Raw genomic sequence first — 112,500 nt, 5'->3', positions numbered from 1 at the left:
CATATTTCTCTTTATCGAGAAAACGAAGAACCTATACAAGGATTTTGCGTAGCCTACTCATATGATACCAATAATATGGTATGCAAGCTAAGTAATTCTATGACACCAGTGTGAATTCAAGTCTCTCCAGTTCAAGTAAGACCATAGTACCTGAATTTCTACACGAATCAAGATCAAAAAAGGAAGTTTTCCAATCATTGTCTCAAACCCATTGGCAAACCCCACTTAGCGAAATATGGAGGTACTTATAGCAGAACGGGCTAATCTAGCCTTTCACAATAAAGTGATAGATGGAACTGCCATTAAATGGCTAATTAGTAGATTAATAGACCACTTCGGAATGGCATATACATCACATATCCTAGATCAAGTAAAGACTTGGGGATTCCGACAAACCACTGCTACATCATTTCGTTAGGAATTCATGATCTTTTAACAATACCTTCTAAGGGATGGCTAGTCCAAGATGCTAAACAGCAAGGTTTTATTTTGAAAAAACACCATCATTATGGGAATGTACACACGTTAGAAAAATTACGACAATCTATTGAGATATAGTATGGCATAAGTGACTATTTGTAACAAGAAATGAATCCTAATTTTAGGATGACTAACCCTTTAATGCAATCCATATAATGTCCTTTGCATGGATCCATACATCTCGATCGGAAAAGAATCAACAGAAAAATAAAGAATCAGAATTGATCGATATATTTCTCGAAACAAACGAAAAGGAAAAGAAAGATGAAACATAAATCATGGATCAACTAAGCCCTTTTAGGGACTTGTTTAAGAATAAGAAAGAGGAATCTCATGTAAATACCATGGAATAAGGCTTGATCCTGTTCATGGGGATTAAGTAAAAATTCCATTCCAAAAAGTTTGAAACAATTGGGATTTTATGGAGATTGGATGGAGTTACTAATTCATGATCTGGCATGTTCATAATGAAAACTTCATTCTTGATTCTACGAGAATTTTTATGAAAGCCGTTCATTTACTTCTCTTTGATGGAAGTTTTATTTTCCCATAATGTATCCCAATTTTTAGCCTAATTCTTCTTCGGATGGTCGATTCAACCTCTGATAAAAAAGATATACCTTGGTAATATTTCATCTCTTCAACAAGTTTAGTAACGAGCATAGCGGCCCTATTGTTCCGATGGAGAGAAGAACCTATTATGCTCCTTAGTGTTCCGATGGAGAGAAGAACATATGATTAGCTTTTTGGGAAATTTCCAAACGAACAATTTTAATGAAATCTTTCAATTTCTTATTTTGCTATGTTCAACTTTATGTATTCCTTTATCCATATAATTCTAAAATTGCAGAATAACACAAAAACAAATAAACCAAATAAAGATAGATCAAACCTGAACAAAATTTAGCTCTGATACGAACCTAGGACGACCTGCTCCTAAACCCGTATTATATTAGCCCGGATCTCAATTAAGTTCAAGTTCTAGTGGAATGGACCTCAACCCCTAACCAACCTGTGGTTAGAAACCTTGGTATAATGTAGACGCCACAATAGGGGATGGAAAATCTATTGATAAGTCAAGCTAAAACAACCAATTCTCTAATGGTGTTTTAGGTGTTCTTAAAGAACAAAAAGATAATTAATCTCACAAGTATTTTCTTAATCAAATCAAAGTTGTATTCTTATGGAAAAATAAGCCTTTAAATAGGCTTTGAAAGAAACAAAATAAACCCTAAAAACCCTAGGTAAAACCGGCCACACACATAAAGAAACCTAGTTGGCCGAAACTATACTTCCTTTCCTAATCTAAGTTTGATTAATTAATTCCTTTATATTAAATTAGGAATTAATTAATTTACAATGGAAAGAATAAAATAAAAACCTTCCTAAAGTTATTTTTCCAGAAAATAACTAAATAAAAGCCAAAAAGTAATGGTAGTTTCCTAAAAAAAAAAGTAAAAACAAATTAGGAAACTAAAAATGCTAGCCTTTTGATCAAGTTGACTTTGATCAATCTTTGACCTCTTTGAGCTTCAAATCAGCTTCTAGGTTCTTTTTAGGATGCCAAATAAGCTGAATATGAAGTCCCACACGTTACCCATGCTTGGAAAAATAAGAAAAGGCTAATACAGTAAAATACAGTAAAGCTAGCAAGCAATACAGCAAATTCGGCCAAATTGTTGATGCTGTCCGTACAAGCCCTTTTTGATTGCATTTGAGGCTGCTTTAACTTGATTCCATGACCTCTTAGGCATATGTATTGAACCCATAAAGCATTGGAACCATTTCATGCTTCCCGGACTCAAAAAATGTACCAAAACCGTCACCCGGGTCTGTATCGGCTTCCACCACTTGGATGCTTAGAATAGGCTTTGTATCTTCAAGTATGGACAAGCTCTGTTGAGATTGATTACCCCCTGTGTAAATACTCCCAGGTTGTCCTTAAATCTCTTAATTTGAGCTCTTGTGATTGGCCTAGTCTTTATCCGTGTCGAGTCAGCACCCCAGCGGGTTATCGGTTGAGCGGCCTCGGCCGGAATCACATCACTTCCAAAGAACAAGGCTTTTTTCGAATAAGCCAATTCATTTGGGACCCTGTAGATCCACTTATTTCCTATTCAAAGATCAGCCCGTTGTCTTTGTGTTTTCACATCGAGAATTCTTTACAGATGAAGAAATGTAAAAGGTGCTTTTTACTTCCCAAATAGATCTTCCTACATCTATATATAAACGCTGGCTTATCAAGAATAGTACTTTGAATTGTTGATTCATTGCCAGAGATGGCTTAGAACCAATAGTTCATTATCTAATAGATTTTTCCGTTCTAATACTCCATTCGAGAGTTATCAGTATTTATCAAAGCTGTTCGTATCTAATGGAATGCTATTGGATCAAATGACAAAGACATTGTTGAGAAAAAGATGGTTTTTTCAGGATGAAATGAAAATTGGGCTCATGTAACAAGAGCAAGGTTTTCCATTCCTTAGCTAGAAAGATATGTGGCCATGAAATAGGGATCAAGTGGAACAGAATTGACCAGGTGATAGAGTCGTGGAAACACCCATTTCTTCCATATTTTGGACCTCAGCTCCATGGAACAATATACTACTGCTGAAACATGGAGTGATACGAACCTAGGACAACCCGCTCCTAAACTCGTATTATATTAGCCCGGATCTAATTATGTTCAAGTTATAATGGTCACCTTGACCCCTAACCAACCTATGATTAGAAACCTTTGTATATAATGAAGACGCCACAATAGGTGATGGAAGGCCTATCGATAAGTCAAACTAAAACACTCATTCACTAATGGTGTTTTAGGTGTTCAAAAGAACAAAGAGAATTCAATCTCACAAATAATTTTCTATATATAATTCAAGCTTAATTCTTATTGAAAAATAAGCCTTTAAATAGGCTTTCAATAAACAAAATAAAACCCTAAAAGGATTAGGAAATTTCAACCAACATAGAATCCTATTACGAAATTGCCTAATTTCACACTCTTTCCTAATCTAATTTGGATTAATTAATTCCTTTATTTTGAGTTAGGAATTAATTAATTTACAATGAAAATAATGAAATAATAACTTTCCTAAACTTATTTTTCCAGCAAATAAATAAATAAAAGCCAAAAAGTAATGGTAATTTCCTAAAACAAAAAGTAGAATCAAATTAAGAAACTAAAATACTAGCTTTTTTACTAAGTTGATTTGACTAATCTTTGACAAACTTGAGCTCCAAATCAGCTTCAATATGCTTTTTAAGATTCCAAATAAGCTTATTATGGAGTCCCACACATTTCCCTTCCTTGGAGAAAAGAGAAAAACCAACTCAGCAAAATACAGTAAAGCAAGCACAAAAACAGTAATTTTTGGCCAGATTTTGAAGCAGTCCGTATAATTCCGTACAAGTTGGTTTTTCTTCTGCCTTGACTTATTTTCATGACCTCTTAGTGATATTTATTGAATCCATAAAGAGTTGGAACCATTTCTTGCTGCCCAGACTCCAAAAATGTACTAAAACTGCTACTCGGGTCTGTACCGGCTTCCACCACTTGTATGCTCATAATAGGTCTTGGTTCTTCGGGAATAGACAAGCCCTATTGAGAATGAATAATGCCCTTGATAACTACAGAAAGGTGATCCCTAAACCTCTTAGCTTGAGCTTTAATGCCCTTGATATCGGGTTGGTACCCCAGCGGGTTGTCGGTTGTGCAAGCTCGGGCGGATTCGCATCATTCCCCTCCTCTTGAAAAGGATTTGCCCTCAAATCAAAGTCATCACCTACCAAAAAAGGAGACAAATCAGCAACATTGGATGTAGCACTAACATTATACTCACCCGGTAAATCAAGTTTGTAAGCATTGTCATTTATCCGCTAAAAAACTTGAAAAGGTCCATCGCCTCTCGGCATCAATTTGGATTTCCGCTATTTGGGAACCTCTCCTTCCTCAAGTCTTTTCATGAATCTGCTTTACAAAATCAGCCTTTTCTTTTCTATCTAGATTAGCACGTTCACTTAAAGGTAAATGTGTTAAATCTAATGGAGTCAAAGGATTAAACTCATAAACAATTTCAAAAGGTGTATATTTAGTTGCTGAATGTAAAGACCTATTATAAGCAAATTCAACATATGGCAAACAATCCTCCCACGTTCTCAAATTTCTACTAATTAATGCTCTTAACAATGCAGACAAAGTTCTATTCACTACTTTGGTTTGTCCATCAGTTTATGGATGACAAGTAGTTGAAAATAAAAGCTTGATACCTAACTTAGCCCATAAAGTTTTCCAAAAATAACTTAAGACCTTAGCATCTTTATCCAAAACAATAGTCCTAGGCATTCCATGTAACCTCACAATTTCTTTGAAAATAAATTAGCAACATTAGATGCATCAGTAGTTTTATTACATGCAATAAAATGTGCCATCTTAGAAAATCTATCCACAACAACAAATATTGAATCCTTACCTGTCTTTGACCTAGGCAAACCAAGAATAAAATCGATTGACAAATCCACCTAAGGAAAGGAAGGAATTGGCAAAGGCTTGTAAAGACCATGCGACATCAACCTAGATTTGCCTTTTCAGCACTTCAAGCATCTTTCACATATTTTCTCTACATCACTCCTCATGTTAGGCCAATAAAAAATATTTTTGCAGCAAGGATAAAGTTTTAGAAACTCCAAAATGACCCGTTAAACCACAACCATGACTTTCCTGAACTAGTAACTCCCTAACGCTACAATTAGGCACACAAAGTTTGTTTTCCTTGAACAAATACCCCTCAAATATGTAAAATTTATTAAATCCATGTTTCAAACAGGTCCTAAATAATTCTCCAAAGTCACTATCATGCTCATAAAGTTCCTTTAATTGTTCAAAACCAAGCAATCTAGCATTTAAGGCAGAAAAGAGAACATACCTTTGGGATAATGCATCGGCAACCACATTTTCCTAACCTTTTTTGTAGCGAATCACATATGGAAAGGTCTCAATAAATTCAATCCCCTTGGCCTGCCTTAGTTTGAGCTTTCCTTGGCCTCTAGTGTGCTTCAGAGATTCGTGATCCATAAGATTCACAAAATCTTTTGGCATGAGATAATGTTGCCACGTTTCCAAAGCCCTCACCAAAGCATACATCTTCTTGTCATATGTCGGGTAGTTTAGTGCAGCTCCACTCCATTTAATTTCTCACTAAAGTAAGCTATGGGCCTTCCTTCTTGCATTAATACAACCCCAATACCTACACTCGAAGCATCACATTCAATTTCAAAAGTCCTGGAAAAATTTGGCAAAACTAATAAAGGTGCATTACATAATTTTCGTTCAATAAATTAAAAGAGTTTTCTTGTACTTCCGCCCATTTAAAACCAACATTCTTCTTTCCAACTTCGTTCAAAGGTGCTGCGATGGTGCTAAATTCCTTGACAAATCTTCAATAAAAGCTTTCCAAACCATGAAAGCTCTTAACTTGAGTGATAGAAGTGGGTGTCGGCCATTCCTTTATTGCTTGGACTTTAGATTGGTCAACTTTGATTCCTGCAGCACTTACTACAAATCCTAGGAAAACAAGCTCATCTTTGTAAAAATCACACTTTTTCATGTTAGCAAACAACCTTTCTTTCCTAAGGGTATTTAAAACTTGCCTAAGATGGTCTACATACTCATCCAAGTTTCGGCTATATACTGAAATGTCATCAAAATACACAACCACAAATTTACCAATAAATGGATGCATTACATGATTCATAAGCCTCATAAAAGTACTAGGTGCATTAGTTAAACTAAAAGGCATGACTAACCATTCATACAGCCCATATTTAGTTTTAAATGCGGTTAACCATTCATCACCTTCTTTCATTCTAATTTGATGGTATCCACTCCTAAGATCAATTTTAGTGAACATGCAAGCACCATGCAATTCATCAAGCATATCATCTAATCTAGGAATTGGATGTCTATATTATTTATAGCCCTACAATCATCACACATTCTCCAAGAACCATCTTTTTTAGGCACTAATAAAACAGGAACAGCATATGGACTCATACTCTCATGAATATAGCCTTTATCAAGTAACTCACTTACCTGCTTATGTAACTCCTTTGTTTCTTCGAGATTGCTTCTATATGCTGGTCTATTTGGTATGGAAACTCCTGGAACAAAGTCAATTTAATGCTCAATCCCTCTAATTGGTGGTAATCCCTTTGGAATTTCATCCGGAAAGACATCTTCAAAATCTTGCGAAAGAGAAAGAATTGAACTTGGCAATTCAAATTCTTCAAGGTTAGCTTGATCATTAAAATAATTATCTTTATAAATCATGACCAGCAATGGTTTTTTACTGAAGATAGCTTTATTTACATCTCCAAAACTCAAATAAAATTTTTTATTCTTTCTTTCTTTTCTTTCTTTTACTTTCTCTCTCTCAGCCACCATACTACCTTCCTCACTCTCCGATTTCTCATTTTGTTCACTCCAATTTCGGCCTCTCTTGGTTTTTCCACTCAAGTTGAGTTTTAGAACACTTACCTGGTTGGTCTTGCACGGGTTGGACTCCTTGGATGGGTGTTGTTGTCGTGGGGGCCATACTAGTTCTCTCATTGAGTTGTTCGGCCACCCTCCTTTGTTGTATTTATATTTGATCTTTGTACACCTCTTTAGGAGTTAATGCCTCCAGCTTGACCTTTTTACCTTTAAATCTAAAAAGAATACTATTCTCTCTACCATAATGAATAGCATCTCTATCAAATTGCAAAGGCCTACCAAGTAAAATATGTCCCGCATGCATAGGCACAACATCACATAAAACCACATCCACATATTTATCAATGCTGAATTTTACTTTGGCTTGTTTATTTACTTTCATCTCACCACTATCATTTAGCCATCCTACTCTATATGGTTCTGGATGTTTAATAGTTTTTAAGCCTAATTTATCAACTACAATGTTACTAATTACATTAGTATAACTCCCACTATCAATAATCATGCTACAAATCTTACCTTGAATCTCACATCGGGTGTGGAAGATGTTCTCTCTTTGAATTTCATCCTCATCTTTGCATGCAGCCAGCACTCTCCTAGAAAGCAAGCTCAAGTCATCCCTTGAAGGTCGGAGTGTCTTGGGTTCCTCATGCTCATCATCTCCGACTTCTCCATCTTCAATTTCAGTTTCACCATCACTTTCTTCACTTTCGGATTCTAGTTCGCCATTACCTTTCAATGCCATAATCCTCCTCTTTGGGCATTGGCTAGCAATGTGTCCTTGTCCCTGGCCCTTAAAACACACAATGCCATTACCTTCACTTTTGTCCGCTTGGACAGATTCGGTTCTAGTCTTTCTCTTTGGCCGATTTGAACTTTCTTCTCCAACTTTCGACTTTAGCTTGCTTTCATAGGGTGGGTTGTTTCTCCAGCCACTTGGAATTGATCTCCCGCTTCTGGAAACTCCTCCAAACCGTGAGCCTACACCCCTCCTCTTGAATTGATGCTCCAATTTAATAGCCATATACAACATCTCCTCTAATTCCACATATTGTTGCAATTCTAGTTGGTTGGCTATCTCAGAATTCAAACCACAAAGGAATCTTGCCATGGTTGCTTCTCTGTCCTCATTCATGTTTAATCTCATCATAAGCATCTCCATCTCCTTGTAATAATCCTCCACGGACTTACTTCCTTGAGATAGGGATTGAAGCCTTTGATGCAGCAACCTATTATAATGGGATGGTACGAACCGCTTCCTCATGGCTCCTTTCATTTGGCACCATGTAGTGATCAAGTCGTCACCAACTCTCCTTCGGGTATTTTGCCCATTGGTCCACCATTGGAGTGCATAATGGCCAAATTCGATTGCTGCCAATTTCACCTTCTTAGCTTCCGAATAGTTATGACAATAGAAAATCATCTCCATTTTCTCCTCCCATTCCAAATATGCTTCCGGATCACTTTTTCCCGTGAAAGGTGGAACGTTTACCTTGATATTCCCAAGATCATCATCTTCATTCCTTGCTGGTCTCCCACAGATTGGCCTTTCTTGAGGTTAAAAAATTTCATCAAACCCCTCTTCCAAGTCATCTCCATAGTTACTTCCCCCGAATTCCTCTCTTGGTCGCCCTCAGCCTCCTCGACCTTGACCTTGTCCTTAATGAGCATCTAACCATATATTTGGCACTCCTTGGGATGTTTCTAACCTGTCCAGCCTTTGATTTAATTGGTCAAATTGAATATTCATCCGCTGTAGTTGCTCCAAGACAGCCTTCATATCCGTTTGCTCACCACTCCCCGAAACTCAGGAACCGCCATGGAATCCTACGAACTCTTTTTCATTAATTCTTAAAGATGGATCTCCTCTTCTCACCCTTGAATTTGCCATGTTAGTATAAATAATGCAAAAAGAAAATAAGACCTCACCAAATTTCACTCCCTCACATGTTTCACTCAATAAAGAACTCGACACTCGTGTTTGCACACTAATTTCGGCTTTTAACCCTCTTTTGTGCTCACACTTTCTTGTTTTTTTTCTCTCAATGAATTATCTCAAAGTTCTAATTAAAACACCCACAAAACAGCAATTAGATCACAAGTATGTCTTAATTAAACTTATCAACAAAACAGTAGCAAAAAGTAGGCAATACCCAAAGAAATCAACAAAATCTAGTTTTCAGCTTTTCTAGGCAAAATAAAGCAAATTAATGAGAAAACTTTGGAATTTTTAAGAACTAGACTAGATGGTAAGAGATTAAGGATTCAAGAATAAAATTTAGGAAAAGAATTTTCAAACTCAAACAAGAATCAAATCGAAGAAAAATGTAGAATAATGTTGGTTGTTGTTCTTGTAATTCAAGTTTTGTATCAAATCCTTTAACTAATTTTAATCCAATAATTTAAGCACCCAAAATTCCAAATATCCAGCAGCAAAAATAATTCTCCAGCAACTTATCAACAAACCAGCAGCTCCAACAAATTTCCAGCAAACAAATCAAACTCCAACAAACCAAAATTTTTTTTATTTTTTTTATTAAGGTGCAGAGCGTGTATGGGATGGATGCAACCTTAACCTAATTCTAAAATTGTAGAATAAAAGAAAAACAAATAAAGCAACTAAAGATAGATCAAACATAAACAAAATTTGGCTCTGATACCAAATGATATGAACCTAGGACGACCCGCTCCTGAACCCGTATTATATTAACCTGGATCTAATTATGTTCAAGTTCTAATGGTCACCTTGACCCCTAACCAACCTGTGATTAGAAACCTTGGTATATAATGAAGACGCCACAATAGGTGATGGAAGGCCTATTGATAAGTCAAACTAAAACACTCATTCACTAATGGTGTTTTGGGTGTTCAAAAGAACAAAGAAAATTCAATCTCACAAATAATTTTCTACATATAATTCAAGCTTAATTATTCTTGAAAAATAAGCCTTTAAATAGGCTTTGAGTGAAAAAAATAAAACCCTAAAAGGATTAGGAAATTTCAACCAACACAGAATCCTATTAGGAAATTGCCTAATTTCACACCCTTTCCTAATATAATTTGGATTAATTAATTCCTTTATTTTGAATTAGGAATTAATTAATTTACAATGAAAATAATGAAATAATAACTTTCCTAAAATTATTTTCCAGCAAATAAATAAATAAAACCCAAAAAGTAATGGTAATTTCCTAAAACAAGAAGTAGAATCAAATTAAGAAACTAAAATACTAGCTTTTTACTAAGTTGACTTTTACTAATCTTTGACCAACTTGAGCCCCAAATCAGCTTCAATATGCTTTTTAAGATGCCAAATAATCTTACTATGGAGTCCCACATGTTTCCCTTGCTTGGAGGAAAGAGAAAAAGCCAACTCAGCAAAATACAGTAAAGCCAGCACAAAATATACTCATTTTCGGCCAAATTTTGAAGCTGTCCGTACAAGTTGGTTTTTCTTCTATCTTGACTTGTTTTCATGACCTATTAGTGATATTTATTGAATCCATAAAGAGTTGGAGCCATTTATTGCTACCCAAACTCCAAAAATGTACCAAAACCGCTACCTGGCTCCATACCGGCTTTCACCACTTGTATGGTCAGAATAGGTCTTGGTTCTCCGGGAATAGACAAGCCCTCTTGAGAATGAATAAGGCCCTGAATAAATGAAGCAAGGTGATCCCTAAACCTCTTAGCTTAAGCTCTAGTGATTGGCTCGGTCTTCATCCGTATCGGGTCGGAATCCCAGTGGGTTGTCGGTTGTGCAGGCTCGGGCGAATTCGCATCATGGAGGAATTGAAATCTTAAATCAAAACATTAGGAATGGATGGTATGAACTGCCTAAACAAGAATTCTTGAATAGGGAACAACCAGAGCTATTACTCACTATATCAAAAAATTTCCATTAATGAAAGATATAAATCCATTGGAAAATCAAAAATACGAATGTCGGATGAAATGGTTGTTTCCATCTACTATAATAATGAATCATTGGTTTAACTAAATAACTAAATAAAATAGATAGACATTTCTCTTCATCTCAGGTCAACGGATATTCTCAATTGACCCCTATATGGATAGTATACATTCCAGTTGACTGACTAGTTCTAATTGTTTTGAAGCAATCCACAGAGTGGTTCGTCCTATTCAGATATTCACGACCAATAAGTACTGGATTCTCTTTTAGATAGGCCCTGAAAGAAGAAGGAAAGCTAGAATGCCAACAGGCGTCTATTATTGAATTCACTCAACCGGATAGTACCCATTTTGGGAACGTCCAACGTCAAAGTCACCAGATGGGTAAGTCGCCAATCCCTAAAATGGACTATGTAATGTACTTTATCTGTTGGGTTACTAGGGGGGGGGGGCATTTTACCTGAGGTTTCTATTGTATCAATATTCCCTTGTGTGATTCCAATTGAAGCATATACTCGGGGAGTGGGGTGGGTGCAGGATGGATGATTTCAAAGCGGACTCCCCATTCATTAGATAGAGAAGATCACCAAGATTTTGTGATCCACTGTCAAACTTATTCCAATTCACTGAGCATTCTCAATACTATGCCTTGAAAAATACTTGAATCTTTGCGCACTTTAGCTTGAGATTTTGAGTCTCATGTGTCTACCATTTCACCACCAAGGCATCTTGAAATTGAATCGTATTCGATGAATATGAAATCTCTCCAATGTGATGTATGGAATATATGACAAAGGTGGAGTGTTAGAGTATTTCTATTGATCGGTCTTGTCATATAGGCTCGAATCGGACATCCAATTGCTTCAATTTGAATTATTTGGAGGGTGCCTTATCTTATATTTATATATTATATAAAAAAGATGGACAATCACACTTATTTCTCGATTCAATAGAAGCCCAAAGAGGTGAGGTGAATAGGATCCCAAATAATGAGAGATACGTAAAAAGCAGGTCCGATTATGCTTATCCCTAATCTTAAATGGAATGTAACGACGTAGGGATCCATATGAAACATAGTATCTATTTAGATACATTTGAATGACCCCTTCTCAAAATTAGAATGTATATAACCCTATTTCGGTCTAGTCTGCTATGGAATGAACTTATAATCATGGAATCGACTCGATCATCATATTATAGACTATAAGTTCATAACCCTAGCCCAATCCCATTTTGGGCATAACAGATCTGCTAGTTCTTTGATTTCAATTAGTAAGAGGGATTTTGAACTAAGAAATAGTTTCTAGAAGCTAAAAGAAGGTATCCTGACCAATTTCAATCATCGGGTTCATTGATATTCCTGGAATAGTAGATGCTATCACACAAACAATCATACTCAATTTGATGGAATTGTTTGATCTTAAAGGGGATCTTCTATAATTTTGCATGTGAGGGGTTATTTCTTGGTTTCATCCAGTCATTAATAACTTGATTACTTTTAGATAATAGTAGATAGAAACAATGCTCATAAAGAGTCCTATTGAAACCAAGAAATATAGGCCTGCCTACCATCCACACCGGAAACAATGCAGTTTTCCGAAAAAACCTGCTAGTGGAGGAAGACCTCCTAAGGATAAGAGATATAGGGTTAAAAAGAGAGTCAAAAAAGGATCTTTCATGTATAATCCTGCATAATCTCGAATGCTATCAGTTCCGATATGTAGACCAAATGATACAATGCAAGCAAAAGTTCCTAGATTCATGGAGATATAGAACAACATATAAGTTATCATGCTTGCATATCCACCATTTGAGTCTCCAACAATTATTCCAATAATTACATATCCAATTTGACCTATGGACGAATACGCAAGCATATGTTTCATGCTTGTTTGAGTAATAGCAATGAGATTCCCCAATATCATGCTAATAATAGCTAGGATTTCCAAAAGAATATGCCATTCGTTTGATGAGAAATAAAAGGGAATAGCAAAAATTCAAGTGGTTGAAGCTGAAGCAGCTACTTTCAAAGTAACAGAAAGAACAGCAACAACTGGAATGGGAGAGTCAGAGTCAAAAAGAGGATTCCTCACTTCTTTCTCTCATTCAAAACCGTTCATGAGACTTTCATCTCGCATGACTCCTAAGTGATAAAAGAAAGAAGAAATTATCTTCTTTCTTTTTTGATTACCTTCCTCGCGTATGTATAAGACCGAAACCCATTCAATTTCTAATAAGGATTACTAATCCTTAACTTTTTGAGGAATCCTTCATCAATGGTTGTGAATGATTGATTTTTCTCAATTTTTTTGACCTTGGTTCCATAGGAGCAAGTCAGAAAGATTAAGAAATAGAACCATCTGATTTGATTCGTTCTCAATAGCCTTAAGATGATCATCTTAGGGTGAACCTTTTGTCAATGGATATTCCTATTACACTCGTAGTCTCTGAAGAATGAAAACTAACTACGTAGCATCTACATTGAGAATTTTCAAGTATTGTATACATCATTAGTCTGATCCTTTGTAGGAACTACCCGTAATAATGAACTTGCAACATGAATCTCTTTATCATAAAGAGACTCGGTGTTCCTGACCTTGCTTCACCTTAATTGTTATTTAAAGAAGTAAAAGTTATGTCTTGGTCCAAGTGGGGATAGCATTTCTCTTCTGCATGTCCATGGAGTTTTGAAAAATCCAAACATCTCAGGGATAGATAGAGAGGTAGGAATTTATCGAACGAACCGCACTCCTTCGTATACGTCAGGGGTCCATCAACACATTGATTAGAGTTAGTTGAGGTAGTTTGGCTTGGTTGGTTACTTTTAATGCTTTTGTATTTATTGCTCAATATGGCAGCATGCCTTATTGTCTTTTTGATGTATTTAAAAGTATGAAAATTGTAATGAAAAACGTTGAGAAATAAAATATTTAAAAAACTGATTTTGAAAAACAACATTTTTGGCTCTCTCTCTCTCAACTACTACATTTTTGGTTTCTTCTTCTTCCCAAAAGCTAACAACCTTTTCAAGAACCCTAAACCTCCATTAAAACCAGAAACAAAACCTAAACAAACCCAAAAAAAAAAAAAAAAACAAAATCAAGAACCAAGAACCAAGAACCAACAACAATCATTCTTGACTAACACCTTGAATGATTGTGCTCTAGGGTACAACAACATAAACCTACACCAAATTCCATCATGGTATCAGAGCATAGTGTAATTTCTTAGGACCTTGTGAGCTTTCAACCTAGACCATTTTATTTGTGAGAGGATCCCCCACCTAAAGCCTTCCAAACAAAACCAAAACCTCCCAAAAAGACTAGTTGAAACTCACCAAAACACCACCACCCGAGAGCTTGTTCTTGTGTCCATTTTCAAAACTTTTCAAAAACCATTTTTTCAAATGGCCTCACAATCCTTTGCAACCCTAACACCACCTAAGTTTGAAGGCCAAAACTATTCCATTTGGAGTATAAAAATGAAAGCCTACCTTCAAGCCTTTGGTTTATGGGAAGTCATAGAAGAAGGTTATGTAGTGGAGGAGTTGAGAGCTAATGCAACCCAAGCACAAAGAAATGCACATGAGGCCGAAGTTGCCAAGGGGTTCAAGGCCCTCACTGCCTTGCACTCCTCCATGAGTGATTCCATTTTTATAAGGATAATGTCATGCACAAGTGCTAGAGAGGTTTGGATAAAGCTTCAAGAGGAGTTCCATGGAAATACTAGAACTCGGCAAATGCAAGTTTTAAACCTAAGAAGCGAGTTTGAGACCTTGAAGATGAAGGATAATGAGCTTGTCAAGGATTTCATGGAAAGGATGCTCAAAGTGGTAAATCAAATTCGGGTCCTTGGTGAGCAATTTACCGAGGGTAGTAGAGAAAGTATTGGTGAGCTTACCCGAAAGGTTTGAAGCTAAGATTTCCTCCCTTGAAGAATCTAGAAATCTTAGTGAAATAACCTTGAGTGAGCTCATCAATGCTCTTCAAGCAATCGAACAAAGGAGAGCCATTAGAAAGGAGGAGACCATAGAGAGTGCATTCTATGGTGGCCACGGTAACAAAAAGAAGAATAAAGGAAGGAAGAGCAACAACACCAACCAAACCGGTTTTACAACCAACAACAACACAAACAACAACAAAAATGGATGGAATCAACAACAACAACAAAGCCATCAAAACCGAGGAGGACATCCACCTTGCCCTCATTGCAAGAAGCTTGGACATCCACCATCCAAGTGTTTTTGGAGGCCGGATGCATCTTGTGAAAGATGTGGAGAAAAAGGCCACATTGCCAAAGTATGCAAGCAAAGGAGACAACAGCCAATGTAGTTAATGAAGAAGCCGAGAACCTATTTGTGGCCACATGCCTTAAAGCCACATGTAGTTGTCTTGGTTGGCTTATGGATAGTGGTTGCTCACACCACATGAGTTTCCAAAAGGATGGCTTTATGGAGCTTGACCGAAACTACAAAACCAAAGTGAATATTGGTGATGGCCGGTTAATGAAAGTAGAAGGCAAAGGAGATGTGTGCTTGAACACCAAGGAAGGTACCAAAATTATAAAAGATGTGCTATATGTTCCTAGTTTGTGTGAAAACTTGCTTAGTGTAGCACAATTGGTAGAAAGAGGCTTTGCTTTAAATTTTGCAAAAGATGGATGTATCATATATGATCCTTGTGGTAATGAGTTGTTTAAGGTACCATTGAAGGACAAAAGCTATAGATTGGACCTGGTTAAGAATGAACAAGCCTTAAAAACCAAAGTGGAGTCCATTTCTCAACTTTGGCATAAAAGGCTTGGGCATTCTAGCTATGGTGCTATGAAAAACACCAATGCCATTGTGAAGGACATGCCAAAGATTGAGGAGATGAAAAGCCTATGTGATGTATGCCAACTAGGGAAATCCACACGGCTTCCATTCCCTAAAGCCGGTTCATGGAGAGCTAAGGAGAAGCTTGAGCTAGTCCATTCGGATGTGTGTGGACCGATGAGTTTGTCATCAATTGGAGGATGTAAGTACTTCCTAACCTTCATTGATGACTACTCAAGGATGTGTTGGGTATATTTTCTAACAACCAAGTCACAAGTGCTTGAGAAGTTCATGGAATTCAAGAAGGTGGTGGAAACCCAAAGCAATGCAAAGATGAAGTGCTTGAGAACCGACAATGGTGGAGAATATACAAGCTTGGCTATGGAGGATTTTTGCAAAGAAAATGGAATGGTGCATCAATTCACAACACCATACACACCACAACAAAATGGTGTTTGTGAGAGGAAAAATAGGACCTTGATGGAGATGGCAAGGTGCATGATACATGAGAAGAACATGCCAAAGAAGTTTTAGGCCGAAGCCATATACACGGCTAGCTACATCCAAAATCGAGCATACACCAAAGCCAATGAGTCCAAGACACCCTATGAGATATGGTATGGAGAAAAACCATCTTTGGACAACATAAAAATCTTTGGAAGTGTTTGTTTTCTCCATGTTCATCCACACATGAGAGACAAGCTTGACAAAAGGGCAAATGTGGGCATCTTGGTCGGCTTTAGTGTGGTTACCAAAGGTTTTAGGGTTTTCAACTTGGAAACCAAGAAACTTGTGGTAACAAGGGATGTGAGGATTGATGAAGATGCTGTTTGGGATTGGACAAAGGAGGAGCTTCTTGTCCATGAAGATAATGCTCGGTTGGATGATGGAGAAGAAGAAACCAATGACAATGACAATGAAGAAAATGAAGATGATGAGGAGGATGCACTTGAGACCATTGGAGCCGAATTGGAGATTGAAGATGGTGTTAGAGGAGAAAGGCCATTGCTTGAAATATATGAAAGGTGCAATGTTGCCTTGAGTGATCCTACCAATGCTCAAGAAGCTATGCAAAAGAAAGAGTGGATGGAGGCCATGCAAACCGAAATGGATATGATAGAAAAGAATGAAATTGGTCTTTGGTTTCTAAACCTAAAAACAAGAAACCAATTGGTGTAAAGTGGATCTTTAGGACCAAGTTCAACCCGGATGGAACAATATGCAAGCACAAGGCAAGGCTTGTGGCAAAAGGCTATGCACAACAAGCGGGTGTAGATTATGGAGAGACGTTTGCACCGGTTGCAAGAATGGAGACCATAAGGCTCATCCTATCCATCTCGGCCTCAATGTCATGGAAGGTGTACCACCTTGATGTAATGTCGGCTTTCTTGAATGGTGTGCTTCAAGAGGAGGTTTATGTCAAGCAACCCGAGGGCTTCATTGTTCAAGGACATGAGGACAAAGTCTACCATCTACACAAGGCACTTTACTGGTTAAAGCAAGCACCTAGGGCTTGGTATGGCAAGATTGATGGTTACTTGACCTACCAAGGCTTTAGGAGGAGTCCAAATGAGCCAACACTATACATAAGGAATGAAGAAGGCATGATTGTTATCTCACTCTATGTGGATGATTTGTTGGTCACGGGTGAAAATGAAAAGAATGTGGAAGTTTTGAAAAATGAACTTGAAAAGGAGTTTGACATGTCAAGCCTTGGTGAAATGAATTACTTCCTTGGAGTGGAAGTGATGCAATGCTGTAGGGGTATTTTCATATCTCAAGAGAAATACATCAAAGATCTTTTGAAAAAGTTCAACCTTGATGAATGCAAGCCAATGTCAACACCAATGAGCCAAGGAGACAAATACAAGGAGGAGGATGGCACACCAAAGGTAAACCCGACCCTATATAGAAGCATGATAGGAAGATTGCTCTATGTATGTTCATCAAGACCGGATATTATGCATGCCACATGTGTTTTGTCTAGATATATGCAAGCACCATCCCAAAACCATTTTGTAGGTGCCAAAAGAATTCTTAGATACTTAAAAGGAACACAAGACTTTGGAGTTTGGTATGATAGGCAAGATGTGATGAGATTAAGGGCCTACTCGGATAGTGATTGGGCTGGATGCTTGGATGATATGAAGAGCACTTCGGGGTATCTTTTCTCACTTGGTAGTGGACCATTCTCATGGAATGCAAAGAAGCAAGCAACAACCGCTCAAAGCACCGCCGAAGCCGAGTACATTGCTTGCTCTTCATGTGCAAATCAATGCATTTGGCTTAGGAAATTATTGGAGGACCTTGGTTATCCTCAAGAGGGTTCAACCATCATCAAATGTGATAACACTTCAGCCATATCAATAGCCAAGAATCCCGTTCAACATGGAAGGACAAAACACATACCGGTGAAGTATCACTCTTTGAGGGAGTTTGAAGAAAATGGAGAAGTAAGCTTGGAATATATCAAGACTGAAGATAACCTTGCAGATTTCTTCACCAAGCGACTTCCAAAAGCAAGATTTGAGACCTTGAGGAAGCTTCTAAATATTTCAAGCAAGAACACCAAGGAGGAGTGTTGAAATGTGGTGATCTTGCCACAATGTGCAAGGTAGTTCGGTTACACTTGCACTCTTTGTTCTGCAACATCAAAGACCAAACATTGTTTATGTCTATGTATTTTATTTTATCTTGTAATGTTCAAGAACAATGTCCTTTTTGTAATGCCCTAAGCTCATTATCTAGCTTAAGGCCTTTTTTGTCTAGTTGCTGGAATTGTATTTCCAGCAACATAAGTCCACTTCCTTGGATGCCGTTTGAAGTAGGTTTGGTATTTAGATCTGAATTTTGGATACGATAAACGAGATATGCAGAGGAAGCAGCAGCAAAAAGAATGGCCCCATTTGGAGCTGGGAAGGCTGAGGTAAGCCCAAAACAATCTGACCCTTGTGCAGTGTTGTTGCCCAGAAAACTGGGCAAAACTGCCTCGGGTTTGATTACTTTTAAATGGGTAAATGGACTTTTTTTTATCTGGTTTTTGTTTAGAACATGGTTTAATATTTAAAAAGGCTTCCCTCCAATTTGTAAGTCAAATGGAGATGGGTTTCAAATTCAAATACCTTAGACAAGCTGAACTGCCCATTAAAGAAGGTTTCTTGCATGCCCAGCACATTGATTAGAGTTAGTTGAGGTAGTTTGGCTTGGTTGGTTACTTTTAATGCTTTTGTATTTATTGCTCAATATGGAAGCATGCCTTATTGTCTTTTTGATGTATTTAAAAGTATGAAAATTGTAATGAAAAACGTTGGGAAAGAAAATATTCAAAAAACAGATTTTGAAAAACAACATTTTTGGCTCTCTCTCTCTCAACTACTACATTTTTGGTTTCTTCTTCTTCCTAAAAGCTAACAACCTTTTCAAGAACCCTAAACCTCCATTAAAACCAGAAACAAAACCTAAACAAACCCAAAAAAAAAAAAAAAAAAAAAAACAAAATCAAGAACCAAGAACCAAGAACCAACAACAATCATTCTTGACTAACACCTTGAATGATTGTGCTCTAGGGTACAACAACATAAACCTACACCAAATTCCATCAAGGTCCCCATACTACAGAAGGCTGTAAGCAGTGGCAACTATACTTGAAAATGAATTGGTTATCCATAAAGATAAAGAAAGCTTTCTTGTAGTTCCGCTTCTTGCTCTAAAAATGAAGAAAGACTTGTCGTAAATCGCCGGTTGGGTTTAGCCAGGAATAAAGAATAGATGGAGACATCCAACCCTTTAGTGTCCACGAAATCCAATGTGAGGACACTAGAGACTTTTTTGATCCCAACACTGGGGTAACATTCACAGGAAGGTTGAAGTGGAACCAGCCCTGCAATTGTAATCCTGTCATGGCCTTCCTCAGCAACGTGTTTCAAAAGAAGCATTTTTCTTTGGCTGTCACTGAAGGAGCTTTCTTCTCCCTTTGTTACTGACTTTGGTACAGATTCGAACACCTGTTAGGTAAGTAGCTACTCCAGCTGATCTAACTCCAGATGATCCAGCTTCTTTTAAGGATAGGTTAGAGTCACGGATAAAGTGGACTACCGTCGGTGACCCCCCGTTCTTTCTAGTGGGTTTTTTCCCGTCCCTTTTGGGACAAGAATACTGTGACTAGGGAAACGAAAAATGGAATTGAAGGCATAGTCTCAATAAAAAGAATTGAACACCAACCAACGAGTGGCGGATTTTGATGGAGTCTCGCAGAAGAAGAGCCTTACTCTATAGGGGCACCGAGATGCTAAATGCATCATCGATAGGCTGTTGACTAGGATCGTTAGCAAACAATTCAATTAACTGGTCAAAGATCTGGATATCATTAGTAACCAGTTGCTGAAAAGGCCGCATTTCATTGGCTGTCGGATGTAGTTGATTGGGGTTAGACGAACTAGGTTGACCCCCTCCTACCCTTGTGTTTGTGTGGGAGGTCCGCCCGCTCATTCTCCCTTTCCGACAATTGGATAGGCTGGACCAAGAGAAAAGGGAACTTCCATCGATCGAGTTTCAGTTGCTTTTTCTGTTGATCCAGGTGAGAAAGCTTACTAAGCCTGCCTCTGCTTTTGTCTGTCTCTTAAGGATAGCTCCTTCGTTTGAGAGCCTTTACACGAGTTCATTGAAAAGTCGACGAGGGAAAGGTATCGAGATTTAGCGTAGAATGAAAGTGCAGGATACAAGGGTAGGGCTGTACCCAAGCATCAGGAGATGTGAGAGACCTCGCTTGAAGAAGCTTATTGTGTGTGAAAATCACGTCACGGCACCTTTCATTTTTTTAAATATAATGGTAGGGCTTTCATGGTATTGGTTGGGGTAAGGGGTAAGGAGTCTCGCCGGCTAATTAACAGTAAGGGACTGGGACGTGTTTCCTACCACGGGGATGGCCCATCCTGAGACTTATGGTGATGTGTTCTATGTTCTGGTCTCAGCCCGCCCCCCTTTCATGGAAAGAAATCAAAAATGACAACTCACCATTCGAAATATCTCCCTTCGGGAGCTATTTCTCGTCCCTTTATGGGGTAGCTAATAAGCTTGTTATCTCTCCGTTCCGATATTTATTAGCTCTGTTACGTTCCTAAACCCTTATCCCACCCACCCGGGGCTAAAGTACGCGCATACATGCACACATGTATGTGCGGGTTACACGGGTGCCTGGGTGCGTGCATAGTTCCAGTTATTTCCGCCAATAAGTTGTTTCGGTTTTCACAAGGCATAAAGGGCTATTGTTTGGCATGAGCTTCTGTCTTCAGTACTTCCTTTGAGCCCCATATACACCATCACCTCTTTTGCGACTGCTAAAGATATTTGGGATTACATAAGTCTTATTCTCAGGGTGGATGATTCTCCATCTTTCCATCAGTTGCAACATAAAGAACATGCCTTAGCTTATGGGAAAAAAAAAATAAAAGAAAGAAAAGAAGTGTCTGGTGAAGTGGGAGGCGCATTTCTTTCTGTTGGTCTCGGTGACATTGGAAGTTTCATCCTTGCTAAAGAAAGGAACAGCCAAGTCCTGAGGTCATAGGGGAACGGATGAAGACAAGACGACACTGGTTGTTCAATGCACCTCTAAATGGATTCATGATAGATGATTGGCCCACCTAACAGATGATGAGATTCTCAATCGATTTGATCGAATTTAGAAAAGTCTTTATCATTATTCAGAACAGTGGAGCTTTCGATCAAGATGTTCTTGCCGACGATAAACCGATGCATGAGCTAAGGCTCCCATGTCCCGCCGACCCTCCGAAAAAGAAAGGTTGTAAAATGGCTCATAGGGAGTCAGCTTTCTTCATCAACATTTTCATTAACGCCTTCCGCCTTGAATAAGTGGAAATGCTTAGCCCCAAGAAGATGTTGTTAATGGCTTTTTTAAGGTAGTCGTCTAGTAAGAATGAATGAAACTTCAACCTTCGATCGGAATACTTTAGAAGGCATCTAGAGGGCCTCTTTTCGGCTGGTCATACATAACCCGAACCCTTAGGTTAAGGTTAGAGGGACGAGACCTGATGCAAGAAGGGGACAAATTATCCAACTTTCGTTTTTGCTTTTCTCCATAAAATGGAAATCTCTCCGGTCAACATCTTTCCTTTTTTCTTTTTTATGCATTTCTTTATGGGCTTTAGGAAAAGGAGAAGGTGTATAACGTGTAACGGGCCGAAACGCCATTTAAGGAAGAAAGAAAAAGGATGGAGACTTTTCAAACTAGCATGGCATACAGGATTGGGTGAGATCAAAGACCTAGAAGTGGACTCTATCTTTCATAAGACTTTCCTAAAGAGTTATCGGGCTAAGAGGGGCGGTTATTCTGATGAGTTAACCTAGTTCATTAGTTCTAGCTATCCTCGGACTTGCTATCCAATGCATGTATTTTACCCTTATGCGATGATTTAGCTTCCTATCTTAACTGATAATTAAGAACTGGATGGTATTAAAGAATGGGAGCAGGGCTTTAATAAAGAAGAATTTTTGAAGAAAGGGGGTTTTTGGAAGATATGGACCTGGACCACTAGTGAGGCAGGTGCGGATGGGCTTTCATATCCGGTTGATAGAGGAGGATTTCACTCATTGGATTACTTCTTTGTCTTGGCTTAGCTCATTAGGGAGAACGGGATTACTTGAATATGCAGGTGATGGTCCCACTTCGCCCCTTGTTTCAACCGCGGCTTGGATAACGAGAAGGGGAATCTGCTTTTCACATTTATATAGACCCTAACAGCTATCCAAGCTCTACTTTATGCTAGTACTTGATCGATCGGTGAAGTCCTCTTATTTGAATAACCCATCAATGCCGCACTTCCTGCTCTAACCGCTACCAGCCATCAAAACATTCCGGACGAGCCACACGAAATAATCCTTTCTGTTTCTTAAGATCACCTCCGGGAGAGGAAAAGCTGAGCAAGGAAGGTCAATATCATAATTACATCTTCCTAAAAGAAAAGGATTTGCATAAAAAGTCCTTTTTTTTTAGAATTCTTTCTCCCGGAAAGAAGAATCTTCAAAATATATATATAATTTCAATATATATATAGTAAGTAAGTAGGGCCCCAGAACGCTAAAAAGGTGGGGGAACCAGAGTGGTCACGATAGGAAAGATAAATGACTATAAGGAACCAACGATTCTCTCTTCTTAAACAACCTATAGCCTCCACACTGAATCAGCATTTGATAGATTATCCAACCTGAGCAATCTTAGTTATTGGTGGGGGTTCGGTCCGTTAGCTGGTATTTGTTTAGTCATTCAGATAGTTACTGGCGTTTTTTTAGCTATGACTATCCCCCCGAGGGGGGTAACGTACCTATCTCCCATGAGTAGATCTCATTATATGACCATTTTTATGTAACCCGAGGGCCTCTTAAAAGTCCAGATAATAGGGAGTGGAGAGTTCGTTTTAAAAAGGGTTTAAGTTACTTCTTTTCTGCATCAATCTATGAGAAAGAATGGAGGATCAGACGCGAATCGAGTGAGCTCATTCGCTTTTTTTTGTCTGTTCTGGAAGATCTATGATTTGGTAGCAGAGAAGGGTGTAGCTTGGAGGTAGTACTTTTACCTTTTTTTTATTTGGTCATTAATGCATCAATGGAGTCAACTTAATGATGCGAATCCACCCGAGACTGCTCGACCGACAACCCGCTGGGGTGCTGACCCATTACAAATGAAGGTGGGACCGATCACTAGGGCCCAAGCCAAGAAGTTCAAGGACAATCTTGCTGTTTTCATACAAGCAATAAGTCATAGTCAAGAGGGGTTGGCCACATCTAAAGAACCAAGGCCTATTTTACTCATACAAGCAATAGAAGCCAAAACAAGGTTGGGTGACGTTTTTGGTGATAATAAGGAGGCCGGGTTGTATGAATTGGAACCCCATTTTTATGGGTTCAATTCATATGGAGGATGAGTCATAGAAACCATCCAAAACAGCTTCAAAGCCGACCAACAAGGTGGTTTGCGCACAAGGAGAAGGAAAGGCCGGATTTGCTGTATTCCTTGCTGGCTTTACTGTACTTTACTGTATTAGCCTTTTCTCATACTTCCAAGCAAGGGCAACGTGAGGAACTTCACAATAAGCTTATTTGGCATCCTACAAAGCATATTGAAGCTGATTTGGAGCTCACTTTGGTCAAAGATTGCTCAAAGTCAATTTAGTCAAAAAGCTAGTATTTTAGTTTCCTAATTTTATTCTACTTTTTGTTTTAGGAAACTACCATTATTTTTAGTTTTTATTTATTTATTTTCTGGACAAATAAGTTTAGGAAAGTTATTATTTTATTATTTTCATTGTAAATTAATTAATTCCTAATTCAAAATAAAGGAATTAATTAATCCAAATTAGATTAGGAAAAGGAAAGTTTCGGCCAAGGTAGACTTCTTCATTGTGTGGCCGATTTTTCCTAGGGTTTTTAGGGTTTATTGTGTTTCTTTCAAAGCCTATTAAAGGCTTATTTTTCAAGATGAATACAACTTTGATTTGATTGAGAAAATACTTGTGAGATTAATTATCTCTTTGTTCTTTGAGAACACCTAAAACACCATTAGAGAATTGGTTGTTTTAGCTTGACTTATCAATAGGTTTTCCATCCCCTATTGTGGCGTCTACATTATACCAAGGTTTCTAACCACAGGTTGGTTAGGGGTTGAGGTCCATTCCATTAGAACTTGAACTTAATTAAAGATCCGGGCTAATATAATACGGGTTTAGGAGCAGGTCGTCCTAAGTTCGTATCATTTGGTATCAGAACCTGGTTTTGTTCAAGTTTGATCTATCTTTATTTGCTTTATTTGTTTTTGTGTTATTCTACAATTTTAGCATTAGGTTAAGGTTGCATCCATCCTATACACGTTCAGCATCTTAAAAAAAAAAAAAAAAATTCATTCCTAGTTGAATTAGGATTTCCTAGTTTTATCGTATTTTTGTTTCCTAGTTTGTTGGTTGTCTTTTATCATTGTTCTTGTTAATTTGGTTTTTGTTGATTTTTCTTTGCTGTTTTAGTCTTAGAAATTTGCATTCATATATTAAAAAAAAAAAAAAAGAAGAAGTTTGCGGCATCATTTAAAAAAAAAAAAAAAACTGCACATTGTGTTTATTTGGAGGTCACGGTTTGGTGTTTGTTTTGGAGTTGGAACTGCAGTTTTGGTAATTATTCTTGCTACTGCAGTTGTTTGAGTTCTGTGAGTGAAAAAAAAAAAAAAGAAATGAAAAAAAAGAAAAAAAGAAAGAAGAGGTAAAGTCGAATAAAAAAAAAAAAAAAATTCAGTTTGTTGGAGTTTGATTTGTTTGCTGGAAATTTGTTGGAGCTGCTGGTTTTTGATTATTTATTCAATATTTGAGTTGCTGGGAAATTATTCTTGCTGCTGGATATTTGGATTTTGGGTGATTAAATTTTTTGGATTAAAATTAGTTAAAGGAATTGATACAAAACTTGAATTACAAGAACAACAACCAACACTTTTCTATATTTTTGTTCTCTTTGATTCTTGATCGTATTTGAATTTCTTTTCCTGGAATTTTATTCTTGAACTCATAATCTACTACCATCTGGTGCAGTTTTCAAAAATTCCAACGTTTTACCATTATTTTGTGTTTTCTTGTCTAGAAAGCCGAAAAATTAGGATTTGTTGGATTCTTTCGGTATTGCCTACTTTTTGCTACTGTTTTGTTGATAAGTTTAATTAAAACATACTAGTGATCTAATTGCTTTTTTGTGGGTGTTTTAATTAGAACTTTTAGATAATTCATTGAGTGGAAAAAGGCAAGAGTGTGTGAGCTTAAAAGAGGGTAAAAGCCGAAACTAGTGTGCAAACACGAGTGTCGAGACCTTGTTTGAGTGAAAGACGTGAGGGAGTGAATATTGTGAGGATTTATTTTATTTTTGCATTATTTTCCTAACATGGCAGATTCTAGAATAAGAAGTGGGGATCCACCCTTGAGGATCAATGAGGAAGAGTCCGTAGCATTTCATGGCGATGACCGAGCTACCGGGAGTGGAGACCAAGTGGACATGAGAGCTATTTTGGAATCAATACAGCGGGTTAGTGCTCAATTTGAGCATGTAAATTAAAGAGTGGGAAGACTAGAAGCCTCACAAGGAAGGCCGAATACAAGAAATAGGCAAGAATTCCATGGAGGACGAGGCCGAGGACGAGGAGGTCGCGAGAGGCCGAGAGAGGAATTTGATGAGGAGCCATTCGACGGTGATTTTGAGGAAGGTATGGACGAAACCTTTGCTGTCCAAGATAGAGCTGGCCGTGGGAGATATAGGAGGGAAGATATAGATGAAGATTTGGGAAATATCAAGGTTAATATCCCACCTTTTATGGGTAAAAGTGATCCCGAAGCTTATATGGAGTGGGAAGAAAAGATGGAGATGATATTTGACCGCCATAATTATTCGGAGGCTAAGAAGGTGAAATTGGCAGCAATGGAGTTTGGACATTATGCACTCCAATGGTGGACAAATGAGCAAAACACCCGAAGGAGAGTTGGTGATGACTTAATTACAACATGGCGACAAATGAAAGGAGCCATGCGGAAGCGATTCGTACCATCACACTATCATAGGTTGCTGCATCAAAGACTTCAATCTTTATCTCAAGGACATGGATCCGTGGAGGATTATTACAAGGAGATGGAGATGCTTATGATGAGATTGAACTTGAATGAAGATAGGGAAGCAACAATGGAAAGATTTCTTGGTGGTTTGAATCGTGAAATAGCCAATCAACTAGAATTGCAACAATATGTTGAATTGGAGGAGCTGCTGCATGTGGCTATTAAATTAGAGCATCAATTCAAGAGGAGGGGTGTAAGATCATGGTTTGGAGTTGTTTCCAACAGTGGAAGGTCCAATTCAAGTGGCTGGAGGAACAATCCCATCTATGAGAGCAAGCCAAAGCTGAAAGTAAAAGAAGAAAGCTCAAATTGGCCAAGGAAGGAGACTAGAACCAAATCTGTCCAAGCACCAAAGAATGAGGTAAAATTAGATCATAAACCTTCTAGAACTCATGATGTTGTGTGTTTTAAGTGCCAGGGAGGAGGACACATCGCTAGCCAATGCCCGAATAGAAGAATCATGGTGTTAAAGGGCAATGACGAGCTAGAATCGAAAAGTGAAGAAAGTGAGGATGAAGCCAAGCAAGAGGAGGAGGACTTGGAGGATGAACCCGAAACCTTGCAAGCATCCAATGCTGAATTAAACTTGCTTTCTAGGAGAGTACTTGCTGCATACAAAGATGAGGATGAAATTCAAAGAGAGAACATCTTCCACACCCGATGTGAAATTCAAGGTAAGATTTGTAGTATGATTATTGATAGTGGAAGTTGTACAAATGTAATTAGTAACATTGTAGTTGATAAATTAGGCTTAATAACTATTAAACATCCAGAACCTTATAGATTACAATGGCTTAATGATGGTGATGAAATAAAAGTGAATAAACAAGCCAAAGTAAAATTTAATATAGGTAGATATGAGGATGTAGTTTTATGTGATATTGTACCCATGATTGCTGGACATATACTATTAGGTAGGCCATGGCAATTTGATAAAGATGCTACTCATTTTGGTCGAGAAAATAGTATTGTTTTCAGGTTTAAAGGGAAGAAGGTCAAGCTGGAGCCATTATCTCCTAAGGAGGTTTACAAAGACCAATTACAAATGCAACAAAGGAGAGAAGCCGAAAAGCTCAAGGAAAAAGCAAGTATGGCACCAACGGCTTCACCATCCTTTCAAGAAGGTAAGAATGAGGTTGCTGGTCAAGGTAAGGTTTCTAAGGCTCATATTGAGTGGAAAGAGCAAGGAAAATCCAAAAGAGAGGGGAAAGAAAGTGGCAAACCCGAGAGCTTAGAGAAGGAAGAAAAATCTGAAGGTTTGCGCCAATCCAGGGGGGGAAAAGGAAAAGAAAGAAAAGAAAGGTCAAGTAGCAACTTTTATTTGAGTTTAGGGGATATTAATAAGGTTATTGAGTGTGAGAAACCTTTTCTGGTCATGATCTATAAAGAAAATTATTTTAATGATCAAACTAACATTGAAGAACTTGAATTGCCAAGTTGAATGTTTTCTCTTTTGAAGGAATTTGGAGATGTTTTCCCAAGTGAGATTCCAAGTGGACTACCACCTATTTGAGGGATAGAACATCAAATTGACTTTGTTCCAGGGGCTGCCATACCAAATAGACCAGCTTATAGGAGCAATCCCGAAGAGACCAAGGAGCTGCAAAAACAGGTAAGTGATTTGCTTGATAAAGGATATATTCATGAGAGTTTAAGTCCATGTGCTGTTCCTGTTTTGTTGGTACCTAAAAAGGATGGTTCTTGGAGAATGTGTGTTGATTGTAGGGCTATAAATAATATTACCATCAAATATAGACATCCCATTCCTAGATTAGATGATATGCTTGATGAGTTGCATGGTGCTTGCATGTTTACAAAAATTGATCTTAGGAGTGGTTATCACCAAATTAGGATGAAAGAAGGTGATGAATGGAAAACCGCATTCAAAACTAAATATGGACTGTATGAATGGTTAGTTATGCCTTTTGGATTATCCAATGCACCTAGTACTTTCATGAGGCTTATGAATCATGTAATGCGTCCGTTTATTGGTAAATTTGTGGTTGTTTATTTTGATGACATTCTAATATATAGCCGAAATTTGGATGACCATGTGGATCAACTTAGGCAAGTTTTGCAAGTTATTAGAAAGGAAAGATTATTTGCTAACATTAAAAATGTGACTTTTGCAAAGAAGAGCTTGTGTTTCTAGGTTTTGTAGTAAGTGCTGCAGGAATCAAAGTTGACCAAGCTAAGGTGAAAGCAATCCAATAGTGGCCGGTTCCTACTTCTATCATCCAAGTGATGAGCTTTCATGGCTTGGCAAGCTTTTATCGAAGATTTGTCAAGGATTTTAGTACCATAGCAGCACCATTGAATGAAGTTGTCAAGAAGAATGTTGGCTTCAAATGGGGGGAAGTACAAGAAAAATCTTTTAATTTGTTGAAAGAAAATTTGTGTAATGCACCTTTGTTAGTTTTGCCAAATTTTTCTAAGACTTTTGAAATTGAGTGTGATGCTTCTGGTGTAGGTATTGGAGCTGTTTTAATGCAAGAAGGAAGGCCCATAGCCTACTTTAGTGAAAAATTGAATGGAGCTGCCCTAAACTACCCGACTTATGACAAGGAGATGTATGCTTTGGTGAGGGCTTTGGAGACGTGGCAGCATTATCTTATGCCAAAGGAGTTTGTGATTCATACGGATCATGAGTCTTTGAAGCATATCAAGGGTCAAGGAAAGCTCAACCGAAGGCATGCTAAGTGGATTGAGTTTATTGAAACATTTCCATATGTGATCCGCTACAAAAAAGGTAAGGAAAATGTGGTTGCCGATGCATTATCCCGAAGGTATGTGCTATTTTCTACCTTAGATGCTAGATTGCTTGGATTTGAACAATTGAAAAAACTTTATGAGCATGATAGTGACTTTGGAGAAATTTTTAGAATCTATTTGAAACATGGATTTAATAAATTTTACATATTTGAGGGGTATTTGTTTAAGGAAAATAAACTTTGTGTGCCTAATTGTAGTATTAGGGAATTATTGGTTCGGGAAGGTCATGGGGGTGGTTTAATGGGTCATTTTGGTATTTTAAAAACTTTATCCTTGCTGCAAGAACATTTTTATTGGCCTAACATGAGGAGAGATGTTGAGAGAATTTGTGAAAGATGTTTGAAGTGCAGAAAAACAAAATCAACATTGAAACCGCATGGATTGTATAAGCCTTTGCCGATTTCTACCTTTCCTTGGGTAGATTTGTCTATGGATTTTATTCTTGGGTTGCCTAGGTCAAGGACAGGTAAGGATTCAATATTTGTTGTAGTAGATAGGTTTTCTAAGATGGCACATTTTATTGCATGTAACAAAACTGATGATGCATCCAATATTGCTAACTTATTTTTTCAAGGAAATTGTGAGATTGCATGGAATGCCAAGAACTATTGTGTCGGATAGGGATGCTAAGTTCTTAAGCTATTTTTGGAAAACATTGTGGGCTAAATTAGGTACTAAGCTTTTATTTTCAACTACTTATCATCCACAAACTGATGGACAAACCGAATTAGTAAATAGAACCTTGTCTGCATTGTTGAGAGCATTAATTAGTAGAAATTTAAGGACTTGGGAAGAATGTTTGCCACATGTTGAATTTGCATATAATAGGTCTTTACATTCAGCAACTAAATTTACTCCATTTGAAATTGTTTATGGTTTTAATCCTTTGACTCCATTAAATTTAACACCTTTGCCTTTAAGTGAGCGTGCTAATCTAGATGGAAAACAAAAAGCTGATTTTGTAAAGCAGATTCATGAGAAAACCCGAGCAAACATTGAGAGGAGGACCGAGCAATATGCAAGGGTGGCTAATCAAGGCCGAAAATCAATGGTGTTTGAACCTGGAGATTGGGTGTGGCTACATTTAAGGAAAGAAAGATTCCCTGAACAAAGGAAATCAAAACTCATGCCGAGGGGTGATGGACCTTTTCAAGTTTTGGAGAGGATAAACGACAATGCTTACAGGATTGATCTACCGGGTGAGTATAATGTTAGTGCCTCCTTTAATGTTGCTGATTTATCTCCTTTTGCTGCAGGTGATGACTTCGATTTGAGGACAAATCCTTTTCAAGAGGAGGGGAATGATGCGAATCCACCCGAGACTGCTCAACTGACAACCCGCTGGGGTGCTAACCCATTACAAATGAAGGTGGGACCGATCACTAGGGCCCAAGCCAAGAAGTTCAAGGACAATCTTGCTGTTTTCATACAAGGAATAAGTCATAGTCAAGAGGGGTTGGCCACATCTAAAGAACCAAGGCTTGTTTTACTCATACAAGCAATAGAAGCCAAAACAGGGTTGGGTGACGTTTTTGGTGATAATAAGGAGGCCGGGTTGTATGAATTGGAACCCCATTTTTATGGGTTCAATTCATATGGAGGATGAGTCATAGAAACCAGCCAAAGCAGCTTCAAAGCTGACCAACAAGGTGGTTTGCGCACAAGGAGAAGGAAAGGCCAGATTTGCTGTATTCCTTGCTGGCTTTACTGTATTTTACTGTATTAGTCTTTTCTCATACTTCCAAGCAAGGGCAACGTGAGGAACTTCACAATAAGCTTATTTGGCATCCTACAAAGCATATTGAAGTTGATTTGGAGCTCACTTTGGTCAAAGATTGGTCAAAGTCAATTTAGTCAAAAAGCTAGTATTTTAGTTTCCTAATTTTATTCTACTTTTTGTTTTAGGAAACTACCATTATTTTTAGTTTTTATTTATTTATTTTCTGGACAAATAAGTTTAGGAAGGTTATTATTTTATTATTTTCATTGTAAATTAATTAATTCCTAATTCAAAATAAAGGAATTAATTAATCCAAATTAGATTAGGAAAAGGAAAGTTTCGGCCAAGGTAGACTTCTTCATTGTGTGGCCGGTTTTTCCTAGGGTTTTTAGGGTTTATTGTGTTTCTTTTAAAGCCTATTAAAGGCTTATTTTTCAAGATGAATACAACTTTGATTTGATTGAGAAAATACTTGTGAGATTAATTATCTCTTTGTTCTTTGAGAACACCTAAAACACCATTAGAGAATTGGTTGTTTTAGCTTGACTTATCAATAGGTTTTCCATCCCCTATTGTGGCGTCTACATTATACCAAGGTTTCTAACCATAGGTTGGTTAGGGGTTGAGGTCCATTCCATTAGAACTTGAACTTAATTAAAGATCCGGGCTAATATAATACGGGTTTAGGAGCAGGTCGTCCTAGGTTCGTATCACTTAATCTTCAGTTTTTTTAGAAGTTGGTCGACCTTGACGTATATATACTATACTGCAGTTCCCACCTCCGTGTGTATTGCGTGTTTGCTCCAATCCGGGTCAACGAAGTCAACTGCCTTTCCTGCCGCCGAAGGAATCTTTTATTTGATTTCATCAAGGAGCTTGGCAACCAATTTGTCTCTTTCATCCGTTGCTACTTTGATTTAGCCCGAGCCGATGCCAGGGCCTGCGTCTATTAAGAAGAGGATAACCAGTTTATTTCGCTCCTAAATCCATTAAATTTAGCCTTTCTTCGATACTACTTTGTAATACCGATATGGGATGACCTTTCCAAATAAAATGCAACTGATTCAAAAAGAGCAAGAACAGCAGCGGAGTAGGTCGTAACGTAAGGAAAAGAAATAAGGATAGTCATCCATCACCTTGAGCGGAGCCTGGTCTGGGATCGAGCCCTTCCTAAGGATCATGGGTCACGAGATTCGAATTAGTTCAAATCAAATACAACTGGGCCCATATGTTTAGCACAGGAAATTCTTAAAAAATCAGATGCTTTGTTGTTTTGCATGCCTACAGAGAGATATTCCAAAAGTACCGATGCTCAATTGAAAGAAAGAGCAATCAACTATATGCTTAACTCATGCCCCAGGAATCAACTATATACTGGAAAGAAAGCTGGGGAAAAGCATAGAGCGTGCGGGCTCAGTTCTCGCCCCCCCCCCTCCCTTGACGCTCCTAAACCGATCGCTATCATTTTCTTGCTTTCTTGTTGTCTTGAATTGTTATAGAACGCAAGAGAGAACTTATGACTTCACGGATGGAGAGGTATTCGAACCCCCGGTATGCCTATCAATACTTCGGTTTTCAAGACCGACTCTTTCAACCGCTCAGAGATCCATCCCCTTCGCGCTTCGCCCGCCCTATCTATCTGCGCGCTGGCAGGTAGGGGCTTATCTATGTGATTCGCTACGCTTCGCTTGTTTCTATATGATAATATGCACCTTGGTTGCTGCGCTCTCCTTAATTTCACAAAGAATTGAGTGGTTTTTGCTCCTTGCCCTTAGTGAAGCGAGTGGCTTCTGCTCCCCAATTTCGCATTTGTGAGCGGACTAACCCGGAGAGAGATTCAACCGCTAAAGAAAGCTAGCAAATCGATTTGAAGTCAGTTCGGGCCTCCCTAAAAAGTTCTAAACCCAACTCACGTACCACTTGAATCGGCGAACAACCGAACCCTTGTGACCTTCTTCAACCCCAGGATGTGATGAGTCGACCCAACAATTCAATCGGCTATGGAGGGAGGGAATAGAAGCAAGCATTTCCCGTTCAGTTGGATGACGAGATCAGGGGACTCTATCCAATCCATGTGGCGAAATTCATTTGTGGTGGAACAAACTCAATCTATTTTTCTATCTATATCTATCTATATATAATATATATATATATAGATAGATATAGATATAGATACAAGAGATCGGCCCCGAAGCAAGCAAGGTATGGTGGGTGCCAGCTACTTTCACTTGTTAGGAGTAGGGGCTGAAAAGAGCTCTTTGTATAGGTTGGGTTTGCTGGGCTTTGATGTTTGCTTACCTTATTATTAGAGAAAGGGGAAAGTTTGATAAAGGAGGTTTTAAGCTTCTTTCCATTCCTAACTTCGACTTCCAGGCCAAGCCATATATGGATTAGATTGGAGTGAGATGTTTGAAAGGAGCACGAACGCTTGGCTTAAGTGTTTGAAGGGAGCCCTCTCGTAAGGAAGCGGTGAACAAGAAAGTTGCAGAGTTCTACCAATTGTTTATTCGCAATGGCTTGAACGAATCCGACGAATTCTCTGCTTCTCAACTTTACCGATCCTTCTTCCATTCCATATAAAACCTTCATGTAGAACTATTGTTGTTTTCACATTCCCCTTGCACCTTAGCGCTGCCTCTGGTTTTTCGTCTTGTGCAGCCTTTATTTTTTTCCTTTTTTTTTTTTGTTCTTTTGCCTCCTTCCCCCCCCTTTCTTAGAATTCAACATCTCTGATATGTTCTGCATTTTGTTCGCCCATTCTTCATTCAGGATGGTTAGAACCAGGGCTTCTCTCGAATTCGAGGATGTGGCACAAATAATGACTCTCTTCGCTGGAATGTCAGCAGGTTAGGCAGCTGTAAGGTTTTTTATATTTGGTGGAAGGCAGGCTGAAACTCTGCCCCAACCAAGTGATTTTTTTTTTTAGTCCTTTGCTCTTTACAAACCCTTGACTCGTTCATTCACTCGCTTGGATTCAGTCTCGTTCGGTTGTTGATTAGTTCATCGGTAGTTGGTTAGATAGTCGTGGTTGGGTTATTCACTTGGAGTTGCTTGGTCACTTCCTGGCATTATTCCCCCTTTTTGGGTGTTGGATAGTTGCTCGGGTGGTGTATTGTATTGTGGTTGGTTGCATCAATTGATTCACTCCTTCCTCAGCATTCGTCGATTGGTGGCGTGGGAAAGGGACATTCGATCACGGGCAAAGATGTCGATGCAACTCATTATGCAAGTTCTGAATTCAAGGTAGGGGGAAATATTTGATAGGATCCGTTTCGGGAACGTGGAATGTAAGAGAAATTCAAATGTTATAACTCCAGAAATTCAGGAAACACCAGGCTCTTCCAACCTCAAATTACCTACGACGCTTCCGATCTTCCCAGTATTGGGGAAGATTTGTATAAACTCGATCGGCATTGTGAATGAGTTGGCTTTTACTTTTTCTATAGAATGAGCACTGTGAACTATCTGCTTCAAAAAGATAGTTGTAAGAATGAATGAAACTTCAACCTTCGATCGGAATACGGATGAGATCAAAAGGGCCACCATAAAAAACGACTACCTAAAAAAAGTTTTTACTTTCCTACCGGACAGGTACCACTTATCTGGCAGCTATAAACTTGCCAGTTTCCAAGCGAAACGCGATGCTACTTTAACACATCTAGGGGAACTCCCCCTCGTAAAAGGTTTAGCTCCGATTTTGAGAGGGGGAGATCCGATAGGATCCTATCCAAAATTTTCTTTTGCTAGGCCCATAGCTAAAAAACCCACTTTCTTTGTAAGGAAAAGGACAGGCACTCGCGAACTTCCTCGCTGCACATCCAGTGCCTAATGACTTACCTTTGGCCACTGATCTTCCAGATGAAGAAGCACTTGTCGTTAAAGACATTGGACCTCACTGGGAGATTAAATTCTTTGACTCCTCGATACTCAATCAAATCCTCTTTTTTGAGGATTGAATGCAACCCTGTAGTCCCATCTTTAGTAATTCCTGAACTATTCCTTCTGTATTGAGGATCCTCAAAATAGGCAATTCGACTATTTCTACGATGTTGCCTTCTTTATCTAAAATGTCCGTTTTGCAAAATGCTTCTATTAGTTGGAAAATGGGGGCGTTCTCCAGTCCTAGGTGTGCCTGGAGGAAGCCCAAAAGTAGTTCATGATCTATATTATCGAAGCACTTTGGTCTCCTATCCCCCTGCCGGTGGGGAATCCGCTCCCGGTGGTCGCTCTGCTGCATCTGGCCTGTCCTTTAGGGACCTTTGGAAGGCAAGGAGTGTGACAACGTACACGCTTCCCTTTACTCCATAGGGCCTTCTCATCACGATTTTTCTTTTTACTCGATTCATAAACTTCTCTCAACCCAATTCGATTATTATCTTCGGCCCGAGCTGTATGAGGCAGAAACTCATCCCACGTACGGCTTAGGTCAACTAACACAAAGAAGTAAGGCTCGCGTAGGGGCGTTCACATGTTTTTTGGCTTCCCTAAAATCGAATATTTTGAAGTTGGTAAAGACCCACCCCTTGTTTCAGTCAAAATGAGTCCCCGGGACCCCGGGACATTCGCTTCCGCCAACAGTGGACTATTTTTATTTGTGAGGGGTACTGGCTGGAATATTTGGGTTCGAGTCCCATAGCCCTTTTGTGGCGAAAAAGACTTTTCCAACGAGATAGGCCTTGCCCGCATTAAGATTTAAAACTTGTCGTCTACTTTCAGGAAATGTTCGAAACAGAGAACTTACAATAATACAACACCGCATTCTCTCTTCGGTATTCATCCTTTTTGTCCTTCTCGGAGACAACAGAACGGGTACTATCTTTGCCCAGTAAACAAACTCCTAACAAAGAACCTAGCCAGAAAGGCCTATTTTTTGTTAGTTCGCTCTGGCAGATGTTCCCGCTGATCTTGTCACTACTCAAGAATTTCACATTTCATTCATTTTATTATGCCATAATTAAATAAAGAATTCAAAAAGGCATGGTTTTCAGTATGTCTCGTGATAGGGCCCCCACTAGTTCGGCTAGCTAGTGAACGGTTCTTTCCGGCGAAAAGCGGGCCGGGCCCTACAGGCGGGCATCTCCCGCAACACAAGCTGCATTGTTCGCCACCACCCAAGAAGCAAAAGATTCGAGAGTCCAGGCCGAAAATACATGCATAGATAGTGGTCTAATGACAAAGGGTTTGAACGTTGTCTAATCAAATCCCAAGTCTACCCTCAGACTTTTTGGTGGAGTTTTTCATTGTCGGCCTGAAGGACGCACTGGCTTGTTTGACTAGCTCGCTTACTTTAACTCAACAGCCTAGCTCTAACAAGCCAACTCCATTCCTAGTTTCGCTTCCCTGCTTTAGCTCACCACTCAACTCATGATTCTGTTCGACTCCTGATTAGCCGCACCTTTTCAAGCAAGTAAACGTCTATATCATGCGAGTTATAGCAGTCCTAGGGAATTTGTTCGGTGTCTCAGAGTTGTAATCTTTCTATTAATGATTGTGATAGCTTTTACAGGATACGTACTACCTTGGGGTTAGATGAGCTTTTGGGGAGCTACAGTTATTACAAGCTTAGCTAGTGCCATACCTGTAGTAGGAGATACAATAGTGACTTGGCTTTGGGGTGGTTTTCTGCTGAAGTTGTTTGAGTCTTTGACAACCCATGAAACTCCTCCTTTAACTATGGTTGATCTGACCATTTTCTTTAGGCGGAAGCTGAAAAGAGATTTGAACAGCAGTCTGAAAAAAAAGACTAATGCTACGCAAAATAATATGTTTCAAAAGAAGAAAAAGCACAAAGTGCATATAGATGTCCACCCCTATTCCCTCTAAAGCTCTCCCAGTGGGGAACTTAATTAGTCCATACAAGGACAAAGTAATACACTTCATTCCATGTTGCAAGAGAAGAAAAATTGCCCATTTTTGGCTCGCTCTTGTACAATTTTTGCTTTTTTTTTGTCTTTCTGTTCACAGGTTGATGAACGAGCTCCTACTCAACATATGATTTCCGGCTGGGGAATGCCTATTTGAACTAGCGACTAGCTTCTTTGTAATGTATTGAAGTGGAGGCAATAGATTATTCTTGTTCATCAACCGATTTTGAAACCGAAGAAATATTTTATTTATTTGTTTTTCAACGAAAACGGGCTATTTTATAGAATACTCTTTCCTAAGCCCGGAGAATAGTAGCTAGAGGGAGAAGAGCGTTCCCAGTGAAGAGTTTTTCCTTTAATCAGCGGGGATGTCACCTGCCTTTATTTAGATGAAATTTATATCACGACCAGCTTCAAAGCTTTTCTTTTAAAGGCTTACCTGCTTTCTCTAGAAATCATGGTCAACATTTTTCCAGTGCTTCAGTGGATCTGTCAAAGCCTTGCCTCTTTCCTCCTGCCGAATCATCAAAGACATGGAACCACATTACTGGTTTGAATGAAAAGGTTGGGTTGTTGAGTGATATGGGTGATGAGAGTCTTGTTTTTTTCTAGTTTGAGTCTAGAACTTTACTATCTCATTAAACGCCGAATATCCATATATATATATATATATATATATATGTTTTATATTTATGGAAGATAGTCGGGCCACTTCTAGCCGTTCCAGCGATTATGCCTGTTCTTGCCCTACCATCCACCCCTATCATCATAATATAAAGGGGTACTTTCAAGCTGATCTGTAATAAATGAAGACGGGGGCGTCAGAAGGGATCCATTAGTTGCATAGATAGCAGTACCTGGCCCATGAGGTTTGATTATGCTTCATAGCGAAAGAGAGAAAGATGCAGATTGGTGTTCTTTAGCTGGGAGAGGAATAGAAGCCCTTTCACCCATAGCCACAAGTCATCCCCGTATTTTGCCACATACGTGGGTTCAGTCCTCCAAGGCCTGTTAGAGCTCTCTTCAACCTGCTCATGGCTAGATCGATCGGTTTCGGGTCAAATAGGAAGAACTAGAAGATTCCACCTCTGCTAGCTTTACTGTATTTTACTGTATTAGCCTTTTCTTATTTTTCCAAGCATGGGCAACATGTGAGACTTCATATTCAGTTTATTTGGCATCCTAAAAAGCATCTAGAAGCTGATTTGAAGCTCAAAGAGGTCAAAGATTGATCAAAGTCAACTTGATCAAAAGGCTAGCATTTTTAGTTTCCTAATTTGCTTTTACTTTTTGTTTTAGGAAACTACCATTACTTTTTGGCTTTTATTTATTCATTTTATGGACAAATAACTTTAGGAAGGTTTTTATTTTATTCTTTCCATTGTAAATTAATTAATTCCTAATTTAATATAAAGGAATTAATTAATCAAACTTAGATTAGGAAAGGAAGTATAGTTTCGGCCAACTAGGTTTCTTTATGTGTGGTGGCCCATTTTCTTTATGTTCTAGGGTTTTATTTCTTGGCTTTGTAGCCTATTTAAAGGCTTATTTTTCAATATGAATACAACTTTGATTTGATTAAGAAAATACTTGTGAGATTAATTATCTCTTTGTTCTTTGAGAACACCTAAAACACCATTAGAGAATTGGTGTTTTTAGCTTGACTTGTCAATAGGTTTTCCATCCCCTATTGTGGCGTCTACATTATACCAAGGTTTCTAACCACAGGTTGGTTAGGGGTTGAGGTCCATTCCATTAGAACTTGAACTTAATTGAGATCCGGGCTAATATAATACGGGTTTAGGAGCAGGTCATCCTAGGTTCGTATCAGGAAGTCAGGCTTCACTATTAGAGGTGATGGAGATCTGGTGATTTGTTCTAGACTCTGTGATCCAGTAAGTGAAGGCAGAGAGACAAAAGTCTGCTAAACTTTTACAGCCTTTACCAATCCCATTATGGAAATAGGACTGCGTTACAATGGATTTTTATATTCAAGCTTCCTTCCATAGTTCAGACACATGATAGTATTTTGGTGATAGTGGATCGACTCACTAAGTCTGCACATTTCCTACTTATTCGAAAGAGGTTATCCCTTCAGAAGTTAGTAGGACTCGTTATGAATTATATAGTGAGTTGTATGCGGTGCTAGTATCGATCGTATTTGACAGAAAATCTATGTTTTACTTTGAGGTTTTGGAAGGGAATAATGAAGAAACTAGGCATTAAGTTGAATTTGAGTACTGCTTTTCACCCCAGATTGATGGACTATAAAAGGACTATTTAGACCTTAGAGGATATATTGAGGTCATATGTGTTACAGTTTAAGGAAAATTAGAATGAGTATCTAGTCATCAATTCTTGCATACCAAGCTCTTGGAGCTTGTTTGAGCTCGTACAAAGCTTTATGAAGCTTGTACACTTTCTCCTCCTCTCCTTCTATGATAAATCATTCAAGTTGTTCAACATATACTTCTTCTTCTAATATACCATTTAGAAAAGCTGATTTTACATCCAAATGGTATATTTTCCAAGATTTGTTCTTGTCAATCATGTGAAGCTCCTCCTCCATTGCAGCTTGCCATTCTTTGTGTTGTGAAGCATCACTATATGTTGTAGGATCAGGTGTTGCCATCCTTGCACTTGCATAAAATTCTTCAATTGATTTTGTGCCTCTCTTGCCCACATAATCTTCATTGGCTGGGTCATCATCATCGTCATCATTATTTTCAACATCAAAATCACTTTGATCGGTGGAAGGAGTTCTTGATTGAATATAAGTGTTTGCTTCCACTTTATGCTCCTTCCAACTCCAATATGAGTTCTCATTTATTATAACATCTCTAGAGATAACAACCTGCATCTTAGATACATAAAAGATTCTATAGCCTTTTGAAACTGAGCTATAGCCTACAAGAACACCAATACTTACTTTCTTATCAAGTTTGGTTTCTTATCAAGTTTGGTTCTTTTGGAGTCATGGACATGCATGTAACAAAAACTTCTAAAGAATTTTCAGTGAGTAATTGAAGGTTTAAAGCCATACCATAATTCATTTGGTGTTTTGGATTCAATTACCTTACTTGGAAGTCGGTTTAGGAGGTACACACTTGTATTAGCCGCTTTGGCCCAAATTTTCTTTGGCAAGCACTTCTAAAACAGCAAGCATCTTGACATCTCCATGATTGTTCTATTCTTCCTTTCACCCACTCCATTTTGTTGTGGTGTGTATTGAGTGGTGAGTTGATGTATGATGCCATTTGTCTTGTAAATATCTTGGAAAGTTTTGGATATGTACTCTCCACCATTGTCGGTTCTAATTACCTTGATGGTTGTTTGTGCTTGATTTTCAACAAGTGTTTTGAACTCTTCAAATGTGGCTGCGGCTTCTGATTTTTGTTTGAGGAAGTAGATCCAGCACTTCCTTGAATAATCATCAATAAAGATGATAAAATACTTCCTCCCAGCATGTGTTACTTCATTCATAGGTCCATACAAATCCGAATGCACCAATTGTAATTTTTCCTTTGCCTTGCTGATTGTAGTCAAAGGAAATGGTTGTCTTTTGATTTTGCCAAGTTGACATGTTTTGCAAACAGCATCATCTCCATGGATTTGTGGTAAATTCTCAACAATTTGTTGAGTATGCATATGCTTCATGGTGGCATAGTTGAAGTGGCCGAACCTTCTATGCCATAGCTTTGATTCTTCATGGATTTTGGTATTCATAGCCATTCGATTTTATTAATTAAAATCAATTACAATGCTATTGTCTTTCATATGGACAAGTAATATAATTTTTTCATCCTTAGATATTTCACAACATTTATCTAAAAACTTCAAAGTATATCATTTTTTCATAAGTTGAGGCACACTAAGTAAATTTTTGGACAGATTTGGTACAAATAAAACATCGGTAATTTGAATTGTACCTTTTGGTGTTTTAATGACCAAATCTCTTTTTCCTTGAGCCTCCATGATTTGTCCATTTTCTGCCCTAATTTTTGTTGCAATTCTTGAGTTAAACTTGACAAACAAGTCCTGATTGTTGCACATGTGATTTTTGCACCCGCTGTCCAAGATCCATGAGTGTGATTGAGCTTACAAGGTTGCAAGTTGCTGTGAAGGTATGTGCATGCTCACCACTTGCCTCTTTGGGTTCATGAGCATGTCTAGCTTCTTGCCTTTGGTTCCTTTGCCTGCAAACTCTTTCCATGTGACCAAATTGCTTGCAAATTTTACATTGAGCATTCGGTCTCCACCAGCATATCTTAGCTGTGTGTCCTTTCTTTTTACAAATTATGCAAGGACCATATGTCATCTTGTTCTCTCTTTGGTTTGTTGTTTCCTTGCCTCTATTTTGCCTTTGGAAAGGCCTTGGTTGCTGGATTGATTTACCTTTGTTATTTGCTACAAGGGCTGCTTCACCCGAGCTTCATTCACCTTGTAGCCGAAGACTCCTCCTTTGTTCCTTGGCTTGCAAAACATTGATCAATTCAGCAACTATGAGTTGTGTAAGGTCTCTTGTCTCCTCCAAAGTTAAGATCTTTGCTTCATACTTCTCTGGAAGGCATATAAGAATCTTTTCAACAATCCTTTGATCTGGTAAAAACTCACCATGCAACCGGATTTGGTTGACAATCTTAATAAGTTTGTTGGAAAACTCCTTCATGGTTTCATGCTCCAACATCTTCATATTTTCGAATTCTCTTCTAAGGTTGAGCAGTTGCATCTGTCTTGATCTTGTACTTCCTTGGAACTCCTCTTGAAGCTTTTCCCATGCTTGTCTAGGAGTTGTACAAGTCATAGTTCTCCTCATAATCAACTTCAACAAGCTCCCAAAGGTCATAAGCTTAAAGATAAGATCTTATTTTGATTGCCCAAACAGGATAGTTGTGGCCATCAAACATGGGAGTTGAAGGTGCTGAAAAATGTGAGGAAGCCATTTAAACCGGTAGGTGTTTTGTGAGTTTTCAATCGGTTTTTGTTGAGGGATTGATGAAACCAGGCTTTGATACCAATTTGAAAGGATGAGGGCAAGGTTAATCAAAAGAAAACAAGGTATGAAGGATTGAAATTGATTTGGGGTGAAGGTGTATCTCGCCTTTGATGTAATAAGCTGCTGGAAAAATTGTAACAAGGCCGGTTTTAGTGTTCTCTTGGTTTCAAATGGAAACTAAGGTATATTTCTCCAAAATTCAATATATTCATTCATTGAGATGTAATACATATTTATAGCATACAAAATAGATGTGACAGAACACCATGATCGGTTTTAAGGACCAATACAAACAAGTCCTTCATGGTGAAGCAAAACCACATGTGTAAAGTAACTTAGCCACATGCATCATGGTTGGTTGACAAGTGTTGCTGCCCCATTAGTTGCTTCATGGTGAAGTAGTCCTCATGCATGATGACACATGTCCTTTCATGCATTGGTTGAGAGAGAGACCGAATGGTGAAGCTCCATGTCACCAAGTAGCTTCCATGTCACCATCCTTGCCACCAAGGTGCTTTCCATGTCATCTAGGTGCTTGGCTTTTCGTAAACCCTAATTTGGCTAGTATACTTTAAACAACATATTTTGGTGTCTTTGTGCACCAACTTATCTAGCCTAGATTACACAATTTGCTAGAATTAAAAATACAAGCCAAATATGAAACAAACTAGGTTAATGATTTCGGCCAAGGCATTTAAGCTTTTACCTCGCCTTGGTCTCAGTTTTGCATGTTTCATGGCTAACACTTGCCATGATTCTCTAACAAATTTTAGGATGACTAACCCTTTTAATCCAGTCTATATAATGTCCTTTTCGGGAGCTAGAGGAAATGCATCTCAAGTACCAATTAGTAGGTATGAGAGGGTTAATGTCGGATCCCCAAGGACAAATGATAGGTTTACCTATTCAAAGCAATTTATGTGAAGGACTGTCTTTAAGAGACTATATCATTTCTTGTTACAGAGCCCGTAAAGAAGTTGTGGATACTACTGTATGAACATCGGAAGCTGGATATCTTACATGTAGACTGTTGAAGTAGTTCAACACATTGTTGTACGTAGAACAGATTATGGCACGTGCCAAGGTATTTCTAAGAGTCCTCGCAATGGGATGATGCCGGAAAGAATTTTTATCCAAACATTGGTTGGTCGTGGATTAGAAGACAATGTATATATAGGCCCTCGATGTATAGCCATCCGAAATCAAGATATTGGGATTGGACTTGTCAATCGATTGATAACCTTTCAAACATAACCAATATCTAGCCAAACTCCATTTACTTGTAAGAGCACGTATTGGATTTGCCGATTATGTTATGGTCGAAGCCTATTAATGGCGACTTGGTCGAATTAGGAGAAGCTGTAGGTATTATTATGGGTCAATCTATTGGGGAACCGGGCACTCAACTAACATTAGGAACTTTTCATATCAATGGGGTATTTACAGGCGGTACTGCAGAACATGTATGAGCCCCTTTTAATGGAAAAATAAAATTCAATGAGGATTTGGTTCATCCTACACGTACACGTCATGGGAATCCTGCTTTTCTATGTTATATAGACATGTATGTAACTATTAAGAGTGAAGATATTATACCTAATGTGACTATTCCACCAAAAAGTTTTATTTTTAGTTCAAAATGATCAATATGTAGAATCCGAACAAGTTATTGCTAAAATTCGCGTGGGAATTTAAAAAAAATGTTCGAAAACATATTTATTCTGACTCAGAGGGAGAAATGCACTGAAGTACCGATGTATACTATGCACCGGAATTTACATATAGTAATGTCCATCTCTTACCAAAAGCAAGTCATTTATGAATATTGTCAGGAGGTTTATGCCGATCCAGTGTCGTCCCCCTTTTACTCCGCAAAGATCAAGATCAAATGAATGTTCATTTTATTTTTTCCGAATGAAAAATGTTTTCTAGCCTTTCAGGAAATCCAATAAATAATGATCAAGTAAAACACAAATTCTTTAGTTTTGGTCTTTCTGGTAGAAAAGAAAATATCATTTCGGATTATTAAGAATTTAATTGAATCATATATAAAGGTCATTGTAATTTCATATTTCCTTTTATTCTACATGAGAATTCTGATTTATTTTTATTGGCAAAGAGATGATGAAGTAGATTCATTATTCCATTCCAGTGGATTAAAAAACGAGAGAAAGAACTAATGCCTCATCCCACTATTTCGATTAAAACACTGATAAATGGTATTTTTCGTAGAAATATTATTTGTGCTTATTTTGATGATCCTTAATATAGAAGAAAAAGTTCAGGAATTACTAAATATGGGACGATAGGGTTGTATTCAGCTCAGAAAAGAGGATTTGCTTGAGTATCAAGGAGTCAAAGAATTTAAGCCAAAATACCAAATGAAAGTAGATCGATTTTTTTTTCATTCCCAAGGAAGTGCATATTTTACCTAAATCTTCTTCCATAATGGTATGGAACAATAGTATCATTGGAGTATATGGACCATTTTAAATATAAGATGTTGAGCAAGCAGTTTGGTACGAGTGGAGAGAAAAAAAAATATTGAACTTAAAATCTATCCATTTTACTATAGAGATGGATAAGATATTTTGATACAACAGCATCTTGATACCGTCGGGAACGGTAAAAAAAAATGTAAGGAATAAAAAAAATTGAAAAATTGGATCTATGTCCAATGGATCACACCTACCAAGAAAAATTATTTTGTTTTCGTTCGGCCCATAATCATATATGAAATAGCAGACGGTATAAATTTAGAAACAGTTTTCCCTCGATACCCATTGCAGGAAAGTGATAATCTAGAACTTATAGTTGTAAATTATATTCTTTATAGAAATGGAAAACCAATTCGGGGAATTTTTGGCCATAAACGATGGATACTAGGCACTGTGCGTATCGACTCGTGCAGTGCTGTAGTAACACATTAAGTATCCCGCCTGAGGAGTACGTTCGCCATAATGAAACTCAAAGGAATGGACGAGGGCCTACACAAGCGGTGGAGCATGTGGTTTAATTCGATGCAAAGCAAAGAACCTTACTAAGGCTTGACATGCCACGAATCCTTTTCAAAAACAGGGGTGCCTTCGGGAACATGGGCACTGGTGGTGCATGGCTGTCATCAGCTCGTGCCATAAGGTGTTTGGTTAAGTCCCACATCAAGTGCAACCCTCATGTTTAGTTTCCACCGTTTAGTTTAGAACCCTGAGCAGACTGCTGGTGATAAGCCGGAGGAAGGTGAGGATGATGTTAAGTCATCATGCCCCTTATGCCCTAGGCGACACACATGCTACAATGGCTGGAACAAAGGGTTGCCAACCCGTGAGGGTAAGCTAACTCCAAAAACCCATCCTCAGTTAGGATTGTAGGCTGTAACTCGCCTACATGAAGCCGGAATCACTAGTAATCACCGGTTAGTCATACAATAGTAAATTCATTCTCGGGCCTTGTACACACCGCCCATCAAACTATGGGAGCTGGCCATGCCTGAAGTCATTACCTTCACCGCAAGGAGGGGGATCCCAAAGGCAAGGCTTGTGACTGGGGTGAAGTTGTAACAAGGTAGTCATACTGAAAGGTGCGGCTGGATCATCTCCTTTTCAGGGAGAGCTAATGCTTGTTGGGTATTTTGGTTTGACATTGCTGCACACCCAAAAAAAAGTGAGCTACGTCTGAGTGAAACTTGGAGGTGGAAGTCTTCTTTCATTTCTTGACGATGAAGTAAGACTAAGCTCATGAGCTTATTATCCTAGGTTGGAACAAGTTGGTAAGATCCCCTTTTTTGGGTCCCCATGTCCCTCCCGTGTGGCGACGTGGGGGCATAAAAAAGGAAAGAAAAGGATAGGGTTTCTCTCACTTTTGGCATAGTGGGCCCCCAGTGGGAGGCCTGCACAATTGGCTATTAGCTCAGTGGTAAAGCGCACCCCTGATAATTGAGTTGTTGTGCCTGGGCTATGAGGGCTCTTAACCACATGGATAGTTTAATGTGCTCATTAACGCATGACCCTGAGATGTAGATCATCCAAGGCACATTACCATGGCATACTTCTCCCGTTCAAACTGGGGTTTGAAACCGAACTTCTCCTCAGGATAGATGAGGTGATTCAAGTGAGATCCAATGTAGATCCAACTTTGTATTCACTCATGGGATCCGGGAGGTTCGAGAGGGACCGCCATGGCTCCTCTCTTCTCGAGAATCCATACATCCCTTATCAGTATATGGATAGCTATCTCTCGAGCATAGGTTTTGGTTCAACCTTAATGGGAAAATAAAATGGAGCACCTAACAACATATCTTCATAGACCAAGAACTACGAGATCACCCATTTCATTATGGGGTGACGGAGGGATCGTACCATTCAAGCCTTTTTTTCATGCTTTTCCTTGAGGTCTGGAAAAAGCTGCAATTAACAGGATTTTCCAAATCCTCCCTTCCGGAAAGGAAGAACATGAATTTTCTTTTCCTTTCCACAGGGACCAGGAGATTAGATCTAGTCGTAAAAATGCTTGGCTGATAAATAACTCACTTATTGGTCTTCGACCACCTCAGTCACTATGAACACCCCCGATCAGTGCAATGGGATGTGTCTATTTATCTATCTCTTGACTCAAAATGGAAGTAGGTTTGAAAAAGGATCTTAGAGTGTCTAGGGTTGGGCCAGGAGGGTCTTTAACGCCTTCCTTTTTCGTCTCATCGGAGTTATTTCATAAAGACTTTCCATGGTAAGGAAAAAGCGAGGACCAAACACACTTGGAGAGCATAGTACAACAGAGAGTTGTATGCTGCATTCAAGAATGATGAATCACTCTAAAAAAGGAATCTATTGATTCTCTCCCAATTGGTTGGACCGTAGGTGCGATGGTTTACTTCATGGACAAAGTCTCTGGTTCAAGTCCAGGATGGCCCAACTGCGCCAAGGAAAAGAACTGAAGAAGCATTTGACTCCTTCATGCATGCTCCACTTGGCTCGGGAGGATATAGCTCAAATGGTAGAGCTCCGCTCTTGCAATTGGGCTGTTGCGATTATAGGTTGGATGTCTAATTGTCTAGGTGGTAATGATAGTATCTTTTACCTAAACGGGTGGCTCACTGTTTCTAAGCAATGGGGAAGAGGACCGAAACATGCCACTGAAAGACTCTACTAAAACAAAGATAGGTGGTCAAGAATGTAGAGGAGGTAGAGTGTGAAATCGGGGTTGCGGGAGAGCAATACAAGCATCATGCTACTAGGCAAAGTGGTGGAGTGCTGCACCATAGATGGAGAGAGTCCAGTAACCGAAAGTATCACTAGCTTATGCTTTGACCCGAGTAGCACGGGACATTTGGAATCTCGTGTGAATCAGCAAGGACCACCTTGCAAGGCTAAATACTCCTGGGTGAGCGATAGTGAACTAGTACCGTGAGGGAAGGGTGAAAGAAACCCCCATCGAGGAGTGAAATAGAACATGAAGCCGTAAGCTCCCAAGCAGTGCGAGGAGACCAGGGCTCTGGCCGCGTGCCTGTTGAAGAATGAGTAGGCGACTTATAGGCAGTGGCATAGTTAAGGGAACCCATCGGAGCCGTAGTGATAGCGAGTCTTCATAGGGCAATTGTCACTGCTTATGGATCCGAACCTGGGTAATCTATCCATGACCAGGATGAAGCTTTGGTGAAACTAAGTGGAGGTTCGAACCGACTGATGTTGAAGAATTAGCGGAAGAGTTGTGGTTAGCGGTGAAATGACACTCGAACCCATAGCTTATTGGTTCTCCCCAAAATGCGTTGAGGCATAGCAATTGACTGGACATTTAGAGGTAAAGCACTGTTTCGATACGGGCAGCGAGATCGGTACCAAATCGAGGCAAACTCTGAATACTAAATATGTCCTCAAAATAATAGGGGTCAAGGTCAGCCAGTGGGACGATAGGGGATAAGCTTCATTGTCGAAAGGGAAATAGCCCAGATCACCAGCTAAGGCCCCTAAATGACCGCTCAGTGATAAAGGAGGTAAGGGTGCAGAGACAGCCAGGAGGTTTGCCTCGAAGCATCCACCCTTGAAAGAATGCATAATAGCTCATTGATGAAGTGCTCTTACGCTGAAGATGAACAGGGCTACAGAATCTACCAAAGTTGTGGGATGTAAAAATGCATCATTGGGGGAGCGTTGCGCCTAGAGGGAAGCACCCACGCGAGTAGTGATAGACGAAGTGGAAGCGAGAATGTCAACTTGAGTATGCAAACATTGGTGAGAATCCAATGCCCTAAAAACCTAAGGGTTTCTCCGCAAGGTTTGTCCACGGAGGTTGAGGCAGGGCCTAAGATCAAGCCAAAAAGCAGACTAATGGACAACAGGTGAATATTCCTGTACTACTCTTTGTTGGTCCGAGGGACAGAGGAAGCTAGGTTAGCCGAAAGATGGTTATCGGTTAAAGGACGCAAGGTACCCCTGGTTTTTTAGGGTAACCTATGCCATACTCCCAGGAAAAGCTCGAACGACCTTCAACGAAAGGGTACCTATACCTGAAACCGACACAGGTGGGTAGGTAGAGAATACCTAAGGGCGCGAGACAACTCTCTCTAAGGAACTTGGCAAAATAGCTTCGTAACTTCAGGAGAAGGGGTGCCTCCTTACAAAGGGGGTCGCAGTAACCAGGCCTAAGCGATTGTTTACCAAAAATACAGGTCTCCGCAAAGTCATAAGACCATGTATGGGGGCTAACGTGATACGAACCTAGGACGACCTACTCCTAAACCCGTATTATATTAGTCCAGATCTTAATTAAGTTAAAGTTCTAATGGAATTGACCTCAACCCCTAACCAACCTGTGATTAGAAATCTTGGTATAATGTAGACGCCACAATAGGGGATGGAAAACCTATTGATAAGTCAAGCTAAAACAACCAATTCTCTAATGGTGTTTTAGGTGTTCTCAAAGAACAAAGAGATAATTAATCTCACAAGTATTTTCTCAATCAAATCAAAGTTTTATTCTTATTAAAAATTAAGCCTTTAAATAGGCTTTGAAAGAAACAAAATAAACCCTAAAAACCTTAGGAAAAATCGGCCACATAATGAAGAGTTCTAGCTTGACCGAATCTTTCATTTTCTGAATCTAATTAATTAATTACCTTATTTTCAATTAGGAATTAATTAATTTACAAACAAAATAATAAAATAAAAACATTCCTAAACTTATTTGTCCAGCAAATAAATAAATAAAAACCCAAAGTCAAACGCAAATTAGGTAACGAGTTGACTTTGACATCTATGCTGAATTATGTCTTCAATCGAGCTAACTCATGACTGTCCGAGCTAACTTATGTCTGTCTGAGCTAACTTATGACTGTCCGAGCTAACTCATGACTGTCCGAGCTAACTTATGTCCGTCCAAGCTAACTTATGACTGTCCGAGCTAACTTATGTCTGCGTGATGTCCGAACTAAGTTATGTCAGATGTCCGAGGCATGGGTGTCCGATATCAAATGTCCGATGTATGGGTGTCCGATGTATCAACCTTCACCACTTGGATACTTAAAATAGGTCTTTTATCTTCAGGTATGGACAAGCCCTTTTGAGAATGAATTACTTTCTGGATAAAGGCAGCAAGGTTGTCCTTAAGCCTCTTAGCTTGAGCCCTAGTGGTCGGTCCAGCCTTCATCCGTATCGGATCAGTACCCCAGTGAGTTGTTGGTTGTGCGAGCTTGGGCGGATTCGCATCATGACGCCTACCCAATACTAGAAGATCAAGGAAGTTGGTGACCTGATGACAGGGGAGCCAGTGACTAAAGTCCCGGTGAGCGACGGCCGTAACTATAACGATCTTAAGGTAGCAAAATTCTTTGTCGGGTAAGTTCTAACCCGTACCAAAGTCGTGATGATCGGGACACTATCTTAGAGAGAGGCTCGGTGAAATAGACATTTTTGTGACGGTAGGGACAGCCAGTACTTGGGTAGAAAGACCCTATGAAGCTTAACTATTCCCTGGGGTTGGCTTTGGGCCTTTCCTGCGCAGCTTAGGTGGAGGGTGAAGAAGGCCTCCTTCCGGGGGGGCCGAGCCATCAGTGAGATACCACTATGGAAGAGCTAGAATTCTAACCTTATGTCAAAACCTACGGGCCAAAGGACAGTCTCAGGTAAACAGTTTCTATAGGGCATAGGCCTCCTAAAAGGTAGCGAAGGCCTGTAAAGGTTTCCGCGGGCCAGATGGAGATTGGCCCTCGAGTGCAAATGCAAAAAGGAGCTTGACTATAAGAACCACCCATCGAGCAGGGATGAAAGTCGACCTTGGTGATCCGACGGTGCCGAGTGGAAGGGCTGTCGCTCAACGGATAAAAGTTACTATAGGGATAACAGGCTGATCCTCCTCAAAAGCTCCCATTGACAGGAAGGTTTGGCACCTCGATGTCGGCTCTTTCCCACGTAGGGCTGTAGTATGTTCCAAAGGTTGGGCTGTTCTCCCATTAAATCGATACGTGAGCTGGGTTCAGAATGTCGTGAGACAGTTCGGTCCATATTCGGTGTAGGTGTTAGAGCATTGAGAGAACCTTTCCCTAGTACGAGAGGATCAAGACGGATGCACCTCTGGTGTACTAGCTATCGTGCCCACGGTAAACGCTGGGTAGCCAAGCATGGAGTGGATAACTGCTGAAATAATCTAAGTAGTAAGCCCACCCCAAGATGAGTGCTCTCCTAATCCAACTTCCCTAGAGCTTTCGGTAGCACAGCTAAGATAGCGATGGGTTTTCTGCCCCTATGGGGGTGAAGCGACAGAAGTTTTGAGAATTCAAGAGAAGATCTCAGCGAGACGAGCCATTTATCATTATGATAGGTGTTAAGTGGAAGTGCAATGATGTATGCAGTTGAGGCATCCTAACAGACCGGTAGACTTGAACCTCGTTCCTACATGACCCGATCAATTCAATCACGCACTCGCCATCTATTTTCATTGCTCAACTCTTTGACAACAAGAAAAAACCATTGTTCAACTCCTTGACAACATGAAAAAACTGAAAGCTCTACCCTCCCTCTCTATCTATCCAAGGGATGGAATGCCTTTCTTTCATGACTTTTGTTGTTCATGGTTCGATATTCTAGTGTCCTAGGTGTTGAAATGTGGTGATCTTGCCACAATGTGCAAGGTAGTTCGGTTACACTTGCACTCTTTGTTTTACAACATTAAAAACCAAACATTATTTATGTTTATACATTTTATTTTATCTTGTAATATTTAAGAACAATTCCTTTTTGTAATGCCCTAAGCTCATTATCTAGCTTAGGGCCTTTTTGTCTAGTTGCTGGAATTGTATTTCCAGCAATATAAGTTCACTTCCTTGGATGCCGTTTGAAGTAGGTTTGGGATTTGAATCTGAATTTTGGATATGGTAAACTAGACATGTAGAGGAAGCAGTAGCAAAGAGAATGGGCCAATTTGGAGCTGGGAAGGCTAAGTTAAACCCAAAACAATCTGACCCTTGTGCAGTTTTGCTACCCAGAAAACTAGGCAAAACTGCCTCGGGTTTGATTACTTTTGAATGGGTAAATGGACTTTTGTTAATCTGTTTCTTGGCTAGAACATAGTTTAATATTCAAAAAGGCTTCCCTCCAATTTTCAAGTCAAATGAATCTGGTTTTTAAATTCAAATTCCTTAGACAAGCTGAACTGCCCATTAAAGAAGGTTTCTTGCATGCCCAGCACATTGATTAGAGTTAGTTGAGGTAGATTGGCTTGGTTGGTTACTTTTAATGCTTTTGTATTTATTGCTCAATATGGCAGCATGCCTTATTGTGTTTTTGATGTATTTAAAAGTACGAAAATTGTAATGAAAAACGTTGAGAAAGAAAATATTCAAAAAATAGATTTTGAAAAACAACATTTTTGGCTCTCTCTCTCTCAACTACTACATTTTGGTTTCTTCTTCTTCCCAAAATCAAGAACCATGAACCAACAACAATCATTCTTGACTAACACCTTTAATGATTATGCTCTAGGGTACAACAACATAAACCTACACCAAATTCCATCATGGTATCAGAGCATAGTGTAATTTCTTAGGACCTTGTGAGCTTTCAACCTAGACCATTTTATTTGTGAGAGGATCCCCCACCTAAAACCTTCCAACCGAAACCAAAACCTCCCAAAAAGACTAGTTGAAACTCACCACCACCCGAGAGCTTGTTATTGTGTCCATTTTTCAAAACTTTTCAAAAACCATTTTTTCAAATGGCCTCACAATCCTTTGCAACCCCAACACCACCTAAGTTTGGAGGCCAAAACTATTCCATTTGGAGTATAAAAATGAAAGCCTACCTTCAAGCCTTTGGTTTATGGGAAGTCATAGAAGAAGGTTATGTAGTGGAAGAGTTGAGAGCTAATGCAACCCAAGCACAAAGAAATGCACATGAGGCCGAAGTTGCCAAGGGGTTCAAGGCCCTCACTGCCTTGCACTCCTCCATGAGTGATTCTATTTTTACAAGGATAATGTCATGCACAAATGCTAGAGAGGTTTGGATAAAGCTTCAAGAGAAGTTCCATGGAAATACTAAAACTCGGCAAATGCAAGTTTTAAACCTAAGAAGAAAGTTTGAGACCTTGAAGATGAAGGAGAATGAGCTTGTCAAGAATTTCACGGAAAAGATGCTCAAAGTGGTAAATCAAATTCGGGTCCTTGGTGAGCAATTGACCGATCAAAGGGTAGTAGAGAAAGTATTGGTGAGCTTACCCGAAAGGTTTGAAGCTAAGATTTCCTCCCTTGAAGAATCTAGAAATCTTAGTGAAATAAACTTGAGTGAGCTCATCAATGCTCTTCAAGCAACCGAACAAAGGAGGGCGATAAGAAAGGAGGAGACCATCGAGAGTGCATTCTATGGTGGCCACGGCAACAAAAAGAAGAATAAAGGAAGGAAGAGCAACAACACCAACCAAACCGGTTTTACAACCAACAACAACATAAACAATAACAAAAGTGGATGGAATCAACAACAACAACAACAAAGCCATCAAAACCGAGGAGGGCATTCCCTTGCCCTCATTGCAAGAAGCTTGGACATCCACCATCCAAGTGTTTTTGGAGGCCAGATGCATCTTGTGAAAGATGTGGAGGAAAAGGCCACATTGCCAAAGTATGCAAGGAAAGGAGACAACAAGCCAATGTGGTTAATGAAGAAGCTGAGAACCTATTTGTGGCCACATGCCTTAAAGCCACAAGTAGTGGTCTCGGTTGGCTTGTGGATAGTGGTTGCTCACACCACATGAGTTTCCAAAAGGATGGCTTTATGGAGCTTGACCGAAACTACAAAACCAAAGTGAAGATTGGTGATGGCCGGTTCATGAAAGTAGAAGGCAAAGGAGATGTGTGCTTGAACACCAAGGAAGGTACCAAAATTATAAAAGATGTGCTATATGTTCCTAGTTTGTGTGAAAAATTGCTTAGTGTAGCACAATTGGTAGAAAGAGGCTTTGCTTTAAATTTTGCAAAAGATGGATGTATCATATATGATGCTTGTGGTAATGAGCTGTTTAAGGTACCATTGAAGGATAAAATCCATAGATTGGACCTAGATAAGAATGAACAAGTCTTAAAAACCAAAGTGGAGTCCATTTCTCAACTTTGGCATAAAAGACTTGGGCATTCTAGCTATGGTGCCATGAAAAACACCAATGCCATTGTGAAGGACATGCCAAAGATTGAGGAGATGAAAAGCCTATGTGATGTATGCCAACTAGGGAAATCCACACGGCTTCCATTCCCTAAAGTCGGTTCATGGAGAGCTAAGGAGAAGCTTGAGCTAGTCCATTCGGATGTGTGTGGACCGATGAGTTTGTCATCAATTGGAGGATGTAAGAACTTCCAAACCTTCATTGATGACTACTCAAGGATGTGTTGGGTATATTTTCTAACAACCAAGTCACAAGTACTTGAGAAGTTCATGGAATTCAAAAAGATGGTGGAAACCCAAAGCAATGCAAGGATGAAGTGCTTGAGAACCGACAATGGTGGAGAATATACAAGCTTGGCTATGGAGGATTTTTGCAAAGAAAATGGAATGGTGCATCAATTCACAACACCATACACACCACAACAAAATGGTGTTTGTGAGAGGAAAAATAGGACCTTGATGGAGATGGCAAGGTGCATGATACATGAGAAGAACATGACAAAGAAGTTTTGGGCCGAAGCCATATACACGGCTAGCTACATCCAAAACCGAGCATACACCAAGGCCAATGAGTCCAAGACACCCTATGAGAGATGGTATGGACAAAAACCATATTTGGACAACATAAAAATCTTTGGAAGTGTTTGTTTTCTTCATGTTTATCCACACATGAGAGACAAGCTTGACAAAAGGGCAAATGTGGGTATCTTGGTCGGTTTTAATGAGGTTACCAAAGGTTTTAGGGTTTTCAACTTGGAAACCAAGAAACTTGTGGTAACAAGGGATGTGAGGATTGATGAGGATGCTGTTTGGGATTGGACAAAGGAGGAGCTTCTTGTCCATGAAGATAATGTTCGGTTGGATGATGAAGAAGAAGAAACCAATGACAATGACAATGAAGAAAATGAAGATGATGAGGAGGATGCACTTGAGACCATTGGAGCCGAATTGGAGATTGGAGATGGTGTTAGAGGAGAAAGGCCATTGTTCGAAATATATGAAAGGTGCAATGTTGCCTTGAGTGATCCTACCAATGCTCAAGAAGCTATGCAAAAAAAAAGGGTAGATGGAGGCCATGCAAACCGAAATGGATATGATAGAAAAGAATGAAACTTGGTCTTTGGTTTCTAAACCTAAAAACAAGAAACCAATTGGTGTAAAGTTGATCTTTAGGACCAAGTTCAACCCGGATGGAACAATATGCAGGCACAAGGCAAGGCTTGTGGCAAAAGGTTATGCACAACAAGCGGGTGTAGATTATGGAGAGACGTTTGCACCAGTTGCAAGAATGGAGACCATAAGGCTCATCCTATCCATCTCGGCCTCAATGTCATGGAAGGTGTACCACCTTGATGTAAAGTCGGCTTTCTTGAATGGTGTGCTTCAAGAGGAGGTTTATGTCAAGCAACCCGAGGGCTTCATTGTTCAAGGACATGAGGACAAAGTCTACCATCTACACAAGGCACTTTACGGGTTAAAGCAAGCACCTAGGGCTTGGTATGGCAACATTGATGGTTACTTGACCTACCAAGGCTTTAGGAGTAGTCCAAATGAGCCAACACTATACAGAAGGAATGAAGAAGGCATGATTGTTATCTCACTCTATGTGGATGATTTGTTGGTCACGGGTGAAAATGAAAAGAATGTGGAAGTTTTGAAAAATGAACTTGAAAAGGAGTTTGACATGTCAAGCCTTGGTGAAATGAATTACTTCCTTGGAGTGGAAGTGATGCAATGCTCTAGGGGTATTTTCATATTTTAAGAGAAATACATCAAAGATCTTTTGAAAAAGTTCAACCTTGATGAATGCAAGCCAATGTCAACACCAATGAGCCAAGGAGACAAATACAAGAAGGAGGATGGCACACCAAAGGTAAACCTGACCCTATATAGAAGCATGATAGGAAGTTTGCTCTATGTATGTTCATCAAGACCGGATATTATGCATGCCACATGTGTTTTGTCAAGATATATGCAAGCACCATCCCAAAACCATTTTGTAGGTGCCAAAAGAATTCTTAGATACTTAAAAGGAACACAAGACTTTGGATTTTGGTATGATAGGCAAGATGTGATGAGATTAATGGCCTACTCGGATAGTGATTGGGCTGGATGCTTGGATGATATGAAGAGCACTTCGGGGTATCTTTTCTCACTTGGTAGTGGACCATTCTCATGGAATACAAGAAGCAAGCAACAACCGCTCAAAGCACCGCTGAAGCCGAGTACATTGCTTGCTCTTCATGTGCAAATCAATGCATTTGGCTTAGGAAATTATTGGAGGACCTTGGTTATCCTCAAAAGGGTTCAACATAAAAAAACCAAACATGTGGTGATCTTGCTACAATGTGCATGGTAGTTCGGTTAACTTGCACTCTTTGTTTTGCAACATAAAAAACCAAACATTATTTATGTTTATGCATTTTATTTTATCTTGTAATGTTTAATAACAATATCCTTTTTGTAATGCCCTAAGCTCATTATCTAGCTTAGGGCCTTTTTGTCTAGTTGCTGGAATTGTATTTCCAGCAACATAAGTTCACTTCCTTGGATGCCGTTTGAAGTAGGTTTGGAATTTGGATCTTAATTTTGGATATGGTAAACTAGACATGCAGAGGAAGTAGAAGCAAAAATAATGGCCCAAATTGGAGCTGGGAAGGCTGAGTTAAACCCAAAACAATCTGACACCCGTGCAGTTTTGTTGCCCAGAAAACTGGGCAAAACTGCCTCGGGTTTGATTACTTTTGAATGGGTAAATGGACTTTGTTTTATATGGTTTTTGGTTATAAAATATTTTAATATTTAAAAAGGCTTCCCTCCAATTTTCAAGTCAAATGGAGCTGGTTTTCAAATTCAAATGTCTTAGACAAGCTGAACTGCCCATTAAAGAAGGTTTCTTGCATGCCCAGCACATTGATTAGAGTTAGTTGAGGTAGTTTGGCTTGGTTGGTTACTTTTAATGCTTTTGTATTTATTGCTCAATATGGTAGCATGCCTTATTGTCTTTTTGATGTATTTAAAAGTATGAAAATTGTAATGAAAAGCGTTGAGAAAGAAAATATTCAAAAAACAGATTTTGAAAAACAACATTTTTGGCTCTCTCTCTCTCAACTACTACATTTTGGTTTCTTCTTCTTCCCAAAAGCTAACAACCTTCCCAAGAACCCTAAACCTCCATTAAAACCAGAAACAAAACCATAACAAACCCAAAAAAAAAAAAAACAAAATCAAGAATCATGAACCAACAACAATCATTCTTGACTAACACCTTGTATGATTGTGCTCTAGGGTACAACAACGTAAACCTACACCAAATTGCATCACTAAGCGTAGAGGAACCACACCAATCCATCCGGAACTTGGTGGTTAAACTCTACTGTAGTGACGATACAGTAGGGGAGGTCCTGCGAAAAAATAGCTCGATGCTATGATGATAAAAAGCTTAACATCTCTCATTCTTATTACTTTATTTTTTCCATATGAAAAAAAAATGAAAAATGAAAAGATCATCTATTCAAAACCCCAATTATGAAATCCCTTCTCTCCCACTTTACACCTTGGAATGCACCGTTCTTATATAAAGAGAGGCATTTTCACATCTTCTTAACCCAAAATTGATGGAATTTGGTGTAGGTTTATGTTGTTGTACCCTAGAGCACAATCATTCAAGGTGTTAGTCAAGAATGATTGTTGTTGGTTCTTGGTTCTTGGTTCTTGATTTTGTTTTTTTTTTTGGGTTTGTTTAGGTTTTGTTTCTGGTTTTAATGGAGGTTTAGGGTTCTTGAGAAGGTTGTTAGCTTTTGGGAAGAAGAAGAAACCAAAAATGTAGTAGTTGAGAGAGAGAGAGCCAAAAATTTTGTTTTTCAAAATCTGTTTTTTGAATATTTTCTTTCTCAACGTTTTTCATTACAATTTTCATACTTTTAAATACATCAAAAAGACAATAAGGCATGCTGCCATATTGAGCAATAAATACAAAAGCATTAAAAGTAACCAACCAAGCCAAACTACCTCAACTAACTCTAATCAATGTGCTGGGCATGCAAGAAACCTTCTTTAATGGGCAGTTCAGCTTGTCTAAGGTATTTGAATTTGAAAACCAGCTCCATTTGACTTGAAAATTGGAGGGAAGCCTTTTTGAATATTAAACTATGTTCTACTCAAAAAACAGATAAAACAAAGTCCATTTACCCATTCAAAAGTAATTAAACCCGAGGCAGTTTTGCCCAGTTTTCTGGGCAACAACACTGCACAAGGGTCAGATTGTTTTGGGCTTAACTCAGCCTTCCCAGCTTCAAATTGGGCCATTATTTTTGCTGCTTCTTCCTCTTCATATCTAGTTTATCATATCCAAAATTCAGGTCCAAATCCTAAACCTACTTCAAACGGAATCCAAGGAAGTGGACTTATGTTGCTGGAAATACAATTCCAGCAACTAGACAAAAAAGGCCTTAAGCTAGATAATGAGCTTAGGGCATTACAAAAAGGATATTGTTCTTAAACATTACAAGATAAGATAAAATTCATAAACATAAATAATGTTTGGTCTTTGATGTTGCAAAACAAAGAGTGCAAGTGTAACCGAACTACCTTGCACATTGTGGCAAGATCACCACATTTCAACACTCCTCCTTGGTGTTCTTGCTTGAAATATTTAGAAGCTTACTCAAGGTCTCAAATCTTGCTTTTGGAAGTGGCTTGGTGAAGAAATCTGCAAGGTTATCTTCGGTCTTGATATATTCCAAGCTTACGTCTCCATTTTCTTCAAACTCCCTCAAAGAGTGATACTTCACCGGTATGTGTTTTGTGCTTTCATGTTGAATGGGGTTCTTGGCTATTGATATGGCTGAAGTGTTGTCACATTTGATGATGGTTGAACCTTCTTGAGGATAACTAAGGTCCTCCAATAATTTTCTAAGCCAAATGCATTGATTTGCACATGAAGAGCAAGCAATGTACTCAGCTTCGGCGGTGCTTTGAGCGGTTGTTGCTTGCTTCTTTGCATTCCATGAGAATGGTCCACTACCAAGTGAGAAAAGATACCCCAAAGTGCTCTTTATATCATCCAAGCATCCAACCCAATCACTATCCGAGTAGGCCATTAATCTCATCACATCTTGCCTATCATACCAAACTCCAAAGTCTTGTGTTCCTTTTAAGTATCTAAGAATTCTTTTGGCACCTACAAAATGGTTTTGGGATGGTGCTTGCATATATCTAGACAAAACACATGTGGCATGCATAATATCCGGTCTTGATGAACATACATAGAGCAATTTGCCTATCATGCTTCTATATAGGGTCGGTGATGTGATTCCGCCCGAGCCCGCTCCACCGATAACCCGCTGGGGTGCTGACTTGACACGGATGAAGACTAGGCCAATCACAAGAGCTCAAATTAAGAGATTTAAGGACAACCTGGGAGTATTTATACAGGGGGTAATCAATATCAACAGAGCTTGTCCATACTTGAAGATACAAAGCCTATTCTAAGCATCCAACTGGTGGAAGCAGATACGGACGCGGGTGACGATTTTGGTACATTTTTGGAGTCCGAGAAGCATGAAATGGTTCCAATGCTTTATGGGTTCAATACATATGCCTAATAGGTCATGGAATCAAGTTAAAGCAGCCTCAAAAGCAATCAAAAAAGGGCTTGTACGGACAGCATCAACAATTTGGCCGAATTTGCTGTATTGCTTGCTGGCTTTACTGTATTTTACTGTATTAGCCTTTTCTTATTTTTCCAAGCATGGGCAACTTGTGGGACTTCATATTCAGCTTATTTGGCATCCTAAAAAAGAATCTAGAAGCTGATTTGAAGCTCAAAGAGGTCAAAGATTGCTCAAAGTCAACTTGATCAAAAAGGCTAGCATTTTTAGTTTCCTAATTTGCTTTTACTTTTTGTTTTAGGAAACTACCATTACTTTTTGGCTTTTATTTATTTATTTTCTGGAAAAATAACTTTAGGAAGGTTTTTATTTTGTTCTTTCCATTGTAAATTACTTAATTCCTAATTTAATATAAAGGAATTAATTAATCAAACTTAGATTAGGAAAGGAAGTATAGTTTCAGGCAACTAGGTTTCTTTATGTGTGGTGGCTGGTTTTCTTTATGTTCTAGGGTTTTATTTCGTGGCTTTGTAGCCTATTTAAATGTCTGGTTATCAATATGAATAAAACTTTGATTTGATTGAGAAAATACTTGTGAGATTAATTATCTCTTTGTTCTTTGAGAACACCTAAAACACCATTGGAGAATTGGTTGTTTTAGCTTGACTTATCAATAGGTTTTCCATCCCCTATTGTGGCGTCTACATTATACCAAGGTTTCTAACCATAGGTTGGTTAGGAGTTGAGGTCCATTCCATTAGAACTTGAACTTGATTAAGATCCGAGCTAATATAATACGAGTTTAGGAGCAGGTCGTCCTAGGTTCGTATCATTTGGTATCAGAGCTAAATTTTGTTCAGGCTTGATCTATCTTTATTTGCTTTATTTGTTTTTGTGTTATTCTGCAATTTTAGCATTAGGTTAAGGTTGCATCCATCCCATACACGTTCTGCATCTTATAAAAAAAATAAAAATTTCATGCCTAGTTGAATTAGGATTTCCTAGTTTTATCGTATTTTTGTTTCCTAGTTTGTTGGTTGTCTTTTATCATTGTTCTTGTTAATTTGGTTTTTGTTGATTTTTCTTTGCTGTTTTAGTCTTAAATATTTGCATTCATATATTAAAAAAAAAAAAAAGAAAACAAGAAAAAAAAAAGTTTGCGGCAACATTTAAAAAAAAAAAAAAAAAACTGCACATTTTGTTTATTTGGAGGTCACGGGTTTGGTGTTTGTTTTGGAGTTGGAATTGCAATTTTGGTAATTATTCTTGCTACTGTAGTTGTTTATGTTCTGTGAGTAAAAAAAAAAAAAAAAAAAAAGGAAGGTAAAGCCGAATAAAATAAAATAAAAAAAGAAGAAAAAAAATATATATATTTCGGTTTGTTGGAGTTTGATTTGTTTCCTGAAAATTTGTGGGAGCTGCTTGTTTTTTATTATTTATTCAATATTTGAGTTGCTGGAGAACTAATTTTGCTGCTGGATATTTGGATTTTGGGTGCTTAAATTATTTTGGATTAAAATTTGATAAAGGAATTGATACAAAACTTGAATTACAAGAACAACAACCAACACTTTTCTATAATTTTGTTCTCTTTGATTCTTGTTCGTATTTGAATTTCTTTTCCTGGAATTTTATTCTTGAACTCATAATCTACTACCATCTGGTGTAGTTTTCAAAAATTCCAACGTTTTCCCATTATTTTGTGTTTTCTTGTCTAGAAAGCCGAAAAATTACGATTTGTTGGATTCTTTCTGTATTGCCTACTTTTTGCTACTGTCTTGTTGATAAGTTTAATTAAAACATACTAGTGATCTAATTGCTGTTTTGTGGGTGTTTTAATTAGAATTTTGAGATAATTCATTGAGTGGAAAAAGGCAAGAGTGTGGTGAGCTTAAAAGAGGGTAAAAGCCGAAACTAGTGTGCAAACACGAGTGTTGAGACCTTGTTTGAGTGAAACACGTGAGGGAGTGAATATTGTGAGGATTTATTTTATTTTTGTACTATTTTACTAACATGGCAGATTCTAGAATAAGAAGAGGAGATCCACCATTGAGGATCAATGAGGAAAAGTCCGTAAAATTCCATGGCGATGCCCAAGCTACCGGGAGTGGAGACCAAGTGGACATGAGAGCTGTTTTGGAGTCAATACAGCGGGTTAGTGCTCAAGTTGAGCATGTGAATCAAAGGATGGGAAGGCTAGAAGTTTCCCAACGAATTCCGAACACAAGAAATAGGCAAGAATTCCATGGAGGACGAGGAGGTCCAGAGAGACCGAGAGGGGAATTTGATGAGGAGCCATTCAGTGGAGACTTTGAGGAAGGTATGGACGAAACTTTTGCTGTCCAAGATAGAGCTGGCTGTGGAAGATATAGGAGGGAAGAAACAGATGACAATCTTAGCAATATCAAGATCAACATCCCACCATTCATGGGAAAAAGTGACCCCGAAGCATATTTGGAGTGGGAAGAAAAGATGGAGATGATATTTGACCGCCATAATTATTCGGAGGCTAAGAAGGTGAAATTGGCAGCAATGGAGTTTGGCCATTATACACTCCAATGGTGGACCAATGAGCAAAATACCCGAAGGAGAGTTGGTGATGACTTGATTACTGCATGGCGACAAATGAAAGGAGCCATGCGGAAGCGATTCGTACCATCACACTATCATAGATTGCTGCATCAAAGACTTCAATCTTTATCTCAAGGACATGGATCCATGGAGGATTATTACAAGGAGATGGAGATGCTTATGATGAGATTGAACTTGAATGAAGATAGGGAAGCAACCATGGCAAGGTTTCTTGGTGGTTTGAATCGTGAAATAGCTAATCAACTAGAATTGCAACAATATGTGAAATTGGAGGAGATGTTGCATGTGGCTATTAAATTAGAGCATCAATTCAAGAGGAGGGGTGTAAGATCATGGTTTGGAGGTGTTTCCAACAGTGGAAGGTCCAATTCTAGTGGCTGGAGGAACAATCCCATCTATGAATGCAAGCCAAAGCCGAAAGTCAAAGAAGAAAGTTCAAATTGGCCAAAGAAGGAGACTAGAACCGAATCTGTCCAAGCACCAAAGAACGAGGTAAAATTAGATCCTAAACCTTCTAAAACTCATGATGTTGTGTGCTTTAAGTGCGAAGGAGGAGGACACATCACTAGCCAATGCCCGAATAGAAGAATCATGGTGTTAAAGGGCAAGGACGAGCTAGAATGAAAAAGTGAAGAAAGTGAGGATGAAGCCAAGCAAGAGGAGGAGGACTTGGAGGATGAACCCGAAACCTTGCAAGCATCCAATGCTGAATTAAACTTGCTTTCTAGGAGAGTACTTGCTGCATACAAAGATGAGGATGAAATTCAAAGAGAGAACATCTTCCACACCCGATGTGAAATTGAAGGTAAGATTTGTAGTATGATTATTGATAGTAGAAGTTGTACTAATGTAATAAGTAACCTTGTAGTTGATAAATTGGGCTTAAAAACAATAAAACATCCAGAACCTTATAGATTACAATGGCTTAATGATAGTGGTGAAATAAAAGTGAATAAACAAGCCAAAGTAAAATTTAATATAGGAAGATATGAGGATGTAGTTTTATGTGATATTGTACCCATGATTGCTGGACATATACTATTAGGTAGGCCATGGCAATTTGATAAAGATGCTACTCATTTTGGTCGAGAAAATAGTATTGTTTTCAGGTTTAAAGGGAAGAAGGTCAAGCTGGAACCATTATCTCCTAAAGAGGTTTACAAAGACCAATTACAAATGCAACAAAGGAGAGAAGCCGAAAAGCTCAAGGAAAAAGCAAGTATGGCACCAACGACTTCACCATTTTTTCAAGAAGGTAAGAATGAGGTTGCTGATCATGGTAAGGTTTCTAAGACTCATATTGAGTGGAAAGATCAAGGAAAAACCGAAAGAGAGGGGAAAGAAAGTGGCAAACCCGAGAGCTTGGAGAAGGAAGGGAAATCCGAAAGTTTGTGCCAATGCAAAGGGGAAAAAGAAAAAGAAAGAAAAGAAAGGTCAAGTAGCAACTTTTATTTGAGTTTAGGGGATATTAATAAGGTTATTCAGTGTAAGAAACCTTTGCTGGTCATGATTTATGAAGAAAATTATTTTAATGATAAACTAACTTTGAAGAACTTGAATTGCCAAGTTCAATGATTTCTCTTTTGAAGGAATGTGAAGATGTCTTCCCAAATGAAATTCCAAGTGGACTACCATCCAATCAAGAGGGAAAGGTGCGCTTGCTGTCTAAGGTAAGTCTTCTAATACTCAGGTTGTGTGGAAAAATTTTAATAAAACCAAGAGTGAGAAATTTGGTGCAAAAGGCGAGAGTGAGGAAGGTGAGATGGCCGTGAGTGAGAAAGGAAAAGGAAAAGTGGTTTCAAATTACCACTTTTTATCTTAGCTTTGGTGATGTTAATAAAGTAATTATGAATAAGAAATCATTGCTGACCATGAATTTTAAAGATACTAATTTAAAGATGTCTTTATTGCATAGAACTTTATCTGCATTGTTGAGAGCTTTACTTAGTGGTAATTTGAAAATTTAGGAAATGTTGTTTGCTAACTTTAAAAAGTGTAATTTTTACGATAATGAGCATGTATTTCTAGATTTTGTTGTAATAGTATTTGACCCAGGAGAATTGGTTTGGTTGCACTTACGAAAGGAAAGGTTTCCTAAACAAAGAAAGTTAAAGCTCATGCCGCCTATGGATGGACTTTTTCAAGTTTTGGAGCCGAATAGCAAGAATGCCTACAAGCTTGATTTACCGGGTGAGTATAACATGGGTGCTGCATTTAATGTTGCTGATTTAACTCCTTTTTCTGCAGGTGATGATCTTGATTTGAGGACAAATCCTTTTTAAGAGGAGGGGAATGATGTGATTCCACCCGAGCCCGCTCCACCGATAACTCGCTGGGGTGCTGACTTGACACGGATGAAGACTAGGCCAATCACAAGAGCTCAAATTAAGAGATTTAAGGACAACCTGGGAGTATTTATACAGGGGGTAATCAATATCAATAGAGCTTGTCCATACTTGAAGATACAAAGCCTATTCTAAGCATCCAAGTGGTGGAAGCCGATACGGACCCGGGTGACAATTTTGGTACATTTTTGGAGTCCGGGAAGCATGAAATGGTTCCAATGCTTTATGGGTTCAATACATATGCCTAATAGGTTATGGAATCAAGTTAAAGCAGCCTCAAATGCAATCAAAAAGGGCTTGTACGGACAGCATCAACAATTTGGCCGAATTTGCTGTATTGCTTGCTGGCTTTACTGTATTTTACTTTATTAGCCTTTTCTTATTTTTCCAAGCATCGGCAACGTGTGGGACTTCATATTCAGCTTATTTGGCATCCTAAAAAGAATCTAGAAGCTGATTTGAAGCTCAAAGAGGTCAAAGATTGATCAAAGTCAACTTGATCAAAAAGGCTAGCATTTTTAGTTTCCTAATTTGCTTTTACTTTTTGTTTTAGGAAACTACCATTACTTTTTGGCTTTTATTTATTTATTTTCTGGAAAAATAACTTTAGGAAGGTTTTTATTTTATTCTTTCCATTGTAAATTAATTAATTCCTAATTTAATATAAAGGAATTAATTAATCAAACTTAGATTAGGAAAGGAAGTATAGTTTCAGCCAACTAGGTTTTTTTATGTGTGGTGGCTGGTTTTCTTTATGTTCTAGGGTTTTATTTCGTGGCTTTGTAGCCTATTTAAATGTCTAGTTATCAATATGAATAAAACTTTGATTTGATTGAGAAAATACTTGTGAGATTAATTATCTCTTTGTTCTTTGAGAACACCTAAAACACCATTGGAGAATTGGTTGTTTTAGCTTGACTTATCAATAGGTTTTCCATTCCCTATTGTGGCGTCTACATTATACCAACGTTTCTAACCACAGGTTGGTTAGGGGTTGAGGTCCATTCCATTAGAACTTGAACTTAATTAAGATCCGAGCTAATATAATATGAGTTTAGGAGCAGGTCGTCCTAGGTTCGTATCAGTCGGGTTTACCTTTGGTGTGCCATCCTCCTTCTTGTATTTGTCTCCTTGGCTCATTGGTGTTGACATTGGCTTGCATTCATCAATGTTGAACTTTTTCAAAAGATCTTTGATGTATTTCTCTTGATATATGAAAATACCCCTAGAGCATTGCATCACTTCCACTCCAAGGAAGTAGTTCATTTCACCAAGGCTTGACATGTCAAACTCCTTTTCAAGTTCATTTTTCAAAACTTCCACATTCTTTTCATTTTCACCCGTGACCAACAAATCATCCACATAGAGTGAGATAACAATCATGCCTTCTTCATTCCTTATGTGTAGTGTTGGCTCATTTGGACTCCTCCTAAAGCCTTGGTAGGTCAAGTAACCATCAATGTTGCCATACCAAGCCCTAGGTGCTTGCTTTAACCCGTAAAGTGCCTTGTGTAGATGGTAGACTTTGTCCTCATGTCCTTGAACAATGAAGCCCTCGGGTTGCTTGACATAAACCTCCTCTTGAAGCACACCATTCAAGAAAGCCGACTTTACATCAAGGTGGTACACCTTCCATGACATTGAGGCCGAGATCGATAGGATGAGCCTTATGGTCTCCATTCTTGCAACCGGTGCAAACGTCTCTCCATAATCTACACCCGCTTGTTGGGCATAGTCTTTTGCCACAAGCCTTGCCTTGTGCTTGCATATTGTTCCATCCGGGTTGAACTTGGTCCCAAAGATCCACTTTACACCAATTGGTTTCTTGTTTTTAGGTTTAGAAACCAAAGACCAAGTTTCATTCTTTTCTATCATATCCATTTCGGTTTGCATGGCCTCCATCCACTCTTTCTTTTGCATAGCTTCTTGAGCATTGGTAGGATCACTCAAGGCAACATTGCACCTCTCATATATTTCGGACAATGACCTTTCTCCTCTAACACTATCTCCAATCTCCAATTCGACTCCAATGGTCTCAAGTGCATCCTCCTCATCATCTTTATTTTCTTCATTGTCATTGTCATTGGTTTCTTCTTCTCCATCATCCAACCGAGCATTATCTTCATGGACAAGAAGCTCCTCCTTTGTCCAATCCCAAACAGCATCTTCATCAATCTTTGGCATGTCCTACACAATGGCATTGGTGTTTTTCATGGCACCATAGCTAGAATGCCCAAGCCTTTTATGCCAAAGTTGAGACATGGACTCCATTTTGGTTTTTAAGGCTTGTTCATTCTTAACTAGGTCCAATCTATAGCTTTTTTTCTTCAATGGTACCTTAAACAGCTCATTACCACAAGCATCATATATGATACATCCATCTTTTGCAAAATTTAAAGCAAACCCTCTTTCTACCAATTGTGCTAAACTAAGCAAGTTTTCACACAAACTAGGAACATATAGCACATTTTTTATAATTTTGGTACCTTCCTTGGTGTTCAAGCACACATCTCCTTTGCCTTCTACTTTCATGAACCAGCCATCACCAATCTGCACTTTGGTTTTGTAGTTTCGGTCAAGCTCCACAAAGGCATCCTTTTGGAAACTCATGTGGTGAGAGCAACCACTATCCACAAGCCAACCGAGACCACTACTTGTGGCTTTAAGGCATGTGGCCACAAATAGGTTCTCGGCTTCTTCATTAACCACATTGGCTTGTTGTCTCCTTTGCTTGCATACTTTGGCAATGTGGCCTTTTCCTCCACATCTTTCACAAGATGCATCCGGCCTCCAAAAACACTTGGATGGTGGATGTTCAAGCTTCTTGCAATGAGGGCAAGGTGGATGCCCTCCTCGGTTTTGATGGCTTTATTGTTGTTGTTGTTGATTCCATCCATTTTTGTTGTTGTTCGTTGTAAAACCGGTTTGGTTGGTGTTGTTGTTCTTCCTTCCTTTAATCTTCTTTTTGTTACCGTGGCCACCATAGAATGCACTCTCTATGGTCTCCTCCTTTCTAATGGGTCTCCTTTGTTCGGTTGCTTGAAGAGCATTGATGAGCTCACTCAAGGTTATTTCACTAAGATTTCTAGATTCTTCAAGGGAGGAAATCTTAGCTTCAAACCTTTCGGGTAAGCTCACCAATACTTTCTCTACTACCCTTTGGTCGGTCAATTGCTCACCAAGGACCCGAATTTGATTTACCACTTTGAGCATCCTTTCCATGAAATCCTTGACAAGCTCATTCTCCTTCATCTTTAAGGTCTCAAACTCTCTTCTTAGGTTTAAAACTTGCATTTGCCGAGTTCTAGTATTTCCATGGAACTCCTCTTGAAGCTTTATCCAAACCTCTCTAGCACTTGTGCATGACATTAGCCTTGTAAAAATGGAATCACTCATGGAGGAGTGCAAGGCAGTGAGGGCCTTGAACCCCTTGGCAACTTCGGCCTCATGTGCATTTCTTTATGCTTGGGTTGCATTAGCTCTCAACTTCTCCACTACATAACCTTCTTCTATGACTTCCCTTAAACCAAAGGCTTGAAGGTAGGCTTTCATTTTTATACTCCAAATGGAATAGTTTTGTCCTTCAAACTTAGGTGGTGTTGGGGTTGCAAAGGATTGTGAGGCCATTTGAAAAAATGGTTTTTGAAAAGTTTTGAAAAATGGACACAAGAACAAGCTCTCAGGTGGTGGTGTTTTGGTGAGTTTCAACTAGTCTTTTTGGGAGGTTTTGGTTTTGGTTGGAAGGCTTTAGGTGGGGGATGCTCTCACAAATAAAATGGTCTAGGTTGAAAGCTCACAAGGTCCTAAGAAATTACACTATGCTCTGATACCACGATGGAATTTGGTGTAGGTTTATGTTGTTGTACCCTAGAGCACAATCATTCAAGGTGTTAGTCAAGAATGATTGTTGTTGGTTCTTGGTTCTTGGTTCTTGATTTTGTTTTTTTTTTTTGGGTTTGTTTAGGTTTTGCTTCTGGTTTTAATGGAGGTTTAGGGTTCTTGAGAAGGTTTTTAGCTTTTGGGAAGAAGAAGAAACCAAAAATGTAGTAGTTGAGAGAAAGAGAGCCAAAAATGTTGTTTTTCAAAATCTGTTTTTTGAATATTTTCTTTCTCAACGTTTTTCATTACAATTTTCATATTTTTAAATACATCAAAAATACAATAAGGCATGCTTCCATATTGAGCAATAAATACAAAAGCATTAAAAGTAACCAACCAAGCCAAACTACCTCAACTAACTCTAATCAATGTGCTGGGCATGCAAGAAACCTTCTTTAATGGGCAGTTCAGCTTGTCTAAGGCATTTGAATTTGAAAAAAAGCTCCATTTGACTTGAAAATTGGAGGGAAGCCTTTTTGAATATTAAACTATGTTCTACCCAAAAACCAGATAAAACAAAGTCCATTTACCCATTCAAAAGTAATCAAACCCGAGGTAGTTTTGCCCAGTTTTCTGGGCAACAACACTGCACAAGGGTCAGATTGTTTTGGGCTTAACTCAGCCTTCCCAGCTCCAAATTGGGCCATTATTTTTGGTGCTTCTTCCTCTGCATATCTAGTTTATCATATCCAAAATTCAGGTCCAAATCCCAAACCTACTTCAAACGGTATCCAAGGAAGTGGACTTATGTTGCTGGAAATACAATTCCAGCAACTAGACAAAAAAGGCCTTAAGCTAGATAATGAGCTTAGGGCATTACAAAAAGGATATTGTTCTTAAACATTACAAGATAAAATAAAATGCATAAACATAAATAATGTTTGGTCTTTGATGTTGCAAAACAATGAGTGCAAGTGTAACCGAACTACCTTGCACATTATGGCAAGATCACCACATTTCAACAGAAATGACTAGAGAGAGGAAAGGTTCCTTTTTTTTTAGGGTACTCCCGAGAGCAGATTCAGTGGAGACAGGGTGGGGCTCGTAGCTTAGAGAATTAGAGCACGTGGCTATGAACCATGGTGTCGAGTGTTCGAATCCCTCCTTGCCCAGAACTGGCCAAAAAGGGAAGGACCTTTCCCTTTGGGGGTAGGAAAATCATGACCAGGATTGCGGACCCGAAGCTATGGAATTTGGGCATGGATCTTTTGTCAAAATGGAACAGCCTTACTCTTTCTTTTTTCTTTCTTTTTATTTATCATTAATGATGGATCAATTAAATATAGTATGCCCGGCTCGAAGCCCAAATCGACATTTTTTTTTTGTTTTATGCCCTGTAATTCTTCCTCAGGCAGTATTGGACAGAATAGCAGAGAAAGTACAAGTATTAGTAGCATAGAAAAAATGCATTTCTCGTCATTAATATGTTTGCTCGCGGTAATTATGGCCTACCGGGCAAATCAATGACTACATCTTTGATGCATTTCCTAGTACATATGAGAATTCTTAATTGGATAGTTGTAAATAGCCCTAGATTATGGAACAAAGGATTATCCCAGGCCTACGCCGAGGTATTGACGGCGATTCTCAAATATCACAGAACATAAAGTGATACGATGAGATAGAATGCAATAGAAACAAAGACACAAGGAATGAGTTACCTACTCTTAACGGTCAAAGGGAGCCCTTTCGTTCCGAATTCTTGAATCCGAAATGAATCAAATCTCCCCAAGTAGGATTTGAACCTATGACCAGTCAGTTAGATCTCATAAAGTTTAATTCCCGTTCTCAACCCATAACCAATATGAGCTCAAAGTTTCCTTTGTAACTCCTAGAACTTCTTCATAGTGGCTCCGTTCCATGCCTTATTTCATAGGGAACCCAAAAGTGGCTCTATTTCATTATATTCCATCCATATCCCAATTCCATTCATTTAATATCCCTTTGGTGTCATTGAGATAAGAGATGTCATTTCTAGTCTATCTCTTTCTATTTTTATATATAGATGGAATGTTTAAAAATCATTATATAATAATCCAGAAATTGCAATAGAAAATAAAAAAGGGAGGTTTGTGATGATTTTTAAATCTTTTATACTAGGTAATCTAGTATCCTTATGCATGAAGATAATCAATTCATTCTGGTCGGACTCTATTATGGATTTCTAACCACATTCACCATAGGGCCTTCTTATCTCTTCCTTCTCGAGCTCGTGTTATGGAAAAAGGGAAGAAGGAACCAAGAAGAAAGTATCAGCAACAATCGATTTTATTACAAGATAGCTCATGATGTTCATATCGATCTATTATGTGCCTCTGCATCTAGCATTTGGTAGACCTCATACAATAACTATCCTAGCTCTACCGTATCTTTTGTTTCATTTCTTATGGAACAATCACAAACACGTTTTTGATTATGGATCTACTAATAGAAATTCAATGCGTAATCTTAGCATTCAATGTGTATTCCTGAATAATCTCATTTTTCAATTATTCAACCATTTCATTTTACCAAGTCCAATGTCAGTCAAATTAGTCAACATTTATATGTTTCAATGAAACAACAAGATGTTATTTGTAACAAGTAGTTTTGTTGGTTGGTTAATTGGTCACATTTTATTCATGAAATGGGTTGGATTGGTATTATTCTGGATACAACAAAACAATTCTATTAGATCTAATGTACTTATTAGATCTAATAAGTACCTTGTGTCATAATTGAGAAATTCTACGGTTCGAATCTTTAGTATTCTTTTATTTATTACATATGTCTACTATTTAGGCAGAATACCTATTGTTACTAAGAAACTGAAAGAAACCTAAAAAATGGAAGAAGGGGGGGAAAAATGAGGAAGAAACAGATGTAGAAATAGGAACAACTTCAAAAACGAGGGGGGCTAAATAGGAACAAGAGAGATCCACCAAAGAAGATCCTTCTCCTTCCTTTTTTTTGGAAGAAAAGGAGGATCTGGAAAAAATTGATGAAACATAAGAGATATGAGTGAATGGAAAGGAAAAAACAAAGGATGAATTCCATTTTGAAGAGACATGCTGTAAAAATTGACCCATTTATGAAATTTATTATATGGATGGGAATGAAAATCAAGAAAATTCAAAGTTAGAAATATTTATAGAAAAAAAATCTACTCTGGGTTGAAAAACCTCTTGTTAATATTCTTTTTGACTATAAGTTTAGTTTTAATCTATAAATTAAATAATTGATTAAGTTAACTTGAGTTAACTTAAGTTGAGTTGGGTTTTTTTTTATTTTTTTTTTATAAATTAAAAGAAAATAAAAAGTAAATCAATAAAAAGATCAATACATAAGATATATAGACTAAGAGATGGGAAGAAATTCATGTTGAAATGCGGTGATCTTGCCACAATGTGCAAGGTAGTTCGGTTACACTTGCACTCTTTGTTTTGCAACATCAAAGACCAAACATTATTTATGTTTATGCATTTTATTTTATCTTATAATTTTTAAGAACAATATCTTTTTTTGTAATGGCCTAAGCTCATTAACAACAATATCTTTTTTTGTAATGCCCTAAGCTCATTAACTAAAGCTTAGGGCCTTTTTGTCTAGTTCCTGGAATTGTATTTCCAGCAACATAAGTCCACTTCCTTGGCTTCCATTTGAATAAGGCTTGGGATTTGGATATGAATTTTGGATATAATAAACTAGAAATGCAGAGGAAGCAGCAGCAAAAAGAATGGCCCAATTTGGAGCTGGGAAGGCTGAGTTAAGCCCTAAACAATCTGACCCTTATGCAGTTTTGTTGCCCAGAAAACTGGGCCAAAACTGCCTCGGGTTTGATTATTTTTTAATGGGTAAATGGACTTTGTTTTATCTGATTTTTGGCTAGAACACAGTTTAATATTCAAAAAGGCTTCCCTCCAATTTTCAAGTCAAATGGAGCTGGTTTTCAAATTCAAATACCTCAAACAAGCTGAACTGCCCATTAAAGAAGGTTTCTTGCATGCCCAGCACATTGATTAGAGTTAGTTGAGGTAGTTTGGCTTCGTTGGTTACTTTTAATGCTCTTGTATTTATTGCTCAATATGGCAGCATGTATTATTGTCTTTTTTATGTATTTAAAAGTATGAAAATTGTAATGAAAACGTTGAGAAAAATATTCAAAAATTTTGAAAAACAATTTTGGCTCTCTCTCTGAACTACTACATTTTGGTTTCTTCTTCTTCCCAAAAGCTAACAACCTTCTCAAGAACCCTAAACCTCCATTAAAACCAGAAACAAAACCTTAACAAACCGAAAAAAAACAAAATCAAGAACCAAGAACCAACAACAATCATTCTTGACTAACACCTTGAAGGATTGTGCTCTAGGGCACAAGAAGATAAACCTACACCAAATTCCATCAATTTGACCTCCCCCCACATATTTCATACCGTCCCCTACGAAAAAACTCGCAATACTGATACCATTCGTATTCCATCAATTATTCATTTATAAAAAAAATGAGTTAGTTGAGCCAATCCTCTTATACCTTTAGTTAAGCATATTGCATAAAAAACATCTGTGTAACCACGATTATATGACCAATTATATCTCCGATTTAATAGTTTTTCCTAAAAACAATTTCCTTTTTTAGGAATACTTTTAACAAATGAATTAAAGAAATTCAAATTTTGTAAAGAGGAATAAACTGGCTTATATAAAAAAGACGTTATAAGGATTCCAAAAAGATCCATACTAAATGAAAAAGTTGCGTTTGAAATAAATTCATACAAATCCATAGAAGTATTTGGATTTGGATGTAAAAGGTTTATCGTTAGATTTAACAATTTTGATAATATATCCAAATCCATCGATTCTTGATTGAATTGATTGAAGAAAGGAATTCCTATGAATCCAATGAACAAAGGAAATAGTACTAATACAAGCATAGGAAATAGCATAGTATTCTCTGATTCCTGTGGATATGAGAAAGCATTTTTGGTTCCAAAATGACTAATAGTAATAAATGGGTGCATCATGCTTCTTAGATTACTATCAAATCGATATGTCTTTTTAGAAAAAAAAAAAAAAAAAAAGGAGCCCTTTCATTATTATTCATTGTTAATAAAGTTAATAAAGTAACATTTTTTTAATAATTTTTTGCCCTTCTTTACCCCATAGAGATATTGAATAGAACGAGCTATTTTTTTTTTTCCACTGTAAGTTTGGATGCAGTTAAGCCAGCTGTGGAACAAGAGATTATTGAAAAAATCGGTGAATATAACCAACTATCATTAAGAATTTCATCTTTGGACCAAAAACACGCAAGGGGTGGAATATCACATAGAGAAAGTGTACCTAATAAAAATGCAGTTTTTGTAATTGGTACATGTTTTCGTAAACCACCCATAACAACCATATTCTAGCTTTTATCTGGAGAATATCCAACAATTTTTTCCATGGAATGAATAATTGATCCGTATACTAAAAACAACAATGCTTTCGAATAAGCATGAGTAACCAAATGAAATAAAGCCGCTCAATAAGACCTCATACCTAAAGCCAACATTATATAACCCAATTGGGACATCCTAATTGAATGAAATCCTCAACAATGTGAATTAATGTGGGTACAGATATTGGACTAATTTCATTCTTTATCTTAAAGAAAGAGTAGTTCAAATCCGAAACTATATTTCAAAATAATTATATAGACATTAATTACTCGATTTTCAATCCAAATTAAGACGTGATTATTACCAAAACGGAAGGAACCTTAGCACTTAGTAATTTGAAAATTTTCTTGAATCAAGGGAGTTACTTATTTTTTGTTTGAGGCTAATTCAAAATTGTTCGAATTGTATAATCGTCAATTACTGATATTGGTAAACGACCTAAAGCAATTTGATTATAATTTAATTCATGACGATCACAAGTAGAAAGTTCATATTCTTTAGTCATTGATAAACAATTTGCTGGACAATACTCAACGTAATTACCACAAAGTATACAGATTCCGAAATCAATACTGTAATTAAGCAATGGTTTCTTGCGAATATCAGTTTCCAATTTCCAATCAATGATGGGTAGATCTATAGGACACACATAAATATATACTTCACAAGCAATACATTTATCAAACTCAAAATGGATTCGACCATGGAAACACTTCTCAGTGATTAATTTTTCATAAGGATATTGAATAGTTATAGGTAAACGATTTGCATGGGATAAGGTAATCATGAAACTTTGACCAATGTACCTTGCAGCTCGTACTGTTTGTTAACTATAATTCATTAACCCAGTTACCGTAGGGAACATATCATGAATATATATGAATAATTTGATGTTTGTTTATTTCTTTTGTTTAAGCCAAGTTGTGAATATAGAATATCATATTCCTTTATAGTAAAAAGAGTTGGAAATGAGTTGTTAATAATAGATTACCGAGAGAAATAGGTAAAATAAATTTCCATCCAAGATTCAATAGTTGGTCCATTCTTATCCTAGGTAAAGTCCATCTTGTTGCGATATGAATAAACAAAAAATAAATAAATTTTAGCTAATGTAATAAAGATACCAATTGTCGCCCCAAAAACCTCATATCTTTAATTTATTTCAAAATGCTCCGAAACAAATATATACGGAATAGAGATATTCCAATTGCCTAAGTAAAGAACTGTTACAAATAACGATGAAACTAATAGGTTTAGATAGGAAGCAACATAAAATAAACCAAATTTTATCCCCGAATAGTCGGTTTGATAACTTGCTACTAATTCTTCTTTTGCTTCTGGTAAATCAAAAGGCAATGTCTCACATTCTGCTAGGAAAGAAATTAGAAAAACAACAAACCCTATAGGTTGACGCCACAAATTCCATCCCCAAAAACCATATTTTGATTGCACCTCAACTATATCAACTGTACTTGAACTATTGGATAATCATAGTCGGCGGTACCATCACTGTTTCCATCGCTATTCCAAAACTATACATGAGATTTTCACCTCACACGGCTCCTAAAGGGCCATAAAAAAATCTAAAGATCGAGTCCTTTTATCTTGCAATGCATGGTTATACAATAGATAAGATTCAAATCTATCATACGGTCCAAAATTAGACCAATTGAATTCTATCTGTTATGTTTTAATAAATTAAAAAATAATAATTAGTGTACTTAATATTAATAATGAATAATAAAGAATTCAATTTATTATTAATTTAATGAATCAAGAAATTGAATTAATGATAAAAAAATACTTCTGAATTGATCTCATCATTTTTTTAAAAATTTCCATAATCATTTAAATTTTTCTTTGTTGAGTAATAACTTGATTCTTCAATAAAATACTCATTGTAAAAAAAATCAATATTGTTAAAGAATTATATATCACATTATGACACGAATTGTATCGATATAAATCTTGATAAAAGAAAAAAAGAATAAAAAGATATTGTGTTTATTCTTTTGTATACCTTTCTTTTTTTTTTTTTTGTTCATATTCTTCTTTCTGTTTTTTAAAAAAAAGGGCTTACAAAATCAAAAAAGGAACTATCTTGTTCCTAATAGTAATTTATTTAATCAGCGGATAGGAGCATACTCTGGATCGGAATCGTGGGGAGTACTGCCTTAAAGCCCCAATTAGTATTCTTTGTATATTATGTAGAAATGTCTACTTTTGGATAATTTACAGGATCTACATTACTAATCCTTTGCGTATCTTGGTGTTTCTACCTATCCACTCCTTTTTGTTCAATCGCCTTTTCTTTTATGGTAATACATGTATGAAAATACATACAAACGATAGTGAAAACTCAATACAGTTGATCTTTTAAGCCCGCTTCAAGTCAGGATCACCAATCAACCAATCTTGGGGTAAATGGATGCTTCTACTTCTGTTTATTTCTACTCAACTCTCTAACTCTTATACATAGAAAATGAGACTCAATATCTTTACTACGAATTTATATAGAAGTTGTTCCCTTTCACTCATCCAACTATCTAGTTTAGTTCATCAATCCGAATAATGAATAAAAAAATGAAGATATCTACTCAATTCATTCTACCCCTTTCCTAGAAAGAAAAGAATAGAGAGGAAGGAATAGAGAAAAATTTATGTCTCAACGAATTACACGTAGAGATATTGATAACACACATAAAGGTAATGGTATTTCATAACTAATTGATTAAGGAGCAGTTCGTAGACCTCCTAAAAAAGAATATTTATTATTTGACCCGTATCCTGACATAAGAAGTCCAATGGGAGCAATATTGGAAATGGCAATCCATAAAAAAACACTGATATTAAGATCCGCTAAAACAAGGTGATAGCCAAAAGGAACTAGTGAATAGCTTACTAAAATTGATATGACTGCTATGGATGGTCCGATACTAAATAAATGGGTATCTCCTCCCGACGGAAGAAGATTTTCTTTGAAAATAAGTTTTGTCCCATCTGCTAGAACTTGAAGAACTCCCAAAAGGCTAGTGTATTCATGTCCAATACGTTGCTGCAGTCCTACGGATATTTCTCTTTCTAACCATACAATTACCACTACGCTTATTGTGATTCCCAATACAAGAGTAACAATAGGAATAAAGGCTCATATAATTCTGTAGACCTCTTTGAAAAACTCCAATCAAGAAAAATAATTGATATCTTGTACTTCTATCGTATCAATTATCATTTCAACTATCAACTTCTCCCATAATGATATCTATGCTACCTAGTATCGTCATAATATTAGCTAATATCATTCTTTTAACAAACTGAGGAAGAATGTGCAAATTGATAAAACCTGGCGGGCGAATTTTCCATCTCCAAGGAAAACCACCCCGATCCCCTATCAGAAAAATTATCAATTCTCCTTTTGGGGCTTCAACTCTAACATAGAGGTATTGTTTCGGTAATTCAAATGTAGGCGAAGATTTTTTACTAATCAATCGATATTCAAAATCATTCCATTTGGGATTGTTTTTCTCTATCAAAGTATCAAATTTCTAAATTCTCATATGGCCCTCCCGGAATTCCTTCCAGAGCCTGTTGAATAATTTTTATGGATTCTGTCATTTCACCAATTTAGATTAGATAACGATAATGAATCTTCTACTTTTTGCCACTGGACTTCCCAATCAAATTCGTCGTAACACTCATAATGATCAACTTTATGAAGATCCCAATTGATGCGAATCCACCCGAGACTGCTCGACCGACAACCCACTGGGTGTTGACCCATTACAAATGAAGGTGGGACCGATCACTAGGGCCCAAGCCAAGACGTTCAAGGGAAATCTTGCTGTCTTCATACAAGGAATAAGTCATAGTCAAGAGGGGTTGGCCACATCTAAAGAACAAAGGCCTTTTTTACTCATACAAGCAATAGAAGCCAAAACAGGGTCGGGTGACGTTTTTTGTGATAATAAGGAGGCCCGGTTGTATGATTTGGAACCCCATCTTTATGGGTTCAATTCATATGGAGGATGAGTCATAGAAACCAGCCAAAGCAGCTTCAAAGCCGACCAACAAGGTTGTTTGCGCACAAGGAGAAGGAAAGGCCGGATTTGCTGTATTCCTTGCTGGCTTTACTGTATTTTACTGTATTAGCCTTTCCTCATACTTCCAAGCAAGGGCAACATGAGGAACTTCACAATAAGCTTATTTGGCATCCTACAAAGCATATTGAAGCTGATTTGGAGCTCACTTTGGTCAAAGATTGGTCAAAGTCAATTTAGTCAAAAAAGCTAGTGTTTTAGTTCCCTAATTTTATTCTACTTTTTGTTTTAGGAAACTACCATTATTTTTAGTTTCTATTTATTTATTTTCTGGACAAATAAGATTAGGAAAGTTATTATTTTATTATTTTCATTGTAAATTAATTAATTCCTAATTCAAAATAAAGGAATTAATTAATCCAAATTAGATTAGGAAAAGGAAAGTTTCGGCCAAGGTAGACTTCTTCATTGTGTGGCCGGTTTTTCCTAGGGTTTTTAGGGTTTATTTTGTTTCTTTCAAAGCCTATTTAAAGGCTTATTTTTCATTAATAATATAACTTTGAAAACTTTGATTTGATTAAGAAAATACTTGTGAGATTAATTATCTATTTGTTCTTTGAGAACACCTAAAACACCATTAGAGAATTGGTTGTTTTAGCTTGACTTATCAATAGGTTTTCCATCCCCTATTGTGGTGTCTACATTATACCAAGGTTTCTAACCACAGGTTGGTTAGGGATTGAGGTCCATTCCATTAGAACTTGAACTTAATTAAAGATACGGGCTAATATAATACGGGTTTAGGAGCAGGTCGTCCTAGGTTCGTATCATTTGGTATCAGAGCTAAAATTTTGTTCAGGTTTGATCTATCTTTATTTGCTTTATTTGTTTTTGTGTTACTCTGCAATTTTAGCATTAGGTTAAGGTTGCATCCATCCTATACACGTTCAGCATCTTAAAAAAAAATAAAATAAAATTCATTCCTAGTTGAATTAGGATTTCCTAGTTTTATCGTATTTTTGTTTCCTAGTTTGTTGGTTGTCTTTTATCATTGTTCTTGTTAATTTGGTTTTGTTGATTTTTTTTTTTGCTGTTTTAGTCTTAAATATTTGCATTCATATATTCAAAAAAAAAAAAAAAAGAAGTTTGCGGCAACATTTAAAAAAAAAAAAAAAACTGCACATTTTGTTTATTTGAAGGTCACGGGTTTGGTGTTTGTTTTGGAGTTGGAATTGCAATTTTGGTAATTATTCTTGCTACTGAAGTTGTTTGTGTTCTGTGAGTGAAAAAAAAAAAAAAAAAAGAGGTAAAGTCAAATAAAAAAAAAAAAAAATTTCAGTTTGTTGGAGTTTGATTTGTCTGCTGGAAATTTGTTGGAGCTGCTGGTTTTTGATTATTTATTCAATATTTGAGTTGCTGGGAAATTATTCTTGCTGTTGGACATTTGGATTTTGGGTGATTAAATTTTTTGGATTAAAATTAGTTAAAGGAATTGATACAAAACTTGAATTACAAGAACAACAACCAACACTTTTCTATATTTTTGTTCTCTTTGATTCTTGATCGTATTTGAATTTCTTTTCCTGGAATTTTATTCTTGAACTCATAATCTACTACCATCTGGTGCAGTTTTCAAAAATTCCAACGTTTTACCATTATTTTGTGTTTTCTTGTCTAAAAAGCCGAAAAATTAGGATTTATTGGATTCTTTCGGTATTGCCTACTTTTTGCTACTGTTTTGTTGATAAGTTTAATTAAAACATACTAGTGATCTAATTGCTATTTTGTGGGTGTTTTAATTAGAACTTTTAGATAATTCATTGAGTGGAAAAAGGCAAGAGTGTGTGAGCTTAAAAGAGGGTAAAAGCCGAAACTAGTGTGCAAACACGAGTGTCGAGACCTTGTTTGAGTGAAACACGTGAGGGAGTGAATATTGTGAGGATTTATTTTATTTTTGCAGTATTTTACTAACATGGCAGATTCTAGAATAAGAAGAGGGGATCCACCCTTGAGGATCAATGAGGAAGAGTCCGTAGCATTTCATGGCGATGACCGAGCTACCGGGAGTGGAGACCAAGTGGACATGAGAGCTATTTTGGAATCAATACAGCGGGTTAGTGCTCAATTTGAGCATGTAAATCAAAGAGTGGGAAGACTAGAAGCCTCACAAGGAAGGCCGAATAAAAGAAATAGGCAAGAATTCCATGGAGGACGAGGCCGAGGACGAGGAGGTCGCGAGAGGCCGAGAGAGGAATTTGATGAGGAGCCATTCGACGGTGATTTTGAGGAAGGTATGGACGAAACCTTTGCTGTCCAAGATAGAGTTGGCCGTGGGAGATATAGGAGGGAAGATATAGATGAAGATTTGGGAAATATCAAGGTTAATATCCCACCTTTTATGGGTAAAAGTGATCCCGAAGCTTATTTGGAGTGGGAAGAAAAAATGGAGATGATTTTTGACTGCCACAACTATTTGGAAAGTAAGAAGGTGAAGTTGGCAGCAATGGAGTTTGGCCATTATGCACTCCAATGGTGGATAAATGAGCAAAGCACCCGAAGAAGGGTTGGTGATGACTTGATTACAACATGGCGTCAAATGAAAGAAGCCATGAGAAAGCGGTTTGTGCCATCTCATTACCAAAGGTTGCTACATGAAAGGCTTCAATCTTTGTCTCAAGGAAGTAGGTCCGTGGAGGATTATTACAAAGAGATGGAGATGTTAATGATGAGGCTGAATATGAATGAGCATAGAGAAGCAACAATGGCGAGATTTCTTGGTGGCTTGAACCGTGACATTGCCAACCAACTTGAATTACAACAATACTTGGAATTGGAGGAGATGTTGCATGTAGCCATTAAGCTTGAGAACCAATTCAAGAGGAGGGGTGTTAGTACACGGTTTGGAGGAGTTTCTAGCAGTGGAAGGACAAGTTCAAGTGGCTGGAAAAACAATTCCACTTATGAAAACAAGTTGAGGCCGAAATTAGGAGAAGAATCTACCAACCGGCCAAGAAGGGAGGTCAAGACCGAATCTGTCCAAGCACTTAGAGGTGAGATAAAATCTGATCCTAAACCTAAAAAATCTAGAGAAATAATTTGTTTTAAGTGCCAAGGAAGAGGACACATATCCAGCCAATGCCCAAATAGAAGAATCATGGTATTAAAGGGTGATGGTGAGCTGGAATCCGCAAGTGAAGAAAGTGGAGATGAAACCGAGCGAGAGGAGGATTGCAATGAAGATGAAGCCGAACCTGTAGATACATCTAATGCTGAGTTGAGCTTGGTTTCAAGGAGAGTACTTGCTGTCTATAAAGATGAAGAGCATGTACAAAGAGAAAACATCTTCCATACTCGCTGCGAAATACAAGGTAAAATTTGTAGCATGATTATAGATAGTGGGAGTTGTACTAACGTGATAAGTAATCTTGTAGTTGATAAATTAGGCTAGAAAACAATTAAACATCCAGAACCTTATAGATTATAATGGCTTAATGATAGTGGTGAGATGAAAGTAAACAAACAAGCCAAAGTAAAATTTAATATAGGTAGATATGAGGATGTAGTTTTATGTGATATTGTGCCTATGATTGCTGGACATATACTATTAGGTAGACCATGGCAATTTGATAAAGATGCTACTCATTTTGGTCGAGAAAATAGTATTATTTTCAGGTTGAAAGGGAAGAAGGTCAAGCTGGAACCATTATCTCCTAAAGAGGTTTACAAAGACCAATTACAAATGCAACAAAGGAGAGAAGCCGAAAAACTAAAGGAAAAAGCAAGTATGGCACCAACGGCTTCACCATCCTTCCAAGAATGTAAGATTGAGGTTGCTGACCAAGGTAAGGTTTCTAAGGTTCATATTGAGTGGAAAGACCAAGAAAAAGCCGAGAGAGGGGTGAGAAAAGAGAGCAAACCCGAGAGCACAAAAAAACTGGAAATTTCCGCCAATGAGAGCCAAACCGAGGAAAGAAAAAGAAAAGAAAGAAAAGAGAGGAAAAACCATAATTTTTATTTGAGTTTAGGGGATATTAATAAGGTTATTGAGTGTAAGAAACCTTTGCTGGTCATGCTTTACAAAGAAAATTATTTTAATGATCAAACTAACTTTGGAGAACTTGAATTGCCAAGTTCAATGATTTCTCTTTTGAAGGAATTTGGAGATGTCTTCCCAAGTGAGATTCCAAGTGGACTACCACCTATTCGAGGGATAGAACATCAAATTGACTTTGTTCTAGGGGCTGCCATACCAAATAGACCAGATTATAGGAGCAATCCCAAGGAAACAAAGGAGCTGCAAAAACAGGTAAGTGATTTACATGACAAAGGTTATATTCGTGAGAGTTTAGGTCTATGTGCTGTACCTGTTTTGTTGGATGATTGTAGGGCTAGAAATAACATCACCATTAAATATAAACATCCCATTCCTAGGTTAGGTGATATGCTTGATGAGTTGCATGGTGCTTGCATGTTTACTAAAATTGATCTTAGGAGTGGTTATCATCAAATTAGAATGAAAGAAGGTGATGAATGGAAAACCACATTTAAAACTAAATATGGGCTCTATGAATGGTTAGTTATGCCTTTTGGATTATCCAATGCACCTAGTACTTTCATGAGGCTTATGAATCATGTAATGCATCCATTTATTGGTAAATTTGTGGTTGTTTATTTTGATGACATTCTAATATATAGTCGAAATTTGGATGACCATGTGGATCAACTTAGGCAAGTTTTGCAAGTTCTTAGAAAGGAAAGATTGTTTGCTAACATTGAAAAATGTGATTTTTGCAAAGATGAGCATGTATTTCTAGATTTTTTTTGTAATAGTGTTTGACCCAGGAGAATTGATTTGGTTGCACTTACGAAAGGAAAGATTTCCCGAACAAAGGAAATCAAAACTCATGCCGAGGGGTGATGGACCTTTCCAAGTTTTGGAGAGGATAAACGACAATGCCTACAAACTTGATCTACCAGGTGAGTATAATGTTAGTGCTACCTTAAATGTTGCTGATTTGTCTCCTTTTGCTGCAGGTGATGACTTCGATTTGAGGACAAATCCTTTTTAAGAGGAGGGGAATGATGCGAATCCACCCGAGACTGCTCGACCGACAACCCGCTGGGGTGTTGACCCATTACAAATGAAGGTGGGACCGATCACTAGGGCCCAAGCCAAGAAGTTCAAGGACAATCTTGCTGTCTTCATACAAGGAATAAGTCATAGTCAAGAGGGGTTGGCCACATCTAAAGAACAAAGGCCTGTTTTACTCATACAAGCAATAGAAGCCAAAACAGGGTCGGGTGACGTTTTTGGTGATAATAAGGAGGCCGGGTTGTATGATTTGGAACCCCATATTTATGGGTTCAATTCATATGGAGGATGAGTCATAGAAACCAGCCAAAGCAACTTCAAAGCCGACCAACGAGGTGGTTTGCGCACAAGGAGAAGGAAAGGCCGGATTTGCTGTATTCCTTGCTGGCTTTACTGTATTTTACTGTATTAGCCTTTTCTCATACTTCCAAGCAAGGGCAACGTGAGGAACTTCACAATAAGCTTATTTGGCATCCTACAAAGCATATTGAAGCTGATTTGGAGCTCACTTTGGTCAAAGATTGGTCAAAGTCAATTTAGTCAAAAAAGCTAGTGTTTTAGTTCCCTAATTTTATTCTACTTTTTGTTTTAGGAAACTACCAATAGGCAAAAAAAAAATAATTTATTTATTCTAATTTATTTTTAGTTTCTATTTATTTATTTTCTGGACAAATAAGATTGGGAAAGTTATTATTTTATTATTTTCATTGTAAATTAATTAATTCCTAATTCAAAATAAAGGAATTAATTAATCCAAATTAGATTAGGAAAAGGAAAGTTTCGGCCAAGGTAGACTTCTTCATTGTGTGGCCGGTTTTTCCTAGGGTTTTTAGGGTTTAGTTTGTTTCTTTCAAAGCCTATTTAAAGGCTTATTTTTCATTAATAATATAACTTTGAAAACTTTGATTTGATTGAGAAAATACTTGTGAGATTAATTATCTATTTGTTCGTTGAGAACACCTAAAACACCATTAGAGAATTGGTTATTTTAGCTTGACTTATCAATAGGTTTTCCATCCCCTATTGTGGCGTCTACATTATACCAAGGTTTCTAACCATAGGTTAGTTAGGGGTTGAGGTCCATTCCATTAGAACTTGAACTTAATTAAAGAACCGGGCTAATATAATACGGGTTTAGGAGCAGGTCGTCCTAGGTTCGTATCACCAATGTATTCCGGAAGCCCGCAGCATTGGTCCTGCTAAGCCCAATTTATTACTTCCTCTGTACCAATAATGCCTACTCCTTCAACTCATTCTAAAAAAATCAAATTTTGAGCAATTAATTTTTGATATTCAGCGATTCCTGTTAAAATATAATCGCAAAAATCCAAACATTTATCTATCCAGCCATGAGGTAGATCAGCAGCTACTCCTCGAATAGATCATATATTAATTCTCTTTCTCAGAAAATATAGAAGAAAGGTGTTTGTGCACCAATATCTACCATGAAAGGGCCGAGCCATAGTAGATGAGAAGCTATATGACTCAACTCCAACATAATTACTCTGATATAGCTGGCTTTTTTAGGCATTTGAATATTTCCCAACTGCTCCAGACCATTTACGGTTATTGCTTCTGTGAACATATAGCTAAATAATCCCAACGCATTACATAAGGTAGATATTGTATAATTGTTTGGATTTTCACAATTTTTTCCATCCCGCGGTCTAAATAGCCCAATATTGGTTCACAGTCAATAACATCTTCACCATCTAGAGTAAGAATGAGTTAAAGAACACCATGCATTGATAGGTGGTGGGGACCCATATTTACTACCATGAGGTCGTTTCTTGTAGCTGGTATATTCATAGGTTTTTCCTCAATTCAGTCTTTCATGAATTGCTAAAAACTAAAATTAGTTCATTAAAATTCAAATTCAAGATCTAGTAAATCAAATAATTCAAAATAAACTGCATTTTCAAATTAGCAAGTTTTTTATTCCCGAATATTCTATTTTTGCTTTTTGAAACTGATTAATTAATTCTTTATAACATATTCTATTTTTCTTTGACAAATAAGACAGCAGCCGTTGGCGTTTTCCTAATATTTGACATAGGCCTCTTTGAGATAAATAGTCTTTTATGTGCAATTCTAAATGTGATGAAAGTTTTCGTAACCTATTTGTGAGGCGGTGTATTTGAAATTCAACAGATCCTACTTTATCTTCTTGCGAAATAACTGAGATGAATGAATTTTTTACCATAAAATGAAATCTACCCCCCCACTTTGTTCCTACCCTTTTTTTAGTGTTAGGTGGTTTTATTGATCAATAATAATGCCATTCATTTTAATTTAGTATACACAATAGAATAATCTTAATTTTGTTAATAATTCCAAATTTGATCAAATAAAATTATATTCAAATAGGTATACCAAAATCATCTTTTCGGCACTCACAAAAGATAAACATTTAGACCTAAAATAGAAAAAAAAAGATTTTGGTGATAATTTATAGATCTAATTGATATGTCAATGAATCATGTATCAGAATGAAATGTAAGCCAATGCATGTGTGCATTTCTTTGTTTTCATAGATCATACTACCGAAAATATAGGAAAAACAAATCTGCCATTACCTAACGAATTTTGAATCGCCGATACGTATGTATCTTTACCAGACTTAAATGACTGCCATTATGGGTATCAAACCAATATCGATTCATACAAGCTAAATCTTTCAATCAATAATTAGGCCAAAGAAAGAATTTTAATTTAATTAGTTTAGTTGTATCTCTTTTGCTTTTATCCAAAACTTGACTGTTTTCCTTCTTACCACTACAAAATGCTGCATTTCGAGGCATACCATTTCCATTCCTAGAATTAAAAGAAATTAGAATTCTCAATTCTCTACGAAGTCTAGGGGATAAAATTTTTTCAGGGACAAACAAATCATAATGATTGTTGTCTTTATTTCCAGTCATTTTTTGATATTTTGCAATCAATTCAGCAGAATTCTTGTTATTAACAGTGCTTTTTGTTAAGGACTTTTGATTTATTTCATGCTTACGGTTATGAACTAATGAAATACCTACGACTTGATATATAATAAATTGTCCTTCATTTTTTATAGACAGACGGATTGGGTCGATAATCAATATTCCCTTTTCCGTTAATTTTATAAGAGTTAAATCTTTCTGAATCAGTAGAATTTCTAGGCTGAATTCGCCCCTTTGAATAGAGGATATAAAAATTTCTCTTGGATTTATCAGTCTAAGCAAGAGGCAATATACTTTGATGTTATTGATCATTTTTTTCATTTAAAACACCATCCCATGTCAATTGAAAATGCAAATACCTTTTTCGAAAGAAATGAAACCCCGCTTCTGTATTGTTTTCTATTTCTATCTTTATTCATGTCTGATCCCACAAAATCTTCTTCAATATCTTTGTCTTGCTTTGAGAGAGATGATTCAAAATCTGCTTGGCTTACAAATTCTTTTTTTCGTTGATTTCGGTTTTATGATTCAAGAGATTTTTTTTTTCATTCAAAAATATTGATTTATTTCTTTTTTTCTTTTCGATGATGCTTTTATTTTCACTAGCATTCTCATTTAAATTCAAATCAAAAAGAATTAATTTGATTGGAATGGCCCATGGTTTAGTCTTATACGTGTTATAAAGTATCAAAAATTCTGGGAAAAACCAACGATCCAGATTTGATAGGGGACAACTTTGTATTTCTTCATTCATTCCCATCCAATCAAAAAGATTTTTTTTTCTTTATATTGGATTGGTTTAGTTCTTGATTTTGAGGAACCATGAGATACAAGAGACCTTGCATATTGGTTTTATCAAGTAGTTGATAATTATTCCCCCGAGTCTTACTATATTAATTACTAGTGGTGTCAGTATCAATATTGATCCAGGCCTCAATATCGACTTTCTTTCTATGACAAAAATTGAGAATTATCCAATCAAAATATTTTCTATCCGGATTTTTCTCCATATCTATAATATCATCTTCGACTAGATAATTATTGATAAGGATATCTCCTAGCACATTAAAATATTTTCATTTATGTGTACTGTAATTATAACAAAATTATTGGTTATTATTTACTTGTAATGGTAATCCATAAATAGATGAGTTCTTCTGATCTTCCTAATTAATAGATTTAGATGATACAAATTTATATGCTAAAAGATGATATTTATAGTGTTTTTTAAAATTCTCTGTTTCCTTTTGTAATGAGGCGGCTTCAAAAGTTTTTTGTTTTTCGTAGTGAATTAATTGGTTATTTTCATTTTCATACAAATCGCATTTCTTTAAATGGTTAGTTTGACCCATAGAGTGTTGATTGACTCTATTTATCCACTTTTGTGGTACTAAGCTAGACCATTTAATCAGAGATAAATCATATTGATCATGACCTTTTGACCAAATTTTCCATCGATTCATTCCCGAATTTCAAAGAGAATTATGTCTTAATTTGGAATGAAATAGTTTCTATGTTCCACCAAAATAATTCTTTATTTCATTCTTAAGAAAAAAGGCTGTTCCATTAGATTGAAAAACGGATGTTAACTTATATAAGTATAAGTTAAGAGCTAAGGATTGTGATAATTTGCAAAATACATATGCTTGTGACACATAAGATAAATAAATAAAAAGTTTGTGCCCTTTTATTACTAATAGTAGAAAGGGTCTTTTTTATAGTCAAAATAAAGTGAATTAGACTTTTATTTTTTCTATAAATTATTTTTTGATTTGTTTCATTATTAGAATTAGAAATATCTTTATCATTGTAAATATATTTATTAAGAATTTTTTTTTGTTGATTCTTGAAAAAATTGTGCATTAATATCCCGAATATCATTGATACCTAAAAAGATATCTATGTATATCTTTTTAATTAAAAATAATTTATAAAATACTGTGATTTACGGATTAGTCGAGCATTTCTTCTTTTTAATACCTGCCCAATATTTTTTGGCGATTCTAATCTTTTATCATCATAACTAATTTTGTTTTTGTTAGAACTTATATTTTGTATTATAAATTATTTTTTGTTCTTTTTTTTTTATATTTGATTTATTAGTGTATTTGTTCTATTAGTCAAATTTTGTATTTAATTTTTTTTTTTGTTAATGAAGAATTTGTGCAATCTATAGGTCAAATTTGACTAAACGATTCATGAAATAGCTGATTATTTCTTATCGAATCTTTTTCTTTTTTAATTTCACTTAATTGATATATTTCTAGTTCTCTTAAGCCAAATGATAGAATTGGGTTTATTTTTTCGAGTTCTTTTTCTATTTCTTTTAGAAATACAATGGTTTTACTAAACTGGCTTTTTATGTCTTTTGGAACATTTAGAAAAAAATTTGTTTTTTCTTGTAAAATTCTTAGAATTAGAAAATGCTGCTTTTTCCATTTTCTAATTTTTTTGTTGAGTTCTTTAAAAATAGGTTCAAAAACTTAAAGGTGATTTTGGGGAGAGCCAAAAGGCAGTTTAGTTTGCATTCCCCAAACTGTTAAAAACATAAAATATTTTTTTATCCTTCTTTTTCATTAGATCGTTATATGTTTTTCGTAGCTTAGATTTGTGCCAAGGTTTCAGATGAAAAGGAAATAGGGTCTTTATCTGAATACCATCTATTAGCTAGTTTTTCAAAAATTCTGTGTCTCATAATTGGATGCCATTATAAGTATATTTAATATGCATTTCTCTATTCCAATCCTTTAAATCCTCAGACCATTCGGGAAATTGAAACAGTAGTATACGTATAATATTTTTCTAAAAATCGATTGGGTTACTAACACAAGACCTCTTAGTATTTGAGCAAATATAATATTATCCCATGCTTTTGCTATTTCTATACATGCTTTTTCTCCTCGTTTGTCTTCTTCTATTTTGTCTTTTTCTTTGTTTTTCTCAGTGCCTTTTGGCTTTTTATTTCCGTATAATGTGAAATTGTTAATTCTGTGTTTTTCCACATCCAATTTTTAAAAAACACTTTCATCGGGTTAGAGATATCAAAAGAAAAAACAAACATCTCTTTCGATTCTATCGAAAAAAAGGGGTGAATGTACATTTGCTTGAAGGAGCTTCCAAATAACTGTTTTACGTATTGGAGCACACATAGAACCTTTTACTATGTCTCGATGAAAATTCGGTTATTGTGAATAACGTATCAAAGCCACTTCCTCTATTTCATCCGGATTATTAGTGTCTTTGGTATTAGTATCAGTAGGTTGTAGGTTATCGGTAAAAATAACTACATGTTTGGATTTTCATGAACGAATCTCATACTCCGTCGCCACCCCCTCTGAGCTTTCTCCCTCCTGTTGTTCCAAATCATTAATTAATCTGTACGACCATCGAGGAACTTTTTTACTGATTTCTTTTAGTCTAATAGGTTTTTTTCTAATTTTTTTATCGTTAGGGTCTCTTATAACTGCATCAAATAGAAATTTATAATTTTTTTTTGTTATCTTCTGAGTCAATTTTTATTTTTTCTTCTTCAGGAAGTAAAGAAAGCTCTTTAAAATTTAAACTTTATGGTGGTTTTTCAGTAAGTTCATTGATTAAGTTCAAGAAATATAAAATTTTTGTTGTTCACTATTTTTTATCAAATGGATTTTTATCTGTTCAAATTTTAGGTAATTAAAAATAAGAACGATACTATGAATCTTATTTATCCAAGAACGATTAACTAATTCCTATATTTTGAATTAGGAATTAATGAATTTAAAATGAAAATAATAAAATAATAACTTTCCTAAGTTGATTTTTCCAGCAAATAAATAAATAGAAACCAAATAAAAGACTAATTTCCTAAAACAAAAAGTAAAAATCAAATTAGGAAACTAGTTGACTAGTTTGAGTACTAAGGTAGCTTTGGCCAGTCTCTAGCTTGTTTGGCTCCAAATCAGCTTCCATGTGCCATGTAGGATGCCAAATATGATTGATAATGATTCCCACACATTGCCCTTTGATTGGAATAAGTCAAACGAGAAGAAAAGTGAAAGTCAGCTACTACACAGCACGTTTTTAGCCAAATTGAGATGCTGTCCATGCAAGTCCGTTTTAGATGCTTTTGATTTTTCCTTGGCTGGATTCCATGTCCTCTTAATGATATTCATTGAGTTCATGAAGTGTTGGAACCATTCCTTGCTGCCTAGAGTCCAAATTTGCATAAAAATAGCTACCTGAGTCCATATCGGGTTCCACCACTTGGATGCTTGAAACGGGTCTTGCATCTTCAGGTATTGTCAAGCCCTTTTGAGAATTAATTACTCCCTGTATAAAAGCATCCAGGTTGTCCTTAAACTTCTTAGTTTGAACCCTAGTGATTGGCCCGGTCTTCATCTGTATCGGGTCAGCACCCAAGCGGGTTGTCGGTTGTGCGGGCTCGGGCGGATTCTCATCATTCCTCTCCTCTTGAAAAGGATTTGTCCTCAAATCAAGATCATCATCTGCAGCAAAAGGAGATAAATCAGTAACATTAAATGTGGCACTAACATTATACTCACCTATTAAATAAAGTTTTTAGGCATTCTCGTTAATCCGTTCCAATACTTGAAAAGGTCCATCCACACGCGGCATAAGCTTTGACTTTCTTTGTTTTGGAAACTTCTCCTTTCATAAGTACAACCAAACCAAATCTCCTGGGTCAAATACTATGACAACAAAATCTAGAAATACATGCTCATTATGGCTAAAATTACACTTTTTAAAGTTAGCAAATAATCTCTTCCAAATTTTCAAATTTCCACAAAGTAAAGCTCTCAACAATGCAGATAAAGTTCTATACAACAAAAGCATATTTAAATAAGCATCTTTATAAATCATAACCAGCAAATGTTTATCACTAAAAAATGCTTTTTTAACCTCACCCAAGCTTAGATAAAAAATATTTTTCTTCTTTTCTTTTTTCTCTTTTTCCTTCCCACTCACGGATTCAATCGGTTTTACATCACTCTCGGCTTTTGCACCAAATTTCTCACTCTGAGGTTTCTCCATTTTTCTCACCCCACATTCAGCTTTCTCATGATTTGTCCACTCAATTCGAGTCTTAGAAGACTTACTTTGAATAGCAAGCTCATACTTACCTTCTTGGATGGTTGGTGAAGCCGTTGGTGCCATACTAGCCTTCTCCTTGAGTTTTTCGGCCTCCCTCCTTTGTTGTATTTGTAATTGGTCTCTATATAATTCCTTGGGAGTTAATGGCTCTAGCTTGACCTTTTTACCTTTAAATCTAAAAACATTACAATTATCTCGACCATAATGATTAGCATCTTTATCAAGTTGCCATGGTCTACCTAATAGAATATGTCTGGCATGCATAGGCACAACATCACACACAACAACATTCACATATTTATCTATGCTGAATTTTACTTTGCCTTGTTTATTTACTTGCATCTCACCATTATCATTAAGCCATTGTACTTTATATGGTTTGGAATGTTTAATAGTTGTTATGCCTAATTTATCAACCACAATGTTACTAATTGCATTTGTACAACTTCCAGTATCAATAATCATACTACAAATCTTACCTTTGATTTCACATCGGGTGTGGAAGATGTTCTCTCCTTGAATTTGGTCCTCATTTTTGTACACAGTTAGAACCCTCCTTGCTACTAAACTCAAATCGGCCCTAGATGCCTTGAGAGTTTCAGATCCATCAATTTTGATTTCAGCATCACTTTCTTCACCCTCGAATTCTAGTTCACCATTACCTTTCAGCCATGATCCTCCTATTCGAGCATTAACTAGCAATGTATCCTCGTCCCTGTCACTTAAAACAAATAATTTCTCTAGTTCTTAAAGGTTTAGGATCAGATTTTACCTCAATATTTGGTGCTTGAACAGATTCGGCTCTGGAATCTTTTTTAGCTAATTTGAACTTTCTTCACCTAGTTTCGGTATTGGCTTTGAATCATAGACGGGATTACTTCTTCAATCACTTGGATTTGAACTTCTACTGTTGGAAACACCTCCAAACCAGGAGCCTATACCCCTCCTGTTGAATGGATGCTCCAATTTAATAGTTACATGCAACATCTCCTCCAATTCCACATGTTGTTGCAATTATAGTTGATTGGCTATCTCACAATTCAAGCCACCAAGGAATCTTTCCAGGGTTGCTTCTCTATCCTCACTCATGTTTAACCTCATCATAAGCATCTCAATATAATAATCTGATGTGATTCCGCCCGAGCCCGCTCCACCGATAACCCGTTGGGGTGCTGACTCGACACGGATGAAGACTAGGCCAATCACAAGAGCTCAAATTAAGAGATTTAAGGGCAACCTGGGAGTATTTATACAGAGGGTAATCAATCTCAGCAGAGATTGTCCATACTTGAAGATACAAAGCCTATTCGAAGCATCCAAGTGGTGGAAGCTGATACGAACTCGGGTGACGGTTTTGGTACATTTTTAGAGTCCGGGAAGTATGAAATGGTTCCAATGCTTTATGGGTTCAATACATATGCCTAAGAGGTCATGGAATCAAGTTAAAGCAGCCTCAAATGCAATCAAAAAGGGCTTGTACGGATAGCATCAAGAATTTGGCCGAATTTGCTGTATTGCTTGCTGGCTTTACTGTATTTTACTGTATTAGCCTTTTCTTATTTTTCCAAGCATGGGCAACGTGTAGGACTTCATATTCAGCTTATTTGGCATCCTAACAAGCATCTAGAAGCTGATTTGAAGCTCAAAGAGGTCAAAGATTGGTCAAAGTCACATTAGTCAAAAAGCTAGTATTATAGTTTCCTAATTTTATTCTACTTTTTGTTTTAGGAAACTACCATTACTTTTTAGTTTTTATTTATTTATTTTCTGGACAAATAAGTTTAGGAAATTTATTATTTTATTATTTTCATTGTAAATTAATTAATTCCTAATTCAAAATAAAGGAATTAATTAATCAATTTTAGTTTAGGAAACTTAGTTTAGGACATATTAGAATTCGGTCAAGTTTCCTAATTCCTATAGGAGTCCGGTTTTGAATTAATTTTTTAGGGTTTGTTTTGTTTCTTTCAAGCCTATTTAAAGGCTTATTTTTCAATAATAATACAACTTTGATTTGATAAAGAAAATACTTGTGAGATTAATTATCTCTTTGTTCTTTGAGAACACCTAAAACACCATTAGAGAATTGGTTGTTTTAGCTTGACTTATCAATAGGTTTTCCATCCCCTATTGTGGCGTCTACATTATACCAAGGTTTCTAACCACAAGTTGGTTAGGGGTTGAGGTCAATTCCATTAGAACCTGAACTTAATGAAGATCCGGGCTAATATAATACGGGTTTAGGAGCAGGTCGTCCTAGGTTCGTATCATTTGGTATCAGAGCTAAATTTTGTTCAGGTTTGATCTATCTTTATTTGCTTTATTTTTTTTGTGTTATTCTGCAATTTTAGCATTAGGTTAAGGTTGCATCCATCCTAAACACGTTCAGCATCTTAAAAAAAAAAAAAAAAAAATCATTCCTAGTTGAATTAGGATTTCCTAGTTTTATCGTATTTTTGTTTCCTAGTTTGTTGGTTGTCTTTTATCATTGTTCTTCTTAATTTGGTTTTTGTTGATTTTTCTTTGCTGTTTTAGTCTTAAATATTTGCATTCATATATTCAAAAAAAAAAAAAAAAAAGAAGTTTGCGGCAACATTAAAAAAAAAAAAAAAAACTGCACATTTTGTTTATTTGGAGGTCACGGGTTTGGTGTTTGTTTTGGAGTTGGAATTGCAATTTTGGTAATTATTCTTGCTACTGCAGTTGTTTATGTTCTGTGAGTGAAAAAAAAAAAAAAGAAGGTAAAGCCGAATAAAAAAAAAAACAAAAAAAAAAGAAGAAAAAAAAAATATTTCGGTTTGTTGGAGTTTGAATTGTTTGCTGGAAATTTGTTGCAGCTGCTGGTTTTTTATTATTTATTCAATATTTGAGTTGCTGGAGAATTATTTTTGCTGCTGGATATTTGGATTTTGGGTGCTTAAATTATTTGGATTAAAATTAGTTAAAGGAATTGATACAAAACCTGAATTACAAGAACAACAACCAACACTTTTCTATATTTTTGTTCTCTTTGATTCTTGTTTGTATTTGAATTTCTTTTTCTAGAATTTTATTCTTGAACTCATAATCTACTACCATCAGGTGCAGTTTTCAAATATTCCAACGTTTTCCCATTATTTTATGTTTTCTTGTCTAGAAAGCCGAAAAATTAGGATTTGTTGGATTCTTTCGGTATTGCCTACCTTTTGCTAATGTTTTGTTGATAAGTTTAATTAAAACATACTAGTGATCTAATTGCTGTTTTGTGGGTGTTTTAATTAGAACTTTGAGATAATTCATTGAGTGGAAAAAGGCAAGAGTGTGTGAGCTTAAAAGAGGGTAAAAGCCGAAACTAGTGTGCAAACACGAGTGTCGAGACCTTGTTTGAGTGAAACACGTGAGGGAGTGGATATTGTGAGGATTTATTTTATTTTTGCAGTATTTTACTAACATGGCAGATTCTAGAATAAGAAGAGGAGATCCACCCTTGAGGATCAATCAGGAAGAGTCCGTAGCATTCCATGGCAATGTCCGAGCTACCGGGAGCGGAGACCAAGTGGACATGAGAGCTTTTTTGGAGTCAATACAGCGGGTTAGTGCTCAAGTTGAGCATGTGAATCAAAGGATGGGAAGGCTAGAAGTTTCCCAAGGAATTCCGAACACAAGAAATAGGCAAGAATTCCATGGAGGACGAGGCCGAGGACGAGGAGGTCGCGAAAGATCGAGAGAGGAATTTGATGAGGAGCCATTCGGTGGAGACTTTAAGGAAGGTATGGACGAAACTTTTGCTGTCCAAGATAGAGCTGGCCGTGGAAGATATAGGAGGGAAGAAACAGATGACAATCTTAGCAATATCAAGATCAGCATCCCACCATTCACGGGAAAAAGTGACCCCGAAGCATATTTGGAGTGGGAAGAAAAGATGGAGATGATATTTGACCGCCATAATTATTCAGAGGCTAAGAAGGTGAAATTGGCAGCAATAGAGTTTGGACATTATGCACTCCAATGGTGGACCAATGAGCAAAACACTCGAAGGAGAGTTGGTGATGACTTGATTACTACATGGCGACAAATGAAAGGAGCCATGCGGAAGCGATTCGTACCATCACACTATCGTAGGTTGCTGCATCAAAGACTTCAATCTTTATCTAAAGGACATGGATCCGTGGAGGATTATTACAAGGAGATGGAGATGCTTATGATGAGATTGAACTTGAATGAAGATAGGGAAGCAACCATGGCAAGGTTTCTTGGTGGTTTGAATTGTGAAATAGCCAATCAACTAGAATTGCAACAATATGTGGAATTGGAGGAGATGTTGCATGTGGCTATTAAATTAGAGCATCAATTCAAGAGGAGGGGTGTAAGATCATGGTTTGGAGGTGTTTCCAACAGTGGAAGGTCCAATTCAAGTGGCTGGAGGAACAATCCCATCTATGAAAGCAAGCTAAAGCCGAAAGTCAAAGAAGAAGGTTCAAACTGGCCAAGGAAGGAGACTAGAATCAAATCTGTCCAAGCACCAAAGAATGAGGTAAAATTAGATCCTAAACCTTCTAGAACTCATGATGTTGTGTGTTTTAAGTGCCAGGGAGGAGGACACATTGATAGCCAATGCCCGAATAGAAGAATCATGGTGTTAAAGGGCAATGACGAGTTAGAATCGAAAAGTAAAGAAAGTGAGGATGAAGCCAAGCAAGAGGAGGAGGACTTGGAGGATGAACCCGAAACCTTGCAAGCATCCAATGCTGAATTAAACTTGCTTTCTAGGAGAGTGCTTGCTGCATACAAAGATGAGGATGAAATTCAAAGAGAGAACATCTTCCACACCCGATGTGAAATTCAAGGTAAGATTTGTAGTATGATTATTGATAGTAGAAGTTGTACAAATGTAATTAGTAATCTTGTAGTTGATAAATTAGGCTTAATAACTATTAAACATCTAGAACCTTATAGATTACAATGGCTTAATGATGGTGGTGAAATAAAAGTGAATAAACAAGCCAAAGTAAAATTTAATATAGGTAGATATGCGGATGTAGTTTTATGTGATATTGTACCCATGATTGCTGGACATATACTATTAGATAGGCCATGGCAATTTGATAAAGATGCTACTCATTTTGGTCGAGAAAATAGTATTGTTTTCAGGTTTAAAGGGAAGAAGGTGAAGCTGGAACCATTATCTCCTAAAGAGGTTTACAAAGACCAATTACAAATGCAACAAAGGAGAGAAGCCGAAAAGCTTAAGGAAAAAGCAAGTATGGCACCAACGGCTTCGCCATCCTTTCAAGAAGGTAAGAATGAGGTTGTTGATCAAGGTAAGGTTTCTAAGACTCATATTGAGTGGAAAGATCAAGGAAAAATCAAAATAGAGGGGAAAGAGAGTGGCAAACCCGAGAGCTTGGAGAAGGAAGGAAAATCCAAAGGTTTGCGCCAATCCAAGGGGGAAAAAGAAAAAGAAAGAAAAGAAAGGTCAAGTAGCAACTTTTATTTGAGTTTAGGGGATATTAATAAGGTTATTGAGTGTAAGAAACCTTTACTGGTCATGATTTATAAAGAAAATTATTTTAATGATCAAACTAACTTTGAAGAACTTGAATTGCCAAGTTCAATGATTTCTCTTTTGAAGGAATATGGAGATGTCTTCCCAAATGAAATTCCAAGTGGACTACCATCCAATCAAGAGGGAAAAGGTGAGCTTGCTATCCAAGGTAAGTCTTCTAATACTCAGGTTGTGTGGAAAGATTTTAATAAAACCAAGAGTGAAAAATTTGGTGCAAAAGCCGAGAGTGAGGAAGGTGAGATGGCATTGAGTGAGAAAGGAAAAGGAAGACATGAAAGGAACAATATAAATTTTTATCTTAGCTTTGGTGATGTTAATAAAGTAATTATGAATAAGAAATCATTGCTGACCATGAATTTTAAAGCTACTTATTTAAAGATGTGTTTATTGCATAGAACTTTATCTGCATTGTTGAGAGCTTTACTTAGTGGCAATTTGAAAATTTGGGAAATATTGTTTGCTAATTTTAAAAAGTGTAATTTTTACCATAGTGAGCATGTATTTTTAGATTTTGTTGTAATAGTGTTTGACCCAGGAGAATTGGCTTGGTTGCACTTACGAAAGGAAAGGTTTCCTAAACAAAGAAAGTCAAAGCTCATGCTGCCTATGGATGGACTTTTTCAAGTTTTCGAGCCTAATAACAAGAATGCCTACAAGCTTGATTTACCGGGTGAGTATAACATGAGTGCTGCATTTAATGTTGCTGATTTAACTCCTTTTGCTGCAGGTGATGATCTTGATTTGAGGACAAATCCTTTTCAAGAGGAGGGGAATGATGTGATTCCGCCCGAGCTCGCTCCACCGATAACCCGCTGGGGTGCTGACTCGACACAGATGAAGACTAGGCCAATCACAAGAGCTCAAATTAAGAGATTTAAGGGCAACCTAGGAGTATTTATATAGAGGGTAATCAATCTCAGCAGAGCTTGTCCATACTTGAAGATACAAAGCCTATTCGAAGCATCCAAGTGGTAGAAGCTGATACGAACTCGGGTGACGGTTTTGGTACATTTTTAGAGTCCGGAAAGTATGAAATGGTTCCAATGCTTTATGGGTTCAATACATATGCCTAAGAGGTCATGGAATCAAGTTAAATCAGCCTCAAATGCAATCAAAAAGGGCTTGTACGGACAGCATCAAGAATTTGGCCGAATTTGCTGTATTGCTTGCTGGCTTTACTGTATTTTACTGTATTAGCCTTTTCTTATTTTTCCAAGCATGGGCAACGTGTGGGACTTCATATTCAGCTTATTTGGCATCCTAAAAAGCATCTAGAAGCTGATTTGAAGCTCAAAGAGGTCAAAGATTGGTCAAAGTCAAATTAGTCAAAAAGCTAGTATTATAGTTTCCTAATTTTATTCTACTTTTTGTTTTAGGAAACTACCATTACTTTTTAGTTTTTATTTATTTATTTTCTGGACAAATAAGTTTAGGAAAGTTATTATTTTATTATTTTCATTGTAAATTAATTAATTCCTAATTCAAAATAAAGGAATTAATTAATCAATTTTAGTTTAGGAAACTTAGTTTAGGACATATTAGAATTCGGTCAGGTTTCCTAATTCCTATAGGAGTCCGGTTTTGAATTAATTTTTTAGGGTTTGTTTTGTTTCTTTCAAGCCTATTTAAAGGCTTATTTTTCAATAATAATACAACTTTAATTTGATAAAGAAAATACTTGTGAGATTAATTATCTCTTTGTTCTTTGAGAACACCTAAAACACCATTAGAGAATTGGTTGTTTTAGCTTGACTTATCAATAGGTTTTCCATCCCCTATTGTGGCGTCTACATTATACCAAGGTTTCTAACCACAAGTTGGTTAGGGGTTGAGGTCAATTCCATTAGAACCTGAACTTAATGAAGATCCGGGCTAATATAATACGGGTTTAGGAGCAGGTCGTCCTAGGTTCGTATCATAATCCTCCATGAACCTACTTCCTTGAGATAAAGATTGAAACCTTTGATGCAGCAACCTATGATAGTGTGATGGTATGAACCGCTTTCTCATGGCTCTTTTCATTTGTCGCCATGTAGTGATCAAGTCATCACCAACTCGTCTTCGAGTATTTTGCTCATTGGTCCACCATTGGAGTGCATAATGACCAAACTCCATTGCTACCAACTTCACCTTCCTGGCCTTCGAATAATTATGACAATAAAAAATCATCTCCATTCTCTCCTCCCATTCCAAATATGCCCTGGATCACTTTTTCCCATGAAAGGTGGAATGTTTACCTTGATATTCCCTAGATCATCATCTTCATTCCTTACTGGTCTCCCACGGATTGGCCTTTCTTTAGGTTCAAAAATTTCATCAAACCCCTCATCCAAGTCATCTCCAAAGTTACTTCCCGCAAATTCCTCTCTTGGTCGCCCTCAACCTCCTCGACCTACATGAGTATCTAACCTTATACTTGCCTCTCCTTGTGATATTTCTATCTTGTCCATCCTTTGACCTATGTTGTAAAATCAAGCATTCATCCGCTGCAATCACTCCAATATAGCCCATCTGTTAGAGTTTGAAGAACTCCTAAAGGGCCGGCGTATTCAGGTCCAATACGTTACTGCAATCCTGCGGATATTTCTCTTTCTAACCATACAATTACCAGTACGCCTATCGTAATTCCCAATACAAGAGTAAAAATAGGAATAAAGGCCCATATAATTCCGTAAATCTCTTTTAAAAACTCCAATCTAGAAAAAGAATTGATATCTTGTACTTCTATTGTATCAATAAGTTTTTTACATTTAGCGATTCCTGTTAAAAAATAATCGCAAAAATCCAAACATTCATCTATCCAGCCATGAGATAGATTAGCAGCTACTCCTCCCATACAAAAATAATTATGCGTCATTTTGATACCAGTGGCAGCTTCGAATAGATCATATATTAATTCTCTTTCTCAAAAAATATAGAAGAAAGGCATCTGTGCACCAATATCTGACATAAAAGGGCTGAGCCATAGTAGTTGAGAAGCTATACGACTCAACTCCAACATAATTACTCTGATATAGCTGGCTCTTTTAGGCACTTGAATATTTCCTAACTGCTCCGGGCCATTTATGATTATTGCTTCTATGAACATAGTAGCTAAATACTCCCAACGCATTACATGAGGCAGATATTCTATAATTATTATTTTTCCACAATTTTTTCCATCCCTCAGTGTAAATAGCCCAATATTGGTTCACAGTCAATAACATCTTCACCATCTAGAGTAACAATGAGTCGAAGAACACCATGCATTGATGGGTGGTGGGGACCCATATTTGCTACCATGAGGTCATTTCTTGTAGCTAGTATATTCATAGGTTTTTCTTTAAAAAAAACTAAAATAAGTTCATTAAAATTCAAATTCAAGATATAACAAATTAAATAATTCAAAATAAACTACTTTTTCAAATTAGCGAGTTTTTGATTCCCGAATATCCAATTGATTAATTATTCTTTCCCAAAATTTGACGTAGGCCTCTTTGAGATAAATAGTCTTTTCTGTGCAATTCCAAATGTGAAATAAGTTTTAGTATCCTATTGGTGAGGCTGCGTATTTGAAATTCAACAGATCCTACTTTTTCTTCTTTTTCTTCTTGCGAAATAACCGAGATGAATGAATTTTTTACCATAAAATGAAATATGTCCCCCTATTCCTATACTTTTTTTAGTGTTAGTGGTTTTATTGATCAATAATAACAATGCCATTCATTTTAACTTAGTATACACAAAAGATAAAAATTTAGACCTAAAATGAAAAAAAATAAGATTTTGGTGATCATTTATAGATCTAATTGATATGTCAATGAATCACGTATTGGAATGAAATGTAAGCCAATGCATGTGTGCATTTCTTTGTTTTCATAGATCATACTATAGGAAATATAGGAAAAACAAATCTACCATTACCTAACAAATTTTTAATCGAGGATACATATTTATCCTTACCAAACTGAAACGACTGCCCTTATGGGTATCAAACCAATATCGATTCATACAAGCTAAATCTTTGAATTGATAATTAGGCCACAGAAAGAATTTTAATTTAATTGTATCTCTTTCGCTTTTATCCAAAACTTGACTATTTGCCTTCTTACATTGCAACATGTTGCATTTCAAGGCATACCATTCCCATTCCTAGAATTAAAACAAATTAGAATTCTTAATTCTCTATGAAATCTAGGGGATAAAATGTTCTCAGGGACAAACAAATCATAATGATTGTTGTCTTTATTTTTTGTCATTTTTTTGATATTTTTCAATGAATTCAGCAGAATTCTTTTTATCAACATTGCTTTTTGTTAAGGACTTTTGATTTATTTCATGCTTACTGTTATGAACCAATGAAATACCTACGACTTAATATATAATAAATTGTCCTTCATTTTTTATAGACAGACGGATTGGGTTGATAATCAATATTCCCTTTTTCATCAATTTTATAAAAGTTAAATCTTTATGAATCGGTAGAATATCTAGGCTGAATTCGCCCCTTTGAATAGAGGATATAAAAATTTCTCTTGGATTTATCAGTCTAAGCAGGAGGCAATATACTTTGATGTTATCGATCACTTTTTTATTTAAAACACTATCCCATCTCAATTGAAAATGCAAATACCTTTTTAGGAAGAAACCAAACCCCGCTTCTGGATTGTTTCTTATTTCTATCTTTTTTCATGTCTGATCCCACAAAATCTTCTTCAATATCTTCGTCTTGCTTTGAGAGAGATGATTCAAAATCTACTTGGCTTATGGATTCTTTTTTTCCTTTATTTTGGTTTTCTGATTCAAGAGATTTTTTTTTATTCGAAAATATTGATATATTTCTTTTTTTCTTTCCGGTGATGCTTTTATTTTCACTAGCATTTCCATTTATATGCAAATTAAAAGGAATGGCCCATGGTTTAATCTTATACCTGTTATAAAGTATCAAAAATTCTAGGAAAAACCAACGATCCAGATTTGATACGAGACAACTTCGTATTTCTTCATTCATTCCTATCCAATCAAAAAGGTTTTTTTTTTGTATTGGATAGGTTGATTTCTTGATTTTGAGGAATCATGAGATAAAAAAGACCTTGTGTATCGGTTTTATCAAGTACTTGATAATTATTCCTCTCGAGTCTTACTGTATTTATTACTAGTGGTGTCAATATCAATATTGATCTAGGCCTCAATATCGACTTTCTTTCTTAGACAAAAATTGAGAATTATCCAATTAAGATATTTTCTATCCAGATTTTTCTCCATATCTATAATATCATCTTTGACTAGATAATTATTGATAGGGATATCTCCTAGCACATTAAAATATTTTCATTTATGTGTACTATAATTATAAAAAATTTATTGGTTATTATTTACTTGTAATGGTAATCCATAATTAGAAGAGTTCTTCTGATCTTCATAATTAATGGATTTAGATGATATAAATTTATATGCTAAAAGATCATATCTATAGTGTTTTTTAAAATTCTCTATTTCCTTTTGTAATGAGGCGGCTTCAAAAGTTTTTTTTTTGTAGTGAATTAATCGGTTTTTTTTTTCTCATTTTCACATGAATCGTATTTCTTTAAATGGTTAATTTGAGCTACAGAGTGTTGATTGACTCTATTTTGCCACTTTTGTGGTACTAAGCTAGACCATTTAATCGGAGATAAATCATATTGATCATGACCTTTTAACTAATTTTTCCACTGATTCATTCCCAAATTTCAAAGAGAATTATGTCTTAATTTGGAATGAAATAGTTTCTATGTTCCACCAAAATAATTCTTTATTTCATTCTTAAGAAAAAAAGTTGTTCCATTATATTGAAAAACAGATCTTAACTTATATAAGTATAAGTTAAGGGCTGAGGGTTGTGATAATTTGTAAAATACATATGCTTGTGACATGTAAGATAAGTCAAAAAAAAGTCTGTGTGCTTTTATTATTAATAGTAGAAAGGGACTTTTTTATAGTCGAAATAAAGTAAATTAGACGTTTGTTTTTTCTATAAAGTATTTTTTGATTTGTTTCACTATTAGAATTAGAAATATCTTTATCATCGTAAATATATTTATTAAGAATTTTTTTTGTTGATTCCTTAAAAAATTGTGCATTAATATTCCAAATATCAATGGTACCTAAAAAGATATCTATGTATATATTTTCAATGAAAAAAATTTATAAAATAATGTGATCTATGGATTAGTCGAGCATTTCTTCTTTTTAATACTTGCCCAATATTTTTTGGTGATCTTAATCTTTTATCATCATAACTCATTTTGTTTTTGTTAGAACTTATATTTTGTATTATAATGTATATCTTTTCAATGAAAAATGATATATAAAATAATGTAATTTACAGATTAGTCGAGCATTTCTTCTTTTTAATACCTGCCCAATATTTTTTGGCGATCCTAATCTTTTATCATCATAACTCATTTTGTTTTTGTTAGAACTTATATTTTGCATTATAAATTCCTTTTGTTCTCTTTTTTTATTTTTTCTATTTGATTTATGAGTGTATTTGTTCTATCAGTCAAATTTTGTAATTTTTTTTTTGTTAATGAATAATTTGTGCAATATGTAGGTCGAATTTTACTAAACGATTCATGAATTAGCTTATTATTTCTTATTGAATCTTTTTCTTTTTTAGTTTCACTTAATTGATATATTTATAGTTCTCCCACGCCAAATGATAGAGTTGGGTTTATTTTTTGGAGTTCTTTTACTATTTCTTTTCGAAATATAATGGTTTTACTAAACTGGTCTTATTATTAGAACTAGAAAATGCTGCTTTTTCCATTGTCTTATTTTTTTGTTGAGTTCTTTAAAAATAGGCTAAAAAATTGAAAGGTGGTTTTGGGAGAGACAAAAGGCAGTTTAGTTTCCATTCCTCAAACTATTAAAAAATAGAAATCTTTTTTTATCCTTTCTTTTTTATTGGATCATTATAAGTTTTTTGTAGCTTAGATTTATGCCAAGGTTTCAAACGAAAAGGAAATAGGATCTTTATCTAAATACCATCTATTAGCCATTTTTTCGGAAATTCTATTTCTGATAATTGGATGCCAATATATGTACATTTAATATGCATTTCTCTATTCCAATCCTTTAAATCATCATACCATTCGGGAAATTGAAACAGTAGTATACATATAAAATTTTTAACGATTATCAAGAAGGGTAATAGAATATTTTTTCCAAAAATTGATTAGGTGACTAACACAAGACCTCTTAGTATTTGAGCAAATATAATATTATCCCATGCTTCTGCTATTTCTATATGTGCTTTTTCTCCTCTTTTGTTTTCTTCAATTTTGTCTTTTTCTTTGTTTTTCCCAGTGCCTTTTGGCTTCTTTTCTGTATAATTTGAAATTGTTGATTCTATGTTTTTCCACATCCATTTTTTAAAAAACATTTTCATTGGCTCAGACATATCAAAAGGAAAAAAAAAAAAAAAACATCTTTCTCGATTCTATCCAAAAAAAGGGGTGAATGTACATTTGCTTAAAAGAGTTTCCAAATAATTGTTTTGTGTCTTTGAGCGCACATAGAACCTTTTAGTATGTCTCAATGAAAATCCGGTTGTTGTGAATAACGTATCAAAGCCACTTCCTCTATTTCATAAGGATTATTAGTATCTTTGGTATTAGTATCAGTAGTTTGTAGGTTATCAGTAAAAATCACTACACGTTTGGATTTTCGTGAACGAATTGATACGAACCTAGGACGACCTGCTCCTAAACCCGTATTATATTAGCCCGGATCTTTAATTAAGTTCAAGTTCTAATGGAATGGACCTCAACCCCTAACCAACCTGTGGTTAGAAACCTTGGTATAATGAAGACGCCACAATAGGGGATGGAAAACCTATTGATAAGTCAAGCTAAAACAACCAATTCTCTAATGGTGTTTTAGGTGTTCTCAAAGAACAAAGAGATAATTAATCTCACAAGTATTTTCTTAATCAAATCAAAGTTTAAAGTTTAAAGTTGTATTCATATTGAAAAATAAGCCTTTAAATAGGCTTTGAAAGAAACAAAGTAAACCCTAAAAACCCTAGGTAAAACAGGCCACACAATAAAGAGTTCTATGGTGGCCGAAATTCTCACTCCTTTCCTAATCTAATTTGGATTAATTAATTCCTTTATTTTGAATTAGGAATTAATTAATTTACAATGAAAATAATAAAATAATAACTTTCCTAAACTTATTTTTCCAGAAAATAAATAAATAAAAACTAAAAAGTAATGGTAATTTCCTAAAACAAAAAGTAGAATCAAATTAGGAAACTATAATACTAGCTTTTTGACTAAGTTGACTTTGACCAATCTTTGACCAAATTAAGCTCCAAATCAGCTTCTAGATGCTTTGTAGGATGCCAAATAAACTGAATATGAAGGCCCACACGTTGCCCATGCGTGGAAAAATAAGAAAAGGCTAATACAGTAAAATATAGTAAAGCCAGCAAGCAATACAGCAAATTCGGCCAAATTATTGAAGCTGTCCGTACAAGCCCTTTTTGATTGCATTTGAGGCTGCTTTAACTTGATTCCATGACCTCTTAGGCATATGTATTGAACCCATAAAGCATTGGAACCATTTCATGCTTCTCGGACTCCAAAAATGTACCAAAACCGTCACCCGGGTCCTTATCGGCTTCCACCACTTGGATGCTTAGAATAGGCTTTGTATCTTCAAGTATGGACAAGCTCTATTGAGATTGATTATCCCCTGTATAAATACTCCCAGGTTGTCCTTAAATCTCTTAATTTGAGCTCTTGTGATTGGCCTAGTCTTCATCCGTGTCGAGTCAGCACCCCAGCGGGTTATCGGTTGAGCGGCCTCGGGCGGAATCACATCATTCCCCTCCTCTTGAAAAGGATTTGTCCTCAAATCAAGATCATCACCTGCAGAAAAAGGAGTTAAATGAGCAACATTAAATGCAGCACTCATGTTATACTCACCCGGTAAATCAAGCTTGTAGGCATTCTTGTTATTCGGCTCCAAAACTTGAAAAAGTCCATCCATAGGCGACATGAGCTTTGACTTTCTTTGATTAGGAAACCTTTCCTTTCGTAAGTGCAACCAAACCAATTCTCCTGGGTCAAATACTATTACAACAAAATCTAGACATACATGCTCATTACGGTAAAAAGTACACTTTTTAAAGTTAGCAAACAATATTTCCCAAATTTTCAAATTGCCACTAAGTAAAGCTCTCAACAATGCAGATAAAGTTCTAGGCAATAAAGAAATCTTTAAATAAGTATCTTTAAAATTCATGGTCAGCAATGATTTCTTATTCATAATTACTTTATTAACATCACCAAATCTAAGATAAAAATTTATATTCTTCCTTTCTTGTCTTCCTTTTCCTTTCTCACTCAATGCCATCTCACCTTCCTCACTTTCGGCTTTTGCACCAAAATTTTCACTCTTGGTTTTATTAAAATCTTTCCACACAACCTGAGTATTAGAAGACTTACCTTGGATAGCAAGCTTACCTTTTCCCTCTTGATTGGATGGTAGTCCACTTGGAATTTCATTTGGGAAGACATCTCCAAATTCCTTCAAAAGAAAAATCATTGAACTTGGCAATTCAAGTTCTTCAAAGTTAGTTTGATCATTAAAATAATTTTCTTTATAAATCATGACCACTTACACTCAATAACCTTATTAATATCCCCTAAACTCAAATAAAAATTGCTACTTAACCTTTCTTTTCTTTCTTTTTTATTTTCCCCCATGGATTGGCGCAAACCTTCGGATTTCCCTTCCTTCTCCAAGCTCTTGGGTTTGCCACTTTCTTTCCCCTCTCTTTTGATTTTTCCTTAATCTTTCCACTCAATATGAGTCTTAGAAACCTTACCTTGATCAGCAACCTCATTCTTACCTTCTTGAAAGGATGGTAAAGCCATTAGTGCCATACTTGCTTTTTCCTTGAGCTTTTCGGCTTCTCTCCTTTGTTGCATTTGTAATTGGTCTTTGTAAACCTCTTTAGGAGATAATGGTTCCAGCTTTACCTTATTCCCTTTAAACCTGAAAACAATACTATTTTCTCGACCAAAATAAGTAGCATCTTTATCAAATTGCCATGGTCTACCTAATAGTATATGTCCAGCAATCATAGGCACAATATCACATAAAACTACATCCTCATATCTACCTATATTAAATTTTACTTTGGCTTGTTTGTTTACTTTCATCTCACCACTATCATTAAGCCATTGTAATCTATAAGGCTCTGGATGTTTAATTGTTTTCAAGCCTAATTTATCAACTACAAGATTACTTATCACATTAGTACAACTCCCACTATCTATAATCATGCTACAAATTTTACCTTGTATTTCACAGCGAGTGTGGAAGATGTTTTCTCTTTGTATCTGCTCTTCATATTTGTAGACAGCAAGTACTCTCCTTGAAACCAAGCTCAACTCGGCTTGAGATGTATCTACAGGTTCGGTTTCATCTTCATTACATTCCTCCTCTTGCTCGGTTTCAGCTCCACTTTCTTCACTTGCGGATTCCAGCTCACCATCACCCTTTAATACCATGATTCTTCTATTTGGGCATTGGCTGGATATGTGTCCTCTTCCTTGGCACTTAAAACAAATTATTTCTCTAGATTTTTGAGGTTTAGGATCAGATTTTATCTCACCTCTAAGTGCGTGGACAGATTCGGTCTTGACCTCCCTTCTTGGCCGATTGGTTGATTCTTCTCCTAATTTCGGCCTCAACTTGTTTTCATAAGTGGAATTGTTTTTCCAGCCACTTGAACTTGTCCTTCCACTGCTAGAAACTCCTCCAAACCGTGTACTAACACCCCTCCTCTTGAATTGGTTCTCAAGTTTAATGGCTACATGCAACATCTCCTCCAATTCCAAGTATTGTTGTAATTCAAGTTGGTTGGCAATGTCACGGTTTAACCCTCCAAGGAATCTTGCCATTGTTGCCTCTCTATCCTCCCTCATGTTTAACCTCATCATTAGCATCTCCATCTCTTTGTAATAATCCTCCACGGACCTACTCCCTTGAGACAAAGATTGAAGCCTTTGATGCAGCAACCTTTGGTAATGGGATGGCACAAACCGCTTCCTCATGACTCCTTTCATTTGTCGCCATGTTGTAATTAAGTCTTCACCAACCCTCCTTCGGGTGCTTTGCTCATTTATCCACCATTGGAGTGCATAATGGCCAAACTCCATTGCTGCCATCTTCACCTTCTTACCTTCCGAATAGTTGTGGCAGTCAAAAATCATCTCCATTTTCTCTTCCCACTCCAAATAAGCTTCAGGATCACTTTTACCCATAAAAGGTGAAATATTAACCTTGATATTTCCCAAATCTTCATCTGTATCCTCCCTCCTATATCTCCCACGGCCAGCTCTATCTTGGACAGCAAAGGTTTCGTCCATACCTTCCTCAAAGTCACCGTCCAATGGCTCCTCATCAAATTCCTCTCTCAGCCTCTCGCGACCTCCTCGTCCTCGGCCTCGTCCTCCATGGAATTCTTGCCTATTTCTTGTATTCGGCCTTCCTTGTGAGGCTTCTAATCTTCCCACTCTTTGGTTTACATGCTCAAATTGAGCACTCATTCGCTGTATTGATTCCAAAATAGTTCTCAAGTCCACTTGGTCTCCACTTCCGGTAGCTCGGTCATCGCCATGAAATGCTACGGACTCTTCCTCATTGATCCTCAAGGGTGGATCCCCTCTTCTTATTCTAGAATCTGCCATGTTAGTAAAATACTGCAAAAATAAAATAAATCCTCACAATATTCACTCCCTCACGTGTTTCACTCAAACAAGGTCTCGACACTCGTGTTTGCACACTAGTTTCGGCTTTTACCCTCTTTTAAGCTCACACACTCTTGCCTTTTTCCACTCAATGAATTATCTCAAAGTTCTAATTAAAACACCCACAAAACAGCAATTAGATCACTAGTATGTTTTAATTAAACTTATCAACAAAACAGTAGCAAAAAGTAGGCAATACCGAAAGAATCCAACAAATCCTAATTTTTCGGCTTTCTAGACAAGAAAACACAAAATAATGGGAAAACGTTGGAATTTTTGAAAACTGCACCAGATGGTAGTAGATTATGAGTTCAAGAATAAAATTCCAGAAAAAGAAATTCAAATACGAACAAGAATCAAAGAGAACAAAATTATAGAAAAGTGTTGGTTGTTGTTCTTGTAATTCAAGTTTTGTATCAATTCCTTTTTCTAATTTTAATCCAAATAATTTAAGCACCCAAAATCCAAATATCCAGCAGCAAAAATAATTCTCCAGCAACTCAAATGTTGAATAAAAAATAAAAAAAACCAGCAGCTCCAACAAATTTCCAGCAAACAAATCAAACTCCAGCAAACCGAAATATTTTTTTTTCTTCTTTTTTTTTTTGTTTTTTTTTTTTTTTTGTTCGGCTTTACCTTCTTTTTTCTTTTTTTTTTTTTCACTCACAGAACATAAACAACTGCAGTAGCAAGAATAATTACCAAAATTGCAATTCCAACTTCAAAACAAACACCAAACCCGTGACCTCCAAATAAACAAAATGTGCAGTTTTTTTTTTTTTTTTTTTAAATGTTGCCGCAAACTTCTTTTTTTTTTTTTTTTTTTTTGAATATATGAATGCAAATATTTAAGACTAAAACGGCAAAGGAAAATAAACAAAACCCAAAATTATCAAGAACAATGATAAAAGACAACCAACAAATTAGGAAACAAAAATACGATAAAACTAGGAAACCTAATTCAACTAGGAATGAATTTTTTTTTTTTTTTTTTTTTAAAGATGCTGAACGTGTATAGGATGGATGCAACCTTAACCTAATGCTAAAATTGCAGAATAACACAAAAACAAATAAAGCAAATAAAGATAGATCAAACCTGAACAAAATTTAGCTCTGATACCAAATGATACGAACCTAGGACGACCTGCTCCTAAACCCGTATTATATTAGCCCGGATCTTTAATTAAGTTCAAGTTCTAATGGAATGGACCTCAACCCCTAATCAACCTGTGGTTAGAAACCTTGGTATAATGAAGACGCCACAATAGTGGATGGAAAACCTATTGATAAGTCAAGCTAAAACAACCAATTCTCTAATGGTGTTTTAGGTGTTCTCAAAGAACAAAGAGATAATTAATCTCACAAGTATTTTCTTAATCAAATCAAAGTTTAAAGTTTAAAGTTGTATTCATATTGAAAAATAAGCCTTTAAATAGCCTTTGAAAGAAACAAAGTAAACCCTAAAAACCCTAGGTAAAACAGGCCACACAATAAAGAGTTCTATGGTGGCCGAAATTCTCACTCCTTTCCTAATCTAATTTGGATTAATTAATTCCTTTATTTTGAATTAGGAATTAATTAATTTACAATGAAAATTATAAAATAATAACTTTCCTAAACTTATTTTTCCAGAAAATAAATAAATAAAAACTAAAAAGTAATGGTAATTTCCTAAAACAAAAAGTAGAATCAAATTAGGAAACTATAATACTAGCTTTTTGACAAAGTTAACTTTGACCAATCTTTGACCAAATTAAGCTCCAAATCAGCTTCTAGATGCTTTGTAGGATGCCACATAAACTGAATATGAAGGCCCACACGTTGCCCATGCTTGGAAAAATAAGAAAAGGCTAATACAGTAAAATATAGTAAAGCCAGCAAGCAATACAGCAAATTCGGCCAAATTATTGAAGCTGTCCGTACAAGCCCTTTTTGATTGCATTTGAGGCTGCTTTAACTTGATTCCATGACCTCTTAGGCATATGTATTGAACCCATAAAGCATTGGAACCATTTCATGCTTCTCGGACTACAAAAATGTACCAAAACCGTCACCCGGGTCCTTATCGGCTTCCACCACTTGGATGCTTAGAATAGGCTTTGTATCTTCAAGTATGGACAAGCTCTGTTGAGATTGATTATCCCCTGTATAAATACTCCCAGGTTGTCCTTAAATCTCTTAATTTGAGCTCTTGTGATTGGCCTAGTCTTCATCCGTGTCGAGTCAGCACCCCAGCGGGTTATCGGTTGAGCGGCCTCGGGCGGAATCACATCACGAATCTCATACTCCGTTGCCACCCCCTCTGTGGTTTCTCCCTCCTAGTTTTCTAAATCATTTGTACGACCATCGAGGAACTTGTTTAGTAATTTCTTTTAGTTCAATACGTTTTTTTCTAATTTTTTTATCCTTAGGATCTCTTATAGCTGCATCAAATAGAAATTTATAATTTTGTTTGTTATCTTCTGAATCAATTTTTATTTGTTCTTCTTCGGAAGTAAAGAAAGCTCGTTAAAATTTAAACTTGATGGTGGTTTTTCAGTAAGTTCATTGATTAAGTTCAAGAAATATAAAATTTTTGTTGTTAATGGTTTTTTCTTAAATGGATTTTTTATCTGTTCAAATTTTAGGTAATTAAAAATAAGAAGGATACTATGAGGATATCATTACAAAATCTAGTCTCTTTTTTAAGTGTATCCTGAACAAAGAATATCCTATCTAAAGTTTTGTCTAGAATTCTGACTCTATTTATAAATTGTTTGTTTACGTCTTTTTATTTTTTGTTCATTGCTATAACTTCAATTTGCTGTAAACAGAGACATCTTTCTTTATATCATTTCCAAAAAAGTTGAAAAACTTGATGGGTATGTAAAAGATATTCTTTCTTTGCCATCGCTTTAAGCAGTCCCTAAAAGATATTCTTTCTTTGCCCTCGCTTTAAGCAGTCCCTAGGTGATGCGAATCCGCTAGAACCCACTTAACCGACAACCCGATAGGGTGCTGACTCGATACGGATGAAAACTGGGCCGATCACTAGGGCTCAAGCTAAGAAATTTAAAGACATTGTTGCTGCCTTTATCCATGGAGTAATTCATATTCAAAAGGGCTTGTCTATACACGAAGATCCAAGACCTATCTTGAGCATACAAATGGTGGAAGCTGGTACAGACCCGGGTAGTGGTTTTGGTGCAATTATGTAGGCCGGGAAGCATGAAATGGTTCCAATGTTTCATGGATTAAATACATATGTCTAAGAGGACATGGAATCAAGCCAAAACAGCTTCAAAGTTGTCCAAAAAGGGGTTGTACGGACAGTTAGTAAATTTGGCCTGTTTTTGCTGTATTTTGTGCTGACTTTACTTATTGTACTGAGTTGCCTTTTTCTCTTTCCTCCAAGAAAGGAAAACATGTGGAACTCCATAATAAGCTTATTTGGCATCCTACAAATCATATATAAGTTAATTTGGAGCTCAAAGAGGTCAAACATTGGTCAAAGTCAACTTAGTTAAAAAGCTAGTATTTTAGTTTCCTAATTTGTTTCTACTTTTTGTTTTAGGAAACTACCAATACTTTTTGGTTTTCATTTCTTTATTTTCTGGACAAATAAGTTTAGGAAAGTTATTATTTTATAATTTTCATTGTAAACTAAGTTTAGGAAAGTTATTATTTTATTATTTTCATTGTAAATTAATTATTTCCTAATTCAAAATAAAAGAATTAATTAATCCAAATTATATTAGGAAATGAGTGAGAATTTAGGCCACCATAGGAAACTACTTTGTATGGCCAGTTTTCCCTTTGTTTTTAGGGTTTTATTTTGTGACTTTGTAGCCTGTTTAAAGGCTTATTTTTCAATAAGAATTAAGCTTTAATTTTATACAGAAAATTATTTGTGAGATTGAATTCTCTTTGTTCTTTTGAACACCTGAAACACCATTAGTGAATGAGTGTTTTAGTTTTGACTTATCAATAGGATTTCCATCACTTATTGTTGTGTCTTCTTTATATAACAAGGTTTCTAATCATAGGTTGGCTAGGGTTCCAGGTGACCATTAGAACTTGAACATAATTAGATCCGGGCTAATAAAATACGGGTTTAGGAGCAGGTCATCCTAGGTTCGTATCACTAGGTACTTTGGTTAGCAGGGGAAGGGGAGCTCTATAGGAACACCAATACATGAAGTTACGGTTATTAAGCTTTAATAGAGTTTGTAATAGGAAAATAAAGTGATAAAACCAATGCTAGAGGTATTAGAAGCCCTAGTTTTGGAGGGACTAACCATTGTACTTCTAGGGGAGGGTCTAACATAGCAGAAGGCCACAGCTTTTGTGAGTGGTCAGCGCAATACGGTACGATATGCCAACAGCATAAATGAGGCACCCAAGAGCCACTAGCACAAGATATATTTAATGCCAGCTTGGAAGTGATTTACTAAGTCAGGATTTCCAGTGGCTGCCCATTGTAGAATCGTCGATAACCTGGCCGCCACTATCATGTGTGTAAAGACTTACTGCATAGGCATGCTGGAAACCGTTTGGCAAGTCAAGGGACCCTGAAATCCACTCCTTAGCTATAACATTCTAGAGTCATGCATAACAGACACTAACCGTCCTCCAACTACTATTAATTAATTGGACCTTCAAGGAACGGAACAAGTAGAGTACAAAAAAGAAAGCTGAACCATTTGTAAATGTGATTTCCTCTCTGTAAAATCATTTCATGGTAAAGGAAATTGAACCTATGCCACTTAAGCAATGATGGAAAGGAATAAAATAAAGAGAGAAATAAAAAAGAAAAGAGAGGGAAAAATAATAAAAAAAAAAGCAAAGTAGAAGAGC

The 112,500-nt window shown here is 36.8% G+C and overlaps 4 pseudogenes; 1 reads left to right on the top strand and 3 right to left on the bottom strand.

Annotated features, from left to right (window-relative positions):
* The window catches only part of LOC125420218 (DNA-directed RNA polymerase subunit beta'-like), a 2,805-nt pseudogene extending 2,691 nt beyond the window's left edge, over positions 1-114 (top strand).
* A 12,078-nt stretch (positions 115-12,192) lies between these two features.
* On the bottom strand, positions 12,193-41,504 carry LOC132804191 (NAD(P)H-quinone oxidoreductase subunit 2 A, chloroplastic-like; annotated as a pseudogene).
* Positions 41,505-75,842: 34,338 nt separating this feature from the next.
* LOC132804126 (NAD(P)H-quinone oxidoreductase subunit 1, chloroplastic-like) lies at positions 75,843-84,115 on the bottom strand (annotated as a pseudogene).
* Positions 84,116-98,357: 14,242 nt separating this feature from the next.
* LOC132804190 (NAD(P)H-quinone oxidoreductase subunit H, chloroplastic-like) lies at positions 98,358-99,190 on the bottom strand (annotated as a pseudogene).
* Between the last annotated feature and the right edge of the window lie 13,310 nt (positions 99,191-112,500).

The sequence above is a fragment of the Ziziphus jujuba genome, chromosome 6 (assembly GCF_031755915.1).
Source record: "Ziziphus jujuba cultivar Dongzao chromosome 6, ASM3175591v1".
Taxonomy (NCBI): domain Eukaryota; kingdom Viridiplantae; phylum Streptophyta; class Magnoliopsida; order Rosales; family Rhamnaceae; genus Ziziphus; species Ziziphus jujuba.
This window is presented reverse-complemented; position numbering and strand designations above follow the sequence as displayed.